This window comes from Furipterus horrens, unplaced genomic scaffold, assembly GCF_987537825.1.
Source record: "Furipterus horrens unplaced genomic scaffold, mFurHor1.1.pri manual_scaffold_5, whole genome shotgun sequence".
NCBI classification, from domain to species: Eukaryota; Metazoa; Chordata; class Mammalia; order Chiroptera; family Furipteridae; genus Furipterus; species Furipterus horrens.
In genome coordinates this window covers 164,915,026-165,059,204 of record NW_028327175.1, presented here as the reverse complement: position 1 = coordinate 165,059,204, position 144,179 = coordinate 164,915,026, and the positions used below count along the sequence as shown (strand labels likewise).

Sequence of the window (144,179 nt, the reverse complement as noted above, 5' to 3'; positions counted from 1 at the left end):
TATTGAGCTGATCCAACTTCTTGAAGTGGAAGCTCTGAGTTCCCTGGATGCCTCTGCTCCTCCAGGGCCAGTCCCGATCCTCTCAGCACCACCAACTCCTGATCCTCCCACGTCCCCATGTTCTTGTCTTGGGAGTGATATATTCTCTCTGATTACTATTTTTTCTTTCCCTGGGTCCTTTTCCCTAAGCCTTTGAAAGCAAAAGCCAAGACAAGCCATTGTTTCTCTTCTGCTGCCCCATCTCTTCCCTTGAGGCAAGCAGCACAGAACAGTCTAGGGGGGCTGGGGTGGGGGAGAAGAAGAGAAGGAAATATCCAAAATTGTTAAAAATTAATTAACAGTTCAAACATATTGTGCTACCATGAAATGACAGCAATTTTTATATGATTTTTACAAAAAAAAAAAAAAAAACACCAGCCTCTGGATTGTGCTACAAGCACCTTCTCTGATGAACATCATTGCTCTGTGAGACCGAATGTTAATGTCAAGATCATTCATTCAGCTAATGTGGCTCAGTTTGTTGGGCATTGTTCACAAAGTGAAAGTTTGCCAGTTCAATTCTTGGACAGAGAATGTGCCTGAGATACAGGGTCAGTCCCCAGTCAGGGCAACTGATCACTTTTTCTCTCACGTTGATGTTTCTCTCCCTCTCTCTCTCTCTCTTCCTCCTTTCCCCTCTCTCTAAAATAAATAAGTATATATTTTTTAAAATATCATTTGTTCATTCATGTGCCAGAATAGACAACCAAATTGTTCTCTTAAGAAAAGTTCTTGGGAATTGAGGCCAAGATGGAGGCCTACACAGACACGCTGCATCTCCCTCCACAACTAAGAAGGAATACAACTACCTCAAAACTAAAGACAACCAGAAGTTCCAGAAAATCGAGCTGCGTGGAAGTCCAACAAAAAAAGATATAAAGAAGAAACACTCATCCAGACAGGTAGGCGAGGCAGAGCCAGGGCAGAGAAGACCGAGTGTGGTGATGACACCGGCAGCAACGGCAGCTGGCCAGTGGAAAGCGCAGTCACACATTTTAAAAAGCAGGGAGGGACACCTGGGGAGTGCTCCCTGCACCAGACCAAACCACACAGCTCAAGGTTCCAGCACCGGGGAAAATAAAGCCTCATTGCTTCTGACTGTGAAAACCAGTGGGGGTTGGGATGGAGGAAGAAACTGCCAGTCTCTCAGCAGAGTGTGCTTGTTTTAAGGGCCACCCATGGTCCTACGAATGTCCACAGACCTACCCACTCTGGGGACGACAGCCAGGGCAACACTAGAGAGGTTCCAGTCCCATACGGAAGTGGGAGAAGTGCCTGGAGAAGGGGTGAGTGCTGAACAAGTGGCATTGTTCCCTCTCAGACTCTTCCCCCACATATAGCACCATAATGTGGTTAAACAGGTCACCCATACTGATGAATCCCTAAGGCTCCGCCCCTTACAACACAACAGGTGCGACAGCTCTACCTAAGACACAGAGGCAAACAAACACAGGAGCCTTTCATGATGAGGAGACAGAGAAGAATGGCCCAAAAGAGGGAACGGATCAAGGTCCCAGTGGGAGAACTAAGCGATAAGAAGATAGTCAACCTAACATGTGCAGAGTTCAAAACACCGGTGATAAAAATGCTCACAGGCTTGACAAATATGCTTAAGTACAGCAAACTATAAGGGAAGAAGTGAAGGCTATGTTAAATGAAATGAAGGAAAATCCACACAACACCAATAGTGAAGGGAAGGAAACTGGGGTTCAAATCAATGACTTGGAACATAAGGAAGCAATAAACAGTCAACGAGTACAGAATGAGGAAATGATAATTGAAAAAAAATGAGGAGAGGCTTAGGAACTTCTGGGACAACTTTAAACGTGCCAACATCCGAATCATAGGACTACCAGAAGGAGAAGAAGAAGAGCAAGAAATTGAAAGCTTATGTGAAAAAATAATGAAGGAAAACTTCCCTAATTTGGTGAAGGAAATATACATACAAGTCTAGGAAGCACAGAGTCCGAAACAAGCTAGACCCAAAGAGGACCACATCATAATTAAAATGCCAAAGGTGAAAGATACAGAGAGAATCTTAAAAGCAGCAAGAGAAAAGCAGAGTTAACTGCAAAGGGGTGCCTATAAGACTCTCAGCTGATTTCTCAAAAGAAACTTTGCAGGCAAGAAGGGACTGGCAACAAGTATTCAATGTGATGAAAAGCAAGGACCTACAACCAAGATTACTCTATCCAGCAAAGCTATCATTTAGAATGGAAGGGCAGATAAAGTGTTTCCCAGACAAGGTAAAGCTAAAGGAGGTTATCATCACCAAACCATATGAAATGTTAAAGGGACTTATTTAAGGAAAAAAAAGATCAAAACTGTGAACATTAAAATGACAACAAACTCACAACTATCAACAACTGAATCTAAAAAATAAAAACAAAACCCAACTAAGCAAACCAGAATAGGAACAGAATCATAGGTATGAAGATCATTTGGAGGGTTATCAGCTGGGAGAGAGAAGTGGGAGGAATGGGGAAGTGGGATTAAGAAGCATAATTGGTTGGTACAAAATAGACAGGGGAAAGATAATAATAATATAGGAAAGGGTGAAGCAGAACTTATATGCACAACCCATGGACATGAACTAAGGGGAGTGGGATTGCTGGAGGGGGGGGGGCTAGAGAGCAGAGGGGAGCAAGGGGGAAGAAACTGGGACTACTGTAACAACATAATCAATAACATATACTTTAAAAAAGAAAAAAATTCTTGTTTTCCTTGCAAATTCTGCTGCCTTACAGAGGGAGCGTGGCCATTTACTTGGATAAGTCTTGATTAGGCTTCTTAATTTTTTAAAAAAGGCAGTCAACCCAACAGTTTCCAGGTTGACTTAGAATGTTGTTTTTTTAAACTATTATTATTATGAAAGTAATACCTACTTACTATAAAAATTACAAAAACAATTCATTAGAGAGTTGTCTGCTATAATCTTACCTCCACAAGATAACGACTTTTAGACATGGATAACCAGATTTTCCCCTTCATATCTTACTTTTTCAGTAATACTGATCCACTTCATTCTTTGTAACAAAACTGCATTGTGTTCTTGATTAACTTTTTAAAAATTGTTTTTAAAATTTAAAAGTAATACAAAATTATAGTAAGGAGGGCTTAGGTGAGCTATAAAATTTCATCTCCCAATGTTCAACACTGTCACCAATTTCTTATGTAACCTTCCAGAAATTTTCTGTCATTTTATTATTTAGTTTTTAATCCAAGCAGGATCATACAATACCTACTGCTCTACAACTTGCATTTTTCACCTAACAATGTCTTACACAACTTTCCTAACAGCACATATCATCTCCCTAGTTCCTGCTGATGACTCTGTGATATCCCACTGTACAGATGTGCTATAATTTATATATCTTGATCAAATTCTCAGCTACATGCAACACCTGCATTTCAGGTCTTTGTCAGAAACAAGAGCCTCGCACTCTCTGCTGCCCACTCTCTAACAAAAGCAGAGCTGAAAGAAACACTTGGCAGGGAGAATAATTTGGAAATGAGGTTGGGAGTTAGTCCTGGCATTCTTCTAGTTTCTAGGTCTTATCCCTGAATTAAGCCACCATCAGTGAACTGCATATTTGATCCACAGCTTCTGGATCTCCCAAACAGGTGCCCTCATAAGCCTAGCCCCTAACCACGAGGATATTGTAGAGGATGTTCACCACTGCATGACCCACCGGAGGTCCATGCAAAACAAGTCTTGTTTCTTCTGAGGAGTTGATATGCTTTTTCTGTAAGGACTATGTGGCATTTGTAATTAATTGTGTTTCTTATTTTCCTCTTTGCTTTGACCTTCTGGAAGCCGAGACCCAAATTTCAGTAACCACATAAAACTGTGTGCATATCTGCTTATTATTTTTTCCTTTCATAATATGTGTGTAGTCTTTTATATAACTCCTGCACCTTTCATTGTAAAGATCTTGATTTTTAATTTTTGAACTTTGCCTTTTTCTATTTTGCTGAAGTTTCCTTTTTTTGTTGATACCCTTGAAAGTCAACTCATTTTTTCTTAATTGCAGAATGAGCCTGAGCATTAGAACAATATTTTTGGAAGATGCTCCTCTGACATGCCTCATTCTGTTCTCATGCCCACTGCTCCCTTGCTCTGCTGATGCAGAGAGGGTCAAAGCATGCTATGGAGACCACAGAAGCAAGTCGTGGGCAGTAGGTGGCCTGATTGGCGAGATTTGTAGCTCAAAGACATAGGGCCAAAATTCATTTGAAGTACCTGGGCTCCCTTGAAATAAGGTGTGGAGGCTGCTAGGGTGCTTTTAGCAGGGCTCACTGCATCAACTCTAGGTCTAATGGGCCTTTTCTACGCCTGAAAGGTGCCTCTTGTCCTAACAGGACCACCACTCCTGGGATTAGCTTGGAAACTGAAAAGGCCAACTTGGGACTTGGCAGTGCTTCTGGTGTCAGTCACGAAGGACCCAAGTCTTCCACTAAATAAGGGACAGGGGTGGCAGACCCTAGAACCCAGTGGGTTAGATGCTGTCCTGTCACCTACATGAGGAATGGTTGTGATAAAATAATAACCAGGAACAGTAGGTGACCCAGTTTGAACAAAGGGGCTGAGAATCGATGCTCTGCAGCCGCTGCCTGCTTTGTGGGTCCTTTTGCTACAACATTATATATTATATGCAAATCTCGGCACAAACTTAAGGCCGCTTTTCATGTCAAGTGGCTTCTTTGAGCCTATATGTTATATTTTACAGATCTTGGACAGTAACATTTTTCTTTTTAGTGCAAAGTTGCTCAAGGTTCATCTGAGACTCTTTTAAATTGCTGCTTTCAGAGAAATAACAATGTAAAATGACATGATGATGTATGGCCCCGTCCGGCCGACCAGGGCTGCAGCAGCCGCAAACGCCACCAAACCTCAGGGAATGAAGCGGTCTCTGGAGCGCCATTGTGCAATTGTCCTAACCGGATCATTTTTAATTAGTTGCAATTAATTTCAAGTGACAGCGTCCTGCAATATCAAGTCAAAGAGGCTCTGGTGCTTGGGTGGGGTTACTAGGAACAGACGGCTGGTGAGAGAGAAGCCAGAGGGAGGTCTCATCACAGGGCTTCTGCCTACAACAAGATTTCCCAGGTAGGGGGTGGAGGGAACTTTTTCCTAATGATGTAAATGCTCTGATTCCTTCTGGGCTGTGTATAGACCCTGCTAGGTGGGCACTTACTACACCTGTACCCATGAACAAGCGTGTTCTAGCGATTATCTTGCTTCAGTAACACAAAGTGGTTCAGCCAGATAACCTCTGTGTTAGTGTGGGAGAAGCAGACCCTGAGATGAGGATTTGGGCAGGTAGTTTACTTGGGAGTGACCCCAGAAGTGGGGAAGTGAATCAGGAAAGGGAAGGAAACTGATAAGGGGCATGTTATTAAACAAGTTGGCCCTTTGGGTACTTGGAGCTCGCTCCCACTGTGGAGCTCTGGGAGACAACCTAGAATGTGCACGTCAGAGCTATTCCATCCACGGGATGGAATATTTATACAGTGATTCTGTGGGTCATTGGTGGAGGATTGCTTCTGAGCTGCTATGTAAAGATGCACCAGTCTTTGGGGGAAAAAAGCCTGCAAATGCTGGCAGCTGGAACAGGCTTCGAGCCTTGACATGATAAGGGCAAGGGGGTGGGATGGTTACTGACAGAGTCTGCTATAATCTCAAGGTCCCCTTCCAGTCCTAATGTCTTACAGTTCCCAGAGCTCCCCTTGGTGTCCCTCCAGGGCATTTACATGGGGAGAAACAGACAGAGAATATTGATGTGCCCAGAGCCATGAGCTTCAGAGAGGACAGCTGGAAGTCGGGATGCCTGCCTCTCAGTGGCAGGCTCCCCCGCCCTGCCTGAACTGGGCTACCTTGGACCAGGCTATTGTGAGCTGACTGGGTTTCTTTCCCTCTAGCCAGTGCTGACACCTGCATATGCTCTGTCCCAGCAAACATCTCTAATTTTGATCTTGGCATCTTTTCTCCTGCATCCAGCTTTGGATTCAGAATTCTTCTCAACAGGACTGCTATCAAGCTATGGTAGGTGCACAAGAGATAAAACAAGAGAGAGTACCCTCCTGAGCACCATGTTCTCTAATCAAAGTGTTTTAGGGAGTACAGACAGCACAGAGACCCAGTCACTCCTTGTCCCCAACCTGATTCTTTGGAGCCAAGGGGCTAATTTCCACTTCTAATGCACTTACTACTCTAAAGAATGGATTTAGAACCAGGATCAGGGCACCTGACCTCCATTCCATGGCTTCCCTGGGAAGAGGAGGGGAGCATATATGCCATGATTATGACCACCACCACCATCACCCCACTCCTCCTTTATGTTCCCAAAGCCATCTTTCATTAGCTAATCAGTAAGGAGGGAGTGGGAGCTAATAAGACTTGGTCCTCTTCTCAGCAGTAATAACAGCTACAACAAACATTTATTAAGTACTTGCCATATGCCATACACATACTATACTAACTCCTTTAATTTTTACAACCCAGGGGAATACTATTATTATCCCTATTTGGGGGGAGGAGGTGGATGAAGCACAGAGAGGTTAAGTAACTAGCTTAAGGCCACCCAGCTACTCAGTGGCGGGACTAGGATATGAACTTGGCAGTCTGAGTCTGGAACCCCATGATGAAGTCACCTACCTTAGGAATTCTAACACCCACTATACTCAATGGGTATATTCATGCTTTCCCTTGAAATACATACACACTAAAAAGCCTTCTTTCCAAAAATGCAACATGTGTCTAACCTAACCACTTCTCTTTCTTTCTTTCTTTAAAAAACATAAATAGATTATTGCATCCATTTGGGGGACCCCTAAAAATAACTGAAGACCCTAACATTTCTTCTTTTCTTCCAGCACTCAGGCCCACTGTCTGCTTCAGGTTAAGACTCCAGGACTCTCACTGAGAATGTGTGGTCATCCTCCTGTTATCACTAGTATAGCACCCACCTCCAGAGGCACAAAGTTCCTCTTAGTCAGCCATTATGGTACTATCACCTGTTAACTTAACTAAACCCTGTCTCTGTACTTGGCCAACCCTCCCATTTACAAAGGATGCCTCTTTGCTTGCAGAAGTCACTTTGAACTCACCAAATCAGACTTTTTCCCCCTCGTCCTCAAGATGTCTTGCTTTGGACTTCCAATAAGTTGTTTTTCAACAGTCCCAGAATTTGAATGCCTTGTTTTTCAGTGATTGCCAGTTAATTCTTTTTCCTAATCAATCTTTACTTGACAAGACTGTTGTGAAATTTCTGTTCTAGAGTCTGTGTTCTCTCCATTTTTCCCAGCTCTTTCAGGCTGTGTGACAAGCTGTTCTAGGCTTTGCATTACTTTTCTGTGGACGCCCTTCTCTCGTGTTTCCCCAAGGGGTCCCATCACCACCGGACTGTGTAATTCAGGTCAGTGCCCTTTTCTTCAGGGCCTGGTCAGGGCCATGAAAGGTGACCACTTCACGTCTGACTTTGTGGAGCTTACGTATTTATTGGGACACTGTGACAACAGAGGGCCTCAGTTAAGGAGGAAGAACAGCAGGCTTCAGGTAGGGCTGTGGGATTACAGTGGTCAGACGAGGCTTCCTGGAGGAGTTGTCAGGCTGGAATTCTCTGCACAGCAGCTCTTGGCCCATCAGACCCACAGCTTCCTTTATCATCGGGTTTGTCACACCCCATTTACTATCCCAGGATGGAAGGCAGAGATAATATAACCAACCTAGCCACATAATTTTTAAAAGGTCGATATATTGACCAAACTGTAATGTAACAGATAAATCAAAGGAAAGAAAGTTATCATAAAATAATACATATTCCAATATGTAAATGCTCAGCAACAATGAAGACGCAGAATGTTTATACCTAAACATGAAACCACATGATGGGACAGCTGTCAGTGGCTTCTCCCATGGAATGCGGGAGTGTTGGTGACTTAAGAGCCATGAGTGATGTGTCCACATGAACTGCAGTTCCTGAAATGGTAAACAATTCTTGGTAGGGCACTGTACAGAGCACAGGACAATCTTCCCCTCGATCATCACAGGAGTTGCAGTCCTAGAAAATTTAGTGTATATTAAAACCATGAAAAATACTCTGCGGTTATATGTAAAACTGAGCTATGTTTTAGACTCGGCTCATTGTAAACAGCCTTTTCCACCAGGATCACTGTCAAACCTAGGACCCCTCTGATGGTCGTGCAGGTTGTTCATCACATAAGTGAATGGTGCCCCCTAGGGTTGTGTAGAACACAACGACGGGCTTGGAATTTTCAGAGTGGGAGAATTCTTCATGGTGTGGGCGTGTCCTACACAATGCAGCACACAGCAAGCACTCCTGGGTCTTCCGCCCCCCACACGCATAGACCAAATGCCAGCATCGTAACAACAAAATACCCCCACAGATGTCCAAACTCACCCTTGGCAGCACTGCCCTACTGAAAACCACTGCCTTAAAGCTAATGTGGCTCCAGCCTCTGCTACCAGCAGGCAGTTCTCAGCCTCTTCTTGACTCTTTTTTATTGCTTCCTCCTTCATCTCTTCCTTCCAGCTGCCACCCCAGTCCAGCCCTTACAGCCTCATTTGTGGTCCAGCAGACACATCCACCTGCACTCCCTGCTTCCAGCCTCAGCTAGGGAACCCTCCCAGCATTGCACTACAAAGCCCTTTCTCTCTTTGCCACTGTGCTCAGAATTCAGCCCCACGCTAACAGTGCTTCTTGCTCTGATCCAGCTTTTCACAATAATCTTTCCCCCAACCCCCTCCCATTCTCCGAGCATTCCCACCTCCAAATTTTTGCTCCCACCATTCCTCTTTTTGGCCAAACCCCATCACACATCCCACCAATGCCCCCAACTCTGTCCTTAGGTGCCCCATCTTGTTTACCAGCCTTTCCAGAAGTGCATGGTCAGAAGCAACGTGCTCCTATGGTGTTTTATCTGTAACTCAGAACACCTTTCTAGAGTGGTTTTCTCCTTCTATGTTAAAATCTCCCCCGAACAAGGACCATGACTTAATGCCCTTAGGGCCCCATGTGGGAGAGCCAAGGGACTCCAGGTCAGATTGAGGGTAGGGCTAGCCTAGGAGGGGCATGGATTTATCAGTGGGCTGCTGGGAGCCACTTGGCTTCATGAGTGGAGACTGACTTAAAGCAGATTGCCTCGGTGAGGTGGGGCATGTAGTACTGGGGCAAAGAGTGAAGGTTGCTCCATCCATCCAGCAGCAATGGAGGCTGACAACTTGGTCTCCCCAGGGAGAGAGGGAATCAGAAGAAGCCCTGAAGCCACTCTGTCTAGGAGGCGGGTGGTGCCACCACTTCATACCACAGTGAGGGAGGAGACTGGTCATGAGCAGTGGAGAGCACTGGTCCAGGAGCCCGAAGACCTGGGTTTGAGTGACCAGCCTCGCTGCCATACCTGCAGAAGCTCATGATGCTGGGTGTCCCACCTCGCCAGGAGGTCCCAGTTAGAAGGAATTTAGCTACCTTGTCTCTGGGTAAATTAAATCCACAGTATTACTATTTGGGCTCATTTTTAAACATCATTCTCACTAAACATCTTTTATGCCTCCCTCCTAATCTATAAACAGCTTGGCAATACAGTTTACCATGCATTATGTTATTAGAGGTTATATTATTATAGAACAACATCCTATGTTATTATCCAAAGAAAGGTACCCTTTGTTCAGTATGTTATCCTATCCTGTGCCATGCTAACTTATGTTCTGTACTTAGCTCCATCCTGGGCAGAGCTTCTCCCTTCACCTCTGCCTCCCTCGTCATCTAAGTACGTACCAGGAATACCAGGAAGGGAGAGAAAATGAGGCCGGTGGGACCTGTGCAAGGACTTTAGAGAACTCTGCCCAGTCCATCCTCCTGCCCACCAAGCTTCCCCTTTCGAAGGGTGCCTCCATACTCACCTCGCACTGGGCCCTCAGGTCCCACATTATTCTGGAGGCTCCACCTCTTATGTAACCTCAGAGTCTCCTCTGCTAGGGTGCTTGGCGGCCCACTGAATGGGGCAGGCCAGACAGAAGGAATTGGTTGTGTGTGTGTGTGCATGTGTGTGCGTGTGTGTGTGTGTGTGCACTCTCGCACATGTTACTGCTATTGCTGCTGCTGCTGCTGTTGCTGCTGCTGTGGTATGGCAGGAAAGCAGATGTTTAAACTCCTCGGTATAGCATCATCACACCCAGGAGTGGGGACTTGCCCAAGGCTAGGGGTCGGAGCAGGGCAGGGAAGGGGGAGGGTGGCTGTGAAATGGGAGAGTTGAAGAAGAAGGACTGTAAGATTTCTTTCTGGCCATTTTGAACAAGACCAGGTAGGGCAGCAGGAAAGGGAGCCCTGACTCCCAGCTGAAGCTGAGCAGTGGCCCCCACCCCCACACAGGGCCTGACTCTAATGTCTTCTGATGGAACAAATTGGTGAGCATGACTATTAGCTGGGTGACATCAAAAGGCATTAATCTCTGGTTCCCAAGCAAGACCAGCACCACATTAGTGCCTCGCACCCAGTCATTATTAAGACTTTAGCCCAAGGGTGTAATAAATGTTTTATGGCATGCAAACCAAGGTAATGGAATGCAAATCCCATAATATAGCCATACATTTATTTTCTAATGGAGCAAATGATGATGTATTTTATCTGAGAAGAGCTGCTGATAGAGTCTGCTTGGAAAATGTGAAGTTAGGAACCCAAATGTTGAGTGGGTGGCCCTATTTGGTGGGGACTTAGGATATGCAAGGGTGGGACCTACATGGGGACTTCTCAGTGCTGGTCAAGCTTTAGTGCACAGTACCTTCCCAACAAGCCCATCACTCTTGTTCTCATGCCCCCAAATTCGCTCCTTTTGGGGCATATAGCGAACATTCTGAGGCTTAATTATATCCCCTTTGCAGAGTACCCTCCTCCATGGAGTCCCAACCCCCACCCGAAGCTGCATACCAATAAGCTATGCAGCTCATATTGGCTTTCCAAAAATATGGCTGCATTAAGGTGTGAGGTATTAATGCGATCAAGGGGCGCAACACTATTTCTCCAGCGGAGTTAGGACTTGGCACCAGTGTTGCTTTTATTAAGAGACCAACATTGTTCACATGCAGCCTTAGGGCTGGTGGGGAGGCCAGAGCGACTGCAGCCTCGGGAAGGGCTTCGAGTGACCTAGAGCCCCAGGTCATTCTGCTACTGCTTCAGAAAGAACTTTTGATTATTACAGTTGTCCAAAAAGAGTATGGGATCTCTTCTGCAGTCAGCAGGCCTCTTCATTCCCAAGAACCTCCCTAATGCCCCCTCTTGTCCTCCCCAGGCTCAGGCACAGTACCCAGCAGGGCAGGAACTCCTGGGCCTGGTACTGATGTCTGAGAACCTGTTCTGTACCTAGACTTATGGGAACACCTGGAAGTTCAAGACCTGTCCCTGCTTTCAAGGTACTGATAGTCTAAATAACCAGGGAAAAGAATATGCATATGAAAGGAAATTATCAATGCAATGAAATATATGGTTTAAGTATATCCCCTGAGTGGTATATCTGATGGGTAAAAGTTTTTTTGTAAGATGTCCTAGGGGGAGAGGGAAGGCATCCATTGAGAAAAAGGGAATAGGAGTGGAAACCACTGTTGGAGAAGAACCGTGGTGATGTTGCTGTGGGCTGGAGGTTTGAAGATCCCTTCGAATTGAAAAGGCAGGGCTGGGTTCTCCCCACAGAGAGCACATAGTAGGTACCAAATTCACACTGGCTTTTTTTTTATTGTATTTTTTTCATTACCACTTATCCCCTTTACACCCTCTTCCACTTCCACCCACCCTGGCTCCCCCCTCAGTCACCACACTGTTGTCCATGGTCATGCACATTGACTTTTAAATGTCCTGAAAACAATGATTGTTCTCAGAAAACTGGGACTAGATCTAGAATTGGCACTTCAATTCTTGGCAGTGCTTTTCATCTTCTAATATGCCCTCTTACTTTATGGAATAACATTAATACCAATAATAATTCATTAAGAAATTATATCAGGTCCTGTGATAAACACTTCACTATCTCATTGAATATTTTTTAAATAATTTATGTATATGTTTGTTTGTTTATTTTTAGAGAAGGGGGAAAGGAGAAAGAGAGGGAGAGAAACATCACTGTGTGGTTGCTTCTCACTTGCGCCCCCAACTGGGGACTTGATGTGCAACCTAGTCATGTGCCCTGACTTCTCATTGAATCTTAAAATGACCTTAAAGGAAAGCACCTTTATGGTACCCACTGAGGAATAATAATCAGGAAACAAGTCTTAGAGTGGGTCTTGCCCAAGTGAATAAGAGCTGGGATTGTAACCATATTGTTCTGCCCCCCAGAGCTCATCCTACACAGTCTTCCCCTCCAAATCGAGGTAACAGAGGTCATGGAAGTAAAAAGCTGTGTTGAACACACAGCCAGTTGCTGTGGTCAAGGGTGAGCCTCTGGTTTCAGGCCACTGCTGTTTCCTGAACCACAGGAATCAGCCCTTGGATTTCCTGTGTGTTCATTATCCCAAGAGGAGTCTCCCCAGCTCCAAGTGCCTGACTCTCTTTTCGTGCTCAGGAACAGTATCATCTCATCCTAAGATAAGCCAAATCATGGATGAACACAAATAAAATAATAACCGTAAAGCTGGTGTCCCTAATGATCCTGAGCCCACCCTAATTGGAAGATTCTACATTGATTTATGAGTTACACTGGGTTCTGCTCTCGTTTGACCTGGTAAATCCCCAGAACCAGCCTTTATGTAACATTACAGATCACGACCCAGAGAATTAGCCACACCTGCCTCTGGGGGAGGAAAAAGAGTTGTAATCAACTCTGAATTCTTCAGGCTAGATCTGGGAACACAGATGTGAATACTCAGCAACCTAGACAGGGCTAGGTCTAGGATGAGATGAGAGGAGCCTTGGGTGCAAGGGTTAAGGAGGCACTCACTCTCAGAATCACGCAAGTGAAGGCCTTGAAAGGAATGCCTTAAAATTATGTGCTCTAGGCACCTCTCTTGCCAGAACCTGACCCTTAATTTTCCTGACTATATATCACAACAGGAAAGTGGAAGGGAGCCCATGTCTCCTTGGCCCACCGTGGAATTTGAGGAGGGAAAAGGTGACTTCCAATTGGTCCCTGTACCTAGAAAACTTGGGACTCAGGGCCTGGATTAGCAACATATATTCTAAGGAAACTGATTTATATAGAAGAAAAATGTGAACTGTTCACTAACTCACTCACGTGAAAGTTCAGGGGCTTTCAAGCCTTAGGCAGGGCTAGATCGAGTTACCCAATGTCCTTAAACAATCTTTTTCTTTCCATCTCTCAGCTCTGCTTTCCTTGAAATTATTCCTTGGCACAGACTAGCTGAAGGTAGACAGAGGGTCACTTGAGCCTGGGATACACACACATGAAAACCAACAGGTGCTTCTCGTGGTGCCAGAGACAGTATGGCCTGAAGCCACACCAGACGTTCTCTTGCAGGAGGAAATGAAATCATGGCTTCACTCTAAGGCTCAGGAAGTAACTCCTAAATGAGGGCAAGAGGGCAGCTAGCAGCTCCAGGCCTACTTCTGGCTAACCCCAATGGAAAGCAGAGCTTCTCCTTCCCAGTAGTCATAGCAATAGCTTCCACTAGCCCAGCTCCCATCTCATGTTCTTCACTGAACTGATCACCATGGCCAGGGGGCTGACCTGCTCTGATTGGCTAGTTCTAGTCATGGGCTTATCCCTGTGGACCTCAGACATTCAACTGCATTTAAAACCACACAGACTTAGTGAAAGACAGTGGGCTCCCCACATGAGAGTCTGGGGCTCTTGAAGGAAAGATGGATGCTGGACAGGCAAACTTAAGAGTGGTCAATCAGGAGTTGGAGACCCCTCAAAAACCCTGGCTGCACCAGACCTTCTCTGGATGCCCATTACACCTGCTGTCCAAAACTGCATAATTTATGAGCATCTTCTGGAGGCTTTTCCTCAGGCATGAAATACTTCTTGCTCATCTTTGGCCACCTAACCCCCCTAAGGGACTGGCCAATGACTTGTACATTACAGTCACTCAGTAAGAATTTGCTGACATTATGAAAGAATGAATAAGAAACTGTGCTGGGCCTGGGCCCCAAACTTTTATTAACTGTGAGGTTAAAAGCTATCGAGGGTCAGGGGCACCACAAAGGGGCAGAAGGAGTGAGTCAATTAACACCTGCCTTTTTATTTCCAAATCGAATTGTTGCATGAGGTTTGGGAATGATGTAACCACTCGGCAGTGGCATTGGGGTAGGATTTATGAGTCATGGTATATGGAACGATGGTTTGAGCAGGCAACTGGTGAGAGGCACTTACCCTCACTGCCCTCACTTGGAAGTCTCCCTAAAATAATGGTTGTAAGACATAAATGTACTTTGGCAGTCATAAACCTGTACCCCTGCACCCATGGTGGATCTGAATTGAGTCACTTTTTCCTTGGCTAGTTTCGAAGGGTGTCCAGTTTAAGCATGGCTTCATGCTAGAAAAGTTAAGAGTGGGAATGTTGGGAAGTAGAAGAGGAAGAAGTAGATAGCATAGGAAATTAACTCAGCTTTGGGTCCCAGAAATGGGGACAGGACCCCACTGGAAACTTCTTAGGTTTGGCTTGCATTTGAGTAGGAAATGGTTATCAACACAGAGAGTCTATTTGTTAATGTCCATTCATTGTCTCCTACCTAAGATGAGCAGGATTAGCCTCTGCTGGAAGTTTCTGGTGTGGCTGGACTCACCAATGCATGGCCTGCTGTAGGCCTGGAGAGGAAGGAAGAAGGCAGGCTTTCCCTCCAGCCCTTCCCACCAGTGCCTGGGTCCAAATGACGGATTTTCAACTGAGTTATTAAATGCTGATTAAAGTACTAGAGAAAAGAACAGGAGAAAAAACACATTGACTGTTGTACATACACACACACTCCCACCCCAGGCCCCCCTTCTCTTTTCTCAAGCTGCCTCTAGGTTCGTTCCAACCCTCCATTGGAAATGCTATAAAAGGCCAGGTTAATTAAGTCCTATATATTACCAGTGCAAACACTTCCAACTTTATTCCGGCGGCTCCATGAGTGAGGAGGAGGCCAGGCAAGGTCCAGGCAGCTCAGGGTAATAAAACAGAAGACTCAATTACCTTGTACATTTGCAGTTTTTATAAAATCATTTAAAGTTCTCCCAATGAAAATCACAGCAGAGAGGGATTGGAATCCTGAAATCCAGTGGGAGCTTAGGGATTTTAGAGCAGCCATGGGTAAGAAAGTCATGTTGGCCATCCATCCCCCTACTTCTGGGCAGGAAGCCCCCCTCCATGGGATAGCTCAAGGCAAATTATGGAGGAAGGAGAAAAGGAAGGGGACTCCCCAGCCATGCATTGAGTGCCCATTGGGTTTGGACTACTACTATACTGGGGCTTTACATACCTCCTGCAGGTAGGTAGCCCCATTTACAGATGAGGAAACTAAGGCAGTAGAATGAGTCTTTAGTACCCAGTCAAAGGGACCCAACACCCAGAACTGGCTGTACTCTGATTCCTGCCCCTCTCTTTAAGCTACCAGGCCTATTATCTACATAGCACTGTCTCTGGAGTCCATGGGTCTGGATTCAAATTCCAGTTCCACCACTTCCTAGCTGTGTGCCCTTGAGCAAATTAACCTCTCTGAGCTTTAGTGAGTAGTCTCCTTATCTGTGAAAACAACTTTAGGACCTTCCTCACAACATTGTTAAAAGGATTAAATGTGACAGTTCATAAAATGCTCAGCCCAAAGCCTAGAGTATGATACGTATACATTATTATTGTGATTATTACACTATCAACTCATCATAACCAGCCCATTACATTTTCTAAAGTGATATTAGTGAACCAGCCATACTAGTCGTACCTGTGTGCTAAAGCAGAGGGTTAAACAAACTCTCCCAGCTTCTTCCTCTACACCACAGTGACCTAATTCACAAAAGGATTCTCCCACTACTGAGTCTCACCAAAGAGTAAGAACACCTTTTCTTTTGAGAAATCCTGTTTTTTCCCATGGTTGCAACAAAAATAAGAGCTATATATAAGAAAAAACAATTTTTTTTCCCCCAGTAAATAGAAACTGCTCAATATGCCTGCTCTTTCGGAAATGGGAGTATAAAACTTCAATTCAACAGTGGGCCCCGGTGGGAGAAATTATTCTCTGGACTGTAGCCACAATGACCCAGAAAAATGTTTCCCAGAAGGCTGGAGAGAATTAAGCCCGAAGTTCCCTCATCTTGATCAAATCTCTCAGGGCTTCAGGGAAGGACCTGGGTGGGGGTAGTGCTGAAAGGCTGTGCAGCTGGGGCCAAGCTCAAAGAGGTAGCACCTGACATGAGGTAGACACTTTGATCACTATGTGTTGACCAAATGAATGACATTATAAGTAATACCCTCAGCACCTCTTGGGTCCTCCTGTGTGGAGGGGGGAGCTTCCTCTGAGCTGGGCCCATGAGACACGCTGTATTTTTAAAAAATGGCCACAGCAATATTTCCAGTCCCGCCCACCCTTCTAGAATCTTGACACTCCACACCAACAAGTGGAGTCTATTTTTCCTCCCCATGGAATTGGGGAGGACTTGGTGACTATCCCAACAAGTGAAATGTCACAGAAGTGATGCTACCCCACCCAGAAAGCTATGTCATAAGAGGCAGCATGCTTTCCCCTTGCTCTCTTGCACAGAAATCTAGTCACCGTATTGTGAGGAAGCCAAAGCTATGTGGAAAGGCTGCATATAGATATTCTAGCCAAGAGTCCCAGCTAAGGTTCCAGCCAACAGCCAGCACCAGCCACCAAACACCAGAATGAGCCTTCAGATGATTCCAGTTCCCAGTGGTTGAGTCACCTTCAGCCTTCAAATCTTCCAGATGAGGCCCAGACATCATAGAGCAGAGACAAGGCATCCTGGCTGGACCCTATCTGAATTCCTGCCAGAGTCTGTAAGCATAACATGGTTGTTTTATGTCACAAACTTTGGGATAATTTTTAACCTTGCCATAGATAGCCAGAATAACCAACCATGCCTTTCCGTGCTAGGCTCAGTTCTAAGGGCTTCTAGGTAAGAGAGTCAGTGACCAACTGAAGAAACTCCTGAGCATTGTAATCAGGGTGGGAAGAACCTGGAACACTGAACTAGATGCTGAAAGCCAGATATGGGGGGCACCAGGATGGGGAGAGGAGTCACTCAGGATCTTCCTTTCCCTGAGGCAGGTGCAGGCTAGTTTTGGGGCAGTGGTGTGGTACAGCGGGAAAGGAATAGGTTTTGCGGTCAGATGGCTCTGGGCTCTACATTTCTTTCCTCCATTCTCACTAATAGTCCATGTCTCTGAGTCTCAGATGGGGATAATAATGACTCTCTTACAGGAGGCTTATGCAGATTAAAAAACATCAGTGTAGATGACTTGCTTGGTACATAGACCCTTAATAAATAGTCTCATAAAAGGTCTTTTGGTTACCCATTCAAATCTGAAAATAAAAAGGAGGTGTTTGTGAAAACAATGCTGTAGGACATCTCTCCTGAGTTAAAGGTGGGAAGGACAATTAAAACATAACATTCCTCATCTCTGGGTTTTAATGTGTAGGACATAGACATAAGGAGGAATATACAGATCAAAGTCTCGGCTTTATAAATAGTAGCAAATGCCCAATAACTCCTAAAGAGGGATACAGTTGGGGCCTGGGTTTTCTCTGTGAGGAGATCATTATTTTTTAAAATTTAATCTTTATTGTATTTTTCTCATTACCAAGTAGCCCCCTTAAACCTCCCTCCCCCCAACAATCACCACACTGTTCATGAGTCTGTGTACCTTTTAGCTCAGTCCTCCCACCCCCTAAACTCCCCTCCCCGCTCCACTAGCTGTCATCTGCTCTCCATCTATGAGTCTGTCTCTGTTTTGCTTGTTAGATCACTTTGTTCATTAGATTCCATGTATGAGTAAAATCATATAGTATTTGTCTTTCTCTGACTGGCTTATTTCACTTAGCATAATGTTTGCCAGGTCCATACATGCTGTCACAAAGTGTAAAATTTTCTTCTCTTTTACAGCTGAGTAGAACTCCATTGTGTAAATGTCCCGTAGTTGTTTTATCCACTCCTCTACTGATGGACACTTGGGCTGCTTCCATATCTTGACAATTGCAAATAACCCTGCAATGAGCATAGGGGTGCTTATGTTCTTTCAAATTAGTGTTTGGAGTTCCTTTGGATATATTCCCAGAAGTGGGATCACTGGGTCAAAAAGCAGATCCATTTTTAATTTTTTGAGGTATCTCCTTACTGCTTTCCACAGTGGCTGCACCAGTCTGCATTCCCACCAACAGTGCAAAAGGGTTTTTCTTTCTCCACATCCTCACCAGCACTTGTTGTTTATTGATTTATTGAGGATGGCCATTCTGACAGGTGTGAGGTGGTATCTCATTGTGGTTTTAATTTGCATTTCTCCGATGTTTAGTAACACTGAGCACCTTTTCATATGTCTATGGGCCATATGTATGTCCTCTTTGAATAAGTGGCTATTCAGGTCCTTTGCCTGTTTTTTAATTGGGTTGTTTGTTTTTTTTGGTGTTGAGTTTTGTAAGTACTTTATAAATTTTGGATATTAACCCTTTATCAGATGTATTGGTGAATATGTTCTCCCATTCTGCGAGTTGCCTTTTTATTTTGTTGATGATTCTGTGGGGAGATTTTTAATTGAGGATTCAGTTTTTAATAGTTATAGGATTACTTAGGTTTTCTATTCTTTTGTTAGTGTGGTGATTTGTGTTTTTCTAGGGCCTTGTCCACTTTATCTCAATTTTCAAATTTATTGGTATAAAGTTGTTCAATTGCCTTTTTTACTCATGGAGTCCCCTTTTCTATCAAACCTTCAAAATTGTGCAGTAGAGTCACTCCATCTCCTCTTGTCTAGTGGCCACAGAGATGCCATTTTTGTCACCACTAGTGCAACAACCTGTGAGTAGCCCTTTGGCCCATTTTCCTAGACCTCCCAGGGGGGAGGGGTGAAGGCACTCCAGGCATTAGCAAGTTAGAACTGCTGCTTGAAGCTCACCCTGATAGTTCAGGGGAAGGCCAAATTCCTTTCTAGCCTAGGCTCCTACAGATAGCTCAAATGTGTCCCTGGGTGGTTACGCTTTGGGGCTAACCAAGCCATCTCCTCCACCTCTTCAGTAGGTAACTCCTTCTGCACCTTCTTCTTTCCTCACCAGTTTCCCAAGCTGAGCAGGCTTTGTGACCTCATGTGGCAATAGTCATGCATGTTCCACTCTCATCTCTGATGCTAGTTTGTTCCCCACTGAGTAAAGCAGCATCCAACAGGCGGGGGTAAGGGCTCAGACCTGGACATGAAGGAAGGTTATGAGGCAGGGAGGAGTCATTGATGTCATGTGTTCTTAGGCTACAGTGAGAATTGGGCAGGTGTACCCCAGCAATGGCTTCAGCGAGGTGCCCATTTAGGATGTAGCCCATCATCAACCCTTCCCAATAACCCCCCTTCCTTCTTGACAGTTTCAGAGCAAATATAAAAGATGGGCCCTTGTCACCTGGGGAGTCCCTGATTTGCGGCCCCACCCTCCATCTGCCTCCTTGGTTGGTCCTTCCTGCTACTTGCAGCCCACTTCCCAGAAAATCAGTCATCGCTGAGTTCTGCCCGCCTCCGAGGGTGGCTGTCCTGAAGGCCTGGCAGTATTGTCCTCCATCTGATTGCACAGCTGAGGTGAGCAGAGGATGCAAGCAGCTGCTGGGCCTGTCTCAGGGTCAAAACTCCCTACAGATTCACTCAGAAACTGGCTTCTCAGTCAATATTCTGAGACATGAGTCTGTGCCCAACTGGGCACTGAAGGGGTTAAAGGAATGTGGGGAGAGATAAGAGAATGGGGCCATGGGCACCGCTGCAAAAAAAACAATAGCCTTGTGCATGTATAATTAGAACTGAACATCAGTAAACAATGCCTTGTCCCCTCGTTAAGGACAAATCTGTATGTATAATGTGCCTATTTTCTCTTTCATTAACTTATAAATGGCTAGTACTTTAAAGCCATTTAACCGGCAGTTTTGACTTGCCCATCAGCTCCCGGTCTGATGTGTCCTCTCCTACACAGACAAAGGTGCCCAGCTCAGCACATAGCTCCCATGGGGAGAAAGGCTGTGGGGGTGCTCCTCTGAGATTCCACAGACAGAGCTCAGCAGCTTCCAGAGGGAAGTGCAGAGAGGGTGTGAGGGCCAGCCTCTGGCCCTGGCCGCCCTGCACCAGCCCCTCCTCTCAGCTGTCTCTGATGACTCACTCTCCTTCTCTAAATTGCTTTGTCTGTGCTCTTGATAACTTGAGAAGCCTGACCCTTGGGAGCCTGAGAATGTGGCCAACTGGAAGCACCCTTTAGAATGCCCAGCAACAAGCTGGGATTAGAAATCCCAAAGGTGAGATGTCAATTCTGCCCTCTTGAAACTCACATCCAGTGGAGGAGCAGCCCAAGACACATACATATGGAAGGAATGAAGGAGTGCTGTATGAGTTTTGTGCAAAGTAGAAGTGTCCAGTGAAACTCAGGAAGGCTCCCCAGATGTATGTCTCCTCCATCAGTTTGGGAACTTCCGCGGAAATTGACATCATGCCTCCTTCATCAGCCTAGGTGCTTCAGGGGATACTGAACAGGTCCCTCCCATCAAACTATGAGATCCCCAGGAGACAAGGTCTCATCCATCACACAGGAGATCCCCAGAATTAGGAGTTATTGCTCCTATCAGATCAAAAAATCTATTCAAGAAAAGGAACTTGCCTTCCTGTCTTTGCTTGGGTAGACTCCCAGGACCCTGGATACAAACAGCCTCCTTGCATCTCTTTCTCCTGGACCTCAAAGTATACCTCAAACCTATGCCAGGACTTAAGACAGGTGATGATGGTACCAAAGGGGGAGATGACACAATGTCTGTACTCAGAAGCACCCCTGGGCTTTTCATTTTTGCAGTGACACTAATCCACACAAAGCAGCAGTGAGGTAAGGAAAAAGGATTAAAACATTTAACTGAGCACCCTATTTGTGGTGACTGGGGTTGGGGGCATGTGCATTACCTGTTCTGTTATCCCACATAAGTGTTCATAAGCTCAGGAGGTGGATAATACTTTCCCTGCTCTACAAATGAAGAACTGGAGACCCAGAGAGGTAAGGTAACTCACTCAGGGTCACACAGCCAGTCATTGGTGGAACTGGGAATCAAACTCTGCCTGGCTCTAACAAACAGGCTCTTTCCACCACAGACAACTGTCACCTCAGATGAGTAAAAGAGTCTTGTGAACAGTCCAGGCAAGAGGAGAAGAGGAAGAACCATGAGAGTGGAGGAGTCAGGCCTGGGGAGAGAAACTTATGCTGGACCTCAATTATAAGAAGTTCTCAAGAGGCCAAGGGCATTGTGTGAGTCTGTGCTGGTGAAGCTGGGGAGAGCTCACTTCTGACTCCCATGTGTACCTTGCTGGGAGGGGAAAGTAAAGAATCATCAGGCCTGGTGAGGGACCTTGTTCATAAATTCAGTTATTCCTCAAAAATGCCATCTCCTGATAATATTTTAACTTTAGACATACTTCTGATGGGTGCTAGGTTGTTCCACTGTTGGGACATTATCCCCACAGATGTACATGAGAATATTTTGGTTTTATTCTTAAAGGTTGGTAGCTCTTAAACCATAGGGATTGTTTTGCCCCAGATGAGCTTACTTTTTCACTACGTAAAGCTTCTTACATGTTTTCTGGTTCAGCGTGTGTCCAGACTGCTTTTGAAAAATAAATGCTAAGGTGCTTGCTGTAGTTCATCAGGTACCTGAGCTACCTGTAATGCCCCTTGGATCAAGAGCACTGGACTCTCTCTAACTGGGCCTCCTGAATTGATGCTGCCCTGGCACAACACATGCCAGTGTGAGGGAATTGTGCCCCTGGTGGTTCCTGCCTGTTAAATCCCTGTCCTTAATTGACAGGAGCCGTTGCCCTGTGAGTTGGTGTGTGCACTTGATTCCTGCTGGGTCAGTGCTGGCAGAGGTCTGAGGGGTTCCTATCAATTATGCTCTTAGAAACCACTAAACTATTTTGTAGCAAAGAACTTTATCTTTTTTGTGAATACTCTTGTGTAAATATACTCAAAGGCACTGTTCACATTTTTAGGACTTGTATTATATATAATTTGTAAGGTTTTATGCTGGATTCTGCATGGCTATATATACTCATTCTTGGAATAAAGAAAGGGCTTGCTCTTCTTTCCAAATTTGAGCAGTCTTCATACAGGAAGACAGGTGTATTGGCATGGTCATAAAGTAACAGAAGTGGTCATACTGATCATGAAATGAAATAGGATCATTAACATGGTTAATACAATAATTCCAAAGAACTGGAAACAACCTGAATATCCATCCACAAGAGAATGGACAAATAAGATGTGGTCTGTTTATATGTGGAATGCGGTATAACAGTTAAAAGGAATGAAGTAGAGCCATGTGGCCTTCACAAAGCTAAATCTTGAAGACATATATTATCAAGTTAAAAAAACAGCATTCATGTTATTACACTTAGTGTGATATCACTTATGTAAAAAGAGAAACACCCAAACCAAGTACTTTCAATGGCTACATATTGTATTTAATCTGCATCAAACTAATAACAGTGGTTACTTTGGATTGGGAGCTGCCATAACTGGGATGAGAGGTGATCAAAGGGGACTTTGGCCTTGGCACGATGACCACCGGCCTAGGTTTACTCAGAATGGACTCTGTTTTCTCTCTTGCTGGTGTAACTAATAACAGCACTGCTTTTCACTCTCAGAAGTGTTAAATTTGGGTGATAAATTACATAATTACATACTTATCTTGTACGGTTTAATTTTTTACAGAAAGAACATGTCAGTTAATCGTTTGTGTCACTTCTAATAATGTATCAGGTATAAGGTAAAGTCCTCAAACCCATCTCCAGGCTCCCAGCCTCACACTTCAGAGGTACCTACTGTTAACAGTTCTAGCATCCTTCCTGAAACTGTAAATCTATATATAACCATGTAACCTTAAAACACAGAGAAAGAGACATACAGAATTATGCAGCACACACTGTTCTGAAACTTACTTTTTTCACTTAATTTTGTCTATATCAGCATCATCAGGAAAACCCAACAACCTTATAGATCCTCGGTCCCACCAACAGAGATGCAGGTTCCATGAGATAACAGTGGTCCACGGACTCCATGCTAATGTCCATAGAACAATCATTCATTCTTTTATTAAATAAATAATTATGGACCCTTGCTTTGGGTTTGGCCCTGACTAAGCCTGGAATTCGGCAGAGAACAAAACACAATCCCTGATTCCAGGCCACAGACTCAGGACTCCTTCCAGTGGAACCAGTCATCACTGACAGTGGGTTCAACTGGGTATGAGCATGGACAATGGGGTCATACAGATCTAATCCTGGCACTTCCTCTTTCTCACTATGTGATTGGGAAAAGTACTTAATGACTCTCTGCATCAGTTACCTAGTCTGTAAAATGGGCACAATAATATTCACATCACAGGATAGGCACTCAATAAATTGTAGCCACTGTTATTAATAATTAATTAATTATAAATAATACATAATTAATAATAAAACTCATCTAGCATTCTTTTAAGTATATTTTATTGATTATGTTGTTACTGTAGTCTCAATTTCTTTGCCCTTTGCCCCCTTCTGCCCAGTACCCCACTTCCTTCCAGCAATTCCACCTTTCTTAGTTCATGTCCATGTGTCATGCATATAAGTTCATTGGCTTCACCCTTTCCTATATTATTCTTAACTATCCCCTGTCTACTTTGTACCAACCAATTATGCTTCTTAATCCCTGCACCTTTTCACCATTTATCCTCCTCTCCACCCCCCCAGCGGATAACCCTCCAAATGATAACCATACCTATGCTTCTGTTCCTATTCTGGTTTGCTTAGTTGGATTTTGTTTTTATTTTTTTGACTCAGTTGTTGATAGTTGTGAGCTTGTTGTCATTTTAATGCTCACAGTTTTGATCTTCTTTTTCTTAAATAAGTCCCTTTAACATTTCATATAATAATGACTTGATGATGATGAACTCCTTTAGCTTTACCTTGTTTGGGAAGCACTTTATTTGCCCTTCCATTCTAAATGATAGCTTTGCTTGATAGAGTAATCTTGGTTGTAGGTCCTTGCTTTTTATCGCAATTAATACTTGTTGCCAGTCCCTTCTTGCCTGCAGTTTCTTTTGAGAAGTCAGCTATTAGCCTTATAGGCACCCCTTTGTAGGTAACTCTCTGCTTTTCTCTTGCTGCTTTTAAGATTCTCTCTTTATCTTTCACCTTTGGCATTTTAATTATGATGTGGTTCTCTTTGAGTCTAGCTTGTTTGGGACTCTCTGTGCTTCCTAGACTTGTATGTCTATTTCCTTCACCAATTTTGGGGAGTTTTCCTTCATTATTTTTTCACATAAGTTTTCAATTTCTTGCTCTTCCTCTTCTTCTGGAACCCCTATGATTTAGACGTTGGCACATTTAAAGTTGTCCTAGAGGTTCCAAAGCATCTCCTCGTTTTTTTTTTCGTTTCTTGTTTCCTCATTCTTAACTGGTTGACTGTTTTTTTTTCTTCCTTATGTTCCAAATCATTGATTTGAACCCCAGTTTCCTTCCCTTCAATTTTTGTTTTGGGTGGATTTTCCTTCGTTTCATCTAGCATAGCCTTTACTTCTTCCCTTTCGCGTTTGCCGTACTTAAGCATACCTGTCAAGTGTGTGAGCATCTTTATCACCAGTGTTTTGAACTATACATCTGTTAGGTTGGCTATCTCCTCATCGCTTAGTTCTCCCATTGGAAACTTGATCTGTTCCCTCTTTCCGGCCATACTTCTCTGTCCCCTCATCTTGACAGGCTCCTGTGTTTGTTTGTTTCTGTGTCTTAGCTAGAGCTGTTGCACCTGCCTTGATGAGTATTTCTTCCTAATATTTTTGTTTGTTGGACTTCCATGCAGCTCGATTTTCTGGAACGTCTGGTTGTCTCTAGTTTTGAGGTAGTTGTATTCCTTCTTAGTCATGGAGGGAGACACAGAGTGTCTATCTAGCCTTCCATCTTGGCCAGAAGTCCTCAGTGTTAAATTTCTTGAGTGTGATAATTGCACTTGTTTTTAAGAGATGTGCTAAAATATTTAGGGATAAATTGTCATGATATCTGCAGATAACTCCCAAATGGTTCAGAAAATTTTATAGGGATGGGGAGAAAAGGACAGACAGAAAGGGAGAGAGACAGAAAGACAGAAAAAATGAGGAAAAATATTAACAATTGGTGTATCTGTGTGAGTATATAAGTGTTCCTATTCTATTTTCTAATTTATTTTGTAGGTTTAAATTTCTTTCAAAATAAAACATTTGGAAAAGTGAAATCTAATTTTTTTAAACAATATTCATGGTGGTGGTAGGTTAGGGAAGGAGGGAATAATATCCAGGAAGGAAGCATGGCTGGGAGCCGCCAGACTTCTGGGACATCCTATTTCTTGAACTGAGTGTGTTCACTTTGTGAAGATTTATTGAGCTGGGCACTTATGATTTCTCCTCTTTTTGTGTGAATTTTACATGTCAATAGGTAAGTTTATTTAGAATAATCATCATAATAAACCATCCTCCACAAAATCCTATCCCCTAATTTGAGTCTACAAATGCAAGGTAATCCATGGCTGGAGGGAAGGCTGGGTGGGGCTGGGCAGCCCTTCCCTGTCAATGTGTCACATTCAAGAGGAGGGGCAGTGGGCCTGAGCCTGATGACAACATGTCCCTCAACCTGACTCCTTGGAGAAGAGGCAGGCTGCTTCCAAGAGCTGCCCCAGCCTGCTCCTCCTAGATGAGCCCTACACAACTTGTGCTGCCAGCCCCTGTGGCAGGAGGTTGGCCTTGACTCCACACTTATCAGGCCTCAGTATTCTCCTCTCCTGTCAGCCCTGGGGACCCAGATGGATTGTGGACTTATGAGGCATCTCATCTTATGTGAAGATTAAAAGTCCAGGGGTCACCGTTTCCTCTCCTTGCATTGTCTCCCCATGTGCTTGATCTGCTTCACTAGCTGGAGACACAAATGTGCTCATGTCTCTATGTTTTACAGATTAATTGCTAGTCTTCATCTGCCTAAATTAATAGAAATGAAAATAATGGCTAACACTTACATAGAGATTACCACATGCCAGATCCTGTTCTAAGTACTTTATGTATACAATAAGTCCTCACTTAACATTGTCGTTAGGATCCTGGAACTGTGGCAAAACAAAGTATAATGAAACCAATTTTACCATAGGCTAATTACTATAAAGAACCAGTTAAATTCCCACATCATCTCCTCAATGTTAGTTATAATGAAATGACATTGAACAATATGATGTTATTCAAGGACCTGCTGTATAACTTACCTAATGCTCACAACAAATCTTGGAGGCAGCTAATATTTCTTTTTACCCATTTTACAGATAGGGGAACTGAAGCACAGGGAAGTGATTTGTCTGAGCAAGACTGGCCTCATAATTTGCAGGGCCCAGTGCAAAATTAAAATGGGGATCCTTGTTCAAAAATTATTAAGACTTTCAAGACACTAAGCATTAAGCCAAGCATGGGGCTTATTTAAAGCAGGTTGCTGTGAGACTGCACAGGTCTGCAGTCCATAAAGCCAGACCTGTACACAAGGGAAACCCATAAGTAATAGAACAGAAATGTGAACCTCAGCAATCTGACTCCAGAGTCCATTCTCATAACCACCTCCCCTCTCCTTCCCCAAACTGCAAGAACTGGAGCTATTTAGCGCAACAGGATCTGTCCTGTTTCTGAAAGCCAGCGGAGACAGAAATGAGCAGTCATACCAATCAACTGCCACAAGGGGACACTGTTGAACACTGGTCATGTGCAGTTCAACACCTCCAAGTCTACAGCTTAGTGCTGCCCTTGCTGATCCAATTCCTGGACACTCACAGCGCAGCCTGTCCTACACTCGAAGGGTCTCTGCCCAGTCACCTGGCAGGTGGGCACCAACCTGCCCAACAAGAGGCTAAGCCTAATAGCTAGATTCTCCTACTCAGACTCCCCATTTCCTGATGGTGAGTTTCCCCTCTGGGTCCTTCCTACTTTTTCCAGACAAAGGATCTCAGAGAGGCCCAACTCAATTCACCAGAGAGGCACTAGTAATCTTAAACCCCAAAAAGAAATGGTCAGTCAGGGTCTTGACCCCAGTCCTCCCAGCAGGTTTCCTGGCCTATATGCAAATATCCCCACCTCTGTGACCAGCTCTGCACACCAAAACCTTATTAATCACAAAATTCCCTATTGTACCCTTTTTCCAAAGCAACATGTTTGCCTACATACATCACAGTTGCATAACTAAGAGAAGAGGCATTATTTAGTTGCCAAAAAATCTAGTTTTGCCTTATGTGACACTCCCTTACACAGAATTTAACATGACTTATATATCAATGTCACACTCAGATAATTTCTTAATGACATAAATCGCTAAAATGGATTGGAAAATTAGACTTTAAAGAATGAAGGATTGGAGAGTTCAAAGCTAGTGGCATTTGGGTACTACAGCCTCACTCATGCCCACTGGCTGGGGAGGCCCAGGAATGTCGGGATCACTCTGGGTACCATGGGCATCTCTGCAGTCAGGTTGGCACCACCCAGAGTTCCCATTTGTATTAGTTAGAAATGTATTCAGCTGCGGGTAACAGAATACCAACCAACTAAACAAATGGAGATATTTTATTTTCACCTGACAGAAATCTGGAGGTAGCATAGTTACTAGCATTGGTTTACCAGTTCATGGCTGGCATCACTGCAATTCTTTTAGTCTTTTCCTCATACAGGCTGATGGCTGCTGCAACTCCAGCCTTTGGATCTACATTCAAGGAAGAAAGAAAAGGGGCAAGGAGAAGCACCAGCAGCTTCTAATGCCTTTTATCAGGAAATGGAAAGCCTTTCTAAGAGTCCTCAGAAGGTTTCAGCTTATGCCCCACTCGTCTTCACTGTGTCACATGCCTTCCCTAGCTGCAAGGGAGTCTAGGAAAGTGAGCCTCTTGTCTAAGGCTAAGACATCACCATGAGCAAAATTAGAATGTTGTAGCAAAGAGGAAGATGCTGCACCCTTCCTGCTACCATCTTTCCAGGTGGCACAGGGCCCCAGGGCCCCTTTCCAACAATGCCAGGAAACCCCAAAGGATCCCCATGCACTTCTGGCCCTCTCAGGGCCCCAAGCAAGAAGGACCCACTCAAGGAGCCAGGATTTCTCCTGAGTGGGAGGCCCAGCTGACGCTGGCTTTCTCTGGCAGTGATTAATTATATTCTGCTAACTGGGGGAAGGCAGCTAATTAGCTGTAGACTGATTAAGGACAAATCAGGCAAGTCCCAGATGTAATAAATGTGAACTCTCCATCTTCCTCCCTCCCTTTCTGTCCTGCCACCTCTAACAGGAACTAGCCTGTGGCACCCCTCACAGTGTACCTGCCTGAAAGGTCAGCAAACATCATCCAGGCCACTGGTTACACTGCCCAGCACCAACTGGGGCAGTGTGGCAGGGATGGGCAGGCATACTGGATCTTCTTTCAGGCATTAGCTTCTCTTCCAGCCTTTTCTCAACCCACTTGTTCTCTACCAGGCATGGTGCCAGGCCTGAGATTTCTAAAACAGTCTCTCCCTCAAAGAATATATAGGTGAGGGCTGTAGAAACCCAAAAGAAGGTGAGTCCAGAGTCTCTGGACAGGGCACCATGGAGGGACATTGGGTGGGTTTTGTGGATGTAGCAGTGGTCCTAGAAAGAGGGAAGGACACATGTACAGGAGTGGAGAAAAAATGAACAGAGCACAGTCCTGGGGCAGTGAGGAATCTGGAGGCAGCCCTGGCTGGGGGCGAAGTCTGAGCAGGATGGAGAGAAGGTCAAATGGAAAACAGGAGTTTGGAGGTGGTACAGACAGCTGCCTTGGTTCTTCCACAACACGTGGCATCCACAAGCATGATGCCCCAGGACAATCTGGGGTGATCACCTCCACCTCCAGCTGTGACATTTTGCCTGTATCTCACACTCCAGAAAGTGCTTGCCATGTGAAAGCAAATTCATCCCACTGTGGCCCAGGCCAAGGTCTGGTGGAAAAGCTCACTAAGTTGCAAATCTTAGGCAAGATAAGGCTGTGATAATGACAAATGATACATTTCAGAAACATAGCAAGAGAAATTCAGTGAGTGTGAATTCTCAGGTCCTCTGCTTCCACCCAGGAAACGTACTCAGGAGGTAGCAATGGTGAACACCAGGTGTCCAGGGGAGGGCGTGGGAAACACCTCACCCCACCCCACTTTGCCTGAATCACTCTTACCCATTCCTTGGGTCTCAGCTCAAGTGTTATTCCCTTGTAGAAGCTTCCCCTGATCCCTTAGATCAGGCTCTTTTTATTTACCTCCACTGAGTGTATCACAGTTTATATTAATGCATTAGTGACTGTCTTTATCACTATAGATTCAATCAGCAAATATTAATTGAGCCACAAACTGTGCTAATTTCTGGGGATACCATGAGACACGAACCTGCCCTCCAGGAGCTTATGGTCTAGGCATCAGTCCCAGCTGGTACCTAGGTGGGGGGCCACCCTCACTCCAGAAGTAAGACTCCTCCCAGCCCTAGTAGAACAATGGTATAACTCATGCCCATTCAACTCATGGCCTCAGGCCATCCCCAGAAGGGCCTTCATGAGCGGTTGCTCCTGTTGCCCATGACACAATGAAACTGTGGTGGATGACTGTGTGCACTGCCCATTCTCCTCCTTCAGAGCCAGGGTACTCATTCCTCCAGCTGCTGGGAGTGTTTGCTGTTGATGGCTGGCAGCTGAGTCCCTCTTCAGGCATTGTCCTCAGCCAGAGGCAGGCACTCCATTCCTCAAAGTGACAAAGGCCTACCTCCCTCCTTGCCTTAACCCAGGACACATTTGGAGAATCACCCCAACTTAAGAGCTCCCCATGGGGCTGTTGTTCAACTTCTCCCTCTGTCTAATCCTTCTCCCTTCACTCTCTTTCAGGGGTTGTTCCTGGGAGCACTCTACAGTGACACTCCTGCAAGCAAATCTCCAGTCTCAGAATCTGTTCCTTGAGGAATCTGAGCAAGGAAAGCAGGTGGGAGAAGCAATCCACCCTGGCATGAGACTGCATCTGGAAAGAGGGATTTATTATTTGATCTTGCATGAAGATGCCCTTTTATGACTTAGCTGTAGTCTGGCCTGGTCCCCGCCCAGCTTGAGAGCTGAACCAGTTCTGGAATCCAGTGCCCAAAAGGTCTGGCACAGGCCTGAAGAAGGAATAGAGCCTTGTAGCCAAGAGATTGAGGAGACTCCAGAGGAGAGTATATCTGTGGTAAGAAGCCCACCAGCCCCTAGAATCTGTTTCCAGCTAATTAAGAGGCACCCAGGGCCAGTATTTTAGCAAGACAACTGAGAAATAAGCTGAGGGAAAGTGTTAATCTGAGGTTTCCAACAATGTGTAAGGCACCAGACCAGCCCCAAACATCCTAGCTCAGGCTCATTGTGCGGGAACATGCCTGGGTGGGTGCAGGAGGAGGGTGGGAGGAAGAGGAAGGAATTAGACTTGCACAAACTTAGTAATTGAAATCATTAACAGCAGTAAAATAAGTTGTCCGTCCTACATGTAATTTGTAGTAATGTTTGGTTACTGAGATTAATTTCTAGTAATGAAACACTAATTAAACCGTTTATTGAATAATGTATTTGCTTGGTGGTGTTTTATGGGTGTTCGCTTATAAATATTTTAATTACTTTTGCTAAGTAATTAGAATTTACTAAATAATTTCCAAACTATTTTAATTTCTAACAATTCTCAGCCAACCAACAAGTAATTGTTTTTACTTTATATCAGTAATTAAAGTCTTTAAAAAAAAAAAAACTTTGAGTGAAGAGAAAGACAGTGATAAAGACAGTTCTATAACAGGGTTGGATATATTAAAACAAAAAAAAGACATAAAAATTACTCATAATCCAACATTACTCAGACACTGGTAAAATTTTTGGCTATATCTTTACAGATTTTTCTTATGGATGCATGTGCTATATTTTCCAAAAACTGAGATCATACCAACTACATGCTTTCTAGCAATCAAAAATACAAATTATATTTTTACTCTTCATCCGAGGACATGCTTATTGATTTTAAAGAGGGGAAGGGAAGGAGAAAGAGAGGTAGAGAAACATTAATGTGAGGGAGAAACATTGATAGTTTGCCTCTTGTACATGCCCCAACCAGGGACCAAACCCTGTCAGAGAATCAAAACGGCAACCTTTTGATTTATGGAACAGTGCTCCAACTAGTGGTGTCTCTCAACCAGGGCCCAAACTGCCGATTTTTGTATCACACTTCCTATTCCATTAAGATGTCAAATCCGTTGTACAGAGATATTCTCTTTAACAGTTTAAGAGACTTTCTGAAAGTAATATTTACTTTTTCTGCCTCTATGCCTCTACTATGTGTCAGATACTATGCAAAGTAATTTACTCCTCTCTCACCTACTGCCAAGTCACCTGCTGACTTTGGCCATCCAAAGTCCCTGTCTTTAGCCACATCCCCTCTTCCAAAAGGGACACCTTGAATAATTTTTTATCACACTTGAGAAACATCCTTCCCCCAACTCTCTGAATAAAGAGAGGGAGGCAAATTCACAGAAGGGAAAGGTGACAGTGACTTGGGAAAATGCTTGATATAGAGACAGAAGGGGGGCACTAAATTTCCCCCAAAAGAAGGCACACAAGTGGTACTCAATCCATGTTAGTCATTTCTCCAAAGAATAGATAATTCCCACAGGCACATCCCTGTAGTGCCACCCTGTGTTACTGTCCTTTATTCTCTGTGTCTACTTCCTTTCTCTCCATAGAAAGTATCACACCTCAGGCACCTTGTTAGGCTCTCAAAACTCACTCAAAAGAGGGGAGGAGGAGAATTGCTTCCCACCCTGCAGAGAGGTCAAGGAAATCCAGGCTCCCCTTAGCAGAAGCTGCTCTTCCCTGTGGGCCAGAATAGAGCTAATTCTAATAATAGCTAACATGTACTGAATTCTTACAATATGATATGCCCTCATTTAAGTATTTTATGCACATTATCTCACTTAAATAATATATTTATCTTTACTTACCCAATGAGAAAGTGAGGAGCATAGAGTTCAAGTGAGATGCTACTAAGTGAGCGATGTCAGGTTTCTTTGTTTCCAGAGCCCAAAGCTCTTAAGTATCATATTCTATTGTATCCCACACAGTAGGTGATCCATATGGGCAAGGTGAAGACAGGAAGGGAGAGGAAAAGAGGGAGAAAACTCTACTTCACTGCAATGCAGGGGAAATAGTGTCATTTGCCATAAGTCGAAGGTAATGTTAAAATATACACATTATGATTACACTTTAAAATATTGGTCTAGGGGAAGGGTCTGAGAGGGAGCAACGCTGCTTGCCCAGCACTCACCCTTTTTCCAGGCACTTCTCCCACTTCCGTATGGGACTGGTGCCTCTCTAGCTGTTGCTCTGGCTGTCGTTCCCAGAGTTGGTGGGTCGGCGGACATTCTAGGACTATGGGGACCCTTTAAACAAGTGGACTCTTCTGAGAGACTGGCAGTTTCTGCCTCCGCCCCAACCCCCACTGGTTTGCACAGTCAGAAGCAATGAGACTTAATTTTCCCTGGCACTGGGACCATGAGCTGTGTGATCTGTGTGATCTGATGGGGTCAAGGATTTGGTCTTTTGGGTTCCATTTTTGGAAAGGATGGTGTATTAAACCAGCCAAACAGTGTCTTTGGACTTATATTTTATATACTACAGTTATTACTTGGCATGACAGCAAGTGCAGTTGCAGCTTTAATCCTCATGACATCCTCCATCGTGTCTGTAGTAGGGTCTTTGTACCTGGCCTACATTCTGTACTTTGTACTGAAGGAGTTTTGCATCATCTGTGTGTTCACATACGTGTTGAACTTCATTCTTCTTATCAACTACAAACGACTAGTTTACTTGAATGAGGCCTGGAAACGGCAACTGCAGCCCAAGCAGGACTGACAACCTGGTGAACTCTCAGCTGACAGTCTGAAGTCCCTTTTTCCATTAAGTTAATTTTGCAGCATTTTTTTTTTATTCTTCACAACAGACACTTGCCCTAAGAATCTTAAACTGATTTTTAAAAATCTTATAAATTAGAAGGGTATTTTCTGTGTCAATCTTCATTTTAAATATAGATACAAAAAGAAATAATGCCAAGCCAATCAAAGACAAGCTTTAACTTTACTTTGAAGATATTTCTAAAATAATTAAATGTAGCCCTCAGTTGTAAAGTGAGCAACCATTGCTAGTAATTCTCCACTGTGTATGAATTCAATTTCAGGTATAACAAATGTGATCATGACATGAAAATATTTTAGAATAGATACTGTATTAGTATTGCCATGTTTACAATATGTAATATGTTTTTAGGTGATGAATTTAAAAATGTAGTTTCAACTAGAATTCATGTCTGTGATATTTGTAAATAAAGGTAGAAATATTGGATCCATCCCTGCAGAACTTACTGTACAGTTTAGTTGAAGTAGCAATGAAGAATTGTCAGCTCAACACTGATGAAGAAAAAGTGAAAATAGTAAGTCCATACAGAGCATCTTGTGAAAAGCACCGATAGCTGTGGATCCAACATTGACTCAAAATACTAGCGTAGGTGGTTCCCTTTCATCTCCTTCCTCTGAAAGGAAGAAACTATTTGGACATTCAAGTCAAACTTGCGTCTAGTCATAAAACTGGATCAATTCTACCTTACAGAGTAAGTCATGTGACCAAACCATCAAGTCCAAGGCCTTCTCGACACTAAAGATGGGAAAATGGGTACATTTCTTTGGAGAAAAGCTGGAAATATTAATATAGAATTTTAACATAAAGTCTTCTTCCAGGAGTTGACTTTTCATTCAGATATTTTTCCTTAACATTGGTGCCAGTCAAACAAACAGTATTATGGCTTTGAAATAACCAGTATAAGCCCAGTCACTCCAAAGTAGGATTGCTCTTGGGTAGCTCTGTAGTGTTTCCCCTGTTACTTTATGCAATTAAAAAAAAAATATATATATATATATACATGTCACCTAAGTCATTGGTTCTACCCTTGGGAAACAGTGGAATATTTTACCTCTGAGGTCCCTTTCTAGCATATAATTGTAAAGTCTCCACGGGTCAAGTTGGCTATTTTCTGAAGAAAAAATAGATTCCCTGGGCCTTGGTCATGTGGGAATTAAAATTCTTATAGCAAATTCTGGCCCAGCCTTATTTATCTCTATATTCTCCATACGTATTTACTACAGTTGGCCCAGGGTGGACTTGTGGAAGATGAATTATGAATATTCCTCCCCTCTCGGGGACTTAGTGTCCACATTATGAAAAATAAAAAATAGGGCTGAACTAGCTGATCACTAAGTGCTTTTCACTCTGCAAACCATTGGTTCATTGGACCTAAGAACTGGTCCCTTTCTTACTGGTTGTCTTGCTTTCTGCTCCATCACCCCTGTAGTAAGCAAAACTCTAAAGATAACCCTCCAAGATTTCCATCCCTTGGTTATTGAAACACTAATCTAGGTACTACCCCTGGCTGGTTTGGCTCAGTGGATTGAGCGTCGGCCTGCGAGCTAAGTGTCGCTGGTTTGATCTTCCAGTCAGGGCACATCAGAGAAGGAAAACTCTGACTCCAAAAAAAAAAAACCTCCGCTGCCTTGCGGCATACCTCTTCAGGGGAAAGGCTAAGGGAGTAAACCCCGACAGAAAATCCGGAGCCGGAGTCCCTAAGGCGGTTTGACGTTGTAGTCAACACCGGCAACTCCTGCGGCGCACCTGAAGCCAAGCTGTATTGACTCCATCTTTCCCTTGGACCCTTCAGCTGCAAAGAGAAGGGGGGTCTGCTGCATGGGCAACAGCAGACCCTCCATATCACCCTGCCCAGGCTCTGTAGCTTCAGCTTCACTGGAGAGGACACTCCAGCGTCATCGCAAGATGTCGATTCAACACGAGAGGAGACAGATACCGTGTCACTCCCGAGTCGGACTGCACAGCCATTCTCGGCGGTGCAGATAGACTCTTAAGAAGCTACGCCATCGTCTCTCAAGACGGACGGCTGCCGATGAATCTAGGTACTGCTGTGGAGGGATTTTATAGATGTAATTAAACACTCAAATTAGTTGACCTTAAGAGACAGTGATGATCTTGATAAGCCTTCTGAAAGCCGTGAGTATTCTCCAGCTGGTGGCAGAACAAGAAGTCAGAGGAGGGGACTTCCGGCCAAGATAGAGGCTTAGACGGACACGATCGGTCTCCCTCTACAACTAGAAAGGAATGCAAACTACCTCAAAACAAAAGAAAACCAGAAATTCCAGAAAATAAAACTACATGGAATCCCAACGTATGAAGTTATAAACCAGCAGTGCTTGCCTGGATGGGTAAGAGGGGTGAAATCAGAACCTGAACAGAAAGGTCGGGTGGTACTGTTTGCGGTAGCAGCGGGGAGAGCAGTAAGGGGAGCAATCCTGGCTGCAGTCAAGCCCTGGCAGCTCGCAACCCCAACGCAGGGAAAGGCAGACTCCCCAGTGCATCGGATGGTGAAGCCCAGAGGGCAGGAGGACAGATCCCAGTCTCCCAGGGGAGAATAACGGCAGCAATCCATCTTGGACCCCCGCCTCTACACAAAGCGCCACAGTGCGGTGAAAAAGGTTGGGATTGCCGCTGGTCACCAGGTAGTGACGAGTACATGGGGCTCCGTCCCCCACAGCCTGCCCAGGAAGCAAAGCAAAACACAAATCTGTCAAAATGAAGGAGAGAACAATTGAAATCCTGGTGATGCAGCTCACCAGGCAACAGATGAAGAACCTGACAGATGAACAAATAAGAAACCTTTCAGAGGCTCAGTTCAGGGCTATTGTTATAAGGTGGCTTACAGAATTAACAAAAGATTTGGAACAGGACAGGGAAGGAAAGAAAGCCACTCATACTGAAACGAACGAAAACACATATGAGACAAGTGGTGAGGAATCAAAATCCAGAGATCAAATCAACAAACCGGAACATAGAGAAGACACAAACAGTCAACCAGTGCAAAAAGAGGAAACAAAAAGTAAGAAAAGTGAGGAGAGGATCAGAAACCTCTGGGACAGCTATAAGAGATCGAACATACGGATTATAGGATTGCCAGAGGGCGAAGAAGAAGAACTAGAAATTGAAAAATTATGTAAAAAAGTAATGAAGCAGAACTTCCCAAACTTGGGATAGACTTACAGGTCCAGGAAGCACAGAGAGTTCCAGAAAAACTGGACACAGGGAGAAACACTCCAAGACACATTATAATCAAATTGTCAAAAATTAAAGATAAAGAGAGAATCTTAAAAGCAGCAAGAGAGAAGAAGGGGTCCCAATTAGACTATCAGCTGACTTCTCAAGGGAGACCCTGCAGGCAAGAAGGGACTGGCAAGAAATATTCAAAATAATAATAATCCAAAACCTACAGCCACAAATACTCTATCCAGTGAAATTGTCATTCAGAATAGAAAGGCAGAGAAAGTGCTTCCAGGACAAAATAAAAGTTCTGCTTCATTACCTTTTCATATAATTTTTCAATTTCTAGTTCTTCTTCGCCCTCTGGCAATCCTATAATCCTATAATCCATATGTTCGATCTCTTATAGCTGTCCCAGAGGTTTCTGATCCTCTCCTCACTTTCCTTACTTTTTGTTTCCTCTTTCTGCACTGGTTGACTGTTTGTTCCTTCTCTATGTTCCAGTTTGTTGATTTGATCTCTGGATTTTGATTCCTCACCACTTGTCTCATATGTGTTTTCATTGGTTTCAGTATGAGTGGCTTTCTTTCCTTCCCTGTCCTGTTCCAAATCTTTTGTTAATTCTGTAAGCCACCTTATAACAATAGCTCTGAACTGAGCCTCTGTCAGATTCTTCATCTGTTGCCTGGTGAGCTGCATCACTGGGATTTCTATAGTTGTCTGCCTCATTTTGACAGATTTGCGTTTTGCTTTGCTTCTGGGGCAGGCTGAAGGGGGTGGAGCCTGTGTACTCATCACAACCCAGCGACCAGCGACCACCGGCAATCCCGACCTTTTTCGCCGCGCTATGGCGCTTTGTCGTCACTACCCGGTGACCGGCAGCGATCCGCAATCTATTTTGCGGCGCTGTGGTGCTTTGTGTGGGGGTGGGGGTCCAACATGGATTCCTGCCGTTATTCTCTGCTGGGAGACCAGGATCCGTCCTCTCGCCCTCTGGGCCTCACTGTCCAAGGCAATGCAGGGGCTTCTTTTCCCAGCGTTGGCATCGGGAGCTGCTGGGGCTTGACTACAGCCGGGATTGCTCTCCCTGCCGCTGTCTCTGCTGCTACCGCAAACAACACCACCCAATTTTGCCCCTCCTAACCCTCCAAAGAGCACCACTGGTTTATAACTTCATACATTGGGCTTCTGTGTAGTTTTATTTTCTGGAATTTCTATTTATCTTTTGCTTTGAGGTAGTTGTATTCCTTTCTAGTTGTAGAGGGAGACCAAGCATGTCAGTCTAAGCCTCCTTCTTGGCCAGAAGTTTTCTTCTAATTGAATTCATAATTTTTTAAACTCCCAAATAAGAAATCTTCATGCCCAGATGGTTTTACTGGAGAATTCTACAAAATGTTTTTAAAAAATTAACATTAATTCTATACATTTTTTTCTAGATAATAGAGGAGGAGGGCACATTTCCCAGTTCATGAAGCTACAATTATCATGTTACCCAATCTAGACTAAGTTTAAACAAAAAGAAAATACAAAACAATATTCTTCATGAATATAGATGCAAAAAATGCTTTTAAAATTGGCAAATAGGATTCAACAATATATTGAAAGAATTATCCCAGGCTTATTTGGCTCAGTGGATTGAGTGCTGGTCTGTGAAGTGAAAGGTCACTGGTTTGATTCCCAGTCAGGGTACATGCCTGGGTAGTGGGCCAGGTCCCCAGTTGGGGGCATGAGAGAGGCAGCCAATCGATGTTTCTCTCCTTTTTCTCCATCCTTTCTTCTCTCCCTATATATAAATAAATAAAATTGTCTAAAAAAAAAAAAAGAATTATACACCATGACCAAGTGAGGTTTACTGCAGGGACACAAAACTGGTTCAATACTTTAGAAATCAATGTAATCTACCATATTAATAGGCTAAAGAAAAAAGTCACACAATCATCATACGGTATCATTTCTTTTATATAATACTCTTAAAATGAGACAATTATAGAAATAGAGAACACAGTAGTGGTTACCAGGGGCTAAGAAGGGGTAAGAAGCATGAGGGAAGTGGGTATGGTTGTAAAAGGATAACATAAGGAACAGAAGTGTTCTATATCTTGATTGTATCAATGTCAATATCCTGGTTATAATATTGTGGTATAGTTTTACAACACATTACTACTCAAACAAACTGGGTAAAGGGTAAACAGCATCACCCTGTATTACCTAAAATTAATGCATTTAATTTTTAAAAGTGGAATTTCTTAATCCTATGTGTCAAATGTGATACTTAGAGGAGTTAATAAAACATGTATTCATTAAAATCTATATCATTATTGATATGTTCTATCAATTATTAAGGGAGATATTTTTAAATAATTCACAATGATCAGGAAGTGTCTATTTCTCCTTTTATTCATTTTTTTTAAGAGAGAGAGAGATTGTTTCCACTTATTTATACATTCATTAGTTGATTCCTGCATATGCCCTGACCAAGGATCAAACCTGTAGTCTTGGCATATTGGGACAATACTCTAATCAACTGAGCTATCCAACCAGAGCCTATTTCTCCTTTTAGATCTGTCAATTTCTGTTTTATATATTTTGAGCCTGTTATCACATGCATATACATTTAAAATTATTCAATCCTCTTGGTTGATTGAGCCTTTAGTCACTATCAAGTGTCATTTTTTATCTTATATTGCACATGATCGTATCAATCAATGTGGAAAAAACTACGTCAAAATTCAACACTTCACCACTCATTCATGATTTTTTTTTAAACTCTCAGGAAAATAGGAATAGAGGAGAACTTCCTCAACTTGATAAAAAACATCTACAACTAACTATAGTTAACGAGGAAAAATCTAATTCTTTCCCCCTTAAACTGGCAAGACAAGAATGTCTTCTCTCACCACTCTTGTTCAACATTGTGCTGAAAGTTCTGTCCAGTTAAATAAGGCAATACAATGAAATAAAAGAAAAACAATTTGGTACTACTAATAAACGAAAACTTGGGCCACATGCCAGCTGTGGAAAAGAGTTGGGGGATGCAACAGGCATATTATCAGGACTAGAACTACAGTAGGGGAATAACTTATCTGATAATATAATTTAATCACAATACTGCATGGGAAAAGCATCTGATTTCTTTGAACAAAAGGATCTTTATTTTATAGATCTGTTGTGACCAAAATATTTAGCTATTATTTCCCTTCTGCTTCATGAAGTTTAAAGTATATTTGTGCACATTAAGGTAAATGAGTCAAAAAAGACTTGATTCCCTACCTCCTACCACAAATTCTACTTTTGGAGTTTTTTTTAAAAGATTTTATTTATTTATTTTTAGAGAGAGGGGAAAAGAGGGTGAAAGAGAGGAAGAGAAATATCGATATGAGAGAGAAACATCAATCAGTTGCTTCTCACATATGCCCCAACAGGGGACTGGCCTGCAATCCAGCCATATGCCCTCACCAGGAATCAAACCAGTGATCTTTTGCTTTTGGGGACAGTGCCCAACCAACTGAGCCACACTGGTCAGGGCTTTTTTTTTTAGGATTTATTTTTCCAAACACTACACAAAATCTTTAAAAAACTTTGCCACTTCATCTATTACACTCTTTACCATTTATTATCAGTCTTTAAGTCTTACAAGAATATTTGGGCTTCTTTTAGAAACACAGACATTAAGATTTGCTCATGGGAAGTGAATTATGCATTGCAGCCTTGGAGGGGTGTCAGAATTACAGTGGTATTTGCTCTTTTCCCCCCTTTCTCTAATGGGTTGCCTCTTTTGTTTTTAGTTCTACTTAGCATTTACAGATGTACAGTTTTGCCTGTGCCTTTTCTTTTTTAAATTTTTTGTCATTTGTTTCTAGGAGGTAGAATAGCAGAATAGCATGGCATTGGGGATTTTCCTCCCAACATTGTGAGTGGTATTTCTAACTTATAAATCTCAAATATGCAATCTAGGTGTGTTGGTTTCTCAGTGCTGAGTATGAATTGTGACCACTGGCCATGTTCTTTGGTTTTTATTTATGATGAGTTGACAAGCATCATCTACAACCTTTCTTTAGTTGGCTGTAAATTTCCTATTGTCCTAGGGAAAATCATAATATATTCTATTCCATGGTGCACCAGATATCAACAGGTAATGTGAAAGGGAGAGAAGCAACTATATTTCTGTCCCCAAGAGGGCAGGAAGGATACGTAGAGCTCTCTGTGAGCCTAGATACTACTGTATCAGCCTGGAAAGACAAAGGAATAAGACCACTGACAATGAGGCTGGCCCAGCTGTGCTGCTCAGGCCAGGCAGTGGCTGACCTACGAAGGTAACTTGCTTTCCTTAAAAGTAGATGTTTAGGGGGACTTCCCACCAATATGGAGGCCTAGACAGACATGCTGCATCTCCCTCCACAACTAAGAAGAAATACAACTACCTCAAAACTAGAGACAACCAGAAGTTCCAGAAAATCAAGCTTCATGGAAGTACAACAAACAAAGATATAAAGAAGAAACACTCATTCAGACAGGTAGAAGGGCTGGAGCTGGGGTGGAGAGAACATGGTATGGTAGTGGCTGTGGTGGTGGGAGTAGCAGTGGCAGCAGCGGCGGCAGCGACAGCAGCGGCAGGCTGGTGGAAAATGCAGCTGCACATTTTAAAAAGTTGGGAGGGACACCTGGGGAGCGTTCCCAGCTCCTCACTAGACTGCGCAGCTCACGGTCCCAGTGCCGGGAAAAGCCAGGCCTCATTGATTCTGACTATACAAATCAGTAGGGGTTGGAATGGAGAAAGAAACTGCTTGTCTCTCAGCAAAGTCAGCTTGTTAAAAGGGCCCCCACGGTCCTAGAACTTCCACAGGCCCACCCACTCTGGAAATGATGTCCAGGGCAATAGCTAGAGAGGTGCCAGTCCTATACAGAACTGGGAAAAGTGCCTGGAAAAAGGGATGAGTGCTGAGCAAGTGGCATTGTTCCCTCTCAGACCCATCCCCCATGTACAGGATCACAACGTGGTGAAATGGGTTGCCCATACTAACAAATACCTAAGGTTCCACTCCTTACAATATAACAGGTGCAACAGCTCTACCTAAGACACAGAGGCAAACAAACACAGGAACCTGTCAAGATGAGGATACAAAGACATATGGCCCAAAATGGGGAACAGATAAAAGTTCCAGTGGGAGAACTAAGCAATGAGGAGATAGCCAAACTAACAGATGAGGAGATAGCCAACCTAACAGACATAGAGTTCAAAACACTGGTGATAAAGATGCTCACAGACTTGACAGATAATGCTTAAGTATGGCAAATGCATAAGGGAAGAAGTGAAGGTTGTGCTAAATGAAACAAAGAACTATCCACACAAAACCAATGGTGAAGGGAAGGAAACCAGGGTTCAAATCAATTATTTGGAACATAGGAAGAAAAAAACAGTCAACCAGTACAGAATGAGAAAACAATAATTGAAAAAAAAAGAGAGAGAGGCTTAGAAACCTCTGGGACAACTTTAAATGTGCCAAAATCCAAACTGTAGGGGTGCCAGAAGGAGAAGAGGAAGAGCAAGAAATTGAAAGCTTATGTGAGAAAATAATGAAGGAAAATTCCCCAAATTTGGCGAAGGAAATAGACATACAATTCCAGGAAGCACAGAGAGTCCCAAACAAGCTAGATGCAAAGAGGACCACATCAAGACACATCATAATTAAAATGCCAAAGGTTCGAGATAAAGAGGGAATCTTAAAAGTAGCAAGAGAAAAGCACAGAGTTACCTACAAAGGGGTGTCTATAAGTTATCAGCTAATTTCTCAAGAGAAACTTTGCAGGCAAGAAGTATTCAGGGTGGTGAAAAGCAAGGACTTATCACCAAGATTACTCTATCCAGCAAAGCTATCATTTAGAATGGAAGGGCAGATGAAGTGCTTCCCAGACAAGGTGAAGCTAAAAAAGCTCATCATCACCACGCTATTATTATATGAAATGTCAAAGAGACTTACTTAAGGAAAAGAAGGTCAAAATTATGAACATTAAAATGACAACAAACTCACAACTATCAACAATTGAATCTAAAAAATAAAACCAAAAATCCAACTAAGCAAACCAGAATATGAACAGTATCATAGGTATGGGGATCATTTGGAGGATTATCAGCTGGGAGGAAGAAGGGGGAGAAATGGGGAAATGGTGCAGGGATTAAGAAACATAATTGGTAGGTACAAAACAGACAGGGGGGAGTTAAGAATAATATAGGAAAGGGTAAAGCCATGAACTAAGGAGGGGGTGGGATTGCTGGAGGGAAGGGAGGGTTACTGGGCAGAGGGGAGCAAAGGGAAAAAAATTGGCACAACTGTAACAACATAATCAATAAAATATACTTAAAAATAAAAATGATTTTATATATGAAAAAAAAAAAGAGTCAGGGGTAAGGTAAGGCAGGACAGGAGTAAGGCAAGAGCAGCTCAGCCTGGCAAGACCCATTTTACCTACCTTATTTTGACCTTACATAGTTTAATGTGGACTCAACAGCCTTTCTGCTCACTAACCCAATAGCTCCTAACCCTTACCCTAACACAACCCCCATACACATTACAGAGGTTGCCCAAAACCACATTCTAACTACCTCTGGAGTCATTTATATCTGGGCTGAAATCACAAGGAACAGATTTGTGTCACAGACTTAACCTTATATTCACAAATTTTAGTTTTTCTTGCATGAATTTCTCCCCTAACCCTCATACCTCCTTCAAGGCAGAGCCAGGCAGACACCTATGAAATGGACTGGAGCAGGGCCGCTCACTAAGCCTATGTGAACCAATCAGATTCTTCCTATTGGAAACTTGAACTGAAAATATAAAGGACAGTGACGTTCAGTAAATAAAAGAAGCAGAAGCTCAAAAAACATACCATGGGGCTTCTGACTATGGCATGATAAAATTAGGAGATTCAAAACATTTCCGCCAAAAAAGCAACTATCAAGGTGGAAAATATAGTAAAAACAGACAAACAAAAACCAAACCAAACCTAACAAACAAAAATATTTCAGCACCCTGGAATTCTGCCAATGACATACAATAACTGAGAAACAGTCATTCATTAAAACTACCCAAATTAGGGTAGTGACAGCATGAGTATATGAATGCTCACAACCTCATTTCCCTTCCCTTAGCCCTTTCCATGCCATGACAACTAGCAGCTTCATCACTGGAGAGGACACACTTGATTTGGAGCATTGTCAGTTGAAATGATGATCTCAGTGGCAAGCAGAGAGGACTGGTATCTTAATTAATCTGAGTTTGCAGGCTTGTTTTAGACAAGCAAAACAGTGGTGTACTAGCCAGGGATTTATCAAGAAGTTTCAGGAGGTAAGACAGACATGAGAGCTTCCTACATATCCTAGGTTGACCACAGGCTCTGTGCATGTATAGTAGAGACAAAATAGGGCCAAAGATACCCACAACCCTGGCCAATAGAGCCTATGCTCATGTGTAGAGTAGTCTAAGAGACTAGAAAAAGAAACGGGTAGAAGAGATATTCTAAATATAATGGCCTAAACCTTCCCAAATTCTATGCAAAACATTAATCTACATACTTAAGAAGCTCAGTAAGTCCAAAGTAAAAACAATACAAAGAAATCCACACTTTGGTCTACATAGTCAAACTGTTGATTATCTAAGACAAAGAGAAAGCCCTGAAAGCAGAGTTTTCATCATGGCAGGAAAACAATGCGATTAACAGCTCATTCTCATCGAAAATAATAGAGGTCAGGAAATAGTTGAATGACTCTTTAAAGTACTAAGAAGAAAATTAAAACATTCAACCAAGAATTCCATATCCAGCTAAAACAATCCTTCAAAAATAAAGGTAAAATAAAACATTTGCAGATAAACAGGGTTAGAATATTCGTTGCTATCATAGCTGTATTACAAAACATATATATGTGTATATATATTAACTGAAGTCCTCCAAGATAAAAGAAAGTGACCCCAATTAATAACTCAAATCCACAAAAATAAGTGAGTGTCAGAAATGATAATTATGTGAGCAAATATAAAATACTCTGTATATTTTCCTCAGCTCTTCTATTCTTTAAAAAAAACAAGATTGTAATAACTATGCAGGGCAACAACAAAAAAAAAGGGAATTATTTTCTGGAGGACAGACTCCTTGTAGTACAGGTTTCCCCTCCTAGGTGAGTGTTCTAGGAACCCATCTGTATCAGTGTATCAGCTGGCATTGTTGGGAGAGGCTGCATCCAGCTTCAGTGAATTTCTTCCAAGACACTTTTTTTCTCAATTTTTAAACATTTTTATTGTAAAAATAAAACACAGAAACCACATAAAACAAATTTATAGCTTAGTGTATGATTATAAGGCAAACATCCTTACAACCCATTACCCAGGTCAAGATAAAGACATTTCCAGTGACTCCCCAAGGATCTCTCTGTGCCCTATCCCAACTAAAATCCCTTCTTTCCTTCAAAATATCCACATATACCATAAATTTTACAGTAACAAATATTATTTCCTTGTATTTTCTTATGTTTTTCCACCTAAATGTGCATCCCTTTACTCCACAGTTTAGTCTTGGCCATTTTTTAAAACTTTTATTCAACTTTTAAACCTCTCTTTTTTTAATTATATTTTATTGGTTATTGGTTATGCTATTACAGTTGTCCTGATTATTCCCCCTTGGCTCTCTCCTCCCAGCACCACCCACTCCCTCAAGAAATCCCCCCACCATTGTTCATGTCCATGGGTCATGTGTATAAGTTCTTTGATTACTCCATTTCCTATACTGTACTTTACATCCCTGTGGCTATTCTGTATCTACCAATTGTACTTCTTAATACCTTCACCTCTTCACCTATTTTCCCCCACAGTCCTCCAATCTGGAAACCATCAAAACGTTCTCTGTATCCATGATTCTCTCTTCTTCTTGTTTGCTTAGTTTGCTTTTTAGATTCAGTTGCTGATAAAATGTATTTACTGCCATTTTATTGTTCATAGTTTTGATCATCTTCTTTTTCTCAAATAAATTCCTTTACATTGCATATAATAATGGTTTGGTGGTGTTCCAGATAAGATGAAGGCCTAGAAAGACATGCTGCATCTCCCTCCACAACTAAGAAGAAATACAACTACCTCAAAACTAGAGACAACAAGAAGTTCCAGAAAATCAAGCTGCATGGAAGTCCAATAAACAAAGGTATAAAGAAAAAATGCTCATCCAGACAGGTAGGAGGGGATGAGCCAGGGCAGAGAGGATGCAGTGTGGTGGTGGCAGCAGTGGCAGGCCATACCGGACAGCTCACAGTTCCAGTGCCAGGGAAAATAAAGCCTCATTGCTTCTGACTGTGAAAACCAGAGAGGGTTGAGGCAGAGAAAGAAACTGCTGGTGTCTCAATAGAACCCACTTGTTAAAGGGCCCCCACTGTCCTAGAACATTCACAGACCCATCCGCTCTGGAAACAATGGCCAGGGTAACAGCTAGAGAGGTGCCAGTCCCATACGGAAGTGGGAGAAGTGACTGGAAAAGGGACGAGTGCCAGCAAGTGGTATTGTTCCCGCTCAGACCCCTCCCCCACATACAGCACCACAACGTGGTGAAACGGGTCGCCTGTACTGATGAATACCTAAGGCTCCACCCCTTACAATGTAACAGGAGCGACAGCTCTACCTAATACACAGAGGCAAACAAACACAGGAGCCTCTAAAGATGAGGAGACAGAGAAGTATGGCCTAAAAGAGGGAACAAGTCAACATTCCAGTGGGAGAACTAAGTGACGAGGAGATAGCCAACCTAACAGACATAGAGTTCAAAACACTGGTGATAAAGATGCTCACAGACTTGACAGATGTGCTTAAGTACAGCAAATGCATAAGAGAAGTGAGAGCTATGCTAAATGAAATGAAGGAAAATCCACGCAAAACCAATAGTGAAGGGAAGTAAACCGGGGTTCAAATCAATTATTTGGAACATAAGGAACAGAAAAACAGTCAACTAGTACAGAATGAGAAAACAAGAATTGAAAAAAATTTGAGAGGCTTAGGAACCTCTAGGACAACTTTAAATGTGCCAACATCCAAATCATAGGGGTGCCAGAAGGAGAAGAGAAAGAGGAAGAAATTGAAAGCTTATGTGAGGGGATAATGAAGGAAAACTTCCCAAATTTGGCGAAAGAAATAGACGTAGAACTCTGGGAAGCACAGAGAGTCCCAAACAAGCTAGACCCAAAGAGAACCACATCAAGACACATCATAATTAAAATTTTAAAGGTGAAAGATAAAGAGAGAATCTTAAAAGCAGCAAGAGAAAAGCAGAGAGTTACCTACAGAGGGGTGCCTATAAGACTCTCAGCTGATTTCTCCAAAGAAACTTTGCAGGCAAGAAGGGACTGGCAACAAGTATTCAATATGATGAAAAGCAAGGACCTACAACCAAGATTACTCTATCCAGCAAAACTATCATTTAGAATGGAAGGGCAAATAAAGTGCTTCCCAGACAAGGTAAAACTAAAATAGTTCATCATCATCAAACCATTATCATATGAAATGTTAAAGGGACTTATTTAAGAAAAAGAAAATCAACACTATGAACACTAAAACGACAACAAACTCACAACTATCAACAACTGAATCTAAAAAATAAAAACAATACCCAACTAAGCAAACAAGAACAGGAACAGAATCATAGATATGGGGATCATTTGGAGGGTTATCAGGTGGGAAGGGGGAAGGGGGAGAAATGGGGAAATGGTGCAAGGATTAAGAAGCATACTTGGTATGAAATAGACAGGGGGAAATTAAGAATAATATAAGAAAGGGTGAAGCTAAAGAACTTGTATGCATGACCCATTGACATAAACTAAGGGGGGTTGGATTGCTGGAGGGAAAGGGGGTGCTAGGCAGAGCAGAGCAAGGAGGGAAAAATTGGGACTACTAACAACATAAGCAATAAAATGTACTTAAAAAAATAATAATGGTTTGGTGATGATAAACTCCTTTAGTTTTTTCTTGCCTGGGGAACACTTTATCTGCCCTTAGATTCTAAATGATTGCTTTGCTGGGTAGAGCAACCTTGGCTGTAAGTCCCAGATTTCCATGACTTTGAATATTTCTTGCCAATCTCTTCTAGCCTGCAATGTTTCTTCTGAAAAATCAGCTGACAGTCTTATGGGAACTCCCCTGTAGGTAACTAACTTTTTTTCTCTTGCTGCTTTTAAGATTCTCTCTTTATCTTTAACCTTTGTCATTTTAATTACGATGTGCCTTGGAGTGTGCTTCTTTGCATGCATCTTGTCTGAATTCTCTGTGATTCCTGAAATTGCATATCTATTTCCTTTGCCAAATTTGGGAAGTTTTCTTTCACTACTTTTTCAAATAGATTTCCAAGTTCTTGCTCTTTCTCATCTCCTTCTGGCACCACTATGATGTGGCTGTTGAACCTCTTGAACTTGTCCCAGAGGTTGCTTATACTATTTTTATTTTCTTAAATTCTTTTTTCTTCTTCTTGTTCTGATTGGTTGTTTTTGCTTCTTTATGTTCCAGATTATTGATTTGATTCTTGGCTTCACCCACTCTACTGTTGCTTGCCTGTAAATTGTTCCTTATTTCAATTAGTGTATCCTTTTCTGACTGGATCTTTTTTGTGCTGTTGAGGTCCTAAGTTCCTTGAGCACCCGTATAACCAGTGTTTTGAACTCTGCATCTGAAAGATTGCTTATCTCCATTTCACTTAGCTCTTTTTCTGGAGTTTTGATCTGTTCTTTCATTTGGGCCATGTTTTTTTGTCTCCTCATTTTGGCAGTCTCCCTGTTTGGTTTGTTTGTTTGTTTGTTGTTTTTGTATTAAGTACTGGTGCTATGACTCCATGTCTTGGTAGTGTGGCCTGACCTAATGTAGTGAGTGTCCTGTAGGGTCCAGTGGCACAGCCTCCTCTATCACCCAAGCTGGGTACTTAAGGTGCACCCTTTGTGTGTGCTGAATACAGTTTTCCCTCACTTATCGTGGGTATTACATTCTAGACCCCCCCCCATGAAGTAGGAACCTTACATATATTCTACACTCTTAAACCTACATAACTTTAACAACATACATATACAGTACTGCAAAATCCCACGATATAGGGGGAAATTTGCAATAAATAAATATAATATTTTTAAAAGTCCCGCGATACAGTGAGGCCACGATAAGTGAACCACAATATAGAAAGGGACTACTGTACACTCCTCTTATAGTTGAGCCTTGGTTGCTGTTGGCAGATTAGTGGGAGGGATTTACCCAGACCAGTCAGTCACAAGGACTGACTGCAACCACTGACCACCAACTTCCACACTCCGTGGAGGATCAGGGTGGTGGTGCTTCATTGTGATCTGTAGCTGTCCACTGGGATCACTGGCCCTGGTGTTTCCCAGGTTGTGTAGGCAAGGTCAGTCCCCACCTGTGTTTTGCCCAGGGCACCCTGCCTGAGCTGGTAGGGAGTGTGGAGGAGGTTTGAGAGGGCTGGTTGAGCTCCCATGGGTGGCAACTGAAGTTCTGGAGAGATAATGTCATCAGCCGGGGGGGTTCTCCCTGAGAAGTATGGGGTCTAAACACGAAGTTGGGCTCCCCAACATATACACCAGAGCTGGAAAGGAACCCAAATAACATCCAGCTGTGAAAAGCAACAGGGTTTCTCTCTGCCAGTGAGAGATAGCTGAAGATACAGAGGGCCTCTTAAAGAACCAATGCAGAAAATTTTGTTTGAAGCCACTTACCCTGGGTTCCAGCAGAGGGAGGACAGAGTAGACTAGAGACACTTGAGGAGAGTCTGGGTTGGTGCCTCTGGGGACAGAACTAAAAGAACAGCCACCAGAGTCCCTGTTCTGAGTCATTCCCCATACTGTATGAGCCATCTTTCTTAGGCAGAGTACTCCTCTCCAAATGCCATCAGCCTAAAGGGACCTGATAGCCCCAACTGCAGGAATTACTCTGCCCACCCTGTGGAGCTTAAGCTAGGCTGCTGATTACAGACCGATTAGTTTAACAACTGATCAGTTTAACAGCTGATTTGTTTAACAAAGAAGGTGGAAAATACAAAGAAAGAGACAAAATGAAAAGACAAAGAAACAGACCCCAAATGAAAAAATAAGAGAATTCTCCAGAAGAATAACTAGACGAAATTGAGGCAAGCAACTTATCAGATAGAGAGTTTAGGGTAATGATTATAAGGATACTTAACAGCCTGAAAGAAGACATAGAAACCATAGAAAAGGACCAGTCAGAAATAAAGAATGCAATATCTGAAATAAATAATACACAGGAAGGAATAAACAGGTTAGATAAAGCAGAGGATCAAATTAGTGATTTGGAAGACAAGGTAGAGAAAAAAAAAAACCACCCAGGCAGAGCATCAAAAAGGAAAAAAGAACATTTTTTTAAAATGAGGATAGTTTAAGAAACATTTTGGACAATATGAAGCATAACAACATCCGCATCATGGGAATACCAGAAGGAAAAAAGAGTGAGCAGGGGATCAAGAACCTATTGGAAGAAATAATGACTGAAAACTTCCTTCATCTGGTGAAGGAAAAAGATATACAAGTGCAGGAAGCTCAGAGAATCCCAATTAAGTTGGACCCAAAGAGGCCTACACCAAGACACATCATAATTAAAATGACAAGGTTTAAGGACAAGGAGAGAATCTTAAAAGCCACAAGAGAAAAACAGGTAGTTACCTACATATATCTTTGAAACCAGAAAAGCTGGTGTTCATGTTGCCTGTCACCTACCAGACCCAATAAGCAGAGACAGGTATTGAATTTTTATGGGTGCTTTTCAGATGCTCTGTGATCTGAGAAGATGGTGGGTTTGTATCCTAATGAACTGTCTTACATTCCGTTTTAAACGGACCCTTTTTATAAGGAGGAGAAAAGTGAAGGTAAGGGGTTTGAAATTCAGGGAAAATGTTAATCAGATAAAAGCTGCAGCATTCTTTCATTTGTGCCCTGGATGGTGATCTTTGTGCCCTGGGCGGTGGTTATCTCACCCTGGAGTACAAATACCATCCTGAATTGCTTGCAGTCCTCCTGAGGCACAAAGGTGGAACTGCTTATGGTCTCCTGGAGTCATACCTCCAGTTCATGAAACAATAGCTTTTTACATACATTGATTACTAAGCATATAAGCTTACCTGAAACTAAACTTTTTCCAACATTTGAGTCCCCCATCATCTTGAAATCTTTCCTGCATGAAGTCAAGAATATTAAAAGGACTTACTTAAGAAAATGGTTGCCAGACTGGAAGGAAGAGTGGGGGAATGGGTGAAGAGGTAAGGGAATTAAGAAGTACAAATAAGTAGTTACAGAATAGCCCTGGGGATGTAAAGTACAGCATAGGAAATGTAGTAGCCGAAGAACTTGTATGTATGACCCATGGACATGCACTGAGGTGTGGGGATTCCCTGAGGGAGTGGGGGGTGCTGGGTGGAGGGGGTAAAGGGGGAAAAAATTAGACAACTGTAATAGCATAATCAATAAAATTATATATAATTTTTTAAATTATAAATTAATTTTTTAAGATGGGGTAAACAGTACTTATATCTGACAAAAGAAACTTTAAAACCAAGGTTATAGCAAGACACAAAGAAGGACACTATATAATGATAAAGGGAACAATTGAAGAAGAGGTTATAACCCTAGTGAACATTTTAGCATCCAATATGAGAGCATCTAAATATATAAAGCAAATATTGATGGACGTAAAGGAAGAGATGGACAGAAATTCAGTCATAGTTGGGGATTTTAACATCCCATTGACTGCAATGGATAGATCTTCCAGGCATGAAATCAACAAGGGGACAATGACCTTAAGTGACACTCTAGATCAAATGGATTTAATTCAGAGCATTTCACCCCCAAAGCAGAAGAATATATATACTTTTAAAGGGCACATGGAACATTTTCTAGGATAGACCACATATCAGGACAAAAAAACAAATCTCAACAAATTTAAGAAGATTGAAATCATACCAAGCATCTTCTCTGACCACAATGCTATGAAACTAGAAACCATCACAGGAAGAACACTGAAAAACATGCAAAGACAGGGAAACTAAATAACATGTTATTAAACAATGAATGGGTCAACAAGAAGATCAAGGAAGAAATCAAAAGATACCTTGAAACAAATGAAAATGAAGACACAACAATCCAAAATCTGTGGGACACTGAGAAAGCAATGCAAAGAGGAAAATTCATACCCTATCTCAAAGAGAAAGAAAGAAAGAAAAAGAAAAGCTCAAATAAACAATCTAACTTTACACTTAAAGGACCTTGGAAAAGAACAACAAACAAAGTCCAAAGTGAGTAGAAGGAAGGAAATAATAAAGATCAGAGCAGAAATAAATGAGTCTAAAAAAGTGATTTAAAAATCAATGAATCCAAGAGCTGGTTCTTTGAAAAGAGAAACAAGATTGACAAAACTTTAACCAGACTCACCAAGAAAAAAGAGAGAGGACCCAATAAATAAAATTAGAAATGAAAGAGAAGAAATAACAACTGACATCAAAGAAATACAAAGAATTGTAAGAAAATATTATGAATAACTATACACCAAAAAACTGGATAACCTGATTGAATTGGATAAATTTCTAGAAACATACAATTTTCCAAAACTAAATCTGGAAGAATCAGAGAATCTGAATAGACTGATAACACATTGTGAAATTGAAGCAGTAATCAAAAACTCCCAACAAACAAAAGCCCCTGGACCAGATGGCTTCACAGGTGAATTTTACCAAACATTCCGAAAAGAACTAACACCTCTCCTTCTCAAACTATTTTATAAAATTCAAGAGGAGGGGAGGCTCCCAAACTCATTTATGAGGCCAACATTATCCTAATTCCAAAACCAGATAAAGACACTACAAAGAAAGAAAGTTATAGGCCAATACCCCTGATGAACATAGATGCTAAAATCCTCAACAAAATATTAGCAAATTAAATACAGCAATGGATCAAAAAGATCATACACTATGATCAACTGGGATTTATTCTAGGAATGCAGGGTTGATACAACATTTGCCAATCAATAAATGTGATTCACCACATATACAAAATGAAGAATAAAAAGCATGTGATAATATCAATAGATGCAGAAAAGTTGAAATAGGGGGCATAAGCCTATGATCTCATTACCTTAGGGATTGTCCATACATATAGGCCTCACTTAATCCTGTCTGCATTGCTGCCTCCTGAGACTCAACGGTTTGGCTGAACTAAGTGGCTGGGCTGATGAAGCATGGGGTGGTCTGTGAGCTTCACTTTAAAACTGGTTTCTCTTTTCTGTCCTAAAGGCTTGGAGAGAAAGGGCCCAGAGGTCTGAGAGGGGGGAAAACTAAAATATTCCCCTCAGCCCAAACTAAGTATAGTGGGCAAAGGGTTTTGGACAGATGTGACATGCCTTGCACACCTTCCTCCAAATAGCATTTTTCCCCCCTAATATGGGACATTGAAAAATTAATCCCTGCCTTTTGTCATCGAGTGGTTATGGATTGAATGATGCCTTTTAACGCTGTTGCCAAATCTGTTGCCCCCAGAATACAACAAGGATGCCAGCCTGTTAAACCAAGCATGCCATGGTCTGGGGACAGTCAACTGACCTAGAGTCTGCACAATCGTTCCCCGTGTGGGAAGGCCACCCTCCCCTCCATACCCCTACTCTTATTAGGGATTTCTGGACCCAAGGGTAGGTAGGATGATGACCATGTCCAACTTGAAGCAGCTAGAGGAGCACGAGACAGTTGTCCTTTATAAGGTAAGTCTGAGAGAGGGAAATTATTATTTTTTGTTGTTATAAAAAATAATTAATTTTTAAAAAGAAGAATATAGGAAAGAGTGAAGCCAAAGAACTTGTATGCACAACCCAGGGACATGAACTAAGGTGGGTGGGATTGCTGGGGGAACTGGTGTACTGGGTGGAGGGGAGTAAAGGGAGGAGGGAAATTGGAACTATTGTAACAACATAATCAATAAAATATACAAAAAAAAGTCATGAAAGAAAATACAACCATGCATCAAAAAGATCATACACCATGATCAACTGAGATTTATTCTAGGAAAGCAGGGTTGGTACAACATTCACAAATCAATAAATGTGATTCACCACATATACAAAATGAAGAATAAAAAGCATGTGATCATATCAATAAATGCAGAAAGAAACATTTGATAAAATCCAGCACCCATTTGTGATCAAAATTCTCAGCCAAGTGGGAATAGAGAGAACATACCTAAACATAATAAAGGTCATATATGACAAACCCACTGCCAACATCATACTCAATGGGCAAAAACTACAAACATTCCCCTTTAGATCAGGAACAAGATGGGAATTTTGATTTTCACATCTCTTATTTAACATAGTATTGGAAGTCCTAGCCACAACAATTGTACAAGAAGAAGAAATAAAAGACATCCAAACTGGGAAGAGAGAAGTTAAACTCTCATTATTTGCAGAAGACATGATATTGTACATAGAGAACCCCATAGATTCCACCAAGAAAGTACTAGAACTAATAAATAAATTCAGCAAATAGCAGGATACAAAATTAACATTCAGAAATCAGCCACATTTTTATATGCCAGTAATGAACTAACAGAAAGAAAAATTAATAAAACAATTCCATTCACAATTGCTTTAAAAAGAATAAAATATGTAGGAGAACCTAACCAAGGATGTAAAGAAACTGTACATAGAAAATTATAAGACACTGAGGAGAGAAACTGAAAAAGCTACAAATAAGTGGAAGCATACACCATGTTCATGGATAGGAAGAATTAACATCATTAAAATGTCCATACTACCCAAAGCAATCTATAGATTCAATGCAATTCCTATCAAGATTCCAATTATGTATTTTACAGAACTAGAACAAATATTTCAAGAATTTATATGGTATCACAAAAGACACTGCATAACAACAGCAATCCTGAGAAAGAAGAGCAAAGTTAGAGGAATCACACTACCTACTATCAAACTATACTATAAGCCCATAGTAATCAAAACAGCACAGTACTGGCATAAAAACAGACACACAGATCAATCGAACAGAACAGAGAGCCTAGAAATAAATCCACACCTTTATAGTCAATTAACATTCAACAGAGGGAGCAAGCATATAGAGTAGGCTAAAGATAGTTTATTCAATAAGTGGTATTGGGAAAATTGGACAGATACATGCAGAAGAATGAAACTAGACCACCTTCTTACACTACACACAAAAATGAATTCAAAAAGGATCAAAGATTTATATGTAAGACCCCAAACTATAAAAATCCTAGAAGAAAACCTAAGCAGCAAAACCTCAGACATTGCTCATAACAATTTTTTGTTGGATATATCTCCCCAGGCAAAAAAGAAAAAAGAAATAAACAATTGAGATAACGTCAAACTAAAAAACTTTTGCACAGCAAAGGAGACCATCAACAGAATAAAAAGACAACCCACAGAATGGGAGAATATATTCACCAATATATCTGATAAGGGGTTATTACACAAAATTTATAAAGTACTTACAAAACTCAACATCAAAAATACAAACAAAAACAAAAAACCAAACAACCCAATTAAAAAATGGGCAAAGGACCTGAACAGACACTTATCTAAAGAGGGCATTCAGGACTTCCGGCCAAGATGGAGGCATAGACAGACATGCTGCGTCTCCCTCCACAACTAAGAAGAAATACAACTACCTCAAAACTAGAAACAACCAGAAGTTCCAGAAAGCCATACTGCATGGAAGTCCAGAAAACAAAGAAATAAAGAATAAATACTCATCCAGACAGGTAGGAGGGGTGGAGCCGGGGCAGAGAGGACACGGTGTGGTGGCGGTAGCAGCGGCAGCACTGGCAGGCCAGCAGAAAGCACAGTCACACAGTTTAAAAAGTCAGGAGGGACACCTGGGGAGCATTCCCAGCTCTTCACTGGACCTCGAAGCTCATGGTCCCAGCACCGGGGAAAATCAAGCCTCATTGCTTCTGACTGTGCAGACCAGTGGGGTTGGGGCAGAGGAAGAAACTGCCAGTCTCTCAGCAGAGTCCACTTGTTGAAAGGGCCTCCATGGTCCTAGAACATCCGCAGACCCACCCACTCTGGGAACGATGGCCAGGGCACCAGTTAGAGAGGCACCAGTCCCATTCAGAAGTGGTAGAAGTGCCTGGAAAAGGGGTGAGTGCTGGGCAGGTGGCATTGTTCCCTCTCAGACCCCTTCCCCACATACAGCGCCACAACGTGGTAAAACAGGTCACCCTGTACTGACGAATCCCTGAGGCTCCGGCCCTTACCATGTAAAAGGAGCGACGGCTCTACCTGGGACACGGAGGCAAACAAACACAGGAGCCTGTCAGAATGATGAGACAGAGAAGTATAGCTGAAAGGGGGAACAGATCAAGGTTCCAGTGGGAGAACTGAGCGACAAGGAGATAGGCAACGTAACAAATGCAGAATTCAAAACACTGTTGATTAAGATGCTCACAGGGTTGATGGATATGCTTGAGTATGGCAGACATATAGAAGAAAAAATAAAGGCTATGCTAAGTGAAACAAAGGAAAATTCACCCAAAACCAATGGTGAAGGGAAGGAAACCGGGGTTCAAATCAATGATTTGGAACATAAGGAAGGAAAAAAACAGTCAACCAGTGCAGAATGAGGAAGCAAGAATTCAAAAAAATGAGGAAAACTTCCCAAATTTTGTGAAGGAGATGGACATACAGGTCCGGGAACCACGGGGGGTCCCAGGTGAGCTGGACCCAGAGGGGACCACACCAGAACGCAACATGACTGAGATGCCAAAGGTGAAAGATAAAGACAGAGTCCTGGGGGCAGCAAGAGAGAGGCGGAGAGTTGCCTACAGGAGGCTGCCTATAGGACTATCAGCTGATTTCTCAGAGGACACTTTGCAGGCAGGAAGGGACTGGCAATCAGTATTCAATGTGATGAAAAGCAACCTACAACCAAGATTACTCTATCCAGCAAAGCTATCATTTAGAATGGAAGGGCAAATGAAGTGCTTCCCAGACAAGGTGAACCTAAAGGAGTTCTTCATCACCAAGTCATTATTATATGAAATGTTAAAGGGACTTACTTAAGAAAAAGAAGGTCAAAATTATGAACACTAAAATAACAACAAACTCACAACTATCAACAACTGAATCTAAAAAATAAAAACAAAATCCAACTAAGCAAACTAGAATAGGAATAGAATCATAGGTATGGGGATCATTTGGAGGGTTATCAGCTGGGAGGAGTGAGGGAGAGAAATGGGGAAATGGTGCAAGGATTAAGAAGCATAATTGGTTGGTACAAAATAGACAGGGGATGTTAAGAATAATATAGGAAAGGGTGAAGCCAAAGAACTTACATGCACAACCCATGGACATGAACTAAGGGGGGTGGAATTGCTGGAGGGAAGGGGTGTACTGGGCAGAGGGGAGCAAAGAGGGTAAAAATTGGAACTATGGTAACAACAGAATCAATAAAATATACTTTTTTAAAAAAGAGGACATTCAGATGGGCAATAGACATATGAAAAGATGCTCAATGTCACTAAACATCAGAAAAATGCAAATTAAAGCCACAATGAGATACCATCTCACACCTGTCAAAATGGCCATCATCAATAAATCAATGAACAAGTGCTATTGAGGTTGTGGAGAAAGGTGAACCCTTTGCACTGTTGGGGGGAATGCAGACTGGTGCAGCCACTGTGGAAAGCAGTATGGAGATACCTCAAAAAATTAAAAATGGATCTGACTTTTGACCCAGTGATTCCACTTCTGGGATTATATCTGAAGAAACCCAAAACACTAATTCAGAAGAATGTAAGCACCCCTACGTTCATTGCAACATTATTTACAACCACTAAGATATGGAAGCAGCCTAAGTATCCATCAATAGATAAGTGGATAAAACAACTATGGGACATTTAAACAATGGAATATTACTTGGCCATAAAAAAGAAAAATTTACCTTTTGTGACAGTATGGATGGACCTGAAGAACACTATGCTAAGTGAAATAAGCCAGTCAGAGAAAAACAAATACCATATGATTTTACTCATGTGGAATCCAACAAACAAACTGACCTAACAAGGAAAATAGGGACAGACTCATAGTTGGAGAGCAGGATGACAGCTATTGGGGGGGAGGTAGGAGATACTGGTAATGAGCAAAAAGGAAAAAAGAACTCATGGACATGGACAACAGTGTGCTAATTTCTTGGGGGAGGCAGGTATAAGGGTGCTAAGTGGTAATGGGGAAAAATACAACAAAGATAAAATAAAAACAAAGGAAACAGTGGAGGAGGAAATACTTGCCAACTCATTCTATAAGGTTAGATTTACTCAGAAGCCAAAGCCAAACAAAGATATCATCAAAAAAGAAAAATAATATCTCTCATAAACACAGATGCAAGAATCCTTAACAAAATAATAGCAAACTGAATTCAGCAACATATAAAAATGATTATACACCATGACTGAGTGGATTTTTCTCTGGAATGTAAGGTTGGTTTAATATTTTAAAATTAATATAGAACAACATATTAAAAAATAAAGGACTCACATAGTTTCAAGAAGAAACAGACAATTTAACAGTAATAAGTATAGATTTCAATATCTCACTCAGTAGATGCAGTAAAACCATTTGACAAAATCCAGTGCTAATTTGTGATTTTTATTTTATCCCCACCTGAGAACATTTTTTTCATTTCTTTTTTAGAGAGAGAGAAGGGAGAGAGAAAAACATCAATTGGTTGCCTCCCAACCATGCCTCGACCACGGATCATATGCACCCAGACGAGGGATCAAACCTGCCACCCGGGTATGTGCCCTGACTGGGAATCAAACCTGCAACCTTTCCATTACATGACGATGCTCCAACCAACGGAGCCATACTGGTCAGGGCTAATTTGTGATTTCTTTTTTAAAAAGGATTTATGCTGGCACAATTGGATATCCATAAGCAAAAAAAAAAAAGAAAAAAGAAAAAAGGAAAAAAAACAAGAACTTAGACTTTTACATCATACCATTTACAAAAATTAACTTCAAACTGATCACAACCAAAAAGTTCTACAGAGTTAGTATATGACCTAGCAATCATACTTACTCCTAGATGTATATCCAAGAGAAATAAAAATATATGTACACACAATGTTCATATCAGCATTATTCATAATTGCCAGAAAATGGAAACTACCCAAATTTCCAGTAGTGAGAAATAGATAAACAAAATGTTGTAAATTCACAGGATGGAATATTATTTGGCCATAAAAAGGAATGAATAACTCAACATGGATGTATTTTGAAAAATTATGCTGAGTGAAAGAAGCCAGATACAAAAGGTCTCGTATTGTATGACTTCATTTATATAGAATGTCTAGAATAGACAAATCCATAGAAACAAAAAGTAGATTGGTGATTTCCAGGGACTGAGAGGGAGGGAGAAAGGAGCAGTGACTATTAATGGGCATGGGGTTTCTTTTTCATGTGATGAAATGTTCTGGAATTTGACAGTGGTGATATTTATACAATTTTGTGTAGTATATATTAAGCCCTGGCTGGTTTGGCTCAGTGGATTGAGCGTCGGCCTGCGAGCTAAGTGTCGCTGGTTCGATCTTCCAGTCAGGGCACATCAGAGAAGGAAAACTCTGACTCCAAAAAACCTCCGCTGCCTTGCGGCATACCTCTTCAGGGGAAAGGCTAAGGGAGTAAACCCCGACAGAAAATCCGGAGCCGGAGTCCCTAAGGCGGTTTGATGTTGTAGTCAACACCGGCAACTCCTGCGGCGCACCTGAAGCCAAGCTGTATTGACTCCGTCTTTCCCTTGGACCCTTCAGCTGCGAAGAGAGGGGGGGTCTGCTGCATGGGCAACAGCAGACCCTCCATATCACCCTGCCCAGGCTCTGTAGCTTCAGCTTCACTGGAGAGAACACTCCAGCGTCATCGTAAGATGTCGATTCAACACGGGAGGAGACAGATACCGTGTCACTCCCGAGTTGGACTGCACAGCCATTCTCGGCGGTGCAGATAGACTCTTAAGAAGCTACACCATCGTCTCTCGAGACGGACGGCTGCTGACGATGTGTAGTATATTAAAGACCACTGAATTTTACCTTTTTAAAGGATGGACTTTATGGCACGTGAGTTATGTCTCAAAAATAATTGTTCTTTTTTTTTTTTTCAAATGGATCAGACCAGAATATAAAACCTGGTTGCCTGGTGCTTGGGCTGGCATGGAGTATTGACTAAAATGGGCCCCAGAGAATACCGGGGGATCATGGAAATGTCCTAAAACTGAACTGTGATCATAGTGGCACAACTCGATAACTTTACTAAAATTCATTGGCTTGTTCACTTACAACAGGGGAGTTTATGGCATGTAGATTTTACTTCAATAAAGTTGTTCAAAAAAACAAACCCACTGAAAACAGAAATCAAAATGTCATAGTAAATAGTGAGGGAGAAGTTGGGGTAGGGAATTAACTTAAAAAAAATAAAAAAGGGAGATGGTAGGGGGTGGTGAGGGGTGGGGGGTGGGGTGGCTACTGAGGAACCGAATATCCCGTTTCTTTTTTTTTTTCTTTTATTATTTGGTTTTTCAATTACAGTTGTCCCATTTTCCCCCATTGCTCCCCTCCACCCAGCCCACCCCTTCTCCCGCAATCATATCCCTCCCCGTTGCCCATGTCCATGATTCATCCATACATGTTCCTTGACTAGACCCTTCCCTTACTTATCCCCCTTCTCTCCCTCCCCCCTCCCCCTTATTAACTACTATTCTACTCTTTGTCCTATTTAGTTCGTTTGTTTGTGTTGTTCTTTAGTTTCCTGTATTAGGTGACATTATATGGTATTTTTCTTTCTTTGCCTGGCTTATTTCACTAAGCATGATTCTCTCTAGTTCCATCCATGTTGTCACAAATGGCAGGACTTCCTTCTTTCTTTCTGCTACATAGTATTCCATTGTGTAAATGTACCACAGTTTTTTGATCCACTCATCTACAGATGGGCACTTAGGCTGTTTCCAGTACTTAGTTATTGTAAACAGGTCTGCTATAAACATAGGGGTGCATAAGTTTTTTTGAATTAGGGTTTTAGGATTTTTCAGGTATAATCCTAGCAGTGGAATCTCTGGTTCAAAAGGCAGTTCCATTTTTAGTTTTTTGAGGTAATTCCATACTGTTTTCCATAGTGGCTGCACCAGTCTGCATTCCCACCAACAGTTCAGTAGGGTTCCCGTTTCATCACATCCTCGCCGGCATTTGTTGTTTCTTGATTTATTGATGATGGCCATTCTTAATCCCATTGCTGGTGAAAATTTATTGAGCTGTATCCTCATGCACTTCTCTGTGTGTTTATTATACTTCAGTAAAAGTTTTAAAAATGGCCCTAAGGTCTGAGAGGGACCACGAACAAGCCAGTTATGAGTTACAGAAGCTGAGAGGCTCAGATATACAGTTGTTCTCGGGTCCCTATGTGATTTTGCCCCCTTATTTTTGTGCTCTTACTTACAATAACACCATTACGAGAGCTGGACTAAGTGGCTTTCTGTTTTTTACTGTAAAGAAGCCTCACTAACATACCCACACATACAGCTACCAAAATGTCAGCTCCACAAGAGCAGGGAATTTTGTACATTATGGAATCCCAGTGCCTATAACAATACCTGGTAATATAGTAAGTTCTCAATATGTATTTCTTGAATGAGTGAGCAAACGAATGAACAGAGGAATCATTGTAGAAGAAGTTAGGTGTAGAGGGAGAGAACTGCAAACATAAATTTTCAGTATATCTTGAGCAACATTTTCCAGGAATAGGAACAAAATACTGTGGGGGTCCAGAGGACGAAGTGACGCCCCCTGGGGAACGTCAGGGATGTGTGGCAGAAGAGGACACACGGGAGCTGGGTCTTAAAGGATAAACAGGAGTTTACCAGAGGAAGAATGCAGGAGAGCGGTATAAAGACAGATAAACACAGGCAAAAGCACATTGTTTTGAAAGAGCTTGTCATTTTGAGGGACCCAGAGAAGGCTCAGGGGGCAGAAGTGCAGGGTTCATAGTTGATGACAGGTAAGATATGAGGCCAAAGAGGTAAGCTGGGGGTAGACAAAAAAGGGTCATCTATTCCCAGTCAAGACATTGAACTGACTCCTTTGGAAAACACAGCCAAGAGGGAATTTCAAGCAGGGATCAAATTTGCTTTTTAGGGAACTCATTTTGACTGGAGCAAGAAGAGCTTCTCTGAGCTCATGGGTCATCTACTCTGCTGGTATCTACATTTCCTTGCCTCTGTCTTTCTTCTGTCTCTCTCCATGTGTTTTCATGTCTAGGTCTCCCCTCCCTATGTATGTCTTTCCTTTTTTCTTTTTTCTCAAGACACCACCAATGGAAGATGTCTCTCAACCATGTCCATTTGATCTGTCCCCAAATAGCATTCAGATTCCATCTCAACTTATTTTCTCCAGGATACCATCCTCACCCAGACTTGAATCTTTCACAAACAAGCAACTCAGGATTCCCTCTTGAATAGTAAGCTCATTTGGGGTCTCACCAGAACACAGACAAGACATCTGGAAGAAGGGGAGGGTCTGAGTCACCCTCTACTGGGCTCAGGGAAGATGAACTCCCAGGTTCTGAGGACTGCACAGAACCAGTGAGCTGGAAACAGAACACTCTCCTCTCAGGCATCCCGACACTGCTCACAGCACAGACAGGGTCAATGACTCTGAAGCCGCGGCTCTTCCAGACCCATCCAGGAAACCTAATGCCCAGTTGCTCATACTTCTGACCATCTGCGCTGAAATGTTTCCTGGCACCTGCCCACCCTCCCCAGGGGCTGAACAACTGGGTCAGAGAGAAGCAGCCCCTCCACCAAGCTGAGCCTGGGACCCCACTCCAGGACAATTCTCTCACCTGGGAGGAGAAGGTCAAACTGTTCTTCTAGACATGACCTCAGAGATGTGCAACAAGGGCCCTGGCCCAATTTATCACCACAGGGCGATAATTAGGTTTGTTAACATACAGTCGAGTGTAGTCTTGTTGACTGGGAACTTAATCACGTTACTATTGAGTTCCTGTACGCATTGCTCGGGGTGACTGTTTTACTTGTAGAGTTATAGCCAAACCCAACGGGAGGAAATTAGCTTTGGACACAAGTTTGGAGGGGGTTCTTTTTCCTCCTGACTTTGTCTCCCTCCCCCCACTTCCATGTGAAAATATTTAGCAAACAGTGACAATGATGAAAAACAGTAGGAAACAAAATGTTCTACATTAGTATAAAACATGAAAAATGCAGCAAGGACCCTTAGCGGTACAACATGTGTTATGCTGGCTGGCAGTCCATTAGCTCTGATAGACATTTCACTTACCTAAGTCAAATATAACAGTCTAGTATTCATTAATATAAGAAGGGGCTGTGGAATCAGAGCTACCATCTGGCTGGGCCGACAGAATAATCTACAACTCATGATTAGGTCTAAGGAGTGGGGTTTCACTTTAATCTTTCTCATTGCTCGAAATTTCCATCTGCGCAGTTCGGCACATCATTTTTCTTCAAGACAAATGTGCTGTTTTTCATGTTCCAAAATTAGATCAGAAGAAAACGATTAATCATGTCACGGCCTGGGAAAGGAAACAAAGCTCCGATATTCTCCTGCTCTCCCCTCCACCCGGCCGGGCCCGCCCCGCCCCTCCTCGGGCCCTGGACGTTTGCAAGTTTCCCTTTTTCCCCCAACCTCTAGGTTTTCAGCACAACTTTGGGAGCCGCCACCGCCAGCCCAGAGAAGGAGGGTGGGACTGGAAGGAGAGGACGCCGGCGGTGCTTGCGGGAGAGTTTGGGGGCCTCTGGGGCCTCAGCCGGGCGCGCTGCTGCCTCGCTCTGGAGCCCTCCCGGCCCCCTGGGTCATCCCTGGCTCGTCCGCACCGCCTGCCCCTTGGAGCCAGGGTGCTGGGCGCTGCCGTTCGCCCGGTGACAAAAAGGGCTGCGTGCCTCGCTCCCGCGCGCCCCTCCCGCGGCCGCCACAGCCCTGTCTGTCAGCCGGCTCGCAAGTCATAACAAATCCCTGGCGCGGAGCTGAAGCTGAGCATTTGCCGGAGCGTCATGGGGATGATGAATGACCCGCAGGCCTTTGAAGTGCTCTGCCAGTTCAGCTGGGTCCGCGGTGCTGACAGAGAAATATACACAACAGCGTAACCAATAATGAGAACATTAAACATTCCTGCGCCGTGACAGGCTGACAGCAAAACCCAGGCGCACATCCATCATCGCGCAGATAGAACCCTGACAATTGGCCCCTCACTGATACCCGCGGTCACCTTGCCCTGTCCCTCCGCTTGCCTGTCCCCTCCCCCGCTCGCCCCGGGGCGCCCTCCTCTTCCTCTGCGGTTTTCCTCCCTCTTTCCCTCCTGACTTGGCCGTCCACCCCTCTTTTTCACCTTCTCCCAGCTTCTCTCCCCTCCCTCTCCCTTCCTCCCCTTCCTCCCTTCCTCCTCCTCTGGATCCCCTGCCCTCCCGGGACAGCTTTCTGGGCTTCTCAGAGGTCAAGTGAGGTTTAGGCCACTTCCATTTCGTTGGGTAGCCTCTTCTAGAAACAGTGAAGATGCCACATCAAAGTGAGCAGTATGAAGTCTTTAAGTTTGTATTTTAAAATGTTTCGCTTTTAACCAGATGCAAAAAAAAAAAGAATGCAATCACTGTATATAAAACCTCATTTGGAAATATTAAAAGTTAAAGTGAGGCCAACATGAACCCCCTTCTCCTTCCTCTTCAGCAGGAGGGTCTCTCTGGGTGACTTCCTATGTGACTTTGGCAAGGGACCCTTCTCTTCGTGCCAGCCTCTGCCTCTTTCTTTTCAATTGGACTTATCTGACGGGATCTGTTTCTGATCTGTCTGAAAGGGAAAAAACAGCAGAGAAACACAAAGATCTTTTCCTCCAACAGGAAATAGAATCTGCCCAGATAAAGTGTATTGCACGGACCATCCCCCAGTCCCTGAGGAGATGCTGTGACCTCTTAGCCACTCTCTGGATCCTCCCTGGTTCACAAGAGGATTGGTTTGGTCACACTGGGATGAGCCTGTCCTCCTGCCTTGTGAAGGTGAAGCATTGCCCCTTCCCTTACACACACGTTAGCCATGCCAGGCCCACTCCCCTCTGGCCAGCAAGTGTAATGAAAACAGCCCTCGGCCAGCAGTGAGAAGCCAGGGGTCTAGTTCTTCCATGAGAACTTGGCCAAGTTCAGAATTTTCCTGGACCTCTATTTCTTCTGAGCAGAAGTCCCTACCTGATGGCTCTTATAGGTCTTTTTACCTTCTCCAGGTACAAAGGGTTATTTTTCTCATTTTATTCTTGGAGGGTTTGTTTGCTTTTGTTTTTTGTTTTTTCATTCTTAGCTTTTGGGGAGAGAAGACATTTCTTTGATTTTTAAAAAATCATGAAAAATTCCCTACAACCTCCACATACATGTTCAGAGACAGTGAGCAGCAGAGAGGGAAGGATCACTTCACTGGGCATCTGGGGATCAACAGTATGAGGACTCTGGCAGGACCCTGAGGGAGGACAGAGGGAAGCATGTGGAAACTTACTGCATAGGACTCATGCTCCCAGAAAAGGCTCCATCGTGGACATGACACTTCAAATGCATTTGCATATTGTTTCAGGTGAGGTGATCAGGTGTAAGAAGAGAGCATCTGCTGAAGCAGTGTCTGCTCCATGCTCTAGAGTATCTTGTCCTTTCCTTTCTGCCTACCTGGGAAGGCCAACTCCATTCCCACCACCTCTAGGAAGATTGCACTGCCTCTCCTGGCCCACAATGACCTTGCCTTCATCCGAGATCCTGTGACCCCTGGCCCAGATGAGCATCTTGCCTATCCCACCCACAGCCCCCTTCTCTAAGGAACTGCCTTTCCAGGTCTGCTCAAGGCCTGCTCAGAGGCTATGTTTATGCTACAGAAACCTGCCCTTTGCCACAGCTGATTGATTGGTCCAATAGTGAATACCTATCCCAGAGCCAATCAGATTTTCTCTTCCTTAAACTCAGCCGCAAGTGTCGTTGGACTCCTGAAAGGCATGTTATGTTTGAGACTGGGGAGGATATTTTAAATCATGTACATGCTGAAGAGGAAAAAATAAGCAGTTCTTCAAATGGAAGCAAGAGTATGAGGAGGTGGGCAAAAAGGAGCATGTTTCAATTCCTGACTTATCCATTCCGGTCCCCTGAAGACTGCCTGTACTGCTCCCTGCCCTTCGATGCCTGTGAGGCAGCTGGCCACTAGACCCAGGCCTGGCTAATCATTCTAGCCTCTCTTTCTGCCTGATTAGTCCAGGAATAGGCAATATGACCCATATCAGACCAATCAGAGTCCTTCCCTGGGATTTTATGTACTGATTCTGAAAGAGAGACACTCTCGATTCCTTTTAGATTAAGAATTGTAGGGCTGGGACCCCAGAGCTTCCAGTGCCATGGCTGCCGCTGCCTGGAAGAAACCAACTTACTGTGGGAGCATATGAGGCCAATCAGAGTGGTGGGTGACAAGTCTAATGATTTCTTCAGATTCCTGCATCTAGTCACACCTAAAGCTCATTCTCTCCTTGGCTTTAACAGTAGGTAAACCAATACATTTATTTTCTTGCTTAAACTAGTTTTAGTTTTGTTTATGTCACTTGCAACCCATAGAGTCCTCATATTAGTATGTTCAGAGGACTTGTCAATTTAGGAGGTTGCACCTAAGATTAATAAATGCTTCTACTCTTTTTTTTTTTTACACATATGTACATGAATAAGAATCCACAACATGAAGGGCTACAGCTAGCCTTTTCTGATCCTCTCCTCCCAGACAGTACTCCCTGTGACCTCACCCCTCATGCCCAGGCGCTCAGTCTGTTCCCAGGCCAGGCCCAAGTGACTTGCATTTCTGAATATGCCAGCAATGGCACTTTCTTATCCCTATGGTTTGTCCCGACCCCCAAGCAAGAAGGAGACAGGCACACATTGAGTGGCAGTTCTCGCAGCCTATGAATAGACCCATTCAGATCTGTCTCCCCTGCCAGCCCAGCAGGAATCCAGAGCTCAAGCTGACCCCTGGTCCACCAGGGACAAAGCCACAAGTCCCACTCTTCAGATACTCCTATGGTCTTAGAAGTCCTTTGTGGCAAATGATAGACCTCTGGATATTCTCAGTTTAATCCTGGTCTGATGAGAAGTTTCCTGGACAAAAATGTCACGGGAGAGACCAGGTACAGCAGCAGTTAAAGTGACAAATGATTGGAGGTGTTTAGTTGACTATAAGCTTAACATGAGCCAACCATGTGTGATGTGGCCACTTTAAAAAAAAAGAAGAAGAACCATGTTACAGTGTTAGGCTAGATTATCAAGTTCAAATGATGCTTTAAGAATTCTGAGAAACTGTAACATAGGCAAAAGTGATGAGCAGTAGAGAAAACTTTGTCATTGAGAAACAAGGGACAAAGCTCAGGACAGAGAGGTGGTAACACCATCAACACTGAGCAGGTTGGCCCTTGCTTGTTCTCAGTGAAACAGCTGGGAAAGCCCCAGCCACAGGCCAGACACATAGTTAGCCCTCAAAAGCTATCTTGTGCAGTCCTCATTCATGGGGACAGAACTGGAGCCAGTGAGCAGAACTTATAGAAAAGCAGTTTCTATCACAATCTAAGAATGTTCTGACAATTCCAACTGTGTGACAATAGGAATGGGTCCCCTTGTAAGGTAATAATCTCTGTATCACTGCAGGTATTCAAATAGAGGCTAGAGAATAAACCCCATGGGATACTATAGGAAGAATTCCTAAACTGATTGGATGGTGGGCTTTTAGGGCCCCTTTTTAATTAAATGACTTTTGTAGCTTCAATTGTTCCCTCTGTGAAGTGGGTGTGAGGCTCTCTATTTGCTACCAAATTAAATCTTCCTAAATTTATGGATGTGGCAGGTGGGTTTTCCAAAGATGTGGCTGATTCAAGGGTACAGTTGGCCCTCGAATAACATGGGTTTGCAATTATATGCAGAGTATTTTTTCAATAAAAACATACAGTACTGTCAATGTATTTTCTCTTATGATTTTCTTAATAAAATTTATTTTACTCTAGCTTACTTTATTGTAAAATACAGTACGTAATATATGTAACATTTTTAAAAATCTGTCAACTGAATGTTTATGCCATTGGTAAGGCTTCCAGTCAACAGCAAGCAATTAGTAAAGTTTTGGGGAAGTCAAAATTATACATGGATTTTTGACTGCACGGGTGATGGTGCCCCTAATGCCCACATTGTTCAAAGGCCAACTACATTTTCAATGATGGCCTCAACAACACCTCCCATCCCACATGCTCTCCTTACAATATAACCTTGCCTTTCCTCATGAAGAAGAAACAGCTAATTCCTTTCCCATTCAATTTGAGCTAACATGTGACTGCTTGCATGAAGAGAATGTGGCATAAGTGACACTCCATGACTTCTGAGCTAGGTCGGCTCTCTGGAGATGCCTGTCCCTAGAATCCAACTGTGTTCTGTGAGGATGCCCCGAGTTGTCCATACAAAGAGTTCTCACAGAGAGGCCGTGGAGGTTTCTGATCCATAACCCAACCAGGTTCCAGCTGACAGCCAGCATCAACCACCAAACATGTGAATGAAGACTTTTCTAGATGATCCCCCAGCCTCTGAGTCAGTCCTGCTGAGATTAGAGACACACCATTCTCACTGCACCCTATCCAAATTCCTGACCCACAGAATCTGTGACATCATGAAATGGTTTGGAATGATTTGTTATAAAACCTGAACAGTAGGGGCAAGAGGCCTGCGGGCCTGAGACAAGTCTAGGGCTGGGACCCATTGGTGACTCAGTTATTACTCTCTTTGTGCAGTGGTCCCCTGCCCAGCATGGCCCTCTCTAGCCAGGTTTTATCCCAGTTTGAAACCCAGGCTTTGCTGCTCATATAAACAGTCCTTGCTCACCCTCCTGGCCTCAGAAATCCACTTTGTCCCCACAGATAGCAAGTATTAAGAATGTGGAAGTTGTGTCCACAAGGAAGTCCCACCTCACAGGGCCCTCTGCTCATGACCTCTTTTCAGAGCCCTAGGACAGCAAAGTTTAGGAAAAAATATTTACTTAGACCTCCACCATGAGTTCAAAATTTAAATGAACTTCCTGCTCTTTATTCTGACCCAATTTCTTCTGGGCAAGCATTCTATATTACCATATGCCTTGAGTCACTCCTTTATCCTAGGCTGTCCCCAGGCTTACATGCCAGGATTTGTGGAGCAGGCTGGGGCTCTGCGGGCCAAGAGAGTGCAGGAGGTGGCATGTCTGAGTGTCCACAATGTCTGTGACTAACGAGGCAGGGACAGCCCACAACACAGAGGCAGGGAGAGCCCACAACATGAAAGGCAAGATTCAGCTCCTGGCTGACTACCCCCACCCTTCCTGCTGAGACCTTTGGGAAGGAGACAGATATGCTAGCACCACTGTTTGGAAATCAACAGTTCAAGGGGTTTTCTCCAGTGATAGAGAAAGGCATGGTAAAGGCCCTGAATATGGAGCCAAATGCCACAGGTCTCTCCTGCAGCCCAGCTCCCAAAAGCATCTTGCATTTCTGAGTTCCAGGCATAGACACACTCCATCTATTCTCTCCGTTTCTCTCCCACCCAACCTCAGCTGGAGCCACCCAATGGAACCTTGGGCAAATTTCTGAATTCCTAGTTTACTGGAAAAAAAACAAAAATAAAAAGGTTATACTCTAGCTCCAAACATGGCTGTGGCTCTCTTTAGAAAAATATCCACTGGGGCAGCATCATCTGTGTCTGAACCTAGTGCTGCCTATGGCTTTGCTTGCACATGCTGCAAGTGCTGGAATGCCCGGTGACCTTCTCTACCTGCAGTGGAGTCATGCTTTCTTGCGGTGGAGTCACATCTCCCTTCTTCTGGACAATACCTTGTCTAACTGTGCACAAGAGCAGGCAGGCGGCCTATGGCTGGCCCCTCCCAGGACCCCATCTGTTCAGCACAGTGATGCATCCAGGACTGAGCATGTGTCCCAGCCTTGGACAATCCAGTCTTTCCAGGATTTTTAAACTAGACTCCTCCATGGGCTTGGATGTGAGGCTACAGCTTTAGCAACCATGTCCCTTCTGTGAGGAGAAGTTGGGCAGAGAGGATGCTGTCACCACAGATAGCTGCAGAGCTCAGGGACAAAGCCTTTAGTCCTAACTTCGTTAGAGGGCTGTTCCACTCGTTGCTGCCCTGCTCAAGGCTCAGTACATCCAACCTACTCTCAGGAAGCCTTAAGTCAAAGGTCCAGAGAATGGTCACAGGCAAAACCCTGGTAAGTGGGGATGGGATGGTAGGAAACTGAGAAAGTAAACAGAAACAAGCCCAGATGGGGAGGAATGGGAGGTGGGTTGCAGGGTGGACTGGAGAGGTCAGAGGGGGTGGTCAGGAGAGAGGATGAGGGGAGCAGGGCATGCATCTAAGCTGTTAGATCTGTCCTACAGGATCAGGGGACAGGAACAGATGAAAAATGGAAAACAAGAATATCTGTGCACATGTTCAGAGACTGGGGTGGGCAGGGGGAGTCACCTGGAGCAGGAAGAGGCATGATAGTAGTCAACCAGAAGCTCCCAGAGCCAGGGCCAGGGAGCAGGAGCATGGGAGGGAGCAGGCAGGTGGCATCCATCCCACAGACAGTCACCACCAGATGCACTAGGAGAGGATCAGACCGCCTCGCACAAGAACCAGAGGCTGGCCATGTAGAAGCGCATTTCTTAACCACATGAGCAGAAGGCAGACTGGCTTAAGGTGAGTGAACTGGGGAGTTCCACAGCTTGTTTGGTGTTCTCCCTGCTGACCCAACCACAGAGTCCAGGATCACACCTCTACAACTGGAGTCTTCACACCTGGGAGCATGGCACTCCAGGGTCACACCTCCCTCTCAGTGACAGAAACTTAAGGAACACAAAAAGATCTGCATGCCTGCTGGAGGTTGGGAGGCTCCAGCTGGGAAGGAGGTGAGGGCAGCCCCTCTGTCTCAGCCCTGTCTCCTGCACAGGGGAGGTGGGTACAGGGCACATTTCTCCAGAAGTAAGAAACAATAGAGGGAAGAAAAGGCAGCAACACTGAGGAGGGAGAGGACACTTCCTATGTAATACATCAGCGCCCAGCATTCAATGTGTATTATCATTAATCCTCACAGCATCCTACGAATAGACACTATTGACTATGCCCATTTCACCGAGGAGGAAACTGGGGCACAGAGAAGCAAAGCCACTCATCTAACGTCACAGAGATGGGAAGAGGTAGCTTTCCAGTCCTGTCTAGCAGCAAAATGGTGAAGAATGAAAGAGCAAGCAGAAAGAATGTCCTCTATGTCCTGTGCAAATCATGAAGCCACATGTGTTTTGCACATATATGCACAACCTTAGCCCATTATACATACATATGGTGGAACTGCCTTATGTTTGTGAGTGAAAAGATAATTAAATTCAACTAAGCTTTGTTTTGTGGCTCTAGACTCTTTATGAAAGTAATTTTATACCTAACAGTGGCTATGATGGCACCAAAGTGGCCACCTGATGCAAATGAAGACAAAAAGCTGATCCCTCGGCAGCAAAGCCAGGTCTAGAACTCAGGTCCCTAGACTCCCTCTCCAGTGCTCTCTTTACTTCCCTGGGATGAAAAGAAATTACCATGATGTTACTGTGAGCTACCCCATTCCCTTGGGTCTGCCCCAGTCGTCGTCGGCAGCCGTCCGTCTCGAGAGACGATGGTGTAGCTTCTTAAGAGTCTATCTGCACCGCCGAGAATGGTTGTGCAGTCCGACTCGGGAGTGACACGGTATCTGTCTCCTCCCGTGTTGAATCGACATCTTGCGATGACGCTGAAGCTACAGAGCCTGGGCAGGGTAATATGGAGGGTCTGCTGTTGCCCATGCAGTAGACCCCCCCTCTCTTCGCAGCTGAAGGGTCCAAGGGAAAGACGGAGTCAATACAGCTTGGCTTCAGGTGCGCCGCAGGAGTTGCCGGTGTTGACTACAACGGTAAACCGCCTTAGGGACTCCGGCTCCGGATTTTCTGTCGGGGTTTACTCCCTTAGCCTTTCCCCTGAAGAGGTATGCCGCAAGGCAGCGGAGGTTTTTTGGAGTCAGAGTCTGCCCCAGTAATATGCTAATAAATGTTTAATAGGAAGCTCCTCAGGAAATAAACAAACCAGCAAAAAACCTGACTTGTAGCATTTGCCATTTTCCAAAGTGTAAATATTCCCACTATGGTCCGTTTTAAGCTTTCAACATACTACCCTAGATGGAGTTGGGGACAGGCCAGCAGACCACTGCCCCTCCCATAGTCAAGGGAGAGAAAGCTGGTGCTACTTGGAAAGCAATCTAATAGTCTTCCTCCAACTGAGTTTGAAATCAATGAGTCCACCATCCATGAGGGCTTAGAGTGGGAGGGTTGCTGATGTTAGAAAAGATAAATCTGTTTATGATGACTTTTGATGTCAAAACAGACCAATTCACCAATGTCATTAACTAGAAGTTTTAATGGTTTAGAGTGAATTGAGAAAAATATGGTGTCATGGTTTAGAGAATGGCTTCTGAAGCCAGATGTCATGGCTCCATGCCTAATTAGCTGTGTGACCTTGGACATGTTACTTAACCTACCTATGAAATGGGAATGACACCAGGACAACCCTCATAGGAATTGTGAGGATTCATTGAGAAATGTGCACACAAAGCTCTCAGTGCAATTCCTCGCCCATGATAAACACTAAGCAGATGCCAGCTGTGTTTATAACTCAAGTCAGGGTAGTCAGCTGTTATTATTATGTATGTCAGGGTGGAAAACTAACCAGGATCAATAAATAGTGATTGACTGCTGGACTAGAAGCTCCATGAGGACAAGGACTTGTCCATGTTGACCTCTGCTATATCCCCACTTGCAGAACAGTGCTTAACACATTTATTGAGTACACACTCATAAATATTGGTTTCAAGTTGAGTATGGCATCTAACAGTACTTAAATATTTGTATTTCTTTAGCTCTTGTTTTAAACATATCCTCTATTTTAAAATAACCATAAGTAACCCTGGCTAATGTTTATGCCTAGTTTTTCTAAAAAGTCATTATGTTTTTAAGTTCGTTGAAATGGAAGTAAGAGCCTACCTCCCCCTTAGTCAACCACACCTATGGAAATCTGCTGGTGTAGATTACAATCCAGACAGCAGGTCTGCTTAGTGGCAGGACAACCGAATAAAGCAAAAGGCTCAGAGGAAAACCTTTCCAGCATTATCCTTATACACCGCACTCCCTGAAGTGACAGACACAGCTAATTTCAGGCCCGGTCCAAACTATCACCTCCACCATGAAGCCAGCAGGCCCAAGAAGGAGGTAGGTGGAATGTTCTAGACCTGGGGGCAGGCAGGGGGATTTGATCGTCTTCCTTTTCTACTGTGCTCTCTCCCTATGCTCTCCTTCCCACTGCCCCCCTAAGTCCCCCTCCACACCCTCCAAAGTAGATACCAGCCCACCCCCGCCAGGGGCCTCTCCTCACCATGCTCCACTCTCCCAGACCGGTTTGTTAGGGCATGAAAAATGGCTCTGTGGAATAAAGATGTTTCTCCTCTGATGAGCACATTTGCAGAGAGTATGTCAGAGATCCCAGGGCTGGGGTTGGGCGTTCTCTCCAGAAAGTTGTTTTTCCCCCCTTCTTTCCCTCCCTCCCTGTTCCCCCTCTCCCGCCCCTCCCTCTGCTTACTTATTGGAAGAGTAATAAATATTGGGCCGACAGGCCCTTCTCACAGTTACAAAGCCTACCTGTAAGCGAGCTCAATAATTAGCAGTCTTGAAGATGATATATGACTTTCATTACCCTTTGGGACTGGAGACTAAATGAGGACAGAGCTAATTGCCGTGCAAAGCAGTTTGGCATGAATGAGAAAAATGCAGGCCCTGTCTCCTGCCAAAAAAAGGGCCCTATTGCTGCTCTGATCTCAAGGCTGGTTTCTGCCGCAGGAGTTCACTCAGTGTCCATAAATCATGGGCTGCTTACAGCTGGGGCTGCCCTGAGTCGTCAGCGGGCTGTGTGCTGAGTGACAGATCCCAGCCGACTGCATTAGAACTTCAGCTCACTCCTTTCTTCTCCTCCTCCTCGTCCTCTTCCTCCTCCTTTTCTCACTGACCAGAAAATTAAACCCAGACTCCTTGGAGAGGGGAGGCCCGGTGGGGGCGGGGGCTGTTGACTTGGGTGGGGCCTGGATGTCCAGGCACAGCTGCTCACTCCCTGCACACTGGCTCCCCGCTGAAAGCATCCTCCGCCCCAGCCCAAGCCAGGGGAGGACGATTCTCTGCATCCTCAGGAGGAGGCAGGCCCCTCCCGGAATGCTCCAGACTGAGCTTTTGTCCTTGGTTTGTCATCGAGACAAATGTGGCCTCCCTTCTGGCTGCCTGTCCCCCTCTTCCCCCCGCCATCCTTTCAGGAAATGTTTCCCTTCCCTTAAAGGGGAAGGACTGACAGCAGCCACATGTGTGTCTGCAGCTGACAGATGGAGTGCACAAGCCATGGAGGACAGAGGTAGTCAGCAAGGGGCAGCTGTGACAGAGGGGACACTCCTATAACTACTTTCTTCTCTGCCTCTCAGCCCCAACTCTTGGTCACTCCTCAAGGAGCCCCACTTCTGTGGGTCTGAGGTGAGAAAGGTGCTGACCATGCAGAGCACCGTCCCTGTCCCCTTAACACTTTGCTGGGTGAAGGACTGGTCCCCTCCCCTGTGGGCAGACACCAATTTCACAACCAAAACTGAGCTCCCTGGCTTTTCAAAGGGCAATCACATAATTAATTCTTAGTGTTGCCAAATTACACTTGACGCTTCATTTAAAACTCAAGGTTCCATAATGCAAAATCTTCTCCTGGCAATAAGGGTGACATGCACACAAATGTGTGTGACCTGCAGCCAGGGTTGGAGGGGTGGTCCATGTGACTCCCAGAGAGGGAAGGGGCTGCCTCTTATTGGACAGCTACTTTACATCCAGTGATTTCCTGGATCTACTTCTTTATTTCTCAGTATCCCATTCATTCTCTCATTGCCTTCCCAACAACTCTGAACCAAGTGCTATTTAATGCCCCCATTGTGCAGACATGGCAACAAAGACCCACTGAGGCAGTAAGAGGCAAAGCTGGGGTTCATGACTTTGGGAGCCCCTCACTTCTTTGTGCCATTTAATTCCTCCTTTAAAGGTGGGGGCAGGGTTTCCCCAATCTGGAAGCCTCAGATGCATTATGGGGGTGGAAGTCAAGGCCAGAAAGGCCAGACTTTGGCTGCGCATTATAGAATGCCTGGCTATGGCAGCTTAGACTCTACAGGTTATTTGTCTCACATAACAAAAAGGCCAGAGGCAGGTCGTCCAGGACTACTGGAACTCAAGGATGACTTCAAGAATCCAGACTCTTTCTATCTTCCCACACCATCATCCTTACATTCTAGCTTCTTGCATTCTGGTTACAGAGTGACTGCTATACCACCAAGCATCATGTTGTCAGTCCAGGGAGGAAAAAGGGATTAGAGACAAGAGAGAAAAGGAATTCTCCAGCCAAGCCTTCTTTTTTTATTTAGGAAGAACAGCCCTTCCCGGAAGACTTCCCTTTGCATCTCATTAGCCAGAGCTGGATCTCATATCCCCACCTTCTCCCCCATCTAGACCAATCACTGACCAAGGTAATGAGTTACCGTGAGTCATTTAAACCAATCACGATTTAACTCTTGGGTCTGGAAGATGGCCCTGGGTCCCCACTTCCTAAAGATCAGGATCCTCCAGGTACTAATTGCACAAATCACATTGTGAACAGAGGAGGAGAGGAAATGGCTCTTAGGTGTATAAAGGGCAGTGCCCGCCACACCCAGTCCCACCGTTGGCTGCCTCTTACTCTCAAGGAAGATACCTGGGTCCCACCTGGAAAAAGACTAATTTGCTGAGTATGTGCCCAGACAGCTTCAGGGAGTTTTGAAAATTTGGTTCCTTCCTAAGCTACCATCTTCGCTGGTTTTTTCCCACTCCAAGCTCCCTGGTGTAGGGAGTTTGTGTTCTGCCCTCTGGGGCAGACTATGTACTGAGTGAGTAAAAGGAGAGGGTAACTCCCACAGGAAGATGGAGACCAGTGTGCTGAAGACCAGTGACACCAAAATAAGAGCCTTGTCACCTTATTCCTACATCTCACACTTGTGCTTTATAAAATCTTTGACAGTCAGATTGATCTAGGTCATTATAAGAGGGCTGTTCCCTTCCTGCTCTCCTTGCAACTGGGGCAGAATGGGGCATCCCCCCACATCAGTCTGTGACATGCATGGGACAGCTCTCATCACTGTCTCCTTTCTCTTCAACTGGTGGCAGATTTACCTTCTGGGAAGGGCAGCTGTCAGGAGCAGGTGGGAGACAGGTGGCAGCGGGATGGTTTCTGCAGAGCAACGGTAACCACCAGCTCACTGCCCATCCCACAGGACTCCACTGGCCAGTTCTGGGCTCCTGGATGCTTCTCCCACTCCAGATTTCTAACACTCCCCAAAACTTTGTCAAGAGGCTTCTCCATAAGGACAGGAAGCACACTGGGAGTTTTCTGAGTGCTATGGTCCTACCTCAGGCCCTCCAGGGGCAAATCAGGTCACATCTTCCTTTCCTCAAGACCTCAGTGACTTCTCATATCCTTGAGAATAAAACTGAAACTTTTTGCCTTAACCTACAAGTAGGGTGACCTGTTATTCCAACATTATTATTAGTAGCACCCTTTTCAGTCTCAAATGTGCCCTAGTCTGGGATGATAAATTATGTGGTCACCGTAATCAGGCAGTTGGCTCTGCAGGTCCCCAGCCCTCCTCTGTCCCAGGCTCATCTCCTCTGCTCACTCCAGCTCATGCGTCTCGCTCCAGCCAGCCAGAGCAATTCTTTAAAGGGGCCAAGCTATTGCCTGTCTCATGAACCTTGTGCCTGCCTTACTTCATCTGGAACACTCTGCCCCTCTCCTTCCCCTGCCTAGTTCTACTCATTTCATTTCAATGTTCCTTTTTCAGAGGGACCTTCCTTTCTCTCTCTCTCCCCCTTGAACCTTAATCAGAGCATGCAAATGCTGTTCTTTTTCTTTATTGCCAGAATTATCAATCTGATAACCTGTTTATTTGTTCCTCTATCTCTGTTCCCCCTACTAGGTTTTGAGACCCCTGCACCTCTAAAACCTAGCAGAGGCAGTGCCCAATAACTTTTTTATGAATTAAAGAATGAATACACACTATTTCTCCCAAATACATACCACATCCCCAAGATACCAAGTTTGCTGCCATCATCTGCAGGTAAAAGTAATTCTGGCACAATCTGAGCTTCCCAGCAACATAACACATCGCTCTGAGATGCTCATCATTCACAAAAAGAGTTCAAACAAGAACCATCATGGATTAAGAGACACTGTGCCATAAGGTCTTTCCTGCACCTGGTTCTCATCCTACCTTAGTCAGGAGTCAGCCAGATTGTCTCCAACTCCACACCATCATATATAATGCCACAGTGAACATGGACATGTCTCCTTATGGACATGTGAGAAAATTTCCCTGGAATATAGATTTCCAGGTGGCTGAACTGATGGGTCATTAGGGATACATACACTCAATTTACTTAATTGGATTAAATCCTCCCCCCTTTTTGTGGACTCCATAAATTCTAGAATTCTTGGGCTGATTATCTACCTTGGCAAGTGGGACCTTGAACCAAACTTAATTGGATTAAAGAAATACATTTTCCTTCTACTCTATCGTGGTAAATTTGCTACTTATTATACAGATAGCTTTATGTGCTATTGTCCACCCTTGAAAAATTAGCCCAGAATAAGCTGAATGCTAGAGGTGGCTTGGACAATGTCAACCCTTGTCCACTCCATGACATAGGTGGCAGGAACAAAAAAAGGAAAGGAGAAAGTTCTGGTAAAGTCTGAATCTTCTGTAAGTATTATTTTGGCATTGGCTCTCCTGGAGGCCCATGGAAAAATCCATTGTGCAGAACTAGGTCATACTCCTCCAAGACCTGAGCTGGGCTGATAGCAACAACCAGATCCCTCCTATGACCAGGGAGACCAGCACTTACGCCAGGAACCACCAAAGGGTCGGCCTGGGGCCCATGGGATTGCTGTGGAAGGGAAAGGAGTGGCAGCCCCAGCAGACTCCAGAGAGAAAATCCTGTCTGTTCCCATCCTGTTTTCCAAGCCAGAACTGCAAAAGCAAATGTCTGCTTGGCTCATCTGCAGCTTATCCGTAGGCCATCTCAGGCCTGATGGACTCTGGCATGGGACGTCTAGAAATTTGGCAGCATGACTATATGAGCAGCCTGGACTTTCACCTGAGCAGACAGAAGAAAGCACCCTGTTCCAGGGGCAGCCACAGGCAGCTTCCCAAACTCCAGTAGAATGCATTCAGACCTGCAGACACACATGCAGACAGACCTGCAGACAGACAGATCTGCAGACCGATGTGCATGCAGGGAGACCAGATACACAGCAATGGGCACAGAGAAGCACACTCTTTCATATAAACTGACCCTTCTTCTTCCAGTCAACCCCATAAGGCACCTCAGTTTCTTTCAGAACTGCTAGCCTCCCAGTTTAATGGCACTATCACTGGAAACAAAATAGCACTTAGCGCCTTTCACTTCCAGCTAAGATATAATAACAGGGACTGGATTTATCCTCCCACCTGAAGCAACTAAAAATAGTATAAAGTATATAAGACGATTTTTGAGACACTGAACATCAAGCAACAGATATGGGAAACCAACAACGTGAGCCATACACTTTCCCCAACTTGCTGCCCTGAGAGTTTCCAGGATGCAGCAAAAGGAGAAGGAATCCCAGGCAGAGATTAACTAAGGAGATGAGTTAAGGAGAAGGAGCCAAGATGGCCTCTGAGGAAATCAAGGCATCTGGCATTTGCAGGGTAGAGTCCTGGAGAGGAGAGAGTTGCACAAGAGATAACTACAGAGATGCGCAGCCCCCTCAAATATTCAGCAAAGTACAGACCAGTGCATGGTGAATGAGAATGCTACCTGAGGCCAGGGGAAGAATGACCAGAAAAGATTATAGGGTCAAGAATACCAGCCGAAATGGAAACCCCCGTTTTTCCCTTGGCTGGTAGAATACTTAGAAGGGTCTTACCTCAATAGTGGGGCAAAATTAGCTTTAGACTAACATTACCCTGGTGCCACCTAGAAAAATCTTAAAAGCAAGACCCAAAAGGATCGAACTACTTCAAGTAACTTGATGGCATCCAGAACAAAACTCAAAAATATTTATAAGAATACAACATATCCAGCTAAGTAAAATTCAAACTGTCTGGCATCCATTAAAAATTACCACCCATGCATCCTGGCTGGTGTGGCTCAGTGGACTGAGCACCAACCTGTGAAATGAAAGGCTGCCAGTTCAATTCCCAATCAGGGCACATGCCTGCATTGCAAGCCAGGTCTCCAGTTGGGGGTGTGCAAGAGGTAAGTGATTGATTTGATGTTCTGCTCTCTCTCTTTCTCCCTCCTTTTCCCTCTCTCTAAAAATAAACAAAATCTTTTTTAAAAATTACCATCCATGCTAAGAAGTAGAAAAGTGCAACCCATAAGGAGGAGAAAGATCAATAAATAAAAACCTAGAACTCATACAGATATTAGAATTAGAAAACAAGAACATTAAACCAGTTATTACAGTTGCATTGATATTTTCAAAAAGCTAGAAGAGCAAACACAACAGAAACATAAGACATTTTTAAAAACCATATCAACTTCTAAAGAAACAAAATAGAGTATATCATTAGTGAACTACAGGACAACTCAAGCAGCCTAATAAATAATATATACATATATATATATGTATATATATGTATAATATATATTATATATTATCAAGAGACAGGCACACACACACACAAATATATGACTAGAATTCCCAAAAGAAAGAAGAAATAATGCCCAAATTTTTTCATCAAACTGCTAAAGCTCACTCAAGAAGAAATAAATATCCTGAATATTCGTATTATAGAAATTGTATTTGTTGTTATAAACCTTATCATCCCAAGATGACTTCACTGGTGAATTCTAGCAAACATTTAAGTAAGAAGTAACCTCAACTCTACATACTATTCCAGTAAACTGAAGAGGAGAGACTACTTCTGAACTCATTCTATGAGGCTAGCCTAGCATCACTCTTCCAAAACTAGACAAAGACATTACAGAAAGAAAGAAAGAGAGAGAGAGAGAGAGAGAGAGAGAGAGAGAGAGAGAGAGAGAGAGAGAGAGAGAGAGAGAGAGAGAGAGAGAGAGAGAGAGAGAGAGAGAGAGAGAGAGAGAGAGAGAGAGAGAGAGAGAGAGAGAGAAAGAAAGAAAACGAGGAAGAAAAGAAGAAGGAGGAAGAAAGAAAACTGCTGACCAGTATCCACCATGAACCTTAACAAGATTCTTTCAAATTTTTTAGAAAACTGAACCCAACAATATATTAAGAGTTATACATTATGACCACGTAGGCTTTTTCCAAAGGATGCAAGGTTGATTTAACACCCAAAAATTAATTAATGAAGAAGATAAAAGCAAGCTGATTATCTCAATAGATGCAGAAAAAGAATCTAACAAAATCCAATACCAATTCAGGATGAAAATTCTCAAGAATCTGGAAGTACAACGAAATGTCCTTGACCTGATAAAGGGCACTATAGAAAATTCACAGCTGGCATTATATTTAATGTTGAGAGACTGAATGCTTTTTCCTTAAGATCAGGAATGCAGTGGTGGTACTCCTTTTCGAAGTTGTACTAGAGGTTCTAGACAATTCAAAAAGGCAAGAAAATATTTTTTTAATTATTCTGATCACAAGTTTTTTTAAGTATATTTTATTGATTATGTTGTTACAGTAGTTTCAGTTTTTTTCCCATTTGCTCCCCTCTGCCCAGTATGCCCATTCCTTCCAGCAATCCCATTCCCCTTAGTTCATGTCCATGGGACATGCACAAAAGTTCATTGGCTTCACCTTTTCCTATATTATTCTTAACATCCCCCTGTCTGTTTTGTACCAACTGATTATGCTTCTTAGTCCCTGAACCATTTCCCCATTTCTCCCCCTCCCCCATCCTAGCTGATAACCCTACAAATGATCCTCATACCTATGATTCTGTTCCTATTCTGTGCTTAGTTGGATTTTGTTTTTATTTTTTAGATTCAGTTGTTGATAGTTGTGAGTTTGTTGTCATTTTAGTGTTCATAATTCTGATCTTCTTTTTCTTAAGTAAGTCCCTTTGACATTTCATATAATAATGGCTTGGTGATTATGAACTCCTTTAGCTTTACCTTGTCTGGGAAGTACTTCATCTGCCCTTCCATTCTAAATGATAGCTTTGCTGGATAGAGTAATCCTGGTTGCAGGTTGCTTTTCATCACATTGAATACTACTTGCCAGTCCCCTCCTGCCTCCAAAGTGTCCTCTGAGAAATCAGCTGACAGTCCTATAGACATCCCCCTGTAGGCAACTCTTCCCCTCTCTCTAGCTGCCCCCAGGACTCTGTCTTTATCTTTCACCTTTGGCATCTCAATCATGATGCGTCCTGGTGTGGTCCCCTCTGGGTCCAGCTCACCCGGGACCCTTTGTGTTTCCCAGACCTGTATGTCTTATCTCCTTCACAAAATTTGGGAAGTTTTCCTCATTTTTTTCAATTCTTGCTTCTTCATTCTGTACTGGTTGGCTGTTTTTTTCTCCCTTATGTTCCAAATAATTGATTTGAACCCTGGTTTTCTTCCCTTCACCATTGGTTTTGTGTGGGTTTTTCTTCATTTCACTTACCATAGCCTTCACTTCTTTTCTTATGAGTTTGCCATACTCAAGCATATCTGTCAAACCTGTGAGCATCTTTATCACCAGTGTTTTGAATTCTTCATCTGTTAGGTTGTCTGTCTCATCTGTTAGGTTGCCTATCTCCTTGTCACTTAGTTCTCCCACTGGAACCTTGATCCATTCCCCCTTTTGGGTCATACTTCTCTGTCTCCTCATTCTGACAGGCTCCTGTGTTTCTTTGACTCTGTATCCCAGGTAGAGCTGTTGCTCCTGTTACATTATAAGGGGTGGAGCCTTAGGGATTCATCAGTACAGGGTGACCTGTTTCACCACGTTGTGGTGTTGTATGTGGGGGAGGGGTATGAGAGGGGACAATGTCACCTGCCCAGCACTCACCCCTTTTCCAGATACCTCTCCCACTTACACACTGGACCGGCACCCCTCTAGCTACTGCCCTGGCCGTCATCCCCAGAGTGGGTGGGTCTGTGGATGTTCTAGGACTGTGCAGGTCCTTTAAACGAGCAGACTCTGCTGATACCAGCAGTTTCTGCCTCCACCCCAACCCCTTCTGATGTGCACAGTCAGAAGCAATGAGGCTTGATTTTCCCTGGTGCTAGGACTGTGAGCTGCTAGGTCCAGTGAGGAGCTGGGAATGCTCCCCAGGTGTCCCTCCTGACTTTTTAAAATGTGGGACTGTGCTTTCTGCTGGCCTGCCACTGCTGCTGCCACTGCCACTGCTGCCACTATGACACTGCATCCTCTCCACCCTGGCTCTGCCCCTCTTACCTGTCTGGATGAGTATTTCTTCTTTTTATCTTTGGTGCTGGACTTCCATGCAGTTTGATTTTCTGGAACTTCTGGTTGTTTCTAGTTTTGAGGTATTTGTATTCCTTCTTAGTTGTGGAGGGAGACACAGCATGTCTATTTACACCTCCATCTTGGCTGGAAGTCTGATCACAAGTTTATTCAACACAAAATAATCCCTCCAAAACTTTACTGGGGTGATTGACGATGTCCACAACCAAATCTGCCTCTAAACTGGAATTCAGTTTGTGACCCAGTCCCAGCCTCAGCTTCCTTGTAGGCACTGGGGGGCACAGCCCTCAGTCGGTGTGAATCTTGCAGGTCTCTTGCCCTGCAGACCCTTTGGTCCTTGGCCTGCCAGGCTCAGGTCAGCTGAGGTAGAAAGTGGCAGGCATGAGCTAAAGGTGCAGGTGGAGGTAATCACAGAGATACTGGATGCCCTCATTACTAAGGTACTAGTAGAAATGTCTCCAGGCAAACTGTTTGTTCACATAACCTCATGACCTAGGTACTGCATGGTTTCATGATGTAGAGATTAGGCATATTCTTGTCTGCCAGCTGGGGGTGTTTAGGCATGTGCCCATCCTTCTTTGCCACCATCACTCTCTCCTTAAAAAGGAGTTTATAAATGGCAATTGGTTCTTCTTGGACATCAGCATTGCCAAAGGCTGCTCCATCTGAGGCCAGAGCTGGAAAGCAAGGCAAGAAAAGAGTTTTAAAAAGTCATCCGGATTGGAAAACAAGAAACACTTCATCTTTATTTGCACTTGATATTGTCATCTATGTAGAAAGCCCATTGGCATCTACAAAATCCTACTAAAATTATGTGAGTTTATCAAGGTTGCAGCATACAAGATCAATTTCCAAAAATCAATTGTATTTTGATATTCTAGCAATGAACAATTGAAAATTTTAAAGACAATTTAAATTCTAATGGAAATTAGAATGACTGTCATCAAAAAGACAAGAGATAAGCATTGGAAAAGGTGGGGAGAGAAGGGAACATTCGTGTACTGTTGGTAGGAATGTAAATTGGTGCAGCCACTATGGACAATGGTATTGAGGTTCCTCATAACTTTAAACATAGAACTAACATATCATCCCAGCAATTCCACTTCTGGGTATATACCCAAAGGAAATGAAAACATTATCTAAAAAAAAAAGAGTGAGAGAGAAATATCTATACTCCCATATTCACTGCAACATTATTCACAATAGCCAAGATGTGGAAATAACCTAAATGTCCATCAACAGATAAATGAATAAAGAAAATGTGATATACAGTATACATACAATAGAATATTATTTAGCCATGAGAAAGAAGTAAATCTTGCCATCTGCAACATAGATATAACTTGAGGGAATTTTGCTTAGTGGAATAAGCCAGACAGAGAAAGACAAATACTGTATGGTATCACTTTTATGTGAAACTAAAAAAAATTCAAACTCATAAAACACAAGAGTTAGAGAAGTTATTGCCAGGGGCTGGGGGTAGCAGAAATAGGAGAGGTTGGTAAAAGGATGCAGACTTTCAGCTGTAAGGCTGAATAAGGTCTGAGGATCTAAAGTATAATAACATAACTATAGTTGATAATACTATATTGTATAATTGAAATTTGCTAAGAGAGAAGAACTTAAATATTTGCACCACAAAAACATAGGAAACAACCCAGATGTATATGTGAGTTGATGGATGTGTTAATTAACTACATGGGGGAATCCTTTCACAATGTATATGTATATCAAATCACCACAATCTATACTTGCAGTATCTTATCATTGTATTTGTCAATTATATCTTAATAGAGCTTAAATTTTTGTTAAAAAATCCTTTACAATATCAAAAGTATTAACTATTTAGGGATGAATCTGGCAAAAGATGTGTAAGACTAGTACACAGAAAACTATGAATCATTACTGAGAGAAACTAAAGAAGGCCTAAATAAATGGAGAGATATACCATGTTCACAACTCAGGAGATGGTTAGAATATCCTTTCTCAAATTAATTCACAGCATTCAAATAATCCTAATCAAAATCCTAGCAGGCTTTTTTGTAGAAATTGACAAGCTGATTCTAAAATTCACATAGAAATACGACTTACAATAAAAACAACTTTGAGTTAACAACTAGTGAAATTGAAGCAGTAATTGAAAAACTCCTGGCAAACAAAAGCCCTCGACTGGATGGCTTCACAGGCAAAATTTACCAAACATTTAGGGAAGAGCTAGCTCCTATCTTTCTCAATGTATTCCAAAAAAATTCATAAAGAGGGAAGACTCTCAGACTCTTTCTATGAGGACAGTATTATCCTCATTCCAAAACCATGTTGAGACACCACAAAAAAAGAAAACTACAGGCCAATATCGCTGATGAACATATTATAGATGCTAAAATCCTCAACAGAATATTGACAAATGGATCCAGCAATACATTAAAAAGATCATACACCACAATCAAGTGGGATTCATCCCAGGGATCCAAGGGTGGTATAATATTAGCAAATCAACAAACATAATACACCACATAAACAAAATGAAAGACAAAAATCACATGATTGTATCAATACATGCTGAAAAAGCATTTGATAAAGTACAGCACCCATTTAAGATAAAAATACTAAGCAAAGTGGGAGTAGAGGGAGCATACCTCAACATAATAAAGGCCATATACAAAATACCTACAGCCAGTATCATAGTCAACAAGCAAAAACTAAAAGCTTTTCCCAACATCAGGAATAAGACAAGGGTACCTGCTTTCACCACTCCTACTTAACATAGTATTGGAAGTTCTAGCCACAGTAATCAGACAAAAAAAAAATTTTTTTAAAGCATGCAGATTAGAAAGAAGGAAATAAAACTGTCATTATTTGCAGATGACATGAGAGTGCACATAGGATATCCTATAGGCTCCACCAAAAGACTACTTGACCTAATAAGTGAATACGGCAAAATAGTGGGATACAAAATCAATATTCAGAAATCGAACACATTTTTGTACAGCAAGAATGAAATATCAGAGATAGAAACTGGGGGAGGGGGGATCCCATTTACTGTAGCAACAAGAAAAAATAAAGTACCTAGGAATAAAATTAACCAAGGAGGTAAAAGACCTGTTCTTGGAAAACTACAGAACACTGAAGAAAGAAATTAGGGAAGATACAAATAAATGGAAGCATATACCATGTTCATGGACTGGAAGAATTAACATCATTAAAATGTCCATACTACCCAAAGCAATCAATAGATCGACCACAATCCCTATTAAAATAATAATGACATATTTCACAGAATTAGAAAAAATATTTCAAAAATTTATATGGAAGTAAAAATGACCCCGAATAGCTTCAGCAATCTTGAGAAAGAAAAACAAAGTAGGTGGGATCACGATACCTGATGTCAAACTATATTACAAGGCCACTGTAATCAAAACAGTCTAGTACTAGCATAAGAACAGACACATAGATCAATGGAACAGAATAGAGAGCCCAGAAGTAAACCCATGTCTCTATAGTCAATTAATATTTGGCAAAGGGAGCAGAAGCATAATGTAGCCTCTTCAACAAATGGTGTTGGGAGAACTGGACTGGTACATGCAAAAAAATGAAACTAGACCACCAACTTACACCATACACCAGAATAAACTCAAAATGGATAAAAGACTTACACATAAGCTGTGCCACCATAAAAGTCCTAGAGGACTGGTGTGGTTCAGTAGATTGGGTCCTGGCCTGAGAACCAGAGGATTGATGATTGGATTCCTAGTCAGGGCACATGTCTGGGCTGCAGGCAGGTCCCAAGTTGGGGACGTGTGAGAGGCAACCACACATAGATGTTTCTCTTCCTCTCTTTCCCCTTCCTTTCAGTCTTTCTAAAAGTAAATACTTTTTTCTTAAAAAATAAAATAAAAATCCTAGAGGAAAACATAGGCAGTAAAATTTCAGCTATCCCACACAGCAATATTTTTGCCAATACATCCTCTAGGGCAAGGAAACAAAGGAAAAAATAAACAAATGGGACTACATCAAACTAAAAAGTTTCTGCTCAGCTAAAGAAAAAAATCAGCAAAATGAAAAGGGACCAATCGTATGGGAAAACATATTTGCCAATCATACCTCAGACAAGGGTTTGATCTCCAAAATATATAAAGAACTCATACAACTCAACACCAGGAAGACAGACAGTCCAATTAAAAAATGGGCAAAGGACCTGAACAGACACTTCTCCAAGGAGGACACACAGAGGTCCCATAGGCACATGAAAGGATGCTCAACATCACTGGCTACCAGAGAGATGCAAATTAAAGCCACAATGAGATACCATCTCACACCTATCAGAATGGCCATCATCAACAAATCAACAAACAAGTGCTGGTGAGGATCTGGAGAAAAGGGAACCTTAGTGCACTGTTGGTGGGAATGCAGACTGGTGCAGCCATTATGCAAAACAGTATGGAATTTCCTCAAAAAACTAAAAATGGAACTGCCTTTTGATCCAGTGATTCCACTACTGGGATTATACCCAAAGAATCCTGAAACACCAATTCAGAAGAACTTATGCATCCCTATGTTCATAGTAGCATTATTTATAATAGCCAAGTACTTGAAACAGCCTAAGTGCCCAACAGTAAATGAGTGGATTCAAAAAACTGTAGTACATTTACACAATGGAATCAATGCAGCAGGAAGAAAGAAGGAACTCCTACCTTTTGCAACAGTGTGGATGGAATTGGAGAGTATTATGCTAAGTGAAATAAGCCAGGTGGCAAGGGACAAATACCATATGATCTCACCTATAAAAGAAATCTGATGAACAAATCAAACAAATAAGCAAAATAGAACCAGAGGCATGGAAATAAGGAACTGACTGACAGTGACCGGGGGGTGGGGGTGGGGGGACCGGGGGGAGGAGGCAAAGAACAGGAAGGGTCCAGTCAATGAACAGGTATAAATGACCCATGGACATGGACATGAATCACAGGGTGTGGGAGTGGGGGTGGGAAGGGCTGGGGGAGCAACAGAGGAAAAATTGGGACAACTGTAAAGGAACAACAATAAAAAAAGGCAAAAAAAGAAAAGAAAAAATAAACAGCTACCTATAAGCTGAAAAAACAAACAAATTTTGAAACATAACAAAGTTGGACGTCTAATACTACCTGATTTTAAGACCTCTATAAAGCTACAGTTAATGAGATAGTGTGGTACTGGTATCAAGATAAACAAATAGATTGATGCAACAGTAAGAAACACACACACATACAAACAACTAATTTTCAACAAATTTGCAAAGACAATTGAGTGGAGGAAGTATAGTCTTTTCAATGAATGATGCTGAAACAGTTGGATGTGTATATGTAAAAGAGGAATTTCAAGCCATACCCCATACCATATGCAAAAATTTAGATCAAAATAGATCATAGACTTTACATGTAAAACCTAAATCTACAAAATTTCTAGAAATCTTTGTGACCTTGAATTAGGCAAAAATTTCTTAGATATGACATCAAACACATGATAAAGGAAAAATGATTAATTATACTTCATCAAAATTAAGTTTTTCTACTCTTCAAAAAATATTGTTAAGAGAAAGAAAGACAAGTCATACATTGGGAGAAACATGTGCAAATCTCATATCTGAGAAAGAATTTGAATCAAGAATATACAGGAGCATTTGAGACCTTGTTCCCCAGCATATGTTTTCAGTTTGGTTCAAATAAACATTTTTGTACCACTTTTAATTTTTTAAAAATAATATATAAAAGACTCTCAAAATCAATAAGAAAACAAACAATCCAATTAAAAGAATCAGCAAAATGATGTGAACATACACTTTCCTAAAGAAGATATACAAAGGCAAATAATAGTCAATAGGAAAATGCAAACTAAAGCACAATGAGATACCAGTATGCACCTATTAGAATAAATAGTTAAATTAAAAAGACTGACTATACCAAGTATTGGTGAGAATATAGAGGAGCAAGATACACTGCTGCTAAGAATGTAAAATTCTTTCAACAGTTTGACAGTCTCTTTGGGAAAGTAAACATACACCTAATATATAATCCAGCCCACTCCCAGATATTTACCCAAGAGAAATGAAAGCATAGGTCCATATGAAGACTTACAGACAAATGTTTGTGGCAGCTTTATTTGCAATAGCCAAAACCTGGAAACAACCCAAATGTCCATCAACAAATGAATAGACAAACAAGTGCTATATTTAAAAAACAAAGTGCCAAAGAGATATTTGCACACCCATGATTATAGCAGCATAATCCAATAGTCAATAGCCAAAAGGTGGAAGCAAGCCAGGTGTCCATTGATGTATGAATGAATAAACAAAATGGTATGTATGTTCATGCAATGGGATATTATTCAACCTTTAAAAGGAAAACAATTCTGACACATGCTCAAACCTGGAGGAACATTGAAGACACTATGTTAAGTGAAATAAGCCAGTCATAAAAAGACAAATACTGTATGATTCCACTTATATGTGATATCTAAAGTAGTAAAATTCATAGGGACAGAAAGTAAAAAGGTGGTTGCCAGGAACTTGGGGGAGGGAAGAATAGAAGTTATTGTTTAATGGGGACAGAGTTTCAGTTTTTCAAGATGAAAAGAGTTCTGTGAATGAATGCTGGTGGTAGTTGCACAAAATGTGAATGTATTTATTTAACATTAGTGAACTGTACAGTTTAAAATGGCTTAGATGGTAAACTTTAAGTTATGTGTATTTTACCACAACTAAAATTTTTTAAGTGCCAAAGGAAAAGATTCCTTATACTTTGAAAGAATCTGAGACAGCTTCCTGGAGGAGGTTTCAGTGAGTGAGGTCCAAGAAGGAGAATAAGATCTACCTAGAGAACAGGACTGGGCATCCCAGGCAAAGGACAGCTCAAGCAAAAGCAGGGAGGCTGGAGTGGCTGGAGGGTGTGGGGTAAGAAAGCCAGCAGCAGGGCACCCAGGGTTAGAGGGTATTAGGCTGAAAAGTAAACTGGGCTTACCCTGCAAGGGCCTCCCAACCTCAGTTAGAGAAGAGAGTCATTTGTAAACATCTACCCCAAGTGAGCCAGACCCACAGCACCACGGCTCCATCAAGACGGCCATTCGGGAAGGGAAAGACTTGGGGTCGGCTCTGGACAGTTGTCAAAAAATAAACATGTCCCTGGACATTCAGGAAATGCTCTGCAAGGCTGTGTCCAGGCGGGGCTGTTTGCTTATTTGTGACTTCCCTGCTTTCCATCACCCTGTCAGTGGTCACCCTGCCCCTATCCTGACCCGGGCACCTGGCCAGGCCTGGTCTCAGTCATTGGCTGCAGAAGAAAACCTGTCCCTAGGAGGGAAAGGGTGACAGGAGGGGCAACTGGAGTGCACATGGAAGGTCAATGAGTGAGTATGTGTGTCAGAGTACATTTGCACACAAAAAGGTCTGGCAGCGTTGTGAGTGGCAGAATGTGTGTGTGTGCACAGGTGTGTTTGTCTGCATGTGCACTCATGGCTCTGTGTGTGTGTGTGCACAGGTGTGTTTGTCTGCATGTGCATTCATGGTTCTGTGTGTACATGTGAAAGCTCATGCATGTCAGAAGTGTGTGTGCATGTCAGCGTGCGTGTGTGCATGTGTCACACAAGAGTAGATGTGGGCCTGGGTAAAGCAGTAGACTCTGGGTCCAGATGGACAGGGTTCAAATCCAACTTGGGCAAGTTAGCCTCTCTGTGCCTCAGTTTCTATATCTATTAAATAGGGAAAATAATATTATCTATCTCACAAGGTTGTGGTAAGAATTGAAATGAAGCCCTGGCTGCTGGGGCTCAGTGGATTGAGCATTGACCTGTGAGACAAGTGTCGCTGGTTCGATTCCCAGTCAGGGCACATGACTCGGTTGTACATCAGGTCCCCAGTTGGGGGCGCAAGTGAGAGGCAATCACAGAGTGATGTTTCTCTCCCTCTCTTTCTCCTTTCCCCTCTCTCTAAAAATAAAATAAACAAACAAATAAATAAATGATTTTTTAAAAAAGGATTGAAATGAACTCATGAATAAAATGCACTTTATCAAATAGTACCAGTACACAGTAAGTGCCTAATAAGTGCTATCAATTATTCATAAAGTTGCTCATGTGTGTGCACACACATGAGTATTAACTAGTGTGTATCTCTGGGTTCTGAGTATGACAATGTGAGCAGCTTTGCAGTCAATGAACATGAGCATCCTTGAGGGCACATGTGCTGGGATTTGGGAAAGAACAGCCATCACCAGCCAGGTGCCAGTCCAGAGGACACCTTCCCAGCCAGGCACCTACCCCCTAAGACCCCAGGCCCAGCCTCCCCTCGGAGGCAAGCGAGGCCTATGGGCAGCTTTCTTCTCTGCCCTGGGCTCGCTTCTTCCTGCCTGCCTTGGGCTGTTCAAGCCTCCTGTTATCTTTCCATTTCCTCAGGTAGGAGCATGGTTACTTTTTCTTTCAAAGGCTATTGACCCCAAAAAGAAATCAAGCAAGGGTCAGATATAAAAATCAACTTAATCCAGGGACTATGTTTCCTTGAAAAATAACAAAGGAACTCAACAACTCTGCTTTTTAAATCAAGAACAGTAAGCAGTGCCAATTCTTAAATTTCATATTATGTGAAATAATTTCATAAAGAATAACTCACTTTACAGATGTGAGGAATTCATCTCTTTTACAGGCATAACACATCCCACCAGGGTGTGGGCGGACCCAGTAGAAGGAGGAAAGAGAGACCAGGAAGAAAACCTGATATTGTGAAGATGAGCAGTTCATGAGGGAAGTAAACTTCAATCCAGCCTTCAGTGTTGATACAGATGAACCATGGCTCTTGAACTCCTATAACTCTCAAACTTTTACAGCTCCAATTCTAAACAGAAACAGAGGCCTTTGGAATCAGGCTGGCCTGGATTCAAGTTCCAGTTCTGCTGTCAGAAGCAGGGCTGCTATGTTAAACCCCCTGTCCCTGGAATTGTGCAATCCTGGAGCCCACTTACCAGGTATGTGAACTGACTGTAGTAGGATGAATGGTGACTCTAAAAAGATATGTCTGTGTCCTAATCCCAGAACCTGTGAGTATTACCTTATATGGCAAAACATGTAAGTAAAGGTTGTTGAGAGGAACAGCTTATTCTGTATTATCCTGATAGATTCTAAATCCAACAAGTGTCCTGAAAAGAGAGGCAAAGGGTCGGCCTGCGAATCAAGTGTCACTGGTTTGATTCCCAGTCAGGGCACATGACTAGGTTGCACATCAGGTCCCCAGTTGGGGGCGCGAGTGAGAGGCAACCACACAGTGATGTTTCTCTCCCTCTCTTTCTCCTTCCCCCTCTCTCTGAAAATAAATAAGTATAAAATAAAAATAAATAAATAAATAATTTTTAAAAAATAATAAAAGAAAGAGGCAGAGGGAAATTTGAGACAGACAAGAAAAGAAGACACAGACACATGAAGGAGAAAGTGATATTAAGATGGAATCCAAGATTGGAGGGGAAATAGTAACAGTTCCTTTTTTCCTCCAAGATTTTTTTAAGATTAAATAATGAAATGAATATACAGTTAGTTGTGGAACTCAAGATCCTGCTTTAAGATACAGAGTAGCTATATTAACCTCTCAGCACTCAATACTGGGGACACATGGTAAGCAAGATACAGTATCAGCATCACAGTGAGAATTTGAACTTTATATCTGCCTTGGAGGCCTCAAGATCTGATTCTCTGCCTTCCTCACCTCCTGATTTCTAGCAACATCCTAGAGCAATTCAATTTCCCTGTCTCTAATTCTCTACCAATACCTATTCTCTTTTCTTCCTTTTAGCAGCAGCAACTGCTGAGTGTCAGCTAGACACACTGCTCTCCAAAAGAGACTTCACTTCCCAGACTCCCTTGCAGCTAGACATGGCCTTCTAAGTTGCAGCCAGTGAAATGTGGGAGGAAGTGATGCATATCCTCAGAAGGAAGCTGCTTGCCCTCCCTTTTCTCCTTCTCTTCCTGAAACCTACAAGGTGGATTGGTGGGGTCTATTTCAGCCAGGCAGATGAGGACAACGCTCCAGAGATATGGAGTGCCTACTTAATTTACATTAACTAAAATTAAAAATTCAGTTACTTTAGCCACATTTCAAGTGCTCAGTAGACATATGTGGCTAGTGGCCACTGTAGTAAACATAGAGAATATATCCATCTTCACCAGCAGTTCTGTTGGACAGCATTGTCCTGGAGGATGTGGAGCAACAACACAGAAGGAACCTGGGTTTTTGGACAACTTTAAGAAGCAGAGTCACCCTAGAGCCTCCCTGCCTTGAGTGCTTCCCACCTTATATTTTCATGAGAGAGGAGTAAACACTCTATCTTTATCAATTTGTCAACTCCTTTTTCATTTAAGTTACCAGGGCAGTTTCTGAAGCTTGTAACTAAGACTGTTGACTGTTATAAAAAAATAAGTAATACAGAAAAGATAATGAGGGGCTGCTGATATAGTCTAATGGAGCAGGGAGGGCTTTCTTGAGGAAGTATTATTTATGCTGAGATCTTTGCCACTTCCTCTGCCCTTAGTAACAGGGTAGTGTTGACCTCTTTGGGTCATTCAGTGCCCAGGCCAAAGTGGTGTACACATTGTAAGAGAGGATATTCCTCCCAAAAAATGTACCTAGATTTATTTATCCACAGGAAATGGCTGATCCTAGTTCTGGGGCAGGAATAGGTGAGCATCTAGCAAGGACTTCTGAAGACCCCTAAGGTAGTGTCAAAAGGATTCAGGAGCCAACTGAAGTGCTCTCACTGGTCAAATCAGTAGCAAGTTGGGCATCCATAAGAAAACTAACTTCAGCCCTGGCTGGCTAGCTCAGTTGGTTAGAGTATTGTCCTAATAAGCTAAGGTTGCAGGTTTGTCCCTGATCAGGACACACACAACAATCAGCCAATGAATGCTTAATAAGTGGAACAACAAAGCAGTCTCTCTATATATATCTCTCTCTCTTTCTAGCTCTCTCTCTCTCTTTCCCTTCCCCCATTTTCCTTTCAGTCTCTCTAAAATCAATAAAAGAAAAATTTTAAAAGAAAACTAACTACAATGTATTAAAATGTAACAAATGTGTTTAAATCTTTGACTTCATAATGATACTAAAAGCAAACAAAACAACAAACCCAAGAGGGTGATAGGAAACACTTGTTCTTTTGAAGTCTGGTAAATAAAAAGATTATTCCACTCTTATCCTGCCTTGCCTATATGAACTGTCCCACTGGGTAACCAAATAGTAGATGAGAAGTTTCTCTATTCTGGCAAATGAAGATCAGATGATAGTTTATGCAGCCCCTTATGAATTTATGGATCTAGATGTTGAGTATCAATGTTTCCTAATATCCCCCAAAGATAATCAGATGTTATGTGTCTCCTCTTGGAAGATACGCCACCACTACTGAGGTAACCTTGTCAAAAACAGAAACAAAAACCTGAATCTTCCATGGCTCATGTGGCTCAGTGGATTTTGAACTGAAAGGTCATTGGTTCAATTTCTAGTCAGGGCACATGCCTGGGTTGCGACCCAGGCCCCTGGTTGGGGGCTGTGAGAGGCAGCCAACTGAAGTTTCTCTCTCACATCAATGTTTCTCTCCCTCTCTTTCTTCTTCCCTTCTCCCCTCTGAAAATAAATAAAATCTTTTTTAAAAACCTGAATCTGATCAAAGCTTGAAACCCAACTTCCAACTTACAGGAAATTCAGAGTCCAGAGGCGCTTGCTAAACATATGACTAGAAAATTCGGGTTGTGAGAAACTCTTCTGAACAAAAATCTAGTTTCTTCAAAAAATCAGGGGACTTCCAGCCAAGATAAAGGCATAGACAGACACACTGCATCTCCCTCCACAACTAAGAAGGAATACAACTACCTCAAAACTAGAAACAACCAGAAGTTCCAGAAAATCAAACTGCATGGAAGTCCAACAAACAAAAATATAAAGAAGAAATACTCATCCAGACAGGTAGGAGGGGCAGAGAGGACGTGGTATAGTGGTGGCAGCGGTGGCAGCGGTGGCAGCAGCAGGCAGCAGCAGGCCAGCGGAAAGCACAGTTACACATTTTAAAAAGTCAGGAGGGACACCTGGGGAGCATTCCCAGCTCCTCACCAGACCGCACAGCTCCTGGTCCCAGCGCCAGGGGAAATCAAGCATCATTGCTTCTGACTGTGCAACCAGTGGGGGTTGGGGTGAGGCAGAAACTGTAAGCCTCTCAGCAGAGTCTGCTTGTTTAAAGGTCCCCACAGTCCCAGAACATCCACAGACCCACCCACTCTGGGAACGATGGCCAGGGCAACAGCTAGAGGGGTGCCAGTCCCATACAGGAGTGGGAAAATTGCCTAGAAGAGGGGTGAGTGTTGGACAAGTGGCATTGTTGCCCCTCGGACCACTCCCCAACATACAGCGCCACAATGTGGTGAAACAAGTTGCTCTGTACTGACGAATCCCTAAGGCTCTGCCCCTTACAACGTAATAGGAGTGACAGCTCTATCTAAGACACAGAGGCAAACAAACACACGAGCTTGTTAAGATGAGGAGACAGAGAAGTATGGCCCAAAAGAGGGAATGAATCAAGGTCCCAGTGAGAGAAATAAACGATGAGGAGATAGCCAACCTAACAGGCGCAGAATTTCAAACACCGGTGATAAAGATGCTCACAGGCTTGGCAGATATACTTGAGTACATCAAATGCATAAGAGAAGAAGTGAAGGCTATGCTAAGTGAAACGAAAGAAAATCCACACAAAACCAGTGGTGGAGGGAAGAAAACCGGGGTTCAAGTCAATGATATGGAACATAAGGAAGAAAAAAAACATTCAACCATAGCAGAATGAGGAAACAAGGATTGGAAGATATGAGGAGAGGCTTGTGAACCTCTGGGACAACTTTAAATGCGCCAACATCCGAATCATAGGGGTGCCAGAAGGAGAAGAGGAAGAGGAAAAAATTGAAAACTTGTGTGAAAAAATAAGGGAGGAAAACTTCCCAAATTTTGTGAAGGAAATAGACATACAAGTTCAGGAAGCATGGAGAGTTCCAGGCCAGCTGGACGCAGAGGGGACCACACCAAGACACATCATAATTAAAATGCAAAAGGTGAAAGATAAAGAGAGAATCCTAAAAGCATCAAGAGAGAAGCGGAAAGCTGCCTACAAAGGGGTGCCTGTATAGGACTATCAGCTGATTTCTCAGAAGACACTTTGCAGGCAAGAAGGACTGGCAAGAAGTATTCAATGTGATGAAAAGCAAGGACCTACAACCAAGATTACTCTACCCAGCAAAGCTATCATTTAGAATGGAAGGGCAGATGAAGTGCTTCCCAGACAAGGTAAAGCTAAAATAGTTCATCATCACCAAGCCATTATTATACGAAATGTCAAAGGGACTTACTTAAGAGAAAGAAGATCAAAATTATGAACACTAAAATGACAACAAACTCACAACTATCAACAACTGAATCTAAAAAGTAAAAACAAAATCCAAGTAAGCAAACCAGAATAGGAACAGAATCAGAGTTATGGGGATCATTTGTAGGGTTATCAGCTGGGGGGGGGGATGGGGAAATGGTGCAGGGATTAAGAAGCATAATCGGTTGGTACAAAATAGACAGGGGGAAATTAAGAATAACATAGGAAAGGGTAAAGCCAAAGAACTTGTATGCACAACCCATGAACATGAACTAAGGAGGGTGGGACTGTTGGAGGGAAGGGGGGTACTGGGAAGAGGGGAGCAAAGGGGAAAAAACTGGAACTACTGTAACAACATAATTAATAAAATACACTTAAAAAATCAACTTTAAGAAAAGAAATAGAGTAGGAGATTATGTATTGAAAAAGACTTAGAAAAATGCTCAACATTACTAATCATCGGAGAGACACAAATTAGAACCACAATGAGCCATCTCCTCACACCTGTCAGAATGACTATCATCAATAAGTCAACAAACAGCAGGTGTTGATGAGGATGTGGAGAGATGGGAACCCCAATGCACTATTGGTGGGAATGCAGACTGGTGCAGCCACTGTGGAAAACAAGATGAAATTTCCTCAAAAAATTAAAAATGGAGCTGCCTTATAACCCAGCAATTCCAACTCTGGGAATTTATCCTAAGAAACCCGAAACACTAACTCTAAAGAATATATGCACCTCTATGTTTGTTGCAGCATTAGTCACAATAGCCAAGATCTGGAAACAGCCTAAGTGCCCATCAGTAGATGAGTGGATAAAATGTGGTACATTTACACAATGGAATACTACTTAGCCATAAAAGAAGAAAATCTTACTTTTTGAAATAGCGTGGATGGACCTGGAGATTATTATGCTACATAGAATAAGCCAATCAGAGAAAGACAAATACCATATGATCTCACTTATGTGTGGAGTCTAATGAACAAAATAAACTGACAAACAAAAGAGAAACAGAGGCATGGACCCAGGGAACAGACTGACAACTGTCAGAGGGGAGGAGTGTTAGGGGACTGGATGAAAGAAGGTGAAGGGCTTAAGCAAAACACACACACACACACACACACACACAGTATATATATGAAACATATATATACAAATGTGTGTGTGTGTATGCATGTGTACAAAACACATAGACAGACACAGTGTGATGATAGCCAGAGGAAAAAGGTGTGGAGGGTTAGTGGAGGTGGGTAAACAGGGTGGAATAGGGATGAAAAGAGACTTTGTTTGGCATAATGGGAACACAATGCAGTGTGCAGATGATATTTTATTGAGTTGTACACTTGAAACCTGTAAGTTTTTGCAAACCAATGTCATCCCAATAAATTCAATTAAGAAGAAAAAGACTTAGATATATATCAACTAATCACAATGTGTGGGCCTTATTTTGATCCTGACACAGAAAATAAATTTGTTTCAAAGTATGGCATTAATGAAACATTTGGAAATTTGCATATTGACTGGATATTTCATGATCTTAAGGAATTTTTATTAATTCTTTTAGGTGTAATGGTATTTTCAGATGAAACGATGAGATGTGGATTTGCTTCAATATAATGTATAAAAGGTGGAAGTAAATGGGGATATGGATGAAAAAAAATGGCCATGAGTTGATAATTGTTGAAGTTGAGTGATGGGTACACAGGGGTTCATTGTATAATTCTCTTTCTGTTTAAATATTTGAAAATTTCTGTTTGACATTTTCTTTTCTTTTTTTAAGATTTTATTTATTTAATCTCAGAGAGAGGAGAAGGGAGAGAGGAAAAAAAGGAAGGGAAACATCGTGTGCAAGAGAAACAGCGATCAGTTGCCTCTCGCAACCCAGGCATGTGCCCTGACTGGGAATTTAACCAGCAACCTTTTGCTTTGTGGGAGGATGTCCAAAAAACTGAGCCATGTTGGTCAAGGGTGTCATTTTTTTTAAGTATCCTTTGGTATTGCCCTGGCCAGTGTGGTTCAGTTGGTAGGAATGTCCTCCTGTAACCGAGGGGTTGCAAGTTTAATTCCGGGTCAGGGCACTTATCCAGGTTGCAGGTCCAATCCTGGGCGCGTACCATCCCAGTCCAGATGCATACAGGAGGCAACCACTCTCGATATTTCTCTCACACATCAATGTTTCTCTCTCTCCCTTCCTCTCTAAGAACAATGGGAAAAAAATGTTCTCAGGTAAGGATAAAAAACAAAATTTTTTTTAAAAACAATCCTTTCTTCTCTTTATCTTTTTGAAGACTTCTAAAAGTTGTTTGTTTTTTGTTGTTGTTGTTGTGTTTTTTTTTTTAATTCACCACACACAAAATCCCAGGGCACAAACCAAGATGACTGGACAAAGGTTCCCTCCCCTGCCCTACCAAGAGCCACCTCCTTCTACCAACCCACACACCTGCCCCACGCCTGTCCATGGACCTCACTGGCTATCCCTGCTACTGAGTCTTTTGTCGTTGTTTTAATAACTACTTTATTGTGATATAATTCACATACTACACAATTCACACATTTAAAATGTATGATTCAATGGTTTTTGGTATAGGCACTGATGTGTACAACCATCACCACAGTCGATTTTAGAACATTGCCACGGGGTCCTTATCACATACCCACTCTAAAAATTAATACCTTCAATTCTTACACAAAAGGAGTTGGAGTCTTGATAGTCTTGATCCTTTCTCTCCCAGAAGGCCTTTGCCACTTTCATACCAGCTTTCCCACAATGATAGAAGTTCCATGTATCATTTACTTTACACAAACAAAGTGACGCCTCACTGGCCACCCTGCCACAGAATAATGAACGACAGCCTTCCAGGCCCAGGCCCAGCATGAGCAGAGGCCCCAAGGCATGAAGCTGTTAGTGCACATGGGATCAACAGGAATCTTTAAGTCAGTCAGAGGTGAAAGAGGAAGCTGGAGATGGAGAAATCAAGGCGGGGCTGAGGAGACTAGTCCCTGAACACTGTAGGGGCTGCAGGCACCCCTGCCCAGAGGGGTAGGAGCCACTCCCCTCTGCCCTCCTGCCAGGCAGGAAACCCCTGGGCCATCACCACCCCTTTCCTGTCCCACTGCCCCACTCCTGAGGCCTGCAAATCACGCAGATCGCTGAGCCCTGGCAGTCACACCGTTCAAAGCAGTAGTTTCCTTTATTTGAAGGCAAGGGATGTTTCCACTGTGGGCAGGCCCGCCAGGAGCCCTTTTCCCTTCCCATCCTCCCTTCCCAAGGAATCAATCTTCTTAAGCCTTATCCTCCCGGAGACCATCTGGATGAAAACCATTCAGGAAGCTCGGCCGGGTACTAAGCCCAAAGCTTTCATCCATCTTGCCCTGTCAGAGCCCAGCACTCCAGCCTTAAAGAATTCTTCTGGCTGGGGCCACCGCAGACCTCCAGCCACAGGAGAAAATCCTACCTGCATTCAGAGCTGCACATTCCAGACAGCTCCAGAGGACCCTTGGTCCCACTCTCCTGTGTCACCCAATTGTAATATCCAGAAAAGTAGTATGGCAGAGTGAGAAAAGTTTATATAAACTGAGGGTTGGAACCTTCTCTGCTGTGTGACCTTAGCCAAGTGACTTGACCTCTCTGAGCCTCAGTATCCTCATGAGTAAAGTTGTGGTGAATAAAACCCACCCACCTTGGGAACTGTGGTAAAGATTAAATGAGCTTCAAAATTCCTCTCCTCCTCATTTATTCTGCTCCAGCCTTCTTGCTGTTCCTTGGACTCTCCAACCATCCTCCCACCTGAGAATCTTTGCACTTGCTGTTCCCTATACCTGGAAATTCTTTCCCTGGATATCCATATGTATGACTCATCTCTTTCAGGTCTCAGCTCAGGTTACCTTGTCAGAGAGACCTTCCTTGACCAGCCTACCTAAAATAGACACCACTACTGCCACCATTCCTCTCTAGCCTTTATGTGCTTTAATTTTCTTCAAAGCCCTCAATACTACCCAGAATATTAGAGAGTAATGTGTTTATTGACTGCCTATCTTCCCCACTGGAATGTAAGTACAGTGAAGGCAGAGACCATGTTATGTTTTGTTCCCTGCTGCATCCCCAGTGCTGGGACAGTCCCAGGTACAAAGAAGACACTCAACAAATATTTAACTAGTAGAACCATCAATGGTTGATTGCATGAATGAGCCGCCTTGCACAGAACCTTGCCCATCACTGGTGCTCAGTAAATTGGAGTTATTATTGTTACTAATTTGGACATGTTGAGAGAGGCATGAGGGGTCTGGACTGCTGGTAACAGACGGGGCTAAGGAGAAGAGCTTAGATGGGACTCAAAGCCACCCATAGCCTGTTCTGAGGCCAAACCCCATAGGCCATGACATTTCGCCAAGGCAGGGATTTGCCATCAGAGAACTCTCCACCCTGAGGGGACCTTGAGCCCCACCCATTGCAAACCCTGCCTCCAGTGTCCTCTTGGAGCTAGGTCGGGGTAGGAAGGGGATTGGGATGGGCCTGGTCTTGCTGCTAGACAAGACCTTCTCACCTAGATGGATACCCAGCTAGCTTCAGTAGTGGGATTAATAAGAGGCTCTCTGTCCCTATAGGGAGCCCAAGCATCAAAAGAGAGTGGCCACCAGGACTGAGTCTGTGGGGGACCCCCAGGCCACGTATGGAATTAGGCAGTCCCAGCCCAAAAAACCAGAGAGCAGGGTCATGAGTCTAGACTAAATGGTGCCTCCGGGGACCTGGGGTTTCCCAATCCAGAACATGCTGGGCCCTAGAGTTATGAAGGGAAGAGCTAATCTGTGTGGAAAGGCCAGCTCCATTTCTCTAACTGTGTGACCTCAGGCAAGTCACTTAACCTCTCTGAACTTCAGTGTTCCTTCTGTCAGATACAAATAATGAAATCTACCTCAAGATGCTGGCAGGATGATTATTAAGAATAATGTTACCATCTACAAGCATTTTTCTGTTATAGCAGTGTTACCTTATCTCCTTGGATCCTCAAAACTTCCCTAACATTTGGGTATTTCCATTCCTACTTCACAGAGGAAGTAACTGAGGTTCAGAGAGGGCAGAGACCGGCCCCAAACCACACAGCTAGTTAGAATCAGAGCAAAATTCAGACTCAAGCCTGCTGGTTATAAAGTCCCATTTTAACCACCATCTAGAGAATGCACTTAATGCCCCAGCACCTGTCCAGGCACCAACAGATTCCCAAACAAAGTGAATTTTCTTCTCCTTCCCTGAGCTTCAGGTCTGCATGCAGGTGAGCCTAGCTATGGGGGCCGCAGGGACAGGGAGCCAGGGGGCCCTTAGGCTGGGTTGAGGCTGCAGTAACAGCCCCCACACCACCCCCAGCAAAACACAAGTATCCTGGGCTGGCTTCCTGCTTCCAGCAAGTTATGAGAACCTTCCCCAATACCTCCTCCTCAGCCCATGCTAGCTGGGGTCATCCTCACAGAGGAAGTTCAACCAGGTCAGGCCCGCCCTTTCCCACAGCCCTGGAGTGACCCTCCACAGCTTGTCCACTCACCTCTGGGCCAAGAATCCCCAGAGGCCCCCGCCCAGGGGCCTGTGTAGTTATGCTGCCATTGGCATTGCAACCTCGATAGAGGACAGCCTAATTCATGTATGACCCACACCAATAAATCAGAGAGAGTGGGGGGATATTCATAAATCCATATCAAACAGCCCCCAAATTATGACAGATGACATGGCAGTCATAAAATTGCACAAGCAAAACTCACCAAGTCATTAATTTCATGGCCGTAGAAAATAAACAGACACATTTTTTCGCAGCCCTAATAAATTTTTAAAAACTCAAAGAATGGTCCATCTGCTTCGAATAATTTTTAATTTCCTATTCTGTCTCATATCCATTAGCTATTCCACTGAGATATTTGCTAAATTCTTTCATTTACCTCCTCCCATCTGTATTCAATTACCCTATTCCCAAATAGAGTGAGTTTTTGTTTCTCCTAAGCGCGGGACAAAATACCCCCGCCTGTACCTTAAAGCAAATGTTATGTGTGTTTTATTATCTGTTAGACTGTATGAGTCATTCTAACTCGATTGCCTGTTCGGAAAGGCTTGGAGAGCAATCTGATTTTGATGTTTTCTGGCTTGGGTGGAAAACACCTGCCCGATTCTCAAAGCTAATCTATTAACATGGTAAATGCTGTAGCAGATGTTCCTGAGTGAGCGAGGGGCCGCGCTGGGCTGTGACCGGCCCAGAGTATCAGGCGCACAGTGGAAATACTCAGAGATCAGAGGCCAGCAGCGCCACTGGGGGCTGAGCTGTCACGAAGTCACATTTTCCGTCTGCCCCCAGGCTCAGGCTGCCTGGTGACTCCTCACTGCCTCTCGGGGCTCTCAGCAGTCACTCAAGATGAAAGGACATTTCAAGGTCACCTGGTACACTCCGCTGTACCCTTGTTTTCTACAGAAGGGAGATTGAAGCCCAGAGAAGAGGTGTGTCTTATCCATAGCCACACAGCAAACTCAAAAAGGAGAACATCCTTAGAGGCTACAGATTCTCCTAGAGTAGACCCTGCAACGTGCTGAGACTCACTTCGGGGAGCTGAAGTGGGGAGAGGAGGTGGATTCTGTGAGCACACCTTTCCCTCCAATGCCTTCTACCTGGGAAAACAAGATCACTTAGGCACTGTTCAATTTAAAATTCTTTGCAGGCCATCATTCCTCAGCCTTCAGGAGCTGGGCCAGACCCATGACAGGGTGGGGAACTGGGAAGCAGGCTGAGGGGCTAAAGGCCTACTCCAGAGTGGGCTAGTTTCAACACTGTATACACATTGGAAGCTGCAAAGCTCTGTGAACATGGACTTCCAGACCAAGCTGCAGATCTGGGGAGAAATTAGGGTCCCCAAAGCCACCCATGTTAGGATCCACATAGCTGCACTGTATATGCCCATATCCTCTCATTATTTCCACGATGCTAATGGCTCCTTACTATTGGCACCTGCAACACTGCCTGGGAGCTTTGTGTGACCTGGAATCATAGTAGACCCTCAGGACAGGCCTGAGGTACCAGGGACTTGAGGCCCCCAAGAGCATCCCTCAAACAATGATGGATGGGAGTTGGTGTGTAAAAACCCCAGCTCCATCCCCTCTTGGATGTGACAATTCTGAGACAAGAATTCTATACTAATTGTTCTCAACCAGGTACAATCTTGCCCCCAAGAGGACATTTGCCAATGTCCAGACATTTTGGTTGGATGGTTGCTATTGGCTTCTAGTAGGTAGAGGCTCGGGTGCCACTAATATCCTACAATGTGCAGGACAGCCCTTCCCCTGAAAACAATAATTATCTAGTCTAAAATATCTGCAGTGCCAATGTTCTGTACCCTCTCCCAGAGGTCCCCAGATGCCCACAGCAATAACCTGCTCATTCAGGCACACTCTCCTGACTTCTTTCCCCTCCCTGGCCCACTTCCCCACACTCATTCCAGCACTTCCCAGGATCACCTCCCACATAACTACTTTTATTCAAATCTTCATCTCAAGGTCGGCTTCTTAGGGGACCCAATCAAAGATCATTCATACTACAGTCATGGTGACAATGTTGGAAGGATCTCAAAGACTTGGGTTCCTATTTTAGCCATCTACACTCTTACCACACACAGTCAGTCCCAGGGATATCCACACTGATGTGGCCACTTGAGGACATACACATGAAGCCACACCAGATCAGCTTGGGCAGGAGGTCCTTTGGTTCTACTCTGGTGCAAAAGCTGATGGGAGCTTGCTCACCTGGAAAAGTAATGCAAGACTTGAGTATCTACTCAATGCAACCCCTATCAGAATCCCAGCTGACTTCTTTGTAGAAATTGACAAGCTGATTCTAAAATTCATATGGAATTACAAGGAACCAGAAGTACTCAAAACACTCTTGAAAAAAAGAGAGGAGAAGGATTCACACTTCCTGATTTCAAAACCTGCAACAAAGCAATAGTAACCAAGATAGTGTGGACTAGCACAAAAAATAGATATATAGATCAATGGACTGAATTGAGAGTCCAGAAATACCCATATATCTGTGGTCAAGTGACTTTCAATAAGGGTATCAAGACCATTCAATGAAGGAAAAATAGTCTTTTCAACAAATGATAGCAGGACAACTAGTTATCTATATGCAAAAGAAAGTTAGACCCTTACCTCACACCATATACACAAATTAACTCAAAATGGATCAAAGACCTAAATGTAAGAACTAAAACTATAAAACTCTTAGAAGAAAACATGAGGGTGAATCTTTATGATCTTGAATTTGGCAAAGTATTCTTAGATATGATTCCAAAAGTATGAGCAATAAAAGAAAAAAATAGATAAAATGGATTTCATCAAAATTGAAAGCTTTTGTGCTTCTAAGGACTCTATCAATAAATTAAAAATACACCCCATGGACTGGGAAGAAGTATTTGGAAATCATATATCTGATAAGGGACTTATATTATTAAGTACTCATGAATTTAGAACTATTTTCTCTTGGTGAACTTAAATTTTATATATTGACCTTCTGTATCTCTAATGACTTTTTTTCTTTAAAGTGTATATTGTCTGCTATTATAACTATGCCAGTTTTCTTTTTGTTAGTATTTTTCTTGTATTCTTTCACTGTTTTACTTACAATTTCTTCAAGTTTTAGACGTCCCTCATGTAAGCAGCATTTGGTTATTCTTTTGTTAACCCAATCTGATAGTCTATATATTTTAACTGGAGAATTAAGTCTCTTTATATTTATAGAGATTAAAAATATATTTGGCTTTGTTTCTATGATCTTGTTTTGTGTTGTAATTTGTCCTTCCTCCTAGGGTTTTCTTTTTGTCCTCTTTGTTGCATTGTTTTGAATTGATTGAGGATTTTTACTCATTGCATTTTTTAATCCATCTATTAGTGTGGAAGATAGGCATTCTATTTTTTATTCTTCTATTGGTGACTCGGTATTTTGAAATGATTACCTAACTTAACATAGTCTAAAGTTAATCAATAACTTACCTTTTTCCTGAACGATGCAAAGTACTTTGAAAGCTTTAATTCCATTGAATTAAGGACCACCCTTTTAGCTCCATCTCTTATTTAACCCCATGGACTAGACATTGTTTTAGACAGTCAATGTGTTTGTTTAGATTTACCTATCATTTCTTATATCTCAGACTTTCTTCCTGAGATCCTTTTTCTTCTCAAGTTCATCCCTTGGAAATTCTTTTAAGAGGGGTCTGTTGTTTATAAAGTCTCTCTATTTTAGCATAAGTAAAAATGCTTTATTTCCACACTTATTCTTATTTTCTTGCATTTTTAGTAAATTATAACTCACATACCATAAAATTCACCCTTTGAAAGTATACAGTTCAGTGGCTTTAGTATACTCATAAGATTTTACAAACATCACCGCTATCTAATTCCAGAACATCTCATCACCCAATCGCCCAAAAAAGAAACGCCATGTCCATTAGCTGTCCCTCCACATTCCCCCCACCCTCACCCAAGTCTCTGACAGCCATGAATCTACTTTCCATCTCTATGGATTTGCCTTCTGGACATTTCATATAAGTGAAATCATATACTTTGTGGCCTTTCTGACTGGCTTCTTTTGCTTAGCATAATGTTTTCAATGTATATCGATGCTGAAGTATATGTCAAAACATCAACCCTTTTAATGGCAAGTAATACTCTATTGTATGAATATGCCACATTTTTAAATTCATTTATAAGTGAATTGACATTTATATTTTAAGAAATTATTTAAGTCTTATTAGGGACTGGGGTATACAGTCCTTAGTTGGTGTGATTTTTCAAAAACTCTTTCCAATTATTATTCTTCTGTCTTTCATTGTTACTATGATGCTATTATAACTAATATGCTATTAGTCTGATTTCTTATCATTGTAAAAGTTGTGAACAAAAAATTTTTTTCTGGTACTTTTTAAATGTTTTTTGTTTTTTTTTTTATCCTTGGTATTCTTCAATCTGGATATGATGTATCTATTCAATATGTATAGACTTATTCTTATGTATCCTGTTTGGGCTTCATTAAAATTATTTTTAAATTTTTTAAAACTTTTTAATTACAGTTGACGTTCAATATTATATTAGTTTCAGGTGTACAGCATAGTGGCTATACATTTATATTCCTTATAAGGTGACCCCCTTATGAAATCTAGTATCCACCTTGCACCATACATAGTTATTACAATATTATTGACTGTATTCCCTATGCTGTACTTTATATCCCTGTGATGGAATTCTTGCATTTGAGAATTCATGTTTTTTAATAATCATGGGAAATTGTCAGCTACTTATCTCTTTGAATATTGACTCTCTCCCATTATTCCTGTAATCATTTTCCAAAAATCTAATTAGATATATATTAGGACTTTTTACTCCATTCTATATACCTTATTTTCTTTTTTTTAAAGACTTCATTTATTTTTAGAGAGACAGGAAAGGAAGGAGAAAGAGAGGGAGAGAAACATTCATCAGTTGCCTCTCTCATGCCTGCAACTGGGGATCTGACCTGCAACACAGGCATGTGCCCTGATCAGGAATCGAACCAGCAACCTTTCAGAACCTTATTTTTATATTGTCCATTTTTCTTTCTGTACTGGATTATCTGTAATTCTTTCAAATTTATCTTCCAGTTTACAAATTTCCTCTCCAGCTGTGTCTATTCTATTTAACTGTTCCATTGATTGTTTTCATTTCTTGTGTGATAAACTTAAATTTCTAGAACCTCTGTTTGGTTTTTTTTCAAATTCACCTGGTCATTTTTATAATGCCTTGCTTCTTTCTTATGCCACAGAAGCTCAAATTATGGAAGATGTACGCTACCCAACAGGGTAGATGTCCTCAGCATGTGCAGTAGTTTCAGTAATCATTTAGTTCCCTGGATTGATGTTTCCAATCTATTCCTGGCCCCTGGTAATTCTCATGTGTGTTTTTTTATTCCTTTTTTTTTTTTTAATATTTTATTCATTTATTTTTAGAGAGAAAGGACAGGAGGGGAAAGAGAGGAAGGGAAACATCAGTGTGTGGTTGCCTCTCGTGCACCCCCAACTGGGGACCTGGCCTGCAACCCAGGCATGTGCCCTGACTGGGAATCAAACCAGAAACCCTTTAGTTTGTATTACAGTTCTCAATCCACTGAGCCACACCAGCCTGGCCTCCCATGTTTTTTTATAGGCTCTTTCAGTAACTGAAGAGAATTTCAAACATTTTTTTCTGGCATCATTTTATGGGTTTTTAGCTGATTTATTTGTAAACCTTCAGTCATATAGATTTCAAATTCTTTTTTTTAATATATTTTATTGATTATGCTGTTACAGTTGTCCCAATTTCTTTTCCCTCTGCTCCCATCCACCCATTGACCCCCCTCCCTCCAGTTGTCTCCCCTCCCTTAGTCCATGCCCATTGATTGTGTATATAGTTCTTCTCAACATCTTCCTGTCTACTCTATTCTCTCCTGCTATGCTTCTTAATTCCTATACCATCTCCCTCCCTCTCCCCATTCCCCCTCCCTGCTGACCTCCCTCCAGTATGTTCCCCATACCTATAGTTCTCTTTCCACTCTCGTTGCCTACTTAGTTTGCCTTTGTTTCGATTCCCTAGCTTCTGTTGTTGGTTGTTGTGATATAGTTTTCATTTTAATGTTCATAGTTTTGATCCTCCTTCTAGACAAGCCCCTTTAACATCTCATATAACAGTGGTTTGGATCTGATGAACTCCTTCAGTTTTACTTTGTCCTGGAAGCACTTTCTCTGCTCTTCTATTCTGAATGACAGCTTCACTGAATAGAGTAATTGGGGCTGTAGGTTTTTGATTTTCATTACTTTGAATATTTCTTGCCAGTCCCTTCTTGCCTGCAGAGTCTCCTTTGAGAAATCAGCTGATAGTCTAATTGGGACCCCTTTGTACATAATTCTTTTCTTCTCTCTTGCTGCTTTTAAGATTCTCTCTTTATCTTTAATTTTTGACATTGTGATTATAATGTGTCTTGGTGTGGTTCTCACTGGGTCCAGTTTTTCTGGAACTCTCTGTGTTTCCTGGACCTGTAAGTCTATTTCCTTCCCCAAGTTTGGGAAGTTCTTCTTCATTATTTTTTCACATAATTTTTCAATTTCTAGTTCTTCTTCTTCACCTTCTGGCAACCCTATAGTTCAGATGTTCACTCTTTTATAGTTGTCCCAGAGGTTTCTGAGCCTCTCCTCATATTCCTCACTTTTTGTTTCCTCTTTCTGCACTGGTTGACTGTTTATTCCTTCCCTATGTCTCGATTTGTTGATTTGATCCCTGGTTTTCCTTTCCTTACCACATGTCTCATATATGTTTTTGTTCATTTCAGCATGACTAGCCTTCATTCCTTCCCCATCTTGTTCAATATCTTTTGTTAATTCTGTAAGCTGCCTTATGACTATAGCTCTGAACTGAGCCTCAGAAAGATTATCTATTTGTTCATCGGTCAATTCACGTATTTGCTTTTTGGTCAGCTGTGTGATTGGTATTTCAATCATGATTCCTGCCATCCTGACCATTTTCATTTATCTTTCCTTCTTGGTCGGGGCTGTCACACCTCCTATGCTATCAGGGCAGAGTCCTGTGCACTCATCACTACCAGGTGACCCTTCTGACCACACTGTGGCACTTTGTGTGGGAGCAGGGGTCCAAGATGGATTCCTGTCGTTACTCTCCGCTGAGAGACTGGGAGCCTCCTCCTCCATCCCCATGCCCTCTGGGCCTCACAGTCTGAGGCAATGAGGGTCTGCCTTCTCTGGCGTTGGAATTGCAAGCTGATGGGTCTGGATTGCAGCCAGGGATGCTCCCAGGTGCTTCTCTCCTCCCCTTAAATACGGGTGTCTGTGCTTACCGTGTCCCACTGCTCCTCGCTGCAGCTGCCGCCAGCAGCACAGCTGGACCTCTCCACCCCGGCTTCGCCCCTCCTACCCATCTGGATGAGCACCACTTGTTTATAACTTCATACGTTGGACTTCCATGTAGCTTTATTTTCTGGAATTTCTGGTTATTTCTGGTTTTGCAGTAGTTTTAGTCCTTCTTAGTTGTGGAGGGAGACAGAGCATGTCAGTCTAAGCCTCCATCTTGGCCGGAAGTCCTAGATTTCAAATTCTTTATCCAACATCCATGTTTTCAGAAAATAACTACTAACCACCTACGACATGCCAGTAACTCTTCTGGAGACTTGGGGGAGAACAAATCATAGGCTGACCCTGCCCTCGGGGTTACTTATGGTCTCTAGAGAAGCCAGAAACCCTACAGTTAATCAATATGCTCTGAAGGGGTAAAAGTTGGTAAGCAATTCCATGCGGAGATACACAGAGACCAGAAACACTAATAATGAAGTTTTCTTTATGTAAATATTCAACATTTAGTTAAAGGGGAAAATACCTTACAAAGCAAAACCTGAGCTCTTTTCTTGCATTAGACAGCATTAAGGAACCTTCGTATTCAAGCACATGTTATAATTGCAATATATATCTTTTGCAAGGAGGATCTAGTCCTCAGCCCAAACCCAAGCTAATTACAAAAGCAATTATTCCAGCCATATACAGTAGCCTTCTAGAGGGTTGATCTGGCAAATTTTTCTGTTTCCTTACCTTACCACTGATATCTTAGTTGCTTCCCTAGCCATCCCTTAATTTTAGTGTTCTAAGTAACTATTGCTGCATAAAAAATCACTCCAAAACAGTGGCTTAAAATTAAAACTATATGTTATGGATTGAATTATGTCCCCTAAAAAAACATGTTGAAGTCCTAACCCTCAGTATTTCAAAATTTGATCTTATTTGAGAAATAGGTTCATTGCTGATGTAATTAGTTAAGATGAGGTCATACTGGAATAGGATGGATCTCTGATCAAATATGACTGGTGCCTTTAAAAGAGGAGAAAAATTTGGACAGAGAGACCCAGAGAGAACACAATGCAAAAATGAAGTTGGAGACTTCTGGCAAAGATGGAGGTCTAGGTAGATATGCTGCATCTCCCTCCACAACTAAGAAGGAATACAACTATCTCAAAACTAGAGACAAGCAGAAGTTCCAGAAAAACTGAGCTGCATGGAAGTCCAAAAAAACAAAGATATAAAGAAGAAATACTCATCCAGACAGGTAGAAGGAGCGGAGCCAGGGCAGAGAGGAAGCAGTGCAGCGACAGAAACAGTGGCAGCAGTGGCAGCAGTGGCAGCAGCAGCAGGTCAGCAGAAAGCGCAGTCACATGTTTTAAAAAGTCAGGAGGGACACCTGGGGAGCGTTTCCAGCACCAGACCAGACTGCTCAGTTCACGTTTCCAGTGCTGGGGAAAATAAAGCCTCATTGCTTCTAGAGTGTGAAAACCAGTGGGGGTTGGGGTTGAGGAAGAAACTGCTGGTCTCTCAGCAGAATCTGCTTATTTAAAGGGCCCCCATGGTCTTAGAATGTCTGCAGACCCACCCACTTTGGGAACAATGGCCAGGGCAGCAGCTAAAGAGGCGCCAATCCCATGCAGGAGGTGGGACAATTGCCTGGAAAAAGGGCGAGTGCTGAGCAAGCAGCATTGTTCCCTCTCAGACCCCTCCCCCACATACAGTGTCACAACGTGGTGAAACAGGTCGCTCCACACTGATGAATACTTAAGGCTCTGCCCCTTACAACATAACAGGTGTGACAACTCTGCCTAAGACACAGAAGCAAACACAGGAATACTTCAAGATGAGGAGACAGAGAAGTATGGCCCAAAAGAGGGAATGGATCAAGGTTCCAGTGGGAGAACTAAGTGACAAGGAGATAGCCAACCTAACAGATGTAGAGTTCAAAGCACTGGTGATAAAAATGCTCACAGACTTGACAGATATGCTTAAGTACAGCAAACGCATAAGGGAAGAAGTTAAGGCTATACAAAACAAAACAAAGAAAAATCCATACAAAATCAATGGAGCCCTGGCTGCTGTGGCTAAATGGATTGAGCATCGGCCTGCGAACCAAGTGTTGCTGGTTCGATTCCTAGTCAGGGCACATAACCAGGTTGCACGTCAGGTCCCCAGTCGGGGGCGCGAGTGAGAGACAACCACACAGTAATGTTTCTCTCCCTCTCTTTCTCCTTTCCCCTCTCTCTAAATAAATAAATAAATAATAAAATTGTTTTAAAAAAAAACAATGGTGAAGGGAGGAAAACCGGGGTTCAAATCAATGATTTGGAACATAAGGAAGAAATAAACAGTCAACCAGGACAGAATGAGGAAACAAGAATTGAAAAAAAATGAGGAGAGGCTTAGGAACCTCTGGGACAATTTTAAACATGCCAACATCTGAATCATAAGGGTGCCAGAAGGAGAAAAGGAAGAGCAAGAAATTGAAAGCTTACATGAAAAAATAATGAAGAAAAAGTTCCCAAATTTGGAGAAGGAAATAAGACACACAAGTCCAGGAATCACAGAGAGTTCCAAACAGGCTAGACCAAAAGAGGACCACACCCAGACACATCATAATTAAAATGCCAAAAGTGAAAGATAAAGAGAGAATCTTAAAAGCAGCAAGAGAAAAGCAGAGAGTTCCCTACAAAGGGGTGCCTATAAGACTATCAGTTGATTTCTCAAAAGATATTCACAGGCACGAAGGGACTGGAAAGATGTATTCAATGTGATGAAAAACAAGGACCTACAACCAAGACTACTCTATCCAGCAAAACTATCATTTAGAATGGAAGGGCAGAAGAAGTGCTTCCCAGTCAAGGTTAAGCTAAAGGAGTTCAGCATTACCAAGCCATTATTATATAAAATGTTAAAGGGACTTATTTAAGAAAAAGATCAAAACTATGAACATTAAAATGACAACAAACTCACAACTATCAACAACTGAATCTAAAAAATAAAATAAAATCCAACTAAGCAAACCAGAATAGGAACAGAATCATAGGTATGAGGATCATTTGGAGGGTTATCAGCAGGGAGGGAGAAGGGGGAGAAATGGGGAAATGGTGCAGGAATTAAGAAGCATAATTGGCTGATACAAAATAGACAGGGGGGTAGTTAAGAATAATATAGAAAAGGGTGAAGCCAAAGAACTTATATGCATGACCCATGGACATGAACGAAGTGGGGCTGGATTGCTGGAGGGAAGGGGAGTGCTGGGCAGAGTGAAACAAAGAGAAAAGAAATTTGGACAGCTGTAACAACATAATCAATAAAATATACTTTTAAAAAATTGAGTCAGTGATTGGACTGATGCATTTGCAAGCCAAGGAATACCAAGCATTGCTACAAAAATCTAGGAGAAAGGCATCAAACAGATTCTCTCTCAGGACACTCAGAACCAACCATCCAACCCTGCAAACACCTCCAGAACTATGAAAAAATACATGTGTTGTTTTACCCCCTTTATGGTCCTGGGAAACTCATACACAATCACTTATTTTGCTCATAAATCTGGAGGTTGCCTGGAATCCATACTGTTCTCACTCTGGGTCTGTTGTGCATTGTAGGCATTTGGTGGCTGGGGCTGGGTTCATCTCAAAGGCCTCCTCATGCACTTGCCTGACATCTGGCTGGGAGGACTCAAAGAGCTGCAGCTGGAGGAGTTGGGGCCCTTTGCGCATCTCTCTCCCTTCACATGGTCTCTGCATATGGTGGCCTCAGGGGAGATGGACTTCTTACAGGGCAGCCGACAGCTCCCAGAGCAAGGGCCCAAGAGAATCTGGGATAAACTGTTTGGCCTTTCTTTCTAACCAGCCTTGGAAGTCATAGGATATTACTTTCACTACATTCTGTACCTGGAGCCCACCCAGGTTCAAGGTGAGGAGACATGTAGGCTCGGTCTCCTGATGAGAGGAGCGCCCGAGAATTCATGGACATCTTTTAAAATCACCAACCAACTCGGTCAGGGGGGTTCATCTGGCCTGGGGAATGGGGGAAGGCTTCCTAGAGCCAGCAATGTCTGCCTGCCTGAACCCTGAGGCAGAAGTTAGCAGGTGAACAGGGCAAGGGGCAGGAAAAGGAGCCACACCCCTCCATGGCCCCCCACCCACCGCTCCCAGCAGAGGCTGGAATGCACGCCCTTCCCCCTCACCACAAGTTCCAGAACTGCTGGAGCCCTAGGCTCACTCATTTGGCTGAGACTCTGTGCCAGGCCCTGGAGATCATTCAAGCCAAAGATCATCCCTAGGGGCTCCTCTCTGCTCAAAAGGGTAGAGAAGCTCAGGTGCTTTGTGTGCCTGACAGAGACCCATATTTCTGCCCTTAGGCTGAGGCCATTTCTGTCCCCACCTTCCCCACTAATATGGGGCAAAAAAGAGGCCCCTAAGAGAGGGCTCTCACATATAGAATAACCACCCCCTGAGGTTTGGGGGCTCAGTCCCAGAGTCTGGAGCAGTTACTGTCCCCCAACTAGCCTCATTCTCTGCCTTCTGATGAATATTTAAAAACAGTATGGTGATTGCCAGAGGGAAAGGGGTGGGGGGAGGTAAGAGAGAGGATGGGGAGATAAATGGTGACGGAAGGAGACTTGACTTGGGGTGGTGAACACACAATGAAATATACAGATGGTGTGTTATAGAATTGTCCACCTGAAACCTATATAATTTTATTAACCAATGTCACCCCAATAAATTTCATTAAAAAATAAATCAATAAAAAATAAATCTTCTCCCCACCCTCAAACCCTCCCCATCCTCTCTGTTGATAAGGAGACATGCATCTCTGGTTATGCTGTTAGCCTGAGGAGGCCACTTTTCTGTCACGGGAAACAGTCAGTTGTCTGATCACCTGGAAGTACCTAATCAGGGACACTGTGGGACGTGCACACACACATTCACTGCTCCCTTTTCTCTGAGAGGCCTCTGATCTCCAGAGGGGGGCCTAAGGTCACATCACCCTTTCCTCCAGTCCTGCCTCTACCCTCAGAGCAGAAACCAAGACCGTCCGACAGGGGTGTCTGTCGGCTGAGCACCTACTGCCGTCCAGCACAGACCCATCTGTCCTTGAAGGGGGGTGCTCTAGTGTACTCCACAGCATGCTGAAGAAGCCGAAGCTGGGGGAGCAGGAAGTACTAGTTTGTGTCTGAGCTGAGATTCAGTGTCAGTTCATCTCAACATTTCTCTCTAAACCCTGAGAGCCTTATCTTCTCCCCTCCTCTCACCCTCCTCGTACTCTCTCCCTGCCTCACCCTCCCTCTCTTTCCCTCCCTCCGTCTGTGTTTGGGCCTCTGAGCTCTTTCGCTGTCACATCCGCCTCCCCACTCCCACACACACACAAGGGTCTAGGGCTGTTTAGAGGTTTGGCCTTCCCCTCAGTCTTTAGTACCAGGATCTGGCCAAATTCATAGGGAAACTCCATGAAGAAATGGACAGTAACTCCTGGCTGCCTTCTTCTCCCCCTCCACCCCCACCCCCCAACAAGAGACCTTTCCCAGGTCTTTAAGCCAAGATCTAAGGTGGGAGGGATGGGTGAGAGAATGACGAAAGACCAGAATGGCTAAGAAGGGCGATTATTCCCAGTGGTCAGACTGAAATAGGACGTGTAGCAGAGGAGACAGGATTTAAATTCTTACCCGTAATCAAAATTCCTCCCAAACTGAAAGCTCCAGACCGAAAAGTGCTGTGCCACTTGCCAGCTGTGTGACTTAAGCTGTGTCACTTAACTTCTCTGAGCCAATAAAAACCCCTACTTTAAAAGATTGTTATGGTTCAATGAGATAAGGACTGTTGATCTGTTTCTAATGCTTTGGGCTGCAAATAACAGAAAAGTCGACCGAGACTTGCTTGAGCAATAAAGATAATTATTACACACACTAAGATTCTAGCAGTCGGCATTTTCAGGTTTTGTGCCAATATGCAAAAAAAGCCATTGAAACCAGTTTCTTTCTATATATCTGCTTCACCACCCTGTTTGTTATTTACATCTCATGCTGTTTCCTCATGGTTGAGAGACAGCTGCTGCAACTCCAGATATCACATCCCACATTCAAAATAAGAAGGGACATATTGTGCCCGGCTGCTCTGGCTCAGTGGATTGAGCATTGGCCTGCGAGCCAAGTGTCGCTGGTTCGATTCCCAGTCAGGGCACATAACCAGGTTGCACGTCAGGTCCCCAGTCGGGGGTGCAAGTGAGAGGCAACCACACAGTGATATTTCTCTCCCTCTCTTTCTCCTTTCCCCTGGTAGGATTCCATGCATGTGTGGGGCCACGTAGGGGCAGGAGAAAGCTTCCTGGTACCTCAGGTCATACATATCACAGGCCTTCGGAGCTGGAAGGGACCTGTGCAAGCCTCCCCCAAGCCCAACCACATATCGGGGAAACTGAGCCCCAGGGGGAGAGAAATGGTTTCTTCACAGTCACACATCAGAGCCAGAGCTGGCTCTGAGCCACTCTTACTGTTCTGAGGCAAGTCCTCAAAAAGGAGGGCTTGGACCAGGAAATACAGGTGTCTTTGGTGGGTTTCCCCAGAAGCAGAGCCAGCATCAGGGATTCCTAGCCAGATGATACATTGAGGGAGGCTCTGAGTAGAAAGGAAGTGAGGGGCACAGGAGAGGAAAGAGGTAAAAGCTACATCAGAATGTGGTCTCCGCTAGGTTCCAGCGGCAGCCTGGTCCCACAGGAGGCCCTGGGGCACAAAGAGCATCACAGAGTTAGTCCTTCCTTGAGGCTTGGGGTCACCTTTTGTGCCACCACATCAGTCAGTCGTCAGCCAGTCTCCCAAGTGTGCAAGTGGAGCGAGGCCTCTGGGTGGGGGAGGCTCTGGTTTGGCTGGTGATGCCACTCCAGGGAAGGGGCAGCAGTGAGCCGCTGGCAGCAGCTAGGGATGGGAAGCAAGCAGGTTAGAAGGCAAACAGGCAACTCTCCTTCCCAGGAGCCTGTCACCTGGCATTTCCAGCCACAGAACAGTATCTAGGCACATAGGCCTGTCCCTCTGCAACCTCAGTTTCCCTGTTCATAAAATTGGCATGCAGGACCGAGGGACAGCTGGGTTCTTCTCTTCCAGCTCTGCATTTCAAAGCTTCTGTGAGTCCCCTTCCACCTCGCCCCAAAGTTCCAACCAGGCAGGCTCCCTGTCCACAGGCTCCCCACTCACCCAAGCAGCTGAACAGTCATTGAGAACGGCAGACTTGATTTGGGGTGGTGAACATACAATATAACACACAGATGATGTATTATAGAATTGTACACCTGAAACCTGTATAATTTTATTAACGAATGTCATCCCCATACATTCAATTAAAATGATAAATCTTGAAATTCGGGGGGTGGGGGGAGAACCATCGAGAACAAAATGGGGTCTCTGCTTAACAGGCCTGAACACCACGAGGTGGGCAGAAGCAAGTTTCTTGGTTTGTGTCCATCCCCAGCCTGCCTCATGAGCGCTGAGCAGACCTAGGAAGTCAGTATTTCTTGAAATGTAAGTACTGAGACCACACTGGGTTGTCAGTAAATTCATTATCCCATTACACAGGCCTGAATTATTCAGTGCTCTTGAAGCTGCCTCAGGAATGCGCCCAAGCACAGTCGATGCTGGCATTAGTGGGATGAATGGAGTCAGGCCCAGGGCAGGGCTGGTGCTGGCATGACGAATCTAGGCCCAGCTTGAAGGCACAAGGCAAGGCGGGATGGTAGGGGGGGTCTAGTTGGCAGTACCTGGGCTCCAAATGTTCCTGGGACCTGGGGAAAGGCTTGTGTACATATGCACAGACCCCCTAACCTCCCAAGAAACTGGTAGAGTGTGTTTTTGAAGGCCCGCCTGCTCCAAAAAATATACCTAAGGACAGAAGATTCAGGCTCTACCTCTACCTGGCTGTGTGGCTTCTAGCAAGTCGTTCACCTCTCTGGGCCTCCGTGTCTTTATCTGTAAAATGCAGCAATGATGCTAAATATTCCCAGTATCCATTCTCCCTCTGAGGTACAATGATAGAACTGGTTTTTCATTAAGTACACAATCCTCTGGAATAAAGACTATTTCTAGGTTGAAGTGTGCCTATGTGTGGCTAAGTGCTAGTCAAAAGAATGCAAGCGAAAGTATCCTGTGAAACTTTGAAGACATGTCCTTAAAGGAAAGGAGTGAGTGAGTCCTATCTTCTCCTTTCCTTTTTCCTGAAAACTGGGGTAAAGGTGTGATGGCTGGGGCTCAAGGAGTCATCTTGCTCAGTGAGGAGAAGCCACATGATGGCGGTGGCAGCACAACAGAGTAGAAGCCTGAGTCTCTGTTGACTCTGGAGCCTCTTTGCCACCTCCAGATTCCATCTATATAAAATAGAAGCCCTGAGACCTGTATGCTTCAGTTGGTTGGGCCTTGCTCCACAAGCTGAAAAGTTGTCCTAGAAGCCAAAATGTCGTAGTTCGACTCCCAGTCAGGGCACATACCTTGGTTGCAGGTTCAGTCACCGGTTGGGGTGCATAAGAGAGGCAACCAACCAATCAATGTTTCCCTCTCACTTTGAGATTTCTCACCCTCTCTTTCTCCCTCTCTTCCCCTCTCCCTAAAAATAATAAATAAAATCTTTTAAAACAAAAATAGAAATTAACTTCTCTCTTGGTTAAGTCATTGTGTTTTGGATTTTTCTGTCATAACCAAACCCTAACCTACTTTGTTGGGCAAGACTGAGGGTGAAATGATACACCACAGGAAAAGCAGCCACCTCAATAGGCATTTCCTCTAGGATACTTCAGTGGTTAAGAGCCATAAGCCCTGAAACCAGAGGGTTTGAGTTCAAATCCCAACTCTACCATTTTATAAGCTGTGCCACTTCAGGCAAGTCACTAAATCTCTCTGTGCTTCACAGCTTCCTCATCTGTCACATGGGGATAAATATGAGAATTAAATGAGTTACTATGAATTTACAAGAAGTTCTATATAAGCATCAGCAGTTAGTAAACCATTTTTACACATTGCAGGGGGTAGGGGGCAAGGTCCCAATGTGACTCAGTATCCTGGACCTCCATAACATCTCCTAAAGCTTCACCTCAGTCTGGGTTTTTCCCTCAAGGTGGCTGTGCTCTCCAGGCAGCTTCAGTCATGACATGAACAGCTTTGCCTCAGGGGTGGATGGTGGAGGCCCCCAATCTGAACCAGTGAGAATGGGCAGCAGAGACTGGGCTCCCGGTTTGGGGCCAGAAGGGGAACTGCCCTCTGGGATTCCCCATGAAATTCTTACTCAGAAAGAGAGAAAGAGAAATAAAAGTGCCTGACTGTGTACCCCAGGCAGGTATCACTGGGCCTCGGGGGAGTGGACTAAATCAGAGGTCACAGCTCATGTGCCAGCAGCACAAAGGCCAATATGGAATATGAGTGAAATGTGTTGTGTTTGAGGCAGCAGGAAGTGGTGGGGACTGTGGCAAAGCACATGACCCACGTAGAGATGGGGACAGGTACATGCAGTGCTAGCAGACTTGCCATGCAGCAAAGTGGGTCCAGTTTGGTCAAATCTGCTTTTTCAACAGAAATGAAAATCAAATCTAAACTCTGTGAAATTTTCCAACTGTTTAGCGTTGACTCCACTCAAACAAACAAATCACTGATCAAGAAAAACAAAATATGCCCCCAGGCCAGTTTGGGGGCTGCCAGTTGTAAACAAGCCCTGAGAGGTCTCCTGTGCATGCAGTCTGAATCCTGAGCCCCAGGCTATAATTCCTGGTGTCTCCGAGGGGAAAGGCACATATGCTGAGCTTGAGGGTGGCTTGGAGGAAAGAAAGGGCTGGGAGTTTCTTCTCCCTTTGCTGGGAGGCAGGTGCTCTGGGCTGGAACTGGGAAGGTCAGCCTGACCCCTCAGCTCCTTCTCCTGTCCAGTTTCAGGATGGCAGTGAGAGTGGACAGAGGCAGGGGGTTGCCTTGCAACCTCAGGCAACATTCCGACTCCCAGAGCTTCAGGTTCTTCCTCTGAGGCTAAATTGACTGGAAAATCTTCAGCTCCTGCATGTTGTAGCTACCCTGGCCTGCATGCCCCTGCTGAGATCATGCCCAATGGGCTCCCTCTACCCAAAGCTTTGGAGACACCCTGTGGCCCTTGGGACCTGTGTGTAGATTGGACTGCTGCTCCTAATTCTGCACTCTACCACCAGTGATAGGGTTATTCCCTTGGCCACGTGACCTCATGGGGCCACCCCATGGAGCACAGATCTTTGCTCAGAACTTGGAGCTTGGCCAGGCAATGCTGTGGACAATGGAACATCAGCAGACCTGACCAAGGCAGAGGCTTTAAAAGCACTTGTGTGGGGACTTCTTGCACCACTACTGTCCACTGGGAAAGAGCGTCCCAAGGTTGAAAGATCTGAATCCACCACCCAAAGCAGAATCACCCCAGCTGTCTCTCTGAACCAGGAACAAGAAAGTTAGTTGATTATTCTAGAAGCCAATAAACCTGGGGCTACACACAACATTGCCATAGTACAAACCCTGACTACTACACCAGAAGGATGTGGGCTTCCCTGACCCCGTCCCCAGCAAGGTGCACAGGAGCTCCCAACCCATCTGGTCACCCACTGTCCCAGAGGCCTCTGTGCTCCTCGCTCTGAGGCAAATAGAGAGATTCCCCCTGGAGTGGGGGGGGTACCCCAGGTTTTGGGTCACACAGAATTGGAGCCAATCCCCACATCATGGCTATGAGACTTTGGGTGAGTCACTTCCTCTGTCTGAAAGCCACCTGTAGAGTGATCGTGCTGACTTCATCTGGGGTTGGGAGGACTCAGAGAGAGGCCACGGGTGGATCTGCAGCAGCACAAAGGTGGGGGGTGCCCAGTGCTGACATTTGGACTCGGCAAGCGGGGAGGGACTGGGCCTGCTGTGAGTCTTTGGGATGGGGGAATCTCCTGAAAGAAAGCTCACTCTGGAGGAAATTAAAGCCTCACCTTTGGAGCACGTGATTTCAAGTTCAGTATGGAATCTGTGGTAGCCTGAAGAAAAAACAGTTTTATCTCAGTACCAACTCTAAGCCTATGGGCCCAGGCCATACTGCTTGGAGGCTTGTATCATCAGGTGGGAATACTTTGAGCATCAAGTAAAAGAATATGCAGCAAATCATTGCTTAAACACAAAAGGCTCCTTTTTCTCATGTAACAAGTGGCCTGGAGGTAGACAGTTGCTGGTCGTGGCTCAATGGCTAGATAAAGCCTTCAGTCACCAGTATTCATCTTTCCTCTCACCATCCTCACTTTCTGGGTCTTTTAAAACCTTAATCTCATTGCCTAATGGCCTCGAGTTAGTTGGCTGCTATGGTTCCAACCATTTCATCTTTACACAACCCCATAGAAGGTAAAAAGAGGCTAAGCAATAACAGGGGGGTTTCTGACTATCAGGGAGGAAAATGTCCTGAGAAGCCAGAAATGAGCTGCAGAGAGGATGAGAGCAGATACCTTAAAAATATATACCTGAGATGGTCATCACAGCTTGAGATGGATCCCAGTTCATCCCGCAGAGTTTGGCACATCGTTTCCTGTTCATTTCAGGCTCCTATTGGCAAGGCAGAAGGAGGAGGAATGCTTCAGAGGCCAAGAGTAATGGAGTCCACCAGAGGAGGGAAACTCAGTCCCACAGAGGAGCAGCACCAGGCAGGACTCTTAACTGCAAATCATAGAAGCAGCAGATTTTACTTTGTTCAAAGAACAGGTCCACTCTGTTGCAAACAGCAGCACCTGGGAGGACCAGAGAATTAGGTTTGGATGCTCCACAAGCAGGAGGTTCGCAGCTAGAAGCCCCATGCAATCACAACACGGGACTGTTCTAGTTAGAACACAGCCACCTCTGGCTAGAAGCTTAGGACAGCCACCCCACCAGAACCAGGTACCGCCACCTCCATCACGCTCACTTGCTGAGCACCCTTCTCCTTACACAACCACTAACTCACATTGCCTACATTTGCATTCTTTGAGTCAAGTGCCATACATCTGATGGGTGGAAGCTAGGTCCCGTGCCTTCTGGAAAGTATGTGCATTTGTCTTCTTTGGGGGAAGGAAGGACTCACAATGTAGGCCAGTGTCTTAATGTGAAAAGATAAAAGCTGCAGGGAGTCTTTCTTTACCATTTCTCAAAAGGGCCCCAGGAAGTGTTGACCATTTGAAGGCTTCTGAGGGTCAGCCAAGGTGTCCAGCAGAAGCATTCCTGGCCACCCTGACAAGAAAGAAAGAGAGAAACAGGTGACACCATGAAAAATACACCTAAATTATTCACTGGGGACTCTCGGAAACACCTGGATTGAGCCAGCTCAATTGAATCACAGGTAAATTGTTGGCATGTGGTGGATGCCTCCCCAAAGAATTAAATGAATTTCCAGAGGACCTAAGAGCTCTGGACTTGGGCCCAGTGGTGAGATGACAAACCTGTATGGAAGGTGAATTAGAGACAAGTTCACATCCTGGCTCCGTCACTTATGTATCACCTGACATCTGGGAGCCTTGGTTTGCCCATCTGGAAAATAGAGACAATGCTAGCTACTAGAGAGGGTTGCTGTGAGGAACATTTTACCTCCCATTCAGTTCATGCTGCAGCAGGGAATCCTATGTGTTTAAATATCTAACCCCACCATCATTCTTAGGGAGAGAGGATGAGAACCAGGCAGGGGTACTTTAATCCACACAACCATTCCAAGCTTGGAAGTTGTAAGCAGCCAGAACTTTGCCATCCTCTCATAATCTCCACCACCAATGTCACTCCCAAGGAAGGATTTACACAGGTGTAACTAAGATTACTAACCAGTTCACCTTAAAATAGGGAAATTATCCCAGATTATCTGGGTGGGCCCAATGTAATCACACCAGCCCTTAAAGGCAGAAGAGGAAGGCATCAAAAACATTCAAGGTGCCTTTGCTGGCCTTGAACATGAAGGAGCTTCCTGAGGAGCTGAATCTGCCAACAGCTAGAGAGCCTGGAAGAAGGCCCACAGCACCAGGGCAGAACTGCAGCCCCAGGCAACACCTTGACTTTATCTTGTTGAGACCCTAAGCAGAGAATCTAGCCGTGCCTTGCCAGACTTTTGGGTACTTTAAGCCACTAAGTGTGTGGCAGTTCATTACACAGCAATAGAACACTAACAGAAAGAAGTATCATCCCCATTTTCTAGTTGAGGAACTCTGAGCTCACAAAGTGAGTGGTGTGACCAAGGTGTGAATCCAAGTCCACATGTCCACGTGACTCCTGAGGCCATGCTGTCATTTCCCATTCAGCCTGTCCAGATGAGGGAACAGGCTGGGGTATGGCCTACCAGCTCTGCAGCTTCTCAGCACAGAGGTGGGAGCAGGCTGTGGACCCTCTGTCCTCCTGCACTCCTCTCAGGAATCCCAGAAGCCCCCAACTCACGGTCTATCTGCATCCAAAATGGCCTCCTAGAGCCCTGGAATCAGGGCATTGTCTCCCAAACTCATGGGTGAAAAGACATCATCCTTTGGGGAGCTCAGCAGACCTCACCCAGATATGATCAGACTCCAGGCTACAGCTTCTCTGTAAAGAGAAGAGGCCTAAAGAAGGCAAACACTGGATAGAGACCCAAAGGTGCCTCTGGCAGCCGCAGCTGCTAGAAGAGAGCCCATTGAGTGTGAGAAGGGAACTGAAGGACCCAAAGGTAGGAAGGGGATTCCTGGGGCAGAGATGGGGTGAGCAGGGGCAATCAGCCGACCACTGAGGCCCTCTGGCCCTGACAGACTTCCCTTCCATGTCCTAACTTCTCTGATCCATGCTCCAAATAAGAACAAACAGGTGTTCCATTGACCAGATCAAAGATGTATTGACTTTGACGGACACAGTACTTTAAAATTTTTTTTCTCATTAAAAGCCAGATTTCTAACCTCCTGAAAAATCATAAATTCTGGCCACAATGCACCCATCTTCCCACATGGCAGCAGGGACTGGAGTCAAGTGGCTGCCATGCCTTCTGATAGTGCATGAGTTTTGGAGCACCACAGTCCCCGCTGCTCCCTATTGCCCTCCCCTAACCTACCTGCCTAGACCCTGAAGATATCTGAGTTTCAATCCCTTAGGCCAACTTGACTCTATGACTTTACCCTTCTGCCCCTGACTCACCCAGTCCTGAGAGACGTTGGGGGAGAAGCCTAGCTTCTGTGATGTTAGCAAGGCTGGGAGAAGTACAAGTTGGGGGCATTAGGACAGAAATTCAGGTGTCTCTTCCAGATTCATTTTTTTGTGGACAACTGTCCCCAGTGACCTGGTTTGGCTAAGAATTGATCAGAGGTCATACTCCTGAGTTCCAGGTGTGAGCTTAAGGGAATGTACAGCACCCATTCACTTCCTCTGCCTTCATGAGCCTGAGGGCTCCTTGATGCCTAATAGAGCAGCTGCATTTTGCCAAAAGAACAACTGAGAAAGGTAGAAAGGGACCTCCTTCCTCCCCTGGAGCAGCTGCCCATAACCACATCGCCCTTCGGGGATGTCCAGCTCCCCTCATCTCTGGCGGCCACCTCTGAGGAAAAGAAGCAAAACCTACTTTCTCTTCAGACCCCTGGCCTTGTAGTAAAAGAACCTATAACATTTGCTGCCTTCATTGTGAGCTGAGATGCTGGCACTGCAGTGGAAGAGACAAGAAATGAGGAGTAAATGGGGGAGGGAGGTGGAAAAATTAAATTTTGCATGATCAGCAAGGTTTCAAACAATCGCTCGCCAACTGAAGTGGGTGCCACGTCTATAAGTCATTCTGTTTTATAGACCATTAGGATCTCCAGAGAGAACCTGCATGGAGACCACTGCTTTTTGTTGAAATTAAAATGTCAGAGAAAAAGAAATAGAACAAAACAGGGAATCTGCAATTAATTACCAGGCCATAAAAATTCAATAATCAGGAGGCAGAGCGGCCGCGGGCCCAGAGGTATCAGAGCCAGCGTAACAAGAATGGAATACATTAATCTTTTCAAATTAGTTTTTTAATCTGACAGGGATATATGGTGACATGCCTCCCCTCCCCGCCCGTCCCCCTCTCCTCCGCGGGCTCGGACTGAAGCCAGGCTGGGGAGGAAGGCTCTGCGGTGAGAAGGAGACCTGCCCACACCCGCACCCATAGACAGGGGGATAGAATGAGGTCTGCAGCCTCAACCTAGCCCAGGGCCGCAGTAGTGGTGCCAGGAAAGCACTTCTTCGGCGGATGGTTCCAGCTGGGGCCCATTGAGTCAGAGCAGCTCTTCGGTGTGCCCCTGCTCTGGACAGGGGGTCAGGGGGGTTAAGAAAACAGGAGCCGAGGCAGGGGAGTAAGCATGGAGAAGGGGTCTCTCTGAGCTTCCGTTTCCTCCTCTGGAAAATTAGAATAATATCGCACCCTCACAGGGACGCCTGGTGCTCAATAAAAGGCCCCCTACTGTTACCAGTTTTACTGTCTAGACCGGCTGTCCAGACAGCAAGGACCCCGAGGCAACGCCAGCACACAATTCAGAGCCCATTTATTTAGCGCCTGCTGTGTGCTGAGCTCTGGGTGAGGAAAGAGCAGCAGCCTCAACCCTTAGCCTGGGGAAACGAGACTGGTAGTCAGAGTCAGGTCAGACTCGCAGGGTAAGTAAGCACCCAGGTCCAGCCGCAGGACAGCAGGCTCCGCCCCCAGGCCACCGCTGATTGGTCCCCACTGTGTCTGATTGGAGGCTGTGCCCTCGGCTCCTGGAGCCCTGCCCCGGAACTGCGGCTCTTACCGCGTGGGCTCTGCAAGGCCCAGGAGTCTGGCTGTGCGGGTCAGTCTTGAGGTCCAAGTCTCTCCAGCTCAACCTGGTCTTCAGCCTCAGCCAAGCCGCTCTCTCACTTACCGCCTCTCCTTTCCGCAAGAATCCTGCCTCTGGCCCTTGCTAGCGGTGAACCCCGCTTAGGAAGCCCCCAGTGGAGCTCTAGCCCGTTTGGGTTACTAAATGGGCTGTCCCCAGGGGACAGCAATAGAACAGAAGCCAGGTGACCTTCTGCCCTTACGACTTCGACTCCTTTTAAATGTAACAGTTGTAACCCACTAAGTGCTGGGCCCTGTGTAAGTGCTTCACCTGGATTTTCTCATTTCGTCCCCTGGGAGGTGGGGACTATTAATAACCCATTTTACGGAAGAATTGTGAAGCTGGGGTTGCTCAGCGGTTCTGTGTGTCCTGTGAAACCCAGCTTCACTAAGAATACAAGCCGGGACAGTTTCTTCCACCTCTCCCAGAGGCACACAGTAGGTGTTCAACCAGTGCTAACCAGACAGTGTCCCTGCAGAACAGCCTGCAAGTGGTCTCACCTGCTCTCCGATCTTTTTCCTCCCCAAGGTATCCTCACTCCAACCTATAATTTTAATAGCAGCTAGCATTTGTTGAGCACCTACTGTGTGTCAAGCTGTGGGATCTGGTGCCATTTGCAGCAAGACTGGTCCCTGTTCTCACAAAGGAAACCGAGGGTTAGAGAGACTGATGAGCCCAAGACCTCACACTCATGTCTATTTGGCATCCAGGATTTTAACTAAGACATCTCAGCGCCCCATCAACCTGACCTGCCTCAGAGCTCCCCAGCCGACCTCCGGCTGTGTACCCCCAAACAGGATTCTCCACTCCTTCAACCTGATACCCTTGGTCACCTCCCCCAAAGGCCTCCTCTGATGCTTTCAGTTTCTCTCAAGAACTTTCACTCCTGTCACTTCTTGCTCGTTACTACCCTGTTACAGTGACGGCCCACTCACCCTCCCACATATGCTCCACAGGATCTCAACAGAATGGTAGTGATAAGAAATAAGTATATCAATTTTTCTCTCTGACCCAGGTCCCCAGACCCTAGACGTAGGTCTTGGTCCCCGCCGGGCGAAGTTCCGAGCGCAGCCACCAGATGGCACCCAGCTCGCTAGGGCAGGGCTTGCAGTAAGGCCATGAGGCCGCCAGATGATGCTCGAGACCACAGCCCTGCGGGCAGTGCCGGCACAAGGCGGGATAAGGAAGGTCTGAGGGTCCGAGTGCTGTACCGGTAGCACCAGCGCAAGTGACCTTGCCACCGCCGCCTCCTGCCCACGCCATGATCCAGCCCATGCCCCGGTTCTCTGTGCCCGCCGCACTGGCCCTGGGATCCGCTGCTCTGGGCGCCGCTTTCGTTACCGGCCTTTTCCTGGGTGAGTAAGGACGAGCCTGCAGCTCCCTCCGCAGAGGCCCGGCGGGCAGGGCTGGCGCGGGAACACAGCCCGTGAATCCCCGAGGCTGACTGCATCTAAGGCTCACCCCTGGTGCCCTGGAGTCCCAGGCCCTGACCTAGCACCCCTCCCGGCAGGAAGATGGTGCCCTCCATGGCGATCCCGGCGAGAGAAGCGCCTTCTGCCCCCTGAGGACAGCCCCCTGTGGCAGTATTTGCTGAGCCGCTCCTTGCGGGAGCACCCGGCGCTACGGAGCCTGCGGCTGGTCAGCAGGGCCGAGGGCGGGAACAGGTGCCCACCTTGGGTCCTGCGGACCCCACGTGGTTGCATGACCTTGGACTGGGCGGGGACCCACTCCCTGCTTCCGCGCACCTCAGCCCGGACGCGGTGGGCGTTCCCTGGGAAGGGCGTTCCCCTAGGCAGTGCCCACAGCCATGCCGTCGGGGGAGGTCCTGAACCCCGGCCGATGTAGGTGACTGGCAGAGCTCGAGAGACCCTCTCCCCTCCCATACACACAGCTGACTCTGGAGCAGCCGCAGGGGGATTCCATGATGACCTGTGAGCAGGCCCAGCTTCTGGCCAACCTGGCTCGGCTCATTAAGGCTAAGAAGGCGCTGGACCTGGGTAGGTCGCGCGGCCGTGATCACTGGATGTCTAAGTCACCAGCCATCTATCTCTCCACTGTGGCCTGAGCCTATCCGTGTCCTTGTCCCCAGGCACTTTCACAGGTTACTCAGCCCTAGCATTGGCCCTGGCACTGCCCCCAGCCGGGCGCGTGGTGACTTGCGAGGTGAACCCAGGGCCCCCGGAGCTGGGGCGGCCCTTGTGGCGGCAGGTGAGTGTCCCCCGTCAGACCTCCGTATCCCAACCACCCAACTACCAGCTCTGGGAGAAGGGACATGCTGGCTCTGACCCTACTCCTTCCTCAGGCTGAAGAGGAGCACAAGATCGATCTTCGGTTGAAGCCCGCCCTGGAAACCCTGGGTGAGCACGGTGTGGAAGGGGCCCTGGCGCTATTTCCTAAATGGGGCCACCGGGCGCAAGCTAGTGACCAGATCCTCCGGACGGGCTTGGGACAATGACGACCCCCTGCACCCCACTGCCCAGCCTTAGGGTATGCAGCCACATGCAAGGTGGTAGGGCTGGCGTCCTCGAGGCCTTAATCCCTGAGTGGTCACGGTGCCCGGACTGGCCTGGGCAGGGGCTTCCGGCCACCAGACTCAGCCACATCTGACCATCCCTCCCCTGCAAGATGAGCTCCTTGACGCGGGTGAGGCTGGCACCTTCGACATGGCCGTGGTGGACGCCGACAAGGAGAACTGCACTGCCTACTACGAGCGGTGCCTGCAGCTGCTGCGGCCGGGAGGCGTCCTCGCTGTTCTCAGTGTAAGGGATAGACGAAGGCAGCGGTCCCTAACCTTTCTGGCACCAGAGGCCAGTTTTTGTGGAAGGGAGGGTGGGGCAACTGGAGGCGGAGCTCAGGCGAGCTTCGCTGGTGGTCCCGTTTCAGACAGGACCCCTGGGCTAAGGGGAGAAAGATCCTCTGGAGCTGGGAGTCTTTTTCCCCTTGGCTCCTCCCCGTGCCCCGCCCTCATACCCCCAAAGCCCCACCCAGTATTCATGAAGCCCCTCCCTCGAGATATTCAAGGCGAGCCCCTAAACCTTCATTCAATCTCCAGTTATCACCACGCCTCCTGTTCAGGCACCTCCCTCGGAGGCCCCGCCCCACAACGCCCCGCCCTCCACAGGTCCTGTGGCGAGGACAAGTGTTGGAACCCAAACCCAGAGACCTGGAAACCCAGTGCGTGCGAAACCTGAACGAGCGTATCCTGCGGGACGCCCGAGTCCACATCAGCCTCCTGCCCCTGGGCGACGGCCTCACCTTAGCCTTCAAAATCTAAGACTGGCCCCTAGTGATGGCCTCGATGAATGGGACCTGGAAACCCCAGTTTTAAATGTCAATAAAGTGGGTCCTGGACACAATCTTCTGAGCTTCCATACAGCACTGAAGAAGGGTAGGGACGGAAGGCCCAGCACAGGCAGCTTCTTGAGCAGAAGGCAGCCTTAAGGTTAGACATTCATCCCCTCCCTGGCACAGTCCTTAGGGCCACCTGGCACCAGGGCTGTGGCCCAACCATAGGAGCCTCCGGATGACTGGAGGCAGGATAGTTTTAGTTGACCTGGTCACATGGAATTGGACAGAGGACCTAGCTCCTCAGGTTTGCCTCTACAGGCTCTGAAGGCCAGGTGCTGGGTAGAGCCCACCTTGGTCTCCTTCCTAGGAAGGACAAGTGAATGTAGTTCAGGCCCAGTGCAGCTGGAACTAGTGGGGAGTAGGTTATGTCAGTTCAGTGGCCATTTAACCATATTTTCTCATAACTGCCAGCTCAGCCTCACCTCTGCAAACCAGGCCACTTGACTTAAGACACGAGGACCTCAAGGTCTATGTAAGTATACATCCTGTCCTCCGCATGAAGGTGAGGGACTGGGTGGGATCACTGGCCAGAGGTGTGAAGCAGGCAGGTCTGTAAGTAGGAATCAGTATGGCAATTTTTAACAACTGCCCCAGAAGTTACTTTCCAGCACCAACATCTATGAGTGAAGGTGGAGAGGGAGCCAGGTACTTCACTTTTGTTTTAAACTTCCCCAAATCCTGCAAGAAGACGGTCACGCCTCTGGCAGAAACGGCATCAGCCTAGAATACAATCAGGTTTTGCTACCAACTGGTTAGGTCTGGACAGTGGAGGTGCACCCGGGGCCTGCTAGAAGCAGAGCCACATGAGCCCACAGTTCCTGGAAATACCTTGTATTGGGTTGGACAAAAAGTTTAGTTTTTTTCTGTACAATGGCTCTAGTAGTGCTTAGTTGTCTTTAACTTCATCCTAAACAATTTTGTTAAGAATCTACGTGACAGCTGTCATATCAGCATGCATTCAAAAAAAATTGAATTTTTGTGCAGCCACTTTATATTGAAGATGGAAGGATATATGCACCATTTTTGGTATATTATCCTTTATTTCAAAAAAGGTAAAAATTCAACTGAAATGCAAAAAAAAAAAAAAATTGTGCAGTGTATGGAGATACTGTGACTGACCAAACATGTCATAAGTGGTTTACAAAGTTTCTTGATACTACTGACATTTGGGCCAAATAACTCCTTGCTGAGGGGCTGTCTTATGCATTGGAAGATGATTAGCAGCATCCCTGGCCTCTACCCACTACAAGCCAATAGTGGGAGGTAGCCAACATACTCAAAATACCCAAATCAAGTTACTGGTAAAAATGAAAAATGTCTTATTTTACAAAAAGAAATTTTTGGCCAACCCAATTATTTCAGACAGCACTCAGGCCCCTAGCTATCAACCTACCCTTTTCTCCCACACTCATAAAAACACATTAGGATACATAAGGGTGGATAGGTCCAATTTTCTCTAGGTAGATCCTTGAAAACTGGTAACTCATTTGTGTCACACTTCACAACATATCTTACACCCCAGTGTAGAGCCAGAGTACTGGACCAGATGAACTGCAGCCACAGCATGAGGGAGATCCACCAGAGGCTGTAGTTGTCATGAGGCCCAGTAACCAGGTTTCCTCCCCACCTGAGCACCAGCAGCAGTTTGAGACCTTAATTCATCTACTTCATAGTTCTTATGTATCCCCAAAGCACAAGAGGTGCTTTCACACCTAGCTTTCAGACATCTTTTCCCATTTTTCTTCCTTCCTAGCAATAGGTCCTAACTCAAATAAATTGGTTCCAATTCCAACTTTCTGCCATTAAGTCATGCATATCTGATTCACTTGGGACCATTCCAGCCAGTCTCTTAGGGCAAAAGTGAGACGAGAGGAGTCTTCGTGCCCCCCCAAGACATCTGTGTGGAGAGCTTTAGGCTAATTTCTCATCACATCCTCTTGGCCAGGAAATTTTCAGCAAGTTACCACTTTTTGGGTAATAGGTATCATAGTACTACATGTTAGCCCTGGCTGGTTTAGCTCAGTGGATTGAGCGTCGGCCTGCGAGCTAAGTGTCGCTGGTTCGATCTTCCAGTCAGGGTACATCAGAGAAGGAAAACTCTGACTCCAAAAAACCTCCGCTGCCTTGCAGCATACCTCTTCAGGGGAAAGGCTAAGGGAGTAAACCCCGACAGAAAATCCGGAGCCGGAGTCCCTAAGGCGGTTTGACGTTGTAGTCAACACCGGCAACTCCTGCGGCGCACCTGAAGCCAAGCTGTATTGACTCCGTCTTTCCCTTGGACCCTTCAGCTGCGAAGAGGGGGGTTCTGCTGCATGGGCAACAGCAGACCCTCCATATTACCCTGCCCAGGATCTGTAGCTTCAGTGTCATCGCAAGATGTCGATTCAACACGGGAGGAGACAGATACCATGTCACTCCCGAGTCGGACTGCACAGCCATTCTCGGCGGTGCAGATAGACTCTTAAGAAGCTACACCATCGTCTCTCGAGACGGACGGCTGCCGACGACTACATGTTAATCTGTTCTCTATCAAGTTTCAAGCTGTACTTCAGGTCTGTATTATGAATTTGTTGAACAAATCTCCCCCTCCTCTAATCTTTGTGCCCATCCTTCAGACTAATTCTTACATCAAAAAGCTTGCTGTTTCCTACTCTCCCAACGAAAATTACCTATTTCTAGCAATCAGCCAAAGTCCAGATGAAGGACAATGGCTACATAAACTGAAGGCATTTCCTCTGGTTCCAAGCTCAGGCCCAAGTTTTTCAGTCAGGAAAATAAGTAATGACCTCTCACTGGGCCCAAATACATCCCTCTCAGTTCCTCGGGACCTGGATACTGTCTAACTCTTACTTCACTTCCCTACACCTACTGTCCTCCCACCTAATCAGTTCATTTTCCATAGCAATAGCTCGCAGGGGTATGGTGAGTATACGTCACTTTTCAGCACCACCCTCCATCACTTACTCTCTAACCCTTCCTGGGGTTAACAATGATCCTATGTTAATTTTGCACAAACTTAACAAGCTGAAGACGTAAAGCCATATATCCTCTTATTTTACTATAGTCTAAGAAGCTCACGAAGTTACTGTAAGAACACAGAGGAGTTTGTGGCACAGGTTTTGGTTAAGAGCAAAACGCTCACTGGAAAAAAAATTAATTATTAGCTATATATCCAGGGAGATTTGACCCCAGCTAGCAATTTTTTAGTTCTGCAAATACTTGGAGTCGTTAATTATGTAATTTGTTTTATTCATAATTTGTTGTGTTTTAGGATACCAAAAGTGATTCCAATGGCTGCTATTGAACAAAAAAATTTTATCCTCATCTTAAATCCACTGACCCATTGCACTCAATGGCAATATTCAATGTTAAAAGGAACATAAAAACAAACATGCACACAATGGCACAGTTTTCATAAAGGTCTATTTCATTATTGGTGGGTAGCTCATTTAACAGTTAAATACATTTAAATAATGTATAGATGACTGCACAACCGCAGCACTGATGACTAGATAACCAATTCAACTAGAAACCAGCTAACAAGTAACTGTCTAAATATTTAAAACACAGCTCTTGTTTAGCTCATCCTTTGTTTTGATCATCTTGGAGGGAAAAAAGCCTGCTGGTCACACTGGAAACATATTAAGGCCAAATCTTCTGATATCCATTCCCAGAGGTTTCTTTCAGCTGGATTAAGCCTCCAACTCCAGGGCAAGCCCAAGTTTGTGGCCTCCAGCATTAATGCTCTTCCCATCTACCAGAGCAGACAGCGTAAGCTTCACACCTGTTAACAAAAACAGACAGCCATGATGTGCATGAAACACATGAAGAGTCTGCAGTCTTCTTTAATGACTCCGGAGCTTTTGTGTCACTCCTCCTCAGCCTGTCAGATGACCTATTAGGGCCAGCCACCAGAGGGCACTTGGGAGTATCTGAGACACCAGAGAATTCTGTTGGCATCATCCCGGGTAAGGCATCAAGTCACAGAGCACAAAAATGTTAATAATAAAGTTCAAAGTGCTCTAGAAAGTATAATAAGATGTTCAACATACTATCAGACTGAAAGAGACTAAAAGACAATCATAACTGAATTCTGGAAAGGAAAAACTACAATAAACACTTCTGGGGACAAGTGGAGAAATCTGAAGAGATTATAGTATGTATGAGGTATTATTAATGTTAATTTTCCTAGCTGTGACAATGCTACTGTAGTTGTGAAGAAAAATGTCTTACTCTTCAGAGTAAGGACTGATGTTTCTACATGTCTGTAAAACATACATTTAAATAATTTATAAGGACATGTGAAAAAAAGATTATGTACACAGACATGGAAAGATAAATGTGATAAATGTTATAATTGGTGAATGTGGAGAAGGGCATACAGATATTCATGGTACCGTTCTTTTATGCTTCAAAACAGTCAAAAAGTTTGGGTGAAAATCCCTATTTGGAGGAGGCAAAAGTTCCAAGTGCCTTGGAACCTTACCATCCAAATGGTAGTTCAAGAACCAGGGACTCTGGCATCACCTAAAAGCTTGTTAGAAAGATAGAATTTCTCATCCCAGACCTATAAGAAGAGAATTTGCATTTTAATAAGATTTCCCAGACAATTCATGCACACACTAAAGTTTGAAAATACTGCTCTAGAAAACTCAGCAAGGCTCAAAATAATGTTATGTAAATGAGATTATAGACAGTAAAAAACCAAAACGAGTGAATTTTGATTGAGGAAATAAAAATTACTATAAGACATTTCAGGTGTTAGTGAGGAAAGTGAACAGAATGAATATTAAATACTAATATGGCATCACTTAATCTTCTCAGGTGTGATAACGGTTATCAAGTTATGCAAAACAGGGGAATGTTCTCAGGAGATACATGCTTAAGCATTTAGAAAAGTGTCATGATAGCTGCAACTTGCAAACATCCCAGCAAATAAAAAAGAAACAAAATTTTTGCCAAAAGTAATCATGTGTTCATTGCCTGTCAATTTTGTATGTTTGAAAGGTTCGCAAAATAAGAAATGAAAACTAATTTTTAAAACACTATCAAAAAAATCCTACTTTATCAAGAATACTTACCAGGCCTCAGAGTCTGAGTGTAGCCCACTCCAATTAAACTAGAGTTGTTGACTTTTGCCTAAAATAAAATGAAAAAATTAAGAAAAATTTTTGAAAGGAGACAAAGCCCCTACATGTTTCCCTATCATGCAGTTATGAAGTGTTCAGCCTTTTTATTCACACAATAAAATGTAATACTGTTACTAAGCTAAACAAAACCAGGTGCCACTTAATTCTTTTCTTTTTTTTAATTGGTTGATTGATTTTAGAGAGAGGGAGGAAGAAAAAAGAGAGACAGAAACATGGATTTGTTTTTCCAGTTATTTATGCATTCATTGATTCTTGTATGTGCTCTGACTGGGGATCAAACTGGCAACCTTGGCATCAAGGTACCGCTCTAACCAATTGAGCTACCCAGCCAGGGCTTAATTCTCGTCCATTAAACTCAAAATCAAATTGTCAGTAGGACAAAATATTCATAGTATCTACTGGAATGTGCCTACAAGATCTACTGCTGTCCACACAGCACAAGAGACTAAGCACTCTCATAAGAAATCGTCCTCGTTGAGTCTAATCTAGCACAAAACCCCACCAAAACAAAGCTAATGGAAGTCCATCGGGCTCAGTAGCTATATGGCACACACAGCCTCAAAGTGTGGGATGAGAAGTTTAAGTTCATGACTTTGACATACACCTTACTTCCAAGGGTCATCCTAAATAATCAAAACCATCAATGTTCAAAATTTCCAAATGACAAGTACTTCCTCTAAGAATAAGACTGATTAAACCTTTTGCCTCACACTCTCACACCTCGCATTAATGCCTCTGGGTCTTGGCTATATGTAAACAGACTGTGTGTCATTACCGATCCATTGTTTTGCTATTCTATTACTGTCGACCTTAGTCATAGGCCTTCAAGGGCTGAAATGGGAACTAGACATGGTAAGGGGTAGCTCCATTCTCTCCCACTACTAACATTATGCCATCTCCAGGGCCTAGGTTGCTCTTTGCTCTTCATCATTTTGAACGCTATGGTAAAAACAGCCTCTGACTTCAAAACAGACTTGGAAATGATCTGTCTACACTTTTACAAAGTGCAACATCAAAACAGCCCAATCCATAGAAAGAAATGGCGTAACTACACGGGTAAAAGTCACAGAAACGGCACTTATATTTAGTTAGCACTAGAGCCAAGTCTTCATGAGCCACCAATGACCATGTGAGCTATCTGTCTCAAAAAGAAAGCACCACCAGTGACCATCCTGTGCCCAACAAATTGAAGAGCCTCAGAAAATCAGATACAAGTTCCTACTACTTTTGGAGTAAACCATGAAACTGTGAAGTGGCATCACGCAATGCTTCAGATGATGCCTGAGTAGGGCAACAATAGCACTACTTAGTAGGAAATGCTAGATACATTTCCAAATAATCCCCAGGAATCACTAAATGATGCACAGGCCCCAAATTTCCTTCTCATTTTATATTCTAAGAGAGCTGCATCTTCTGCTGTCATTAAACCTGTGATGGCTGCATAAACATAAATTTGAAGAGAGTAACAATGTCGCTACAGTATACTGTGTGAATCCTGAGATTTATATTGCTACATGCAGTCAGAAACAGAAAATGGGAAAATCAATGAATCACTGCCTTCCCAATGGGAAAAGCATTCTGGGTGCTTCTCATTCTCTATTATAGCTCTGCTAAGGTAAAACAAAAATGGAGCTAAAACTTAACTGCCTAAATTATCAAAACATTCTCCTGAGGAATGAAGATTATTTTGTGTAACAAATAATTCTCATGGAAGATTTAACTTTCTTTCATCCCAGTACACTGGGTACAGGCAGTCCCTAACCTGTAAATAACTGACACACAGGAACAGCTGCTGATCTGCCTGAAATTGGAGCCAGCCCCTCTGATCCTGAGATACCACTCTCTCCTACCCTAACCCACTGCCTAAAGGAAGAAAGAGCCTAAGGACAGGACCATGGTGGCCATCTGACCCAGCTAACCCGGGATGGGGCGGGAGGAGGGCATGGTAAGAGTTCCTGGGATGCAGGACTCCCAGTGCTAAAGCTAGAATAGGCCCAGGCAAAGCAAGATGAGCTGTGAGCTAGCTGCTTACCATAGACACGAAGGAAACCAAGACATGCGGTCAATCCTGGCTCTACTGCTCCCCACCCTCCCTCCCTAGTAGTGGTGTTAAGTCCTTTCTCCAAGTTTTGGTTTCACCAACTGCAAAATGGCATTATGTACCACTGAGCACTGAGATCAAATCTGAAGATATTTTATAAACCATAAAAATACAAAGTCAGCTCTGGCTGGTGTGGCTCAGTGGATTGAGTGTCAGCCTGCAAACCAAAGGGTTGCCGGTCTGATTCCCAGTCAGGGCACATGCCTGGGTTGTGGGCCAGGTCCCCAGTGGGGGCGTGCAAGAGGCAACCACACATTTCTCTCCCTCTCTTTCTCCCTCTCTTGTCCTCTCTCTAAAAATGAATAAAATCTTTAAATACCAAAAAAAAAAAAAAAAAAAAAGTCAAAGTATCAGTTGAAGTACTCCCCCTCCCCAGCAGGAATGAGAACTGCCCAGAACCCAAAACACTGGCTTCCTTGAGCTTAGACAAGCTCGAGGCTCAGTTACTACCAATATGCTTTTGGAGCTAAACTTCTATGGCCTGGATACCAAACCTTTAACACTGTCTCTATTTTTTAAAAAAAGCAGTATTCAAAATTCTAATCCAATCTGTATGTAAACTGGGGATAGTGTGAAGCACAGTTCACATTCTCAGCATAACATATCCAAAGATTAATTCCCACAACCAGAAAAACCGTTTATTCTAAACCCATAGTAGTACTCACAGAAATGGAAGCAGTGGGATCCAACTGATATTTAGCTGCAATGCCAAAGCGAGTGCAGTTGGTACCCGATGTCCAAGCAAGGTTTACTGAAGTGTCAAGATCTTCACATACTTTCTGATAAATTGAGCCTCCAAATTCTGTGCCATCGTTGCTATATTTTAAATTAATAAATCAAGAACAGGCAATGTTATACATCTAAGGCACTAGGTTGATATTGTAGTAGCATTACATTTAAATAAAAGCTATTGCTTACATGGGTCTCTAGTGTTCCACTGAAATTTCTCATTTTAAAAGGTCTTTTCCCTACCTATGCCCAAAACAAGGATTGGTCAAATAAAGAATGCTACATCCATTCAGTGGAATTACCAGCCACTAACACTCATGTTGTAGAATACATAATGCTATAGGAAAATTATCAAGATGTATTAAGGTAGGGGGGGAAAGGGGTTATAAAATAGCCTTTTCAGTATCTATTTTATGTATATAGCATATATAAAAAGGTAGAACACCAAAACATAAACAGTTAACAAAAATTATATACTTACACGGTAAGATTATGGAAATTTTTTGTTTCTTCTTTGTTCTATTATTTACCAATGCATTATTTTTTTTATAAGGGAAGAAATTCTTTTTCAGTCCTTTTGACATATATATCTAATCTGGGTTAGGTTAAAAACACAAGCCTTGGCTGGTGTGGCTCAGTGGATTGAGTGCCAGCCTGTGAACCAAAGGGTCACTAGTTCAATTCCCAGTCAGGGCACATGCCTGGGTTGTGGGCCAGGTCCCCAGTTGGAGGCACATGAGAGGCCACCACACATTGATGTTTCTCTCCCTCTTTCTTCCCCCCTTTCCCTCTCTCTAAAGATAAATAAATAAAACGTTTTATAAAATACACCATACATTTTAGGAAATCAAAGCAGGTCCTCAAACATCATAAACAAATAAGTCAAATAAATGCAGTGGCAGAACCTGGCAATGTTTTACCTATTCTAAAAATACAAAGCACACCAAGTCTCGTAGGAAATGAACATTTACTCTCTCAGCACTGAAAGTCAGACTAACATTTTTAACTACTCATTTTTGATGGGTACCCTAGAAATGCTCAAGGATGATCTTTTTATTTTAAGAGAAATCCTTTAGGTTTAACCTACATTAATAAATGAGAGGAGACATCAGTATCATCCTGAGGTCCTACATCATAATATCCCACAAAAGAAATACTCACACATTAGTGTGTAGCTGGAAGTCCCCAGTCCTGTAGCCCACTGCAAAGTTATTCCTTGTCAGCTTTGATTTGGCACTATCAAAGGTCATCTGGTATCCAGCAAGCCAGCCCTCATAACCAAAGACAGCTGAACCATGGATTGCAGGTCCAGCAAAATCAAAGTCAACATCGCAACCAAGGTTTATACACTCCCTCTTGTAAGAAGACTTGATTTTACCACTTTTCTTTCTGGAAAAAGAACAAACTGACTTGAAACTGATGCCAGTGGGAAAGATTTACATAATTTCTGCACAGAGGGCACACAACAGACTTAAATAAACTGCAGTATAACTGGAGTAAAATGTAGATGAGGATAAGTGGTAATGGAAAAAAATACAATAAAAAAGTAAAAATTATGTCCTGGCTGGTGTGGCTCAGTGGACAGAGTGCCGGCTTGCGAACTGAAAGGTCGCCGGTTCAATTCCCAGTCAGGGCATATGCCTGGATTGAAGGTTAGGTCCCTAGTCATCTCTCTCACATATCAGTGTTTCTCTCCCTCCCTTTCTCCCTCCCTTCCCCCTCTCTAAATATAAATAAATAAAATTAAAATAATAATAATACATTATTTAAAAAGTAGCAGGGTAATCATAAGAGATTTTGTGTGTGTGTGTGTGTGTGTGTGTATGTATCTCTCTCTCCTTCTCTCTCTCACACACAAACTAAAAAGACAAGGGCACATGGGGTAACTTGACTGCCATTGGAAGGCTGCCACCAGGAGGGCTGCTTTGCATAACTGGCAGTCCATCACAAAAGTATATTCAAAACATATTAATTACCCAACTTAGTGCCACAATGAAAAGAGACAAATGTTTGAAGGCAAGCTAGTGACAGCACCATAGTGTTCATCCTTCAAAGGCACAAAAAGAAATTTACAACAAGGAATCTGTGTAAGCTGTTAAACAGTAAACATGCATCTTTCCTTTGGGGTGGTGAACACACAATACAGTGTACAAATAATGCATTGTGGAATAGTGCACCTGAAACCTGTATAGTTTTGTTAACCAGTGTTACCCCAACAAATTCAATAAAAAGGAAAATAAGCGAGTAAATAAATAAATATGCACTTTCCTAAATATACAGAAGAGAAATGCTTTTAAATTTAAAGCAGATACAAATGTCCACGCTTACCCTGTGTTTGGTGAAAATGTGGTATCAAATGTCAGTTTCAAACCTTGACAAATCTATGTTGAAAAGAAAAAGGAATTATTTCAGCTTTGCTTCCCTTTTGAAATGCAAAAATAATTAATACTAAAGCACATTTTCAAAATGTTACCTGGTCTTCAATTGCGATTTCTGTTCCCAGAGTGTTATCAGTGTTCCATTTCTCTGTGAAAGTCAGACCATACTCACACCATTTATATTTGGTCTCCAAGGTCCCAGTAACTTTACCAGTGTCTGTATTAGATGAACCAGATGTTGAGAATTCCTATTGAGACAATAAATAACTTCATGAACTTTCTCACAAGCATTTAAGAATCTACTAACTTACACATACCAAAAAAAAAAAAACAAACAAAAAAAAAAACACTGAAACACTTAGTAACTTCACTAATCCTTCTAGCTTGCTGAATATTCCCATGCTCTACTACTCAGTAAATACAAGAGTGAAAAACTGGCCTGTAAATTACTAACTGCCACCTTAGAGCTGACATTTCCAACCAATCACAAGTTAATCTATACCTAATTCTCAAGTGAACGACAAACTGTACACATTTCAAGGAAACTTATAAGGTGATTTTATTTGGGATTCAAAAATCACTGGGGGCAGCGGGAGGGGAGTGAATGTTTTGGTACTGCATCCAATATACCTGATATTGAATAAAACACTAAATAAGTCACTATGGTTATCACATATACCATCATTACAATCAAAGTTTATAACACATATTTATTTATTATAAAATGTTTCCTGAAAGTCTTTAAAGGGAAAGTATCCCACTTCAGTAATTCATGCCATGAAGAAATAATTATTTTTCTAAATTCTTAGGTAATCCCAATCTTCTGTTTCTGTAAGATACAACAGTCTTCACCAGGTTTCATGCCTTTCCAACCACCTTTCACACTACCATTAAAAAAGGGGGAATAGAAGTAGGGGGAAGGAATTATAGGAGATTTACTCTACAACTGGTTTATATCATGCATAATATAAACTATAGTATGTATAACAGATGGTATCAGTAGGAAAATAATCTATATACAGGGATCAATTAGAAGTGCATTATATAATCTTTTGTTTGTAGCAAATAAAAAGAACTAGCAAATCCGCAGTTGCACACCAACTAAAAAAAGGACGGCATAATATGGAGGAGGGGTTATCTGAAATTTAAAATCTGCTACAGATAATCCAGAAATCTAATAATCTTTCAGAGCTCAATATGCAGGTAGGCATTTGAAATCTTCCAAGATAAAATGTTAAAAAGCCTTCTGAGGATTCTGATTCACAATTTGTCTAATAATGGTTATACACCTTGGCCACTGGAAAGCCAAGTCTGAAGACAGCTGATCTGAACCTCTAAGAAGAGAACTTCTACCTGAAATTGCGATACCTACAAAAGTAAGGAAACATCAAAACCTGTGCAAATAACAGAAAAGGCCAATCACCCTTCACTTAGAAAACAGAACATTTGCATAACTATTGCTCTGAGGTGAAACAGACTCCAAAGCCTTAGGTCTTGTACACTATCTCCTGAAATTAAATGTTTTCATTAACAGGAATTCAAGTCAAGGCTTGGTTCTCAATGTCCATACTGAAAAACACTGGTATTATGTCAGGAAAGAACACTGGATATAAAATTTGGAGTCTTGGCATCCATTTGTCATTTACTAAATGAATAACACTGAAGAAACTTCTTTTCTGGAACACAGTCTCCTCAATTATAACAACAAAATTTATCTCTAGAGGATTAAACTGGACTGACACTGAACCTTTCCACATTTTCATGTGTTCTACACAAGAGAAAAGCAACTATATGGAACATGTTCTTCTAGCAGATACTTGGAAAAGGGAATGTACAAGAGTAGGTACTTTTATTCCTGAATGACACTAATGATTCTTAAGGCCCCACCCACTTCCATCCACCAATCCATAGGTTAAGAGCTAGCCTATATACATGCCAAGGAAACCTCAAGACACAAAACCAAGATCACACTGTGGGACTAAAACTGGGCCAGACGACACCACTGGCAGGGCTTAGGGGCTTAGACCCTTCACTTCATCACCAGACATTTAGGCTTCTATGTTCTGGGGTTGCCCAAACATCTCTGCAGTTCAGGTGAGAAAACAGAACCAACCAGTCATTCATGGGATTTATTTAGGGCCAGGTACAAATTACAAGATCAGTACCACACTTGTTAAATTATATACATTAAATAGAAACAAAAAACATACTATATATAATCCATCTCCTATACGTTCTTCATGATCTTAAAACATACTTTCTTAAAACTTTCCTTAACCCTGTCCACAATAAGTCCTTTCTTTCCAACAAAGATTTTGATATATCAAACTATCTAGTATTAGTATACTTCTCTAACTGTAGTTTAAAGTTTGTCACTCCAACCAGTAAATAAGCTTTTTAACACAAGACTGAGTGAGTCTTTTACCTTTTTTTTCTTTTTTAAAGCGGTCTTTTGTGTTTCAACAAATACACAGCAAGTGTTTATAAGGAGCCTCAACAGATTAAGAGTGGGAACACAAAATAAAAAATAAACACTAAATTACTGCTCTGAAATCTGTTACAATAAACAAATAAGTCACCCAACCACAATGAATATTCAGGCTTCTTTTCAGATCAAAGAAACCAAATTATATACCTGACAAATATAAACCCCAGAAACCCAAGTCTAGGCATTAAACTACAACACAATTTTAATACCAGCTACATGCACTAAGGAAATTAACAACTACAGCCAAGAATTTATTAAAACGACCAATAATATTCAATACGCACACACTATACCCATCCCCCAAACAATGTCAAAACAAAAATTTTAGAGGGAGAAAAAGAAAATCAAACCAAATTAAATTTTATTTTACTCCCTTTTAGGGAGTTTGTTAGGCAGAATCAAGACATCCAATCGCAAAAACACTAACCTCTTTAAAAATACTCAGATCAAGATTCTCTAAATTCACAAAATATATATAGATATCTTCCCTAAGGAGAGCTGCTAGAATATGGCCAGTATAGAAATGATTAGTACCCACAAATGAAAAGTTACTGAATAATAGCCCCGGCCAGGTGGCTCAGTCAGCTGAAGCACCCTCCCATACACCAAAGGGTTGTGGGTTCAATACCTGGTAAGGACGCATACAGGAGGTAACCGATCCACGTTTCTCACATCTATGTTTCTCTTTCACTCTCTCCCCTGCCCCTTCCCTTCCTCTCTAAAATCAATAAACATATCCTTGGGTCAGGATTTTTTTAAAAAGTTACTGAATACTTTTATGCCCAGCATTATTCTTAATGCTTTTAACAGGTATTAAAAGAAAGGGTTATGAAAAAGTGTAACAGGTTCCCTACCTTCAAGCTTATAATCTTACTGAGTCCCACATGACCAGTGTCTTTACTGAGTTCTTTGTGCAGACATAGTAATATGGCAAAACACCACATGAAAAAAGACCACAGCCAAAATAAATCAAGTTACATGCAAATCCCTTAAAATTAACTTCTGCCTTTTCTTTACAGTAAAGTGGGTACATTTTTGTTTTGAACATTTATAGGTACACAATTACATGAACATTCATCAGAATTTATTAGATATTTAACACTCACCACGCCACTGCATGACTTTGTTTTCACGTCCAGTTTCACCAACCCAAAACCTTAAGAGAGCAAATTATTACAAAATGACTTTTGCATAAAAAATGCATACCAACAGTTGGCTACACATCTAAAAAACCAAGGATTCACATGTTGTGCGGAGATAAAAATGTACGTTGAAACACAATACTTAAAAGAAAAATTTTAAATTATTCTATGTTAAACTGACATGAAAGGGACAAAACATTTCTGCAGCTTTGTTTAGTGTTTTGAAACCAAAAACAAACTTTCAAACCACTTTAAAACCTAAAATGAGAGAACCAATTCAGTTTAAATCTCAAAATAGCCAAGTTTATTATGATAGACATTGAGAATATTAACTCCAAAGGAGTTATCTCCCCTTGGGATTAATAATCTAAATAACTGGGAGAATAATCTAAAGTAGAGGAGGGGGGTGTGTGTGTGTGTACCCAAATCTTTAATAAAAAAATTTTTTTTCACTTGAAAAGCCCAAATCTGATAGGGGTCACCTCCACAAAAGCAAAAACAGTAATACATAATAACAATACCACTAATAACCCTAGTCAATCAAGGCCTAGGCTACATCTGAAGAAAATGAAAACACACCTGTTTTTCTTCTTTTTAAAGTAAAATCCTTGAACTACAGTTTGAAAATACTGGAGGAAACTAGGATGGAGGGTGATGTGGACTGGTACAGAACTATTTTAACAAAAATTTTATCTAAAATGTACCCAACAAAAGAATTAATGCAGCAAGATAATTACAATTTAAAGAAATTAACCATTTCACTAAGCAATCCAAACACACACTTTCACTTCTGATCAATAAAATTTTTTTTTTAAAGTTCTTACCAAATCCTTTGTTGAAAATATCTCTGGCAGCTTTGCCAAGGTCAGCATATGACGGAGGGATACACATTGCTGATGGGAGGAAACATTCCAGTGTTAATAATGTGCCTGTTCTCCACTTTCTGTCCAAGAACTAGATGATGACCCACTGCTATCTTTACTATCTTTAAAGCAGCTCAGTTTGTTGATGTGTTTTTGATACCACCAAAAATTACGATAAAACTGTACTATAACGATCCATGAAGGAGATACCACCAACAAAGGCTTATTTCTAAATGGATGACTACAGTACATGACTATACAAAGTTGGAAAATTCCTTCCAAAACAGAAAAAGACTTTCTGTTCCTCACCCTCTCAGACCAAAGAATCAAACATATACACATATACACATATATCTATCCTTACAGACGTATCAGCCAAAACTCAAAATTCACTGGAATGAACTGACATAACCAAATGAGACAAAATAAAAACCTAAGACAAGGTCCTCTCCCCCAATATATCCCTTAGGATCCTCACTGAGGTAAAACTAACATTCGTAAGTGAGAAGAAAAAGATACATAATACTCTGGGAATTTAAAAACTGGAACTAGGAAGTAATACGGTCATCTATATTCCACCCAAGTGTCTACAGCAATTAAATGTCAAATGGCACTTTCAACATATTAAGGATACTGAAATCAGCCAATGCTGTGCGGTTTAAGAGCAAGCAATCTGAGTTCCTGACACGAGCTCATTCATTCTAAGGGCGTCCACGCCCTTAGGCGCACGTGTAATGACCTTGCGCTCTCACAGAGGAGTTACTACTTCCTCTAGAAATGACTGATCCAATCCTCCAAAAACCCACTCCAACAACTAATAAATTTTTGCTTTTGAATTCGCCAAAGGCACGTCCAAAGGCTGAAGGTGAATGCAGCCACAAATCTACTCCCCTGGTCTATTCCCTTTTTCCGAAATCCAGCAGCCCAGCCCCTTCTCTGCATAACAGGGAGTCAAGACGGGTGAAGTGACTGCCGAAAAGGGCGAATTTCCAAGTTCTTGGAGAGATGGCAAGTAGGGGGCGGGAGGCGGGGTAAAAAGTTGCAGTTATCTAGTCGAAAGGCTTCGACCCCCGGGACACGACCGCCCCGTCCCACAGAGATCCCTACTGTACTTACGCCGAGCGCAGCTCTGTCCGTAGGTCGCCATGGCGAAGCCGCGGGAAAAGGTGATCTGCGAGGACAAAAAGTGCGGTCAGGGGGAGTAAGAAGGAGGTCAAGGAGCCAGAAGGGGTTTTCAGACAGAGAGGGGAGAGGGGCGAGGGGCCGCGGGGCAGTGCGGCCATCTTAGGGAGCCAGGGCCAACCTCGACTCCCGCTCAGGCCTTCTGTCTGGCCGCTGGGATCTAGGCCACCCCCAGGTCGCAATGAAACGGGCGCCGTGGTACCTAGTGGTCTCCTGAGAGGGGGCGTTGCCGCCGCTCGCCTGCCTCGAGATGGGGCTGCGGCTGCCGGGACTGGAGGGCGAAGTGAAGGAGACACCGTTCCGCCCGCCGCAACCCAATCCTCCCCCCTCCAGGACCCCGCCTCTGTTGCCAGGGCTCTCCACGGCGCCTGTCTCCGCAGTGCCGCCCGCTGCCCACACCAACCTGCTCCGGAATGGCGACGCGGATGGACGACACCCCCGCCCTCTGGGTGAGCTGCGTCGGTCCGTCAGCAGCAGCTGGAACAAGGCAGAAACTGCAGGACCTCTGGTCAGGCAGTGACCAGGCCAGCCCCCGCAGCGAGGGGGCGGGGAAGGGCGGATGTAACACTGTGGGTACCGCGCTGTCGGGGGATGGGGCAGAGGCCCCGCGCATGCTCCTCACGAGCGGGGCGGGGCACCAAGTAGGAGTCCGTGTGGGGCTCTGCGCGACTGGGCGCGGC

At 43.6% G+C, this 144,179-nt stretch overlaps 2 protein-coding genes and 1 pseudogene across 4 annotated transcripts; 1 reads left to right on the top strand and 2 right to left on the bottom strand.

Moving 5' to 3' along the window:
- Positions 1 to 81,475: 81,475 nt before the first annotated feature.
- LOC150010321 (small ribosomal subunit protein eS10 pseudogene) lies at positions 81,476 to 121,284 on the bottom strand (annotated as a pseudogene). Its single transcript, XR_016511396.1, has 4 exons — positions 120,750 to 121,284; positions 120,452 to 120,540; positions 119,802 to 119,994; positions 81,476 to 82,720 (listed from the first exon to the last, which is right to left on the bottom strand). The product of XR_016511396.1 is annotated as a small ribosomal subunit protein eS10 pseudogene (transcript).
- A 3,960-nt stretch (positions 121,285 to 125,244) lies between these two features.
- COMTD1 (catechol-O-methyltransferase domain containing 1) lies at positions 125,245 to 127,474 on the top strand. Of its 2 annotated transcripts, none has more exons than XM_090278256.1 (7): positions 125,245 to 125,473; positions 125,629 to 125,756; positions 126,010 to 126,115; positions 126,208 to 126,326; positions 126,421 to 126,475; positions 126,693 to 126,877; positions 127,240 to 127,474. In XM_090278256.1, exons 1-7 carry the CDS (start codon positions 125,380 to 125,382, stop codon positions 127,390 to 127,392), a joined length of 840 nt encoding a protein of 279 aa, XP_090134382.1. In that variant the 5' UTR covers positions 125,245 to 125,379; the 3' UTR covers positions 127,393 to 127,474. The 2 variants fall into 2 exon arrangements, with proteins under 2 accessions (XP_090134382.1, XP_090134383.1); XM_090278257.1 differs by having other exon boundaries at positions 125,246 to 125,473; positions 126,744 to 126,877.
- Positions 127,475 to 130,872: 3,398 nt separating this feature from the next.
- VDAC2 (voltage dependent anion channel 2) lies at positions 130,873 to 143,836 on the bottom strand. The gene is made up of 10 exons (XM_090278255.1): positions 143,702 to 143,836; positions 143,434 to 143,488; positions 142,279 to 142,347; positions 141,419 to 141,468; positions 137,920 to 138,072; positions 137,775 to 137,827; positions 136,608 to 136,835; positions 135,383 to 135,533; positions 132,548 to 132,605; positions 130,873 to 131,250 (listed from the first exon to the last, which is right to left on the bottom strand). Exons 2-10 carry the CDS (start codon positions 143,462 to 143,464, stop codon positions 131,159 to 131,161), a joined length of 885 nt encoding a protein of 294 aa, XP_090134381.1. The 5' UTR covers positions 143,465 to 143,488; positions 143,702 to 143,836; the 3' UTR covers positions 130,873 to 131,158.
- Positions 143,837 to 144,179: the final 343 nt, after the last annotated feature.

Bases quoted from the DNA above. Each gene is read 5' to 3' on its own strand.
- COMTD1 (XM_090278256.1), top strand. From the start codon at position 125,380: ATGATCCAGCCCATGCCCCGGTTCTCTGTGCCCGCCGCACTGGCCCTG. The intron at 125,474-125,628 runs GTGAGTAAGGAC...CCCTCCCGGCAG, and splicing joins CGTTACCGGCCTTTTCCTGG to GAAGATGGTGCCCTCCATGG. The intron at 126,476-126,692 runs GTGAGCACGGTG...TGGCCTGGGCAG, and splicing joins GCCCGCCCTGGAAACCCTGG to GGGCTTCCGGCCACCAGACT.
- VDAC2 (XM_090278255.1), bottom strand. From the start codon at position 143,464: ATGGCGACCTACGGACAGAGCTGCGCTCGGC. The intron at 141,469-142,278 runs GTAAGAACTTTA...TGCTCTCTTAAG, and splicing joins TATTTTCAACAAAGGATTTG to GTTTTGGGTTGGTGAAACTG. The intron at 138,073-141,418 runs GTGAGTGTTAAA...TTGTCTCAATAG, and splicing joins CAAAGTCATGCAGTGGCGTG to GAATTCTCAACATCTGGTTC.